Here is a 144,179-nt window from a genome sequence, read left to right as displayed (position 1 = left end):
TCCTGAAGAGGAAGATCACCATGGTTGGCAGAGTTAGAAAGAACAAGACTAAGCTTGCACTCCTCGCAACAAGGGGGAGAGAGGCCTTCTCATCAAAGTTTGCCTTCACCCCCACCATCACTCTAGTTTGTTACCTCCCAAAGAGGAACAAGAATGTGGTCCTCCTGAGCACACTGCACAAAATGGCTGAGATCAGTCATCGTGAGGACAGGAAACCAGCCATCATCCTGGACTACAACCACAACAAAGGAGGCATGGACAACCTGGATAAGGTGATTGGAACTTACAGCTGCAGGAGGATGACTGTCCGTTGTCCCCTGGTCATCTTCCATAATATCATTGATGTGTCCTCATACAATGCCTTCGTGATATGGAACAAGATCAACCCTACCTGGATTTCTGACAAAACGGAACAAGAGGAGGGTGTTCCTGGAGCAGCTGGGAAAGGCACTAGTTACCCCACACATTCAAAGAAGGGAGTACCTCCCCCGCACAGCAGCCTCTACAGCGCTTGTGAAAGCTGTTCAGGGGGCTGAATCTTGTCCTGATCCACCGGAGGCTTCAGCTGGGGCAGGCAAGAGGAGGAGATGCCAATTATGCCACCCAAAGAAGGACTGTAAAACAAATACTATGATCTGCACATGTAAGAAATACATTTCATGTACACACAGGTCCATACTGTCCTACATATACTAATTAAAGTTGATTGATTTATGTTCTTCACGTTTTTGTTTTGTATCTATTATCTTATTCTTATTTATTGTTGTTGTTTATACAACTTGTGGGTGGGGGCAATGGTTGAAAAAATGGGAAAAGACTAGTATTTTGTAGTTGAATTCCTCATTTTACAGTATATCAGAATGTCACTATGTTGCAAAAAAGTTTCAAGACTGTTATTGTTTCCCTTCAATAAAATGCATTCAAAACTACTTTCTGCACATTTCTGCTACTTTCTTAGGCTAACCTCCCTGGGCATGGTGGGACGTTACTATAAGAAAAATTGGAATACCTTTGCTGTTCTTCGTCAGAATGCACTCCCAGGACTTCTACTTCAACAACAAATGTTGTTTTGGTTCCAAATAATCCATAGTTATATTCAAATACCTCCGTTTTGTTCGTGAGTTCAGGTCAGTATCCGAAGGGTGACGCGCGAGCGCATTTCGTGACAAAAAAATTCAAAATATTCCATTACCGTACTTCGAAGCATGTCAAAGGCTGTTTAAAATCAATTTTAAGCTATTTTTCTCGTAAAATAGTGATAATATTCCAACCGGCGACATTGTATTCATTCAAAGGCTGAAAGAAAAAAATTGAGAATTCTCATGAACGCGCATCTCCAGTGTCACTGTCCCCAGGCTGACCACTCACAAATTCTCCTGCTGTTCTTCGCCCAGAGACAGCAGACACCCCATTCCACTTTCTGGCGCCTTCTGAGAGCCAATGTAAGCCTTAGAAAATGTCACTTTACAGCAGAGATGCTGTATTTTCGATAGAGATGCTACAGAAGGACAACAAATTGTCAGACAGGGAACTTCCTGTATGGAATCTTCTCAGGTTTTGGCCTGTCATATGAGTTCTGTTATACTCACAGACACCATTCAAACAGTTTTAGAAACTTTAGAGTGTTTTCTATCCAAATCTACAAATTATATGCATATTCTCGTTTCTGGGCAAGAGTAGTAACCAGTTTAAATCGGGTACGTTTTTTATCCAGCCGTGCAAATACTGCCCCCTAGCCCCAGCAGGCTAATACAACAACAGGGGCAAAGGTACAGGACAGCAGGCAGGCTCAGGGTCAGGTCAGGCAGAGGGGTCAAAGTCGGCAAAAACTAGAAACCAGGAACTAAGACAAGGCGGGAGCAGGGGGAAACTGCTGGTAGGTTCTACGAACAAAACAAACTAGCACTAGACAAACAGAGAACACAGGTATAAAGGTATATAGGTATATAGGTAAAGGTACATAGGTACACGTATATAGGACACCACAGAAGAAGCCACTACTGTCCAAAAAAAACATTGCTGCATGTCTGAAGTTCACAAAAGAGCATCTGGATGTTCCACATCGCTACTGGCAAAATATTCTGTGGACAGATGAAACTAAAGTTGAGTTGTTTGGAAGGAACACACAACACTATGTGTGGAGAAAAAAAGGCACAGCACACCAATATCAAAACCTCATCCCAAATGTTAAGGATGGTGAAGGGAGCATCATAGTTTGGAGTTGCTTTGCTGCCTCAGGGCCTGGACAGCTTGCTATCATTGATGGAAAAATGAATTCCCAAGTTTATCAAAACATTTTGCAGGAGAATGTAAGGCTATCTGTCCACCAATTGAAGCTCAATGGAAATTGGGTGATGCAACAGGACAACGACCCAAAACACAGAAGTAAATCAACAACAGAATGGCTTCAACAGAAGAAAATACGCCGTCTGGAGTGGCCAAGTCAGAGTCCTGACCTCAACCCAATTGAGATGCTGTGGCATCCTCAAGAGAGTGGTTCACATCAGACATCCCAAGAATATTGCTCAACTGAAACAGTTTTGTCAAGAGGAATTGTCCAAAATTCCTCCTGACCGTTGTGCAGGTCTGATCCACAACTACAGAAAACGTTTGGTTGAGGTTATTGCTGCCAAAGGAGGGTCAACCAGTTAATAAAATCAAGGGTTCACATAGTTTTTCCACCCTGCACTGTGAATGTTTACACGGTGTGTTCAATATACTTGAAAACATTGAATTGTGTGTGTGTTATTAGTTACATTTCAATTAACAGGTGTGCCTTGTTTAGAGTTAATTTGTGGAATTGCTTTCCTCCTTTGTGTGGTTGAGCCAATCAGTTGTGTTGTGACAAGGTAGGGGTGGTACACATAAGATAGCCCTATTTGATAAAAGACCAAGTCCATATTATGGCAAGAACAGCTCAAATAAGCAAAGAGAAATGACAGTCCATCATTACTTTAATACATGAATGTCAGTCAATACAGATAAGAACAAGCTCTATGATGAAATTGGATCTCATGAGGACCGCCACAGGAAAGGAAGATCCAGAGTTACCTCAGATGCAGAGGATAAGTTCATTAGAGTTGCCAGCCTCAGAAATCGGCAATTAACTGCACCTCAGAAGTAATAAGTGGCGTTTAGTAGATGTACTAACAGATAGATGGTGTAGACGCCTCTCTCTGTCGAGCCGTTGGTGTAGAGTTCTTCACAGTCCAAAAGATGGACCAGTCCTTTTGGCATATGCCAGAACTGCCTTATGGCCAGTCTGACTCTGAATGAGATGGAAGAGGAAGTCCAAATCCTTCACTGACGGTAAAAAATTCCTGAACAGAGTGAGTCAATGATTGCACCTCACCTGATCACCTGTACACTATATTTACAGGAATAACTACATCGTAATAAGTACAATAACTTGTGTGACCATAACTTTAGATTTTATATGCACTGGAACTTAGAACATATTGTTCAGTACCTGTAGGCCAAAAGGAGATAGATAAACATCCTCTCACTGTCAACTGCATTTATTTTCAAACTTAACATGTGTAAATATTTGTATGAATATAACAAGATTCAACAACTGAGACATATACTGAACAAGTTCCACAGACATGTGACTAACAGAAATGGAATAGTGTGTCCCTGAACAAAGGAGGGTTCAAAATCAAAGGTAAAAATCAGTATCTGGTGTTGCCACCAGCTGCATTAAAATCTGCAGTGCATCTCCTCCTCATGGACAGCACCAGATTTGCCAGTTTTTGTTGTGAGATGTTACCCCACTCTTCCACCAAGGCACCTGCAAGTTCCCGGACATTTCTGGCCCTAGCCCTCACCCTCCGATCCAACATGTCCCAGACGTGCTCAATGGGATTGAGATCCGGGCTCTTTGCTTGCCATGGCAGAACACTGACATTCCTGTCTTGCAGGATTCATGCACAGAACGAGCAGTATGGCTGGTGGCATTGTCATGCTGGAAGGTCATGTCAGGATGAGCCTGCAGGAAGGGTACCACACAAGGGAGGAGGATGTCTTCCCTGTAACGCACAGCGCTGAGATTGCCTGCAATGACAACAAGCTCAGTCTGATAATGCTGTGACACACCGCCCCAGACCATGACAGACCCTCCACCTCCAAATCGATCACGCTCCAGAGTACAGGCCTTTGGTGTAAAGCTCATTCCTTCGACGATAAATGCAAATCTGACCATCACCCCTGGTGAGACAAAACCACGACTCATCAGTGAAGAGCACTTTTTGCCAGTCCTGTCTGGTCCAGCGATGGTGGTTTGTGCCAGTAGGCGACGTTGTTGCCAATGATGTCTGGAGAGGACCTGCCTTACAACAGGCCTACAAGCCCTCAGTCCAGCCTCTCTCAGCCTATTGCGGACAGTCTGAGCACTGATGGAGGGATTGTGTGTTCTTGGTGTAACTCGGGCAGTTGTTGTTGCCATCCTGTACCTGTCCCGCAGGTGTGATGTTCGGATGTGCAGGTGTTATTAAACATGGTCTGCCGCTGCGAGGACGATCAGCTGTCCGTCCTGTCTCCCTGTAGCGCTGTCTTAGGCGTCTCACAGTACGAACATTGCAATTTATTGCCCTGGCCACATCTGCAGTCCTCATGCCTCCTTGCAGCATGCCTAAGGTATGTTCACGCAGATGAGCAGGGCATCTTTCTTTTGGTGTTTTTTCAGTCAGTAGAAAGGCCTCTTTAGTGTCCTAAGATTTCGTAACTGTGACCTTAATTGCCTACCATCTGTAAGTTGTTAGTGTCTTAACGACCGTTCCACAGGTGCATGTTCATTAATTGTTTACGGTTCATTGACCAAGCATGGGAAACAGGGTTTAAACCCTTTACAATGAAGATCTGTGAAGTTATTTGGATTTTTACGAATTATCTTTGAAAGACAGGGACCTGAAAAAGGGCCTTTTTTTATGAGTTTATGAACCTGATTTAACACAAATTAATGAATATTTCATATTTATTTGAAAAAAGATAAAGATGTGTATTTGTGACATGTTCCTTTCTTCCCTCCCCTTCTTCAGTTACATAGCTTCCATTACCTTGTCTGCTCTTTGGTATACTCAGTGTCTTGATATTCTATGAATTATTGGACAAACTGCAGCATTAGTGCGCTTGGAGCTTGTATACAATTCTGGTGTACTTAGGCTTTTTAAGTAGGTGCAGTGATCAAAATGTATGCATTTCACTTGGTAATGGGCTTAAAAGCGGCATGGCAGCTTGCTTTCCCCCTGTGGTGTTTCAGTTATTAGAGGAGATGCTGTGTGTACTAACTGAGACCCAGGAAGAGTATTTTATTAGATGCTAATAACATTGTGTCTCATAATGGTGTATATATGATTACATTTGTAGATTTTCTCTGAATGGCACTTCATTACTGTAACTTTGAATACAGATGTATTTTTTTATTCAAATGGGCCTGTAGATAACGACTTAATGCTGGGTGCGAATAATAAAGAATAAAACATTGTTTACTTGCAAAATAAAGTAAAGTGCAATTTTTCAGAATTCACAACTTATTGGGACACACGCTGCAACGGTGAAAGTGTATTATGTTTTTACATTATCATTGAAAAATTAACAATAATGCCTGTTACTCATATCACAGTTTGCAAGAAGATTGTGAACTACAATTAGCTATTTTAGCTATGCTTATATCTTATTTGGCTAAGTGAATAGAATGTTCATTATGCTGTCTGGTTCAAGGAACGGTTGACAGTTTGATAATCAGACTAATATAGCATAAAAACATTGAATAAAAATACACCAAAAATATGTGTTGTATGTCTAGTCTGTAAACTCTAGGAGTTAATGTTGAAATGAACATTTGAATGAACTAGATACTAAATTCAAATTAGATAATTCAGATGAAAACATACTAGACAAGACACAATAAATTAAATACATTATAATAAAATACGTTGTATATTTTGCTCAGGGAAAGCTTTTACTGTATCTACTCTGGCACTTCATTTTATCTTCTCATTTGTCAGCATTTTGTGCTCTGGGATATTTTACGAAGACAGTACTTGTTTGGAACGACTGGCCAGGGTGACATATGGGGTTGCAGCATTTAATCTGAAGTGTGCTGCACTGTCAGCAAAGTAAGCAAAACAACTGGAACTTTTTCAACAGGAGTCTGTGTCCTATTGTCACTGCAAGTTACTTGTTTTGGGGGTAATTTTTGTGTTTGTCATGTTCAAGACAAGTCTGATCCAAGTAAATGCTGCATTTTAGCAATATCGTTAAGTGCACCAAGCCAGGATTAGAACCCCACATGTGTCTTTCAGTAGGTGGGGAAAAAATGATCTTACTTCACCTATGAAGCCTCAGGGGAAGTAGTGGCTGCCTGGCCTTTTAAGAGATAAAAAGATCACATAACAGGCAAGCAGTAATACTGCATATTACATGGTACTTAAGTGTGTCTGTTTAATGTGGTGTTTTGATGCTGTGATAGGTGTTATCAGGGAAGAAAACTGTCAAGTTCACTACTCCAGGCAATTGGCCATGATGCAAATTTGGGTGAGGAATTTGCACATGCTGCACTGAGGTAGGGGAGATAAAAGTGCAGCAGCAATTCGGAAAAGTTTCTTATTTGTGGTGATGATGGGTGTCATTATTTTTTTCTGTGTCACTGCAGAGCTGGGCTTGATGTGGGACAGTGTAATATCTGTGACATCTAAAGGGATCCTGAGTTGACGTTGTATCTGGGTGGCTTAATTATCTGTCATGCCTCCCTCTGTGACTCCTGTTTGTCAGAAAGAGAGAAGAAAGAAGAAGAGAAAGATAAAGCCTGTATACACCCTTTTGACACATTATTTATCTGAACCACAGCGATGTGGTGCAAGCTCCCACCCCTTAGAAGGTTGAGTTGCTAACATATTACTTGCACATATTTAATCTTTTCAGATTTTCAAGGTGGAGTTGACAAGGGCCTAGACTCCTTTGGAGATGGTTATCTGTTTTCTAGCAACCTAATATCCTGTATGTGTTAGCAGAGTTATCCGCTTTATTAACAACCAGAGGTAACTGCCACATATAATTTAATTCTCATAAATTAGATCAAATTTAGGACATAATCTTTTTCAATAACTAATATAGTAATAATAGTACATAGTTTGCGATAGAAATAGAACTGCAATCTGTTCACATTTGAAGCACTGTGTGCAATATTTTTTAATATAGCTCAATGAAGATGATATTCAGATCTCCATATTCATAAAATTAAAGTTAATTATTTTCAGTTCACAGTAATTATGCATGGGGAGATGAAAGGAGGTCAGTCTCCCATACTTCTAGTTCCAACTAATTGACGAAACATAAGAGCCTCTTTGGATATGACAGACTTTCATGAAGAGTCCTTTGAAATTTGCTGATGTTCAATGTCTGTATTATTGACTTTACCCCAGAATCACTAGGCCTTAGTTGCATCACAGCTAATCATGGCCCAGATAGAATATGATGCAATTTTGATTGAATGATTGAACTTATATGGGACTATCCAGACAATGTACAGTTTTAACACATTTTAATAACTCAATTGCCTTCAGAGTGTCAACAGACAGGAGGAGTTTGTCACATTCTAATGCAAAAACAGCACATGTCAGAAAGAGACCAGTAGTAATGAAATATAGGCCTACTATGGTTAAGCTCCAGGAAGTGGAAAGGCAATGTACACTCTTAGAAAAAAGGGTTCCAAAAGGTTTCTTCAGCTGTACCAGTCAAACGTTTGGATACTCCTATTCATTCCAGGGTTTTTCTTTATTTTTACTATTTTCTACATTGTAGAATGATAGTGAAGACATCAAAACTATTAAATAACACACATGGAATCATGTAGTAACGAAAAATGTGCTAAACAAATCAAAATATTGTCACGCCCTGATCTTTCACCTGTTCCTGTTATTGTCTCCACTCCCTCCAGGTGTTGCTTATTTTCACCAGTGTATTTATCCCTGTGTCTCCTGTCTCTCTGTGCCAGTTCGTCTTGTATGTTAGTCAAGTCAACCAGCGTGTTTTTACCGTATTCTTTTTGCTATTCTCTTTTTCATAGTCTTCCCGGTTTTGATCCCTGCCTGACTCTGGACTACTTTCCCGCCTGCCTGATCATCCTGCCTGCCCTGACCTTGGTTCTGCCTGCCCTTCGGTACCTTTTGGACTGTGAATTAGTTTTGACCCTTTTGCCTGTTCACGACCATTCTCTTGCCGTACCCTCTTGGATTAATAAATATTGTAAGACTCCAACCATCTGCCTCCTGTGTCTGCATCTGGGTCTCGCCTTGTGTCATGATAAATATATTTGAGATACTTCAAAGTAGTCACTTCGTTGCTTTTATGACAGCTTTGCACACTCTTGGCATTCTCTCAACTAGCTTCATGAGGAATGCTTTTCCAACAGTCATGAAGGAGTCTGATGCAGCACAAATCATAGTCTCACTAAGGACATATTCCATCCGAAGAACTATTTTAAGTTCTACATAGCACCTTTTTCTCACAACAGTGAACCTCAGTGGCATTCGGGGGTGCCTAGGAGAATTTAGCATTTTAAGTTGGAGAATTTGGCTTTTTTTTAACACCTGAAACAGCTTTTTCCCTGTAATCTAGAGCCATAACCATTACGCTTAACTCTTCTGCGTATCAAAGCATACATCTTGAGCTGTCTCCATCCTCCTGACTGGTGGTTGTTTTTTAAAATAAACTAAATATGCTTTTCTGGGTTGATCTGTGGTTGTCTGAAGGTTGGAATTAACGAGTGTTGGAATACATTCATACCAACATGCACAGTATAAATTTTTGTGATTCTCCAATCAGGGGTGAGGAGGTGCATGTGTTCATCGCATGTTTTGCGTTTTGTTATATATGTTTTGTGTTTTGGTTTCACGCTGTGAGCGGTGTGTGTGCTGGTCGTGGTGGTTATGGGTGAGCTCGCTTCCATGCCCACCCGGGTGTTGGGCAGGGCTTGGTCCTTCCCGCCCTTGGAAAATCCCTTTGGGCCTGGGGCTGGGGCTTCGACTTTCCAGCAAATCGGGGCGGGTGGGGTTGAGCACACCCACTGACCAGAACATCCACGGTGGGAACAGCCATTCAAATTGTCTTGGTATTATATTGTATTGTTGTTTTAAAAATAATAAAAAATATATATCTGCAAAAATCTGAGTCAAAGATTGAAAGGGATGTGAGTCTTATTCAGTACATTTAGTTATTGATTGCTTTTCTAAAGTGTGCCAGTGTCGCCAGAAAATATGCAAGCTAATATAATTAGATAAGCTATCTACTCTAACCTGATTGATATCCTGAAATGGCTTCTTGGTAGCTAGTTATGAGATTGGGAGATTGGGAACCTATCAGGGCTAGCTAAAGCCAACTTCATAAAATTGTGAAGTTGCTAGTAGTATTACAGAGAAAAAACATTTGTTTTTGTTTTTACTGGACAAATCTGAGGATTCACATGCCCCTGTGCTCTCTATGGGCATGACATCTCTGCCCAGAATCAACTTCAGCGACTGGTGCCAGTATTTGCAAATGGACAGTACTTCAAGGTTTGGGGATAAGGGTCAACCGACAGACATTAGTGGCGAGTACTGTATATTTTGCCGAGACGTATTATAATGCATTTAGCTCTTAGTTCCACTCCTCTCCCATGCACCACGGGAAGAGAGGCTTGAGTTTCCGAGGATGAGCCTGCACAGTACTTTGTTGTTCTGCCAAGGTAACTGGGAGATGAGCGAAAAAGAGGGAGGCAATAAAGGATAGTGGGTCACATCTCTGGAGGGCTCTCCACAATGACTTGGTGGATAGGGACTTATACAAATGCAGGTCATTAGCGACTATACTGCTGTGTCTCAGATCAAAGAAAAGCTGATGAATAGGAACAATCTGACAGGGTTATCATCTAATTTTGGATGATGTGGGAGATTAATGTAAAATGATTCAAGAGCTTCCATACTTTTCAGTTAACACAGATTACCGACTCGTTTCATAATTATTAATAAATTATTGCAGTGTTAATGCTACGTATATCTGATTTCTTACCTTAAAACCCGTTGGGGCTAGGGGATAGCCTTAATCCCCCAGTTGGGATTGCTAGCAAGGTGGGAAATTCAAAACATCAAAAATCTAATAATTTCAATTTCTCAAACAATCAACTATTTTACACCATTTAAAAGATAAACATCTCCTTAATCTAACCACATTGTTCGATTTTCAAAGAGGCTTTACGGCGAAAGCATAAAGTTAGGTTATGTTAGGACAGTACATAGCCAAAAAAGTACAAACATCCATTTTCAATTCAAGGACAGGCGTCAGTAAAAGCAGAAAACCAGCTAAAATTATGCACTAACCTTTGATAATCTTCCTCAGATGACACTGCTAGGACATTATGTTATACAATACATGCATTTTTGTTCCATCAAGTTCATTTTTATATCCAAATACAGCATTTTACAGTGGCAGAATTTTTTTTCTCCCTCAAATGCTTCCGGTAAATCAGGTTACAATTTACAAAAGTACTATTCGAAAACATTCGTAAATTATAATATTGTCATTCAAAGAATTATAGATTAATATCTCGTAAATGCTACCGCATTGCCAGATTTCAAAATAACTTTACTGGGAAATCACACTTTGCAATAAACGGGGTCCTATGCTAAGAACATGCTAAGAACAATAGGCTAGGATATACAGGTTAGCACCATCTAATATCAAAAATACTATTGTTAATAATCCCTTACCTTTGATTATCTCCATCAGAAGGCACTTCCAGGGATCCCAGGTCCACAACAAATGTGGTTTCTTTTGACAAAGTTCATAATTTATGTCCAAATAACTCCAAATTGTTCCATGTTGTTAGGCATTCAGTAGGCTCCTCAAAAGTAGGGCGGGGGGGGGAAAGTCACGACGAAAAGTTAAAAAAATCTATTTACGTTCATTCAAACATGTCAAACGTTGTTTAGCATCAATCTTTAGGCTCATTTTTAACGTGAAACATCAGTAATGTTTCAACCCGACCTCTCCTGTGTCTTGAAAAACGGTTTTGAAAAATGTCTCGCCTCACATGAATGTGCAGGTGCGGGCAATAATGAAGTGACGACATCCCAGGGAGGTCAACTTCTCTTCCTTGTCATCCGGTCTCTGTTCATCATGGACGCTTCAAACAACTTTATAAAGATCCTTGACATCTAGTGGAAGCCGTAGGAAGTGCGAAATGAATCCTTTCTCACTGTGTGATCTATTAACAATGACTCGAAAAAAATAGTACAGCCACAAAATTATTTTGTTTTTCTCAGGTTTTTGCCTGCCATATGAGTTTTGTTATACTTACAGACACCATTCAAACAGTTTTAGAAAATTCAGAGTGTTTTCTATCCAAATCTGGTAATAATATGCATATCCTAGCTTCTGAGTTGGTGTAGGAGGCAGTTAAAAATGGGCACATATTTTTTTCAAAATTCTCAATACTGCCCCCTAGCCCCAACAGGTTTTAAAACAGCACTTATATTATTGTATATCAACTACCAAGGGAGTTACTATAGAAAGCAACCTATATTGATTAGTTTAATTCTGCAATTAACATTATCCATCAATTCACACTACCATTACATTACTGTAGTACTTTACATTACTCCATTGCAACTGTCTCAGGTAATAGTATAAGTTATTGTACAGTCAAGTAACATTAGTTCCTCGGCCTGCTGCCTGTTTATCACTATCTCTCAATCTCCCCATCAACAATGTCCTTAATTGCTGCTGAAAGTGACCTACCTAGCCAACACCAAATTGTTTATTGAGCAAATAATCCATTATTTTCTTCCTCGCCTAATGCCACAAAACGCAGGGACACTTGATCGATGTCACACCACAGGTTGGAGTCTTTAAGTACACATATGGTATGCAATAGACTCCCTCCATCCACCAAGCCAGCCTACAACGTGTAGAATACTGTAGAATTATTCAGGTCATCAATAACCAAAAGCACCGGAGGTAAAGTGATTCAATGACATTAGGACAACCTCATCTATATAGCTAGCACACTGTAAAGGGGTGTCTGAGAGGATTCTCCTTGAAGTTCTATTCTCAGTTGAGGCTGTCTTATCTGTAAATGAAATATTAACCCTCTGACTTTTGGCTAAGTGTTGCATAAATATTGCATAGTGTGGAGGCAAGAGTAATTGGCTCTGTCATCCATAATGGCTGTCACCCTAGCCCAAGGAAGAGAGGAGTGGTGAGTGGTATGGAACAAAATGGCCACCTTACGTCTCTTAAGTATTCCAAGCAATGGCATTGGCAGCACTTTGTAATATCGCATTTATAATGGATTAGTAAAAAGTGTATTAATAATTTATCAATCATTACTCTGACATTTGTAAATGTGGCAGCACTTTATAATAACTTTACGTAATGAAGCATTTATAATGGATTAGTAAATTGTTTTTTTATCATTTATTAATCATTACTCCATTCATAAGATATTTAATATAGGTCCTTATAAATAAACCATTTACTACTCATTAGTTAAATATTTTTGCAAGGCCTCATCTAAAGTGTGGGCAATGTGTACTTTATAGATACTGTTTTGAGTGACCAGTGTAATTTCTCACAAAAAGTTGAACATGCCATTGGTAGACATTCCAGAAGTACTTGATGCTCCTTGAGGTTTCAAAATAGCCTAGAATATATCAATGGTAAAAGAAGAAGCACACAACACAGGATGTTGAAGGAAATATATTGAAAATGTTATTCACAAAAGCTGTTCCGAAACAACTGTTGCATGTGTAAAGGACGTCATGCTGCATGTCCAGCGAGTACCACTTCCTCCAGATTCAGCTCACACTGAGGCTCGAACCCAGGACCTCTGCCTTCCTAGCACATGTGACCGCCCTTCTGAAGCATCTTACTAATCGGCGCTATGCCAAAAGCTAGATATTCGCTGACGCAAGTGTGGACACTTCAGGCTGAGGAGTAAGTTCCACACATCTCCATGTGCTAGATTCACCCCTCAAATTTACTCAACAGTGACTCCAGTGTTGAGCTGAGTGTAAGCCTCGGGTAAGGTGAAGGGGGGAGGGGTGTGTCTCTTGGTTAACCTGTTAGGGCTAGGGGGCAGTATTTACACCGCCGGATAAAAAAACGTACCCGATTTAATCTGGTTACCACTCCTACCCAGTAACTAGAATATGCATATACTTATTACATATGGATAGAAAACACCCTAAAGTTTCTAAAACTGTTTGAATGGTGTCTGTGAGTATAACAGAACTCATATGGCAGGCAAAAACCTGAGAGATTCCTTTACAGGAAGTGGCCTGTCTGACAAGGTGTCGTTCTTCTTGTCTCTGTTTATTGAAGAGTGAGGATCTTAGCTGTCCCGTGACACTTCCTACGGCTGCCATAGGTTCTCAGAAGGCGGCAAAAAGCGGAATCGTGGCTTTGCAGGCTCTGGCTGAAAAAAAGTAGCGCGTTTGGGTAGTGGCTGGTTACAGTACTGTGAGACTCAGGCTCGTGCCCGCGTCGACCGAAAGCTGTGTTTTCTTTCCTCTGTTTAGCTAAATGGACATTCCCAGTCGGAATATTATCGCTTTTTTTACGAGAAAAATGGCATAAAAATGGATTTTAAACAGCGGTTGACATGCTTCGAAGTATGGTAATGGAATATTTTGATTTTTTTTGGCCACAAATTGCGCCATGCGCACGACCCTGATTTACCATTTCAGATAGTGTCTGGGACGCACGAACAAAACGCCGCTATTCGGATATAACGATGGATTATTTTGGACCAAACCAACATTTGTTATTGAAGTAGCAGTCCTGGGAGTGCATTCTGACGAAGACAACAAAAGGTAATCAAACTTTTATAATAGTAAAGCTGATATTGGTGAGTGCTAAACTTGCCGGGTGTCTAAATAGCTAGCCGGAGATGCCTGGGCTATGTACTTAGAATATTGCAAAATGTGCTTTCACCAAAAAGCTATTTTAAAATCGGACATATCGAGTGCATAGAGGAGTTCAGTATCTATAATTCTTAAAATAATTGTTATGCTTTTTGTGAACGTTTATCGTGAGTAATTTATTAAATTGTTAGCGAATTCCCCGGAAGTTTGCGGGGGGTATGCTATTTCTGAACGTCACGTGCTAATGTAAAAAGCAGTTTTTTGATATAAATATGAACTTGATTGAACAAAACATGCATGTATTGTATAACATAATGTCCTAGGGTTGTCATCTGATGAAGATCATCAAAGGTTAGTGCTGCATTTAGCTGTCTTCTGGGTTTTTGTGACATTATATGCTAGCTTGAAAAATGGGTGTCTGATTATTTCTGGCTTGGTACTCTGCTGACATAATCTAATGTTTTGCTTTCGTTGTAAAGCCTTTTTGAAATCAGACAGTGTGGTTAGATTAACGAGAGTCTTGTCTTTAAATAGCTGTAAAATAGTCAAATGTTTGAGAAATTGAAGTAATAGCATTTCAAAGGTTTTAAAAATCGCGCCACAGGATTCAACTGGCTGTTACGTAGGTGGGAGAGGTTAAAAACAGCTGGTGTGTGATCTCTAATGTTAAGGAAGTCTCGAGTTGATAAAATGTAGGACATACTATTTACCAAGAGGGATTTCATCTTTATTTTTAGTTGCTGTGTATTTACCACCACAAACCAGTGCTGGCACATAAAACACACTTTACGAGCTGTATACGGCCATAAGCAAACAAGAAAATGCACATCCAGATGCGGCGCTTCTCATGGCCGGTGACTTTAACCTCTTGACGGTCGCCTAGGATAGGGGGCGCCACAGCGCATTTTGAAAAAAATTCGTGCCCATTTTAAACGGCCTACTACTTAAACTCAGAAGCTAGAATATGCATATAATTAATACTTGTGGATAGAAAACACCCTAAAGTTTCTAAAACTGTTTGAATGGTGTCTGTGAGAATAACAGAACTCATATGGCAGTCAAAACCCCGAGACAGATCGAAACAGGAAGTGGAATTCTGAATTGCGAACTGAACTTCATCACGTTGCCTATTAATCACACCGTGAGCTATGGTTCATTGAGCACTTCCTATTGCTTCCACTAGATGTCCCCAGTCTTTACAAAGTGGTTTGAATTTCCTACTGTTAAAACTGAATGAATGAGACGCTGTGGAACGTGGTCACACGGAGAGGGCCATCACCATTATGACGCCTGGTCACCCTCCCCTTTCGAAACGTTTTGAAACACAATGCAATCGTCCCCCTCGAATCTTATTGGGTCTCTTGTTGAAAAACGCCATGAAGATTTATGTTATACAACGTTTGACATGTTTGAATGAACCTAAATGGGAAAAAATGCATTTTCTCGAAATGGCTGTCCCGCGGCCGACGGAGCATTTGGATCAGCCTTCAGACACGCTAACAAGAACAAGCTCTTGGAACATAAAGGATGAACTTTTTCGAACGAAAATACATTTGTTGTGGACCTGGGATTCCTGGAAGTGCTTTCTGATGAAGACAACCAAAGGTAAGGGATTATTGACAATAGTATACAAGACTAGATGTGATATGCGATTGTTCCAAGATGGCGCTCACCTGTAACGTTAGCCTATTTTTCAGAGTATCGCATCCCCTTTCATCGCAAAGTATGATTACCCAGTAAAGTTAATTTTAAATCTGGCATTACAGGTGCTTTCAAGAGATATTCATCTATAAATCTTAGAATGACAATATTACATTTTAAAAATGTTTTCGAATAGTAATTTAGTAAATTGTAGCTCTGTTTCATCGGATGCATTTGAGGGAAAATAGTTAGTCAACGTTACGCACCGATGTAAAATGCTGTTTTTATATATAAATTTGAACTGTATCGAACAAACGAATGCATGTATTGTGTAACATGATGTCCTAGGTGTGTCATCTGATGAAGATTGTCAAAGGTTAGTGCTGCATTTAGCTGTTTTTTGGTTATTTGTGATGCATGTGGTTGGTCGGAAAATGGCTATGTGGCTACTTTTACGATATACTCCTCTAACATAATCTAATGTTTTGCTTTTGCTGTAAAGCCTTTTTGAACTCGGACAACGTGGTTCGATTCAGGAGAGGTGTATCTATAAAACGATATAATTAGAAAAAAATGGGTGAAAAAAATTATTACATTTTGTTATTCTAATAGGGATATGATTTTTCGCTGGATGTCCGTCCCGTAGGGAAACTGAAATCTGTTGTAACTCATTTTTACCAGCATTTGTATTTATTTGTATTTATTAGGGTTCCCCATTAGCCACTTTCAAGGTAGCAGCTACTCTTCCTGGGGTGCAAACACATTAAGGCCCTAACACACATTACACATAATACATAAGATAAAACAGTACATCATATAACATTATTACACCACTACATATCTACAATAAAAAATGTATAATACCACCATACAACAATATTACAGTGCATGTATGTGTCGAATGTGTGTTCTTGCATTTGTGTGCATATGTGTGTGTCTGTTCCTGTGTCTCTTTACAGTTTCGCTGTTCCATAAGGTTTATTTGTATCTGTATTTTTTTATCTGTTTCTACTGCTTGCATCAGTTACCTGATGTGGAATAGAGTTCCATGTAGTTATGGCTCTATGTAGTACTGTGCACCTCTCATTGTCTGTTCTGGACTTGGGGATTGTGAAAAGACCTCTGGTGGCATGTCTTGTAGGGTATGCATGGGTGTCCGTGCTGTGTGCTAGTAGTTTGAACAGACAGCTCAGTGCATTCAGCTTGTCAACACTTCTTACAAAAACAAGTAGTGATGAAGTCAATCTCTCCTCCACTTTGAGCCATGAGAGACTGACATGCATATCATTAATGTCAGCTCTCCGTGTACATTTAAGGGCCAGCCGTGCTGCCCTGTACTGAGCAAAGTGTAATTATCCTAAGTCCCTCATTGTAGCACCTGACCACACAACTGAACTGTATTCCAGTAATGACAAAACTAGGGCCTGTAGGACCTGCCTTGTTGATAGTGTTGTTAAAAAGGCAGAGCAGCGCTTCAATATGGACAGACCTCCCCATTTTAGCTATTTTTGTATTAAAAGGTTTTGACCATGACAGTTTACAATTCATGGTTAGTACATGCAGCTTTAGTCACCTCCACTTGCACAATTTCCAAATTATTCATAGCAAAATTCAGTTGATGTTTTGTGAATGATTTGTCCCTAATACAATGCTTTTCGTTTTTGAAATATTTAGGACCAACTTATTCCTTGCCACCCATTCTGAAACTAACTGCAGCTCTTTGTTATTAAGTGTTGTAGTCATATCAGTTGCTGTAGTAGCTGACATGTATAGTGTTGAGCTACAGGACGGTATGCAGCACAGACAGTCATTAATAAGTGCATCGACAACCACATCCCCACAGTGATAGTATGTACATATCCCAACCAGGAGCCATGGGTTACAGGCAAGCAACACTGAACCATGCATGAGAGCACCAGCTGTTCCAGATGACTGTTTGATCTTGTTCTCCGTAGCCATGTAATTAACACCTTTAAACAGGTAATGTTCACAAGGCCGCGGGCCAGACGGATTACCAGGACGTCTACCAAGAGCATGCATGGACCAGCTGGCTAGTGTCTTCAATTACATTTTCAACCTCTTCCTGATCGTCTCTAATATCTGCAATACCTACATGTTTCAAGCAGACCACTATAGTCCCTGTGTCACAGTTCCTGCTCCTCGCACTAGCCCTGAGGTGCGTGTCTCTAGTCTGGCGCCTCCAAAGCCAGCCCCACGCATCAGGCCTTCAGTGCGCAGTCCCCGTCCAGAGCTTCTGACGACAGTGCCCCGTCCAGAGTGTCCGCCGACAGTGCCCCGTCCAGAGTGTCCGGCAACAGTGCCCCGTCCAGAGTGTCCGGCAACAGTGCCCCGTCCAGAGCTTTCGGAGACAGTGCCCCGTCTAGAGATGGCCCACAGTTCGGAGCCTGCAGAGACGGCCTACAGTCCAGAACCAGCAGAGACGGCCCACAGTCCGGAGCCAGCAGAGACGGCCCACAGTCCAGAGCCAGCATAGACGGCCCACAGTCCGGAACCGGCAGAGACGGCCCACAGTCCGGAACCGACAGAGACGGCCCTCAGTCCGGAGCTCCCAGAGTCGCCCTCCAGTCCGGAGCTCCCAGAGTCGCCCTCCAGTCCGGAGCTCCCAGAGTCGCTCTCCAGTCCGGAGCTCCCAGAGTCATCCTCCAGTCCGAGGTCTCCAGCGACGCGCATCAGTCCGAGGTCTCCAGCGACGCGCATCAGCCCGAGGTCTCCAGCGACGCACATCAGCCCGAGGTCTTCAGTGATGCGCCATAGCCTAGAGACTTCGGGAAGGGTAAAATATAATAAGCATTTAGCGGGGGTGGACAGGCACAAGAACCGTCGGTGACGGTGGCCACTCTCCCTTCCCTCCCTTTAGTTAGGATTAGTTTTTGTTTTGGGGTTTATTTTTTGTGTTTATTTTTGTGTGAGGTGCTTCCGGGGTCTGCACCTTTGGGGGGGGGGGGGGGTACTGTCACGTCCTGACCAGTAAAAGAGGTTGTTTGTTATTGTAGTTTGGTCAGGGCGTGGCAGGGGGTGTTTGTTTAGAGTGTTTCGGGGTTTGTTGGGCTATGTTCTTATTTAAGAGGGGGTGTTTGTTTAGAGTGTTTCGGGGTTTGTTGGGCTATGTTCTTGTTAGTCTATTTCTATGTTAGTTCTAGTATGTCTATTTCTATGTGGTGTTTATTGGGTTGACCTTCAATTGGAAGCAGCTGCTCCTCGTTGCTTCTAATTGAAGGTCCTATTTAAGAGAGGTGTTTTTTCTATGGGATTTTGTGGGTAGTTTTGTGTTCGTGCACCTGACGGGACTGTTTAGTGTCGTTTGTTGTTTTTGTATACATGTTTCTTTTGTTTTTCCTTTTTTAATAAAATAAAAAGATGAGTTTACACGTTCCCGCTGCGTTTTGGTCTAATCCCTACGACACCCATGACACCCTGTGCCTAAGAACGCCAAGGTAACGTGTCTAAATGACTATCGCCCCGTAGCACTCACATCTGTAGCCATGAAATGCTTTGAAAGGCTTGTCATGGCTTACAGCAACACCATCATCCCTGAATCCAATCCAATTCACATACCGCTCCAATAGATCCACAGATGACGCAATCTCTATTGCACTCCACACTGCCCTCTCCCAGCTGGGCAAGACACCTATTTGAGAACACTTCATTGACTACTGCTCAGCATTCAACTCCATAGTGCCCTCCAAACTCATCACTAAGCTCAGGTCCCTGGAACTGAACACCAACCTCTGTAACTGTATCCAGGACATCCTGACGGGCCACCCTAGGTGGTGAGGGTAGGCAACAACACATGTGCCACACTATCCCTCAACACGAGGGCCCCTAAGGCCTGCGTGCTTAGTCACCTCCTGAACTCCCTGTTCACTCATGACTGCGTGGCCACACACGACTCCAAAACAATCATTAAAGTTTGCTGATGACCATGCAAAATTTGGCCATGCAGAAAGACTGCTATTGATTAGTAAATTGTTTGTAAACAAAAATCTATTATAAGCATGACATGGGTGGAATAAATCAGGTTAGTCTTGAAAAGATATAAATGAAACAAGGTTAGCATCACTATTGACGATTATTGCTTTGAAATGAACAAATTGGAACGACACATTTTACATTGAATATTTTATGGAAAATATAAATGAGCCCCATTGAACAGAAATTAAGGCTGGTATACACACCATATGAGGGACAGCGTTTTACTGTGTGTGTTGCAAAAGTATTTATTCCACTTGATGCATGTGTTCTGTGTCTTCCTGTCCTTCTTGGGTTCACACAAAAAGCAGCGCTTCTTCTTGTTGCTACCGGCTGCAATCTTGAATGATGAAAACACTTAGTTCAGGAATTTTCCTAACATCTCACTCACAAATATAGTTACAGCAGGCCAGGGTAGGAGAGTCACACACACACACAACAACAACATCACTCACACTTACTTACAGTATTGGAGTTGTTGGTTCTGTGGGTCGGGCGGCTGGGGCACCAGCATGCTCCTCCTGAATCATCCTCATGATGGCTGCAGAAGCTGGGGTCCTTGGGATATGTTGCCTCTTCTGGATTTGAGGTCTTACCAATGCCTTGCCCAGCTCCTCGAGAAAGAGCTGTCTCCTCTGGAGCTTCCCTCTGTTCCAATCTGGGTTCAATGCCATCCAGTTGACAAACGCGTTGTACGCCGAGATGCCCAAGATATTGAAGAATATCACAAGTGGCCAGCGTAGGGTTCTTCTTTTGCAGCTGTAGCCAGTCACCAGCTTGTCTAAATTGTCCACCCCTCCTTTTGTGGCATTGTAATCCATCATGATTTCTGTTTTTTGATGTTCCTGGCCACAGATTTTCCCATCCCTATGCAGTGTACTCATGAGTATGACATTTTTTACTTTCTTTGGCACGTAGGACACTAGGGACGTGTCGGCCGTGAACACAAATTTTGAGGAATTGATAGGCCTGTTCCGTATATTCAACAGCTGAGGTAGGAGTTCTGGCTAGTTCTTTCGTACTGTTCCTACCATCATCAGCTTCCTCTTGAGGAGTTCCTGTCCCAGCTTGTGCGAAAAAAGTTATCGCATGTGATGTCACTACTGTACGTCGCTCTGGATAAGAGCGTCTGCTAAATGACCAAAATGTAAAATGTAAATGTAGTGGCCACGGAGTCCCTGTGTCACGTCCAGGACAACCCGCATTCCTTGGTTCTTCTCAGGGGCTCCTCCATCTGGCTTCCCTGTATACACTTGGAAGTTCCACGCATATGATGAAGCAGCATCAAAAGCAGCCCAGCTCTTGATTCCATATTTTGTGGGATTAGGCGGTATGTACTGCCTGAAGAGGCAGCGGCCCCTAAATGGCATAAGCTGCTCATCAACAGTAACGTTGGGGCCAGGGTTGTAAAACAGGGGAAGGCGGTCCACCCACTTGTCCCACACTGACCTGATTGCAGCTAGCTTGTTTCTCTGCCGCTGAGCTGGTCTGGTGTCTCAGTTACCGAAGCGGATAATCCTGGAAATAATGTGGAAGTTTTCAAGAGACATTGTTGCACGGAAAAGTTCTCTGCCAGTTTCTGCATCCCACAGGGATTGTGTGGATTTCCCATTGGATCTGAAAACACAAGCAAGGATAAGAACCCCAAAGTATGCATGTAAATGAGTTTGGTCTCCTTCCATCTCTCTCCAAAAACATGCCTTCCTTCCAAATTAGTGCAATCCAGATTGATTTCCTGGATGGTGTCTGGGATGAACAGTTCAAAAGAAGACTTTATGTCATGCACATGAGTAACCGCCATCCACGTCTGCCCTGGTTGCATCCTTATCACATTAGCAGCCATGCGGGGGGGGGGGGTTCATTCCTTGGACAAGAAGACCATTACATTTCAAAAATGTTTCACATCAATATTTCTCCTCCTGCAGGCTGCTGATGAGCTGGTTGCTGATGGGCAGGTCCTGGGGCTGGCTGCTGACGGGCTGGTCAATCTCATTCTCTTCATCCAACTCACTTCATCCTTCCACACTAGCTTGTATCAGGTATCAAGGTAAGACCCAAGTGCAGACTGTATGAAGTAACAATGTTTATTGTAACAACAGGGGCAGGCAATTGACAGGTCAAGGCAGGCAGGGGTCAATAATCCAGAGTAGGAGCAAAAGTACAGTATGGCAGTCAGGCTCAGGGTCAGGGACAGGCAGAGTTCAGTAACCCAGATGTGAAGCAAAGGTACAGGATGGCAGGCAGGCTCAGGGTCTGGGACAGGCAGAGTGATCAGGCGGGTGGGGTACAGGGTCACCTGGAGGGGTTGGAGACAAGCACAAAGACAGGTGAAAAATGTCAGGGCATGACAGTACCCCCCCTCTCTAGGGACGCCACCTGGCATTCCACCTGGGCGGATACCTGGTTGACTATACATGCCAGCACCTCTCCTCCGGGCCATAACCATCCCAGTCAACCAGGTACTGGAAACCCCTGCCCCGTGGTCGAACCCTCAGGAAGTGTCTCACCGTATACACTGGCTGGCCATCGATGACACAGTGGGGAGGGATGGGCCTAGAAACAGAAGACATGGGCCAGTCAGGCATGGTTTTGACTCTAGAAGGTAGGACAAATACGGAGGGTACCGGGCAACAGAGGACGAACAGCAAACGGGCTAAGGATCTTGGAGTGGAGGGGAGGTCTCGGCTTCCGGGGTGTAGCCGCGGCACTATAGCGGTGTGCCAGTGCCTCAGGCTTTACCTTCTTGGATACCGGTCGGTGCTGTGGAAGTGAAGTGGACTAGGTCTTACTGAACCCCTCCCGGAGGTCCTGGTACTCTGCGGAGCTGGATCATCTCGCTATGGTTCCCTGACACTCGTAGGTTGACGGGGGTGGTCTGGTGGGTGACCCGGCCTATGGAGCACCCGTCCAGCGCTCTAACACATGAGAATGGAGATGGGTTGAGTGGGGATGCCCAGCTCAGACGCCATGAGACTCACATTGGCCCCCGAGTCGATGAGTACCTGGAGAGACTTGGACTGGTTCGCCCCACAGCAGGGTGGCATGGAGAGGGAGGCAAGTAAGGGGAGAATAACAATTATCTTTAAGACCCACCAGTGTACTCACTCCAATAAATGAGCTAGATCTCTTGAAGGGACAGGTAGACACAAAATTACGTGTAGTACCACAATACAGACAACTCTGGGTGTCAAGTCTGCTTACCCGTCCGACTGGAGACAGCCTAGCCCTGCCGAGCTGCATCGGCTCGCGAAGAGGTGTACCGGAGGCTCTTTGGAGTGACTCGGGTAAGCTCGGATCCTCTCGGGGATGTAGACGCCAGGGACTTCTGATGTTCATCAGATAAAAGGTGGGATCCCTGAGTGAGCGATTGGGATCGCAACCGGACCTCTTCTCCCTGCTACGCTTCCGTAGCCAACCATCAATCCAGATGGTTAAAGTGATGAGTGAGTCAAGATCCGTCGGTAGTTCTCGGGCTGCCAGCTCATCCATTACATCCTCCAATAATCCGTGCAGGAACGTGTCGAACAGCGCTTCCGGGTTCCAGGTAGCCTCTGCTGCTAGCGTGCAGAACTCCACAGCATAGTTTGCCACACTGAGGGTGTCCTGCCGAAGCTTAAGTCTGCTGGATCAGTCATGGTCTGTTCGTACTATCAGGTATCAATGTAAGACCCAAGTGCAGACTGTATGAAGTAACAATGTTTATTGTAACAACAGGGGTAGGCAAACAACAGGTCAAAGCAGGCAGGGGTCGATAATCCAGAGTAGGAGCAAAGGTATAGGACAGCAGGCAGGCTCAGGGTCAGGGACAGGCATAGTAGTCAGGCAGGCTTGTACAGGGTCAGGACAGGCAAGTGTTAAAAACCAGGAAGATGAGAAAATGAGAGGCTGGGAAAAGACAGGAGCTGACAGGAAAATGCTGGTAAGCTTGACAAACAAGACAAACTGGCACAGACAGACAGAAAACACAGGTATAAATACCCAGAGGATAAGTGGGGAAGATGGGCGACACCTGGAGGGGGTGGAGACAAGCACAAGGACAGGTAAAACAGATCAGGGTGTGACAGCTTCTCTCTCTGCAAAAATCATTTCTAAGGCCCTCTGAGCAGAGATTCTTTTTGCCATTCTGATTGACTGTGGTAAGGAACCACACATGCAAAGCAATTTCTTTGTTGTATTCCTCCCCCAATTTTCACCTAGCTGGGATAGAGTGTGAGAAAATACAGAATGTTTTTCAATGTATCGAAATAGTGTATTGTAATAACATTGTGCAGGTTCCCGCAAGTTTCACACACTACAAAGGGTAAAGAGTGTGAGAAAAGCGGGAGACAGGCAGACAGGCTGTAAGGGCTGTCGTCATGGAGAGAAGAAGACCAAGGTGCAGCGGAGTTAGAGTTCATGATTTAATTCAAAAAAGAACACTGGAACACTACAAAACAAGAAAACACCGACAGCTAAACAGTACTGACAGCATAACACACTGAACAGAAACAATTACCCACAACCACAAGGAAAAACACACACTACTATATAGGACTCCCAATCAAAGGCAACTCAACACACCTGCCTTCAATTGGGAGTCCAACAACCAACTCACACGTAACATAAAAATCTCTGCCACGTCCTGACCAAAACTTCTACAATTGCTCCCTCTGCTGGTCAGGACGTGACACAGGCAGGGATACAGACAGGTTCTTGGTGCTATGTTGAAACAGCAGGCCCAGGGAGGAGGAAGACAGAGTGAAGGCACAAAGCAAACCTTTTTGCTTCATTTTTACTATGTATTCACCTATACACACACTTTCCACACTTGTATTACCCTTGGGTCCAGTGGACCCGAACACCGCATATGTAATATACATGTGTAGGGTGTTGCACTCAATGAAAATGTGTTATTTTACATGTTCTCACAGAAAATGTATCGCATTTATCACCTTCATTTCTCAGAAGAAAAATAGACTGACGCGTTTCAGAAGAAAGTTATTTGTTTCTGGCCATTTTGAGCCTGTAATCAAACACACAAATGCTGAAGCTCCAGATACTCAACTAGTCTAAAGAAGGACAGTTTTATTGCTTCTTTAATCAGTAGAACAGTTTACAGTTGTGCTAACATAATTGCAAAATGATTTTCTAATGATCAATTAGCCTTTTAAAATTATAAACTTGGATTAGCTAACACAACGTGCCATTGGAACACAAGAGTGATGGTTGCTGATAATGAGCCTCTGTACGCCTATGTAGATATTCCATTTTTTTTTTAAATCTGGTGTTTCCAGCTACAATAGTCATTTACAACATTAACAATGTCTACACTGTATTTCTGATCAATTTGATGTTATTTTAATGGACAAAAAAAATGATTTTCTTTTCAAGGACATTTCTAAATGACCCCAAACTTTGAGCGGTAGTGTATATAACATAAACATACTGTTGACACGTAGGCTATGGTATAATGGAATGTTTTGCCATGTTTGGTAGGTTTTGACACTCTTATGTCGGTGTCACAACCAGCCATAAAATAAGTACTGTGGTAGATTTTGTGGGGTTTTACTCTTATGTAGGTGTCATAACCAGCCATAAAATAACACATATGTCACAACAGGTCTAAATATATGTGTTATGACAGTGTTATGACCATATTATAAAAGGTTATGACAAATTATGTCAACTGGTATGACAAATTATGTCAACTGTTATTACATATTATGGCATGGTTATGACCGTGTCATAACGTGTTATGACGCTGGGTGTCAAGTAAAGCGATACCAAGATATGTATACTAATTTCCCCATACTTGATTATGTTACTGAGAAATCCTCCCTGGTTCATTCAGATAGGACCTTAATAATTTGTGGAATGTGGGTTGTGAGTTGGGGTCAGTGGTTGGATCGCTGTGAGGCTGATTGACAAGTTCATATTTTGTATAGGGTAGAAGAGGTCTTTGGTTGCTAAAATACTGTACTTGTGTCACATTTCTTCTGCACAACGCAACATCCAAAAGGATCAAGTTTAAATAGAACGCTCCTTGTAACGGCCAAAGACATTCAGTCACATTGTGCTCGCATGCACTACTGTACCTGCATTGTATATAACACATGCAGACACATTGTAATTTCCCGATTTACAGAAATAATATATAACATAATCTGTTGGAGTTTTGGCTGCTTCTGCAATACCTGGAAGCAAGTGTTACATTTCCCATTACAGTCAAACAGTCACCGCTTCTACCACTTCAGACATTACATAGTAAGTCTCAATATTATCAGTTGTTCTATGAAGGCACTGATAGGTCCACACAGATCTCAATAGAGTATCAATAGAGTTTATACACCATGTACTTTAGCATGAACTGGATTAGAGCGGGCATCTAATTTCTGTTGAAAGTGAGACTAGAGGAAATTCTCATCTGAGCCTTTAGCTTGACTGTCAAGAGGCGACACGAGCGCTCATCCTCCTGTGGAGAATTTGGATGGGCATCCGGTTTTTCTTTTATCTCCTCGCTTGCAGATGCCTCTCAATGTGAGGACGGCTTTCGGGACCCTATGTCTAACTCACGGTGGTTACAAGCTGCATGTCTGTGATGTCATAAATACCAGCACACAGCGGAGGCATAGAGACATCGTGGGAGGTCAACAACCATGGAAAATAGGAATTGAATGCTTTTGGCCAATGCAGAGTGTGGTCTTTTGATTGGTGGGTCAGAAAGTATGAAAATAAATGCATAATTTAAAAATAGCTACTGTATCGTTATTGCCTTTCCTCATTGTTGAATCCCCAGCTTTAACAATATATAGGTCAGTTATCAGAAAGCTCCAAACCAAGGGAAGTAGAAAGGCTTTACCACTTCAATGATAAATGTGTGTCAAGAAGCTGAAAAAATGATGTGAGAAAAGTAGTCTCTGCATAAGAGGTATAGATACTGTGCATTAAGTTTAAAATGCTTTCTTGAGGACATGGTAAAGTATATAGGAGAGACCAATTACATGATACAGTAGCTTTAATATGGTGCACATAAGGTGAGGTCATGACACTGTACTCTGAATACCTAATGCAGTCATGTGACAGATATGCAAGCCTAACAGAGAATGGATGACTTCTTCTCCAACACGTGGATTATGTTTCATAAATATTGAGCACATGTGATTATATATATACTGGAAACCTCTGTAATGAATCTAGTGTATACCTTAAAATTTACAATTATACTCGGGATCATTTCGCTATTTCATTTTGAATTGTAGGACCCTTTTAGGTGTTTGTACAAAAAATACTGTAAATCATAAGGAAGAAGGTTTTGAAGTGTCTTTCCTATGTCTAGGAGATTAAAGAAAGCTCAGGAAATATATATATATTTTTTTCAACATATTTCACCCCTTTCTTTTCACAGCTTTCCAGTGTTCTTATTAGCTTGTGGGCCAAACCATTACAGACATTTTCATGAGAAGGCCGATGTTTGGGATGTCTCATGGTCTGACAAACAACGCTGTAACTCGCCCACCTATGGTGGATTGAGACACAGCCCATGCAAAAAACCAGATTCAGTATCTCTATCTTAAACTGATGGACCTTGATGGGGATTTATTTTATTTAGCCCAACATTGACAATTGTTAGCCCAATATTTATTTAGCCCAACAATTGACATCCTGAGCATCATTCTGGAGATCCAGGGTATCCAAAAACATGAACAAAGGCTCCAAAAACACCCAAATACATATTTGTTTTAACTGCAAAGCTCTCAGTATCTTGATGCAGTTCCTTAGATGTTGTACACATATTGGTGTGCATGCGTATACTTCCTTGTTCCTCTCGCTACTACGTGCGTGTAAGTATTGAGCGTGCTACTGGCACTAGTACAAGGTAGCTAGTTACGTTGTCTGTCACTCAGATCAGCCAGGCGTCAAGGGAACTGAAGTAGTATTTGTTGTAAGTTTATTTGCTGAATAATGTTGAAAATGGTTCGCAGATGTGCAATCCAAAGATGCGAAAACGCAATGACTTTTCAGAAACTTCCTTTGGATGACACAGATTTACTGGGGCTTTGTATGGCTAGTTGTTCTGCAAAGACACAAACACTGGGATCCACATACCTTGCATGTGGCAGGTTTGTTGTGGTGCCATATTCTTTCCATTTTTTAATAATGGATTTAATGGTGCTCCCTGGGATGTTCAAAGTTTCTGATATTTTTTTATAACCCAACCCTGATCTGTACTTCTCCACAACTTTGTCTCTGACCTGTTTGGAGAGGTCCTTGGTCTTCATGGTGCTACTTGCTTGGTGGTGTGCCTTGCTTAGTGGTGTTGCAGACTCTGGGGCCTTTCAGCACAGGTGTATATATACTGAGATCATGTGACAGATCATGTGACACTTAGATTGCACACAGGATGACTTTATTTAACTAATTATGTGACTTCTGAAGGTAATTGGTTGCACCATATCTTATTTAGGGCATTCATAGCAAAGGGGTGAATACATGTGCACGCATCACTTTTTTGAAACAAGTTATTTTTTCATTTCATTTCACCAATTTTGACAATTTTGTGTATGTCCATTACATGAAATCCAATTAAAAATCTATTTAAATCACAGGTTGTAATGCAACAAAATAGGAAAAATGCCAAGGGGGATGAATGCTTTTGCAAGGCACTGTAATAGTGTGGGACCCAGGCTAGGGTGTATCCAGTTGTGTTTTACACTTTTCTATTTATCTATCTTATGCAGGCTGATGTCGGTGGCAGCACAGAAATTAGTGATTGGCCATGGCTGCTGAGATGTCCAGTGTACCACAATCATCTCCTCTCCTAACTCCAAGCAAAAGCCAACCAGGAACCCATGGAACAACTGCATCTCTGGAGTCTGTAGATATCACACAACTGAGATTGCTGCTATCCAGTCCACAGCTGACTGTTGATGGCAAAAACAGCTGGCGGGCAACCACTGCTGCAGGTAAAATGTGATGGTTTTGGAATGGACAGGTCATGAATTCTATAAAGGGCCATGGTGACTGGAGACATATGGTCTTGGGTTAGGGATAAGCTAATCACATTGTCATTGTTTTCAAATATTTTTATGCTTGGTGAAAGTTACACAATTTCACTCTTTTACAAGTAATGCTTGTCATTGTGCATACTTTGTGATCTTATTTCCAGGAAAGGTAGACACCAGGCAGACTGTGCGTGTAAATCTTATGCAGAAGTGAGAAAATTGTTGTTTCATTTCTCATCAGACACACCCAGGTACAGTATGGTTTTCCCAAAACAAAACCTGGGTTGCTAAGAAAATTTACGAGCCAACAAAACAGACCTTCCAGTTGGACATGGTAGAGCGTGTGCTAAAATGACAGGAGGACAAGACAGTGGTGTACAAGGACCTCTCGCATGTATAACTTCCATGATGACCAGCCAAGAACATAGCCAGTGTTCCAAGACCAGACAAGGCAGAGATTGTAGCTGCATACCGGTTCCAATTCATCCTGCCCCTTGACACTGTAGCTCGAAAAGGACAACATTTATGTTACCACTCTGGTGCCAACACTCCACTGAGAGTACCTGCTCCCCCACAGAAATGGTAATGAAAACCGGTTTAGGCCAACTTAGAATAGTAGAATAGTAGCAAACTACTCAAGTCAATGTGGCACACATCAAGTTTCAGGTTTTTAATATCACATGAACAAGTACAGTGAAATGCCTTTCTTGCAAGCTCTTAACCCAACAATGCAGTGATCAATATCAATGTCGTACTATAAAATAAAGTAAGGTAGAACAAAAACAGACAAGAATCCAGTCACTTTATCTTACCAAACACCATCTAGCTAGCCCACGCTACTGTACTGCATTGATACTGTAGAGAATCCCCTCTGAACCCTCTTTCTTTGACCCTGGGAGTAAGGGAGAGTTTGTGACTCTGGAACACTCCCAGAAGGCTCCCTAGTATTCTCCCTAACAGGTGTGAATTGCCCTCTACTGCATAACAATAGTCAGGCTCTGGTCGGGAGATGGTAAACTACTTGATGCAGCCCTAACTCCCAGGGTCAGATAGGGTGCAGAGGGGATTTTCAACAGATATTGTCAATATATTATCATGTATTTCATTTGTTAAAAAATTTACTCTGATACATGTTCTTCATTCCTCAGTTGGAAATGTAAAAGTTTCCAATGTATTATTTTCCCTCAGAAAACATTTTGAAAAGATTATACTGTGTTTGGTCTTGTTATACATCCATAGCACAGGTGTCAATGGGGATCTTTCAAGGCTATGTGTTGCATGCATAGTAAGGACTATTTGATCTTGTACACATTGGCAGCTCAAAGTAGAATTGCATATACAAACCAAAAATGTATGACTGAGAAAAGTACATTTACTGTAGAAACCAAGGGAAGGGAAAAGTGATGAGCCGTTTTCTGGAAGGTAGTGTAAAGAATTCTAAAGGCCTCATCTGCTTCTTGACTTCAGCGTAGACACCGGTGGGCGAGGGGTACTTGTTGCGGATGGTGCTGACAATGTAACTGGGTAACACTCGTCCCTGACAACAGCCATGTCGATCGCCTTTCAATCCTCATTCTAAGACCACTCACTGTCACTGTTTAGACAGAATAGGGTGTCCTTGCAGGTCAATGTTGTCTCGTTGCAGGAGAATTCTAGATTTTCCAAGGGTGGCATAAGCAAGTCCTACTTCGCACAGCAAATACACTTGTCTTTAGTGGCCATCGCCTGGCATTGCCCACAGGTACACCACCAGTTCCCAGATGTACTGAGTTGGGTCTCAGCTGCTGTTTGAACATCTGCCTGAGCCTCTGCCTGCTCCATTTCTCTCCCTGTCATCCTCCATCTGTTGAAGTTCCTCATCTGTGTATTCCAGTTCAAATAAATAAGGCTTGCCTGCAAATTCATTCTCGTATTCGTAGTGACAGATGTTGGGAGCTTAGTAGTTTGAAAGAAAAATTATTGCTAGCTTGGAAGATTAACGACTAGCTAGCTAGCTAGCAGCTATGTGTTCAAATCAAATTCTATTTGTCACATGCGCCAAATACAACAGGTGTAGACCTTACAGTGAAATGTTTACTTACAAGCCCTTAACCAACAATGCAGTTTTAAGAAAATACCCCCCAAAAAGTAAGAGATAAGAATAACAAATAATTAAAGAGTATCAGTAAATAACAATAGGGGGCTATATACCAGGGATACCGGTACAGAGTCAATGTGCGGGGGCACCGGTGTTGAGGTAATTGAGGTAATATGTACATGCAGGTAGAGTTATTAAAGTGACTGTGCATAGATAATAACAGAGTGGGGGGGGGGGGGGCAATGCAAATAGTCTGGGTAGCCGTTTGATTAGCTGTTCAGGAGTCATATGGCTTGTGGGTAGAAGCTGTTTAGAAGCCTCTTGGACCTAGACTTGGCGTCCCGGTACCGCTTGCCGTGCGGTAGCAGAGAGAACAGTCTATGACTAGGGTGGCTGGAGTCTATGACCATTTTTATGGCCTTCCTCTGACACCACTTGGTATAGAGATCCTGGATGGCAGGAAGCTTGGCACCGGTGATGTACTGTAGTGCCTTGCAGTCGGAGGCCGAGAAGTTGCCATACCAGGCGGTGATGCAACCCATCAGGATGCTCTGGATGGTGCAGCTGTAAAACCTTTTGAGGATCTGAGGACCCATGCCAAATCTTTTCAGTCTCCTGAGGGGGAATAGTTGTCGCTCAAGTTCAACAAAATGCATTATAATGTTCCAGATAAATAAATGACACAATTTAATGTGCACAAGATCTAAAGACCTGCATCACGATACTGGGAGCTTTGCCATTTGTAAAAGGACGTATTTGGGTATTTTTGGAGCCTTTGTTTATGTTTTTGGACGCCCTGGACCTCCAGAATGCGGCTCAGGATGTCAATTGCTGTTGGGGTAAGTTTCTGAAAAACAAGTGAAAAAACAAAACAATGTCAACTTTCTATTTCAAGCAAATTACATCAAAAATACAGATTAGGGTCCTAAATAATGAAATGTGCCTTTCAGCTGCAGTGACCATGTCCTTTAGACAGCAAAACCGTAGAACTCAGCAACAGCGGGATTTCTCATCAAATTCAAACTAACATTTTTGCATTTTTTTCTAAGATCCCAGAGTTTAGACGAGGGAGGCTTTCAGTGTGAGATATACAGGTACCTGCAAAAATAATGGAAACACCTGTTATTATACACAGCTGTTCTGGTTTGTGGCGATGGTGTTCTCTGTGTCACAGGACTTGTCTGAAGGTAACCTGGTACAAGTTAAAAAAAAATTATGGAATTATGGAGGTAGTTTTTTGCCAACAAAAAACAGGGTGTGTCCAAAAATATGTGTCCAAAAAACGAAAATATTTCCTAAGCTTTCTTATTTATATCTCCTAGATATAGGACCGACACTTCAAAACCTTATTCCTTATTATTCATTTTTTTACTGTCTGTTTTGCCATTTATTTATGTGTTATTCAATGCATTTCTATGGGCTATAGTAGGAAAGACTAAATTAAATATTTTATCTAATAATTTTTTTATACTTTTTGGGATACCTACAGGGGTAGCCTTTTAGAGGTCAAGACACTTTCTGTTGGTGTTTCCTTTATTTTGGCAGTTACCTGTAGATGCATAGGTGTATCAATCAATCCATCAGTAAATCCTTAGCAAAATTCTATCTCTGTGGATGACCTCAAGGGCAGACATCTAATAAACAACTCGGTGGCCTTTCGTTCGCAGCAAACAAGTCATTCAATCCGAGGCTTCCTTTTTTACTTTTATCTCCTTCCTTTGAAATTCGGAGTACAATGTCGCTTCAACCTGACCTTTGGTGCACTGTAATAAAACTATCATGTGATTGCTTTCCCCTAGTTATACTCCATGTCCAAGACTGTATGTGACACTAAAATGTAACACACATGGAGCAAAATTACAGCTACAATGTTTTACTTCTCTACTTCATAAAGTAGTCTGGTTCTGCATTAAGATATTAGTCCTTGCCTTAAGGATCAAGTTAAAGGACTTGTCTTTAAAATATGGCATATAATATTTGTGTGAGGGGGATTTGCTGCAAAGCAGAAAGAAGAGGTTCCAAAACTGAGTAGAGGTACATGTAGGTTCCAACATCTGTGAGAGGAAGTATCTAGCTACTGGCCAGAGAGCCTAGCTTTCTCACATGGCATAAAATGTCTTGACAGATATTTATCATTCAAGTGACGGAGTCTTGCTGCTTCACTTGGTTTGAAAATTTCTAAGACCTGTCACATTTCCTCAAAATCTAGTTGATTGCAAATTCATGTAATGATAATGAGATCAGTATGTTTTCCTGAATCACCATTTTCCACTGAATATCGACAAATGTTGGATGCTCAAAATAGCATTTCCACACCTGCAGAAAATAACATCTTCACACATTCAATTAAATTGATGTATAATGTACATACACTACCGGTCAAAAGTTTAAGAACTACTCATTCAAGGGTTTTTCTTTATTTTATTATTTTATACAATGTAGAATAATAGTGAAGGCATCAAAACTATGAAATGACACATATGGAATCATGCAGGAACCAAAAAAGTGTTAAACAAATCAAAATATATTTTATAATTGAGATTCTTCAAATAGCCACCCTTTGCCTTGATAACAGCTTTGCACACTCTTGGCATTCTCAACCAGCTTCACCTGGAATGCTTTTCCAACAGTCTTGAAGGAGTTCCTACATATGCTGAGCACTTGTTGGCTGATTTCCTTCACTCTGTGATCCGACTCATCTCAAACCATCTCAATTTGGTTGGGTGATTGCTGAGGCCAGGTCATCTGATGCAGCTCTCCATCACTCTCCTTCGTGGTCAAATAGCCCTTACACAGCCTGGAGGTGTGTTGGGTCATTGTCCTGTTGAAAACCAAATGATAGTCCCACTAAGCGCAAAACAGATGGGATGGTGTATCGCTGCAGAATGCTGTGGTACTGTAGCCATGCTGGTTAAGTGTGTCACATGGAATGACGCTCGAAAGACGAAGCAGGTACAGGGAGTAAAACATTTAATATATAACGATCATGGAATGAGACAGGAACAGTGTCAACAAACAGGTAACACAAACAAAAGACAATCAATGCAGCAGCGAGGAACAGAGCAAAGGAACTGAAAAATATAGGGGAGGTAATAAACAGATGATGAGTGAGTCCAGGTGAGTCCAATATCGCTGATGCGCGTGAAGAGGGAAGGCAGGTGTGCGTAACAGATGAAAGGAGTGAGTGATGCAGGGTGGCGTCCCACCTGGGCGAACCGGCCGAGACATGGGCGCTGGGCAAGCCGGTTGGGGCGTGGGAGCCCAACGAACCGGCAGGAGCGTGAGAGCCTGGCGAGCCTGCTGAGGCATGGAAGCCCAACAATCCGGCTGAGGCAAGACACCTGTAGATCACGCTGCAGCGAGGGAGACGTGATGCAGGGCAACCTGGCGTCCTCGAGCACCAGGGGTGGGAAGAGCGGGAGCAGACGTGACAGCCTGGCGCCCTCAAGTGCCAGAGGGAGGAAGAGCGGGAGCAGACGTGACAAAGTGTGCCTTGAATTCTAAATAAGTCACTGACAGTGTTACCAGCAAAGCAACCCACACCATCAAACCTCCTCCTCCATTCTTCATGGTGAGAACCGCACATGCGGATATAATCTGTTCACCTGCTCTGCGTCTCAAAAAGACCCGGCGGTTGGATCCAAAAATCTCAAACTTGGACTCATCAGACCAAAGGATCGATTTCCACCAGTCTAATGTCCATTGCTCGTGTTTCTTGGCCCAAGTCTCTTCATATTGGTGTACTTTAGTAGTGGTTTCTTTGCAGAAATTCGAGAATGAAGGCCTGATTCACGCAGTCTCTTCTGAACAGTTGATGTTGAGATGTATCTGTTACTTGAACTCTGTGAAGCATTTATTTGGGACGCAATATGAGGTGCAGTTAACTCTAACTTATCATCTGCAGCAGAGGTAGCTCTGTGTCTTCCTTTCCTGTGGCGGTCCTCATGAGAGCCAGTTTCATCAGAGCGCTTGATGGTTTTTGTGACTGCACTTGAAGAAACTTTCAAAGTTCTTGAAATGTTCCGTATTGACTGATCTTCATGTCTTAAAGTAATGATGGACTGTCGTTTTTCTTTTCTTATTTGACCTGTTCTTGCCATAATATGGTCTTGGTCTTTTACCAAATAGGGCTACCTTATGTATACCATCCTTACCTTGTCACAACACAGCTGATTGACTCAAATGCATTAAGAAGGAAAGCGATTCCACAACACCTGTTAACCTCTCTAGGCTAGGCGGGACGAATTCGTCCCACCTACGTAACAGCCACGGCTATCCTGTGGCGCGATTTTCAAAACCTTAAAAATCCTATTACTTCAATTTCTCAAACATATGACTATTTTACAGCCATTGAAAGATAAGACTCTCGTTAATCTAACCACACTGTCCGATTTCAAAAAGGCTTTACAACGAAAGCAAAACATTAGATTATGTCAGCAGAGTACCAAACCAGAAATAATCAGACACCCATTTTTCAAGCCAGCATATAATGTCACCAAAACCCAGAAGACAGCTAAATGCAGCACTCACCTTTGATGATCTTCATCAGATGACAACCCTAGGACATTATGTTATACAATACATGCATGTTTTGTTCAATGAAGTTCATATTTATATCAAAAACCAGCTTTTTACATTAGCATGTGACGTTCAGAACTAGCATACAGAACTAGCAAACTTCCGGGGAATTCGCTAACATTTTACTAAATTACTCACGATAAACGTTCACAAAAAGCATAACAATTATTTTAAGAATTATAGATACAGACCTCCTCTATGCACTCGATATGTTTTTTGGTGAAAGCACATTTTGCAATATTCTAAGTACATAGCCCAGGCATCACGGGCTCGCTATTTAGACACCCGGCAAGTTTAGCACTCACCATAATCATATTTACTATTATAAAAATTTCATTACCTTTTGTTGTCTTCGTCAGAATACACACCCAGGACAGCTACTTCAATAACAAATGTTGGTTTGGTCCAAAATAATCCATCGTTATATCCGAATAGCGGCGTTTTGTTCGTGCGTTCCAGACACTATCCGAAATAGTAAAGAAGTGTCACGCGCTTGGCGCAATTCGTGACAATAAAATTCTAAGTATTCCATTACCGTACTTCGAAGCATGTCAATCGCTGTTTAAAATCAATTTTTACGACATTTTTCTCGTAGAAAAGCGATAATATTCCGACAGGGAATCTCCTTTTCGGCAAACAGAGGAAAAAATCCCAAAGGCGGGGGCGGTCGGGGTCACGCGCATAAGCTAGTGTCTCTTGATGGGCCACTTGAGAAAGGCGATAATGTGTTTCAGCCTGGGGCTGGAATGACGACATTCTGTTTTTTCCCGGGCTCTGAGCGCCTATGGACGACGTGGGAAGTGTCACGTTAGAGCAGAGATCCTTAGTAAATGATAGAGATGGAAAAGAAGTTCAACAAATGGTCAGACAGGCCACTTCCTGTAAAGGAATCTCTCAGGTTTTGACCTGCCATTTGAGTTCTGTTATACTCACAGACACCATTCAAACAGTTTTAGAAAATTTAGGGTGTTTTCTATCCATATGTAATAAGTATATGCATATTCTAGTTACTGAGTAGGAGTGGTAACCAGATTAAATCGGGTATGTTTTTTATCCAGCCGTGTCAATGCTGCCCCCTAGCCCTAACAGGTTAACTGAAATGCATTCCAGGTGACTACCTCATGAAGCTGGTTGAGAGAATGCCAAGAGTGTGCAAAGCTATCATCATATTTCATAGCTGTCTTCAGTATTAGTCTACAATGTTGAAAATTGTAAAAATAAAGAAAAACCCTTGAATGAGGTCTTCTAAAACCTTTGACCGGTAGTGTATTGAGAACATCAAATAAGTTGATGTGTGAATGGCACATTCATCAATTCATCTGCAAGTGTAAACATAAACTCAGACATGCAGTTAATACATATTCTAATCTACAACATTTTGATCCTACATCGTACAAAAGTTGTAATGTAAAAATTACCTGAAACATTTTGATATTCAGGATTCTAGCTCTGCTCTTGCACCATTATGGACAGTCTGAAGCGAATAGTCAGGTTATTGGTTATTTTTTAAGTTGGACATAGAACTCTGTGGGTGACTGACTCTATTTGGCAGTTAGCAGGAAGGATTTAAGGTTGCACAAGGTTAAATATGCTCTTTTGGCTTTTGCTTTGACTGTTTGTTATTACCTCAAATATTGATTTCACCCTATGTGCTCTGTGACTGAGTAGATTTCCCCCAGACCAATATTTCCTGTGACTGCAGTGTCATTTCCTTAAAATAAAGGCAACATTTATTGGAAGTGGATGTTTGTCAGTTTGACATTTCACAGTGTATTGCCTACCTACTGTATGTCATCCACTCCATAACTGTCACGTCCTGACCAATATTTAGGTATTAGTTGTATTATATTTGGTCAGGACGTGGCAGAGGTAATTTTGTTTTGTATTATGGGGTTTTGTGTGTGGTGTAGTGGGGTGTGTTAGTGGGTGGTATAGGTTCTAGGGTTGTTTTTCTATGTATAGTTCATTGAGGTTGGACTCCCAATTGAAGGCAGGTGTGTTGAGTTGCCTTTGATTGGGAGTCCTATATAGTAGGGTGTGTTTGTCTTTGTGTTTCGTGGGTAGTTGTTTTTTGCACTGCTAGGTATAGCCTGCGAAACTGTCATTCGTTGTTCTTGTTTTCTTGTTTTCACGTGTTCTCATTCGTTTAATAAATTATGATGTTGAACACGCAACCCGCTGCGTATTGGTCCACTTTCTCCGACGATGATTTCGCTATATCGTCTGACGACGAAGAAATCCGTGACAATAACAGTATGATATCACCCCCATTTAAGAATCAGTAAGACATGGCACTTGAACATCAGGTGTTGAAGACCTTTTACGGAGTGCTGGATATGTAAGGTACTTTGTGTCATACTGTTAACAAACTAATTCTTGTCAATTGCCATACCAATCCATACCTTTGGGTTGTCTTTTGCTGTCAAATTCAAGAGTGCAATAAGAGGTTTATACAGAGTTTGCAACAAGTTGGCAGCTGACACATCCAGTTGGTCTGGACACCTGTCCGATCTGTTTTAGCGCCTGATCTGTATTCATTTGGAGGCCTTCTGTTGCAAGGGAATCATTTCCACAACCTTGATTTCTTTCCCTGCCCATTCCTACGCCATGCCTCTCATTACGAGGCACGCTGCACATTTATCATTGTTATAAAACATCCTCCTCTCATTTCCCCATCTCTGCAGCTTTAGCTTCAGAATGCCAAAGAGTGAGGAGGAGAGATGAAAGCCTTGCACACTGTTCTCTCTGTGCTAATGGGAGTGAACCAAATACCAAATTCCTTCAGACAGCTGCAAAAGCCGAAGATCCCGTTACCCCAAACATTCACTTGAATGTTTAGATTTTTGTTCAAATTTCAAATTAGGGTGTGCACAGCACAATCAAAAGGGACTTTGTTGATTGATGTGGTGTCTTGTGTTGATATGATGATTTGTGCTACTGCACGTACACCTTGTCTTTAAATTAACATTTATTTGAAAAACAACCTCTTCATGCCATGGTCTCACAACAGTAAATGACAATCAATATGTTATGTGTGGAGGCTTATTATATATAAACCTTTATTCCAACTGTTTCTTTCAATTAATGCTTTTCTATTGACACTTGGTAACTGTAGTTACTTTGGTAACTGTAGTTACCTGTAGTTGGCTAGTAGTGCACACAAAAACATATCTCTTCGTGCAACCCTCTCTCCCATGCGATATTAATGCCTTGAAATTGTGTAATGCCAGCCCACAGCAAGCCATTCATCATAGAATCCAACTGTGAATAGCATTATGAAAATAATGTATCTTTATTACTTATACATTTGCTGTTAAATGCCAGGGGTAATCACAAGATTGACTACCTCTCTAAACACTGTTGCTGTGTTCTACTTGCACCCGGGGTAAATATGGAAATCAACAAATTGTGTTGAGTAATAATTAAAACTAATGTTTTACAATTTGTGAAGTATTGCTTAATGCCAGCACTCCCAAACAATCACAACAACACAACAATACACATTGGAATTATAGTGACTAATATGCAAGTATGTTAGGGTCGCCACCACACCTTATATTACACACCATAAACCGATGTATATAAAAGGAACTTAGTCACCTATAATGAGAAGAAACAGTGTTCTATTAGATTGATTCATGTCTAAAAAGCTATGCACTCTGATTACACTTGGATGGAGAGAACACTGATAGCTAGGGTTGCAAAATACCGTGAATTTTCAATAAATTCGATGGTTTTCCAGAAATCCTGGTTATAGGATTCTGGATTCCCTGCTCTAATCCGGGAAAATCAGGGAATGTATTATACTGTACAGTAGACCTATGAGTGTTTCAGCCGGTTTAATTTATTGAATTTATTGAAATTATTGAATTTATTGAATTCTGAAAGCCATTACGATCCCTAGTGTGTCCAAGAGACAAAGGCTGCCAAACAAGGGATCTTATTATTTGTTAAGTGTTATTCCTCCATCGGAACAATGCTGGTGCAAGAATGATGCAGGCCCGAGCCCTTGTACTAAATCATGGTCCCCAGGGGCAATTCCCCAGGGGCCACAGCCCACTAACCTTTGTTATGATTCATAGATCATTGGGCACATCATGGGAAATATGCATGCTTCATTATAATATTCTATTAAATAATAAAGCTTCTCGCCCTCTTTTTTCTTTATGTCACCATCTTGGCAGGAAATGACACAAAAAATGATGATTTCACGGAGCTATCCCTTTTCAAGCCTGTATTCAACAATTAATAGAAGTTTTATAGTTGCATGCCACTGTTGGTCTATCCCGAAGGTAATTACAGTGCTAAAGAAGACTCCAACAGAGGCGTTATCAGATGTGTAGCCCTACATTTAGGGAAATGTGAGGGCAAACATGAGTAAGCTTATCAGAGTAACCTTGACCAACACATTAGCCTCTTCAAAATGAATGTTCTTTGCCAAGAAAATAGATGCAGTGATTATATGGATAAAGGTATAAGAAGTAAAGATATTACCTTTAAGTTCAAGCTTGACTGATCGTGGAATCAATTACAACTGAACTTTATTAAACAACTCTCAGTTTTGATAAAGTCTGCTGAGGCAGATATGAAGTATTTTATGCAAAAAATATGCTTGAGGCAGAGGTTTCCACTTCAGCATGTCTATAGTGCAAGGTGATATACCACAGTCCTAAACATATTAGAGGAGAAAAAAATTGCTTACGGTTCACTCTTATGGGATCTTACGTATCTTAAGAAAACTGTTTGTAGTACAATTGTGTAGTTACCCAATGCATCATTGAAAGACCATTGGATTGGCAGCATTTTTTTGTTATTTTGTTTTTACACCCTTTGCTCGGGAGAGGCAAAGGTCAAGTCATGCGTCCTCCGAAACAGGTTGCTAGATCAAATCCTTAAGCTGACAAGGTATAAATATGTCGCTCTGCCCCTGACAAAGGCAGTTAACCCACTGTTCCTAGGCCGCATAGTTAAACAAAGATAAAAAATGTAAATAAAATAAAAAACTCTGAAGAAAGAGGTTGAGCTGCAGTCCCAGCATGTACTGTGAGTAATACTTTTATTGTTGTGTTATAAGTATACTGTTTAGCAGACGTAAACACCTTGGCATTGTTTCAGCAAACATTAGCAAGCAACAACTTTGTTGTGAGTGTGTTCTCTCAATCTACAATATGAAATGATTCCTGTGTGATGATGTTATATTCTTTCACCATCCACATTTGAGAATGTATATCACTCATAGGGGATCCCATGAAATAATATTTAATCACAGAGTGGATTGAAGATCAAGGATTAGACACTTCAGTTGTTAATATCAGAATTGGTGCCTATTACATTTTAAAGAGGCTGTTCTCAAAACAAACTGAACAAAAATATAAACGCAACATGCAACATTTAACGATTTTACTGAGTTACAGTTTAAATGAGGAAATCAGTCAATTGAAATAAATAAATTAGGCCCTAATCTATGGATTTCACATGACTGGGCAGGGTTGTAGCCATGGGTGGGCTTGGGAGGGCATACCATAGTTCCACCCACTTGGGAGACTGGCCCACCCACTGGGGAGAAAGGCTCAACCAATCAGAATATGTTTTCCCAACAAGGGTTTTATTACATACAGAAATACTTCTCAGTTTTATGAGCTCTCCAGTTGGCTGGTATCAGGTACAGATGCCAGATGTGGAGGTCCTGGGCTGGCGTGGTTACAAGTGGTCTGTGGTTGTGAGGCCGGTTGGACGTGTTGCCAAATTCTTTAAAATGATGTTGGAGGAGGATTATGGTAGAGAAATGAACATTCAATTCTCTGGCAACAGCTCTGGTGGACATCCCTGCAGTCAGTCAGCATGCCAATTGCAAGCTTCCTCAAAACATGAGACATCTTTGACATTGTGTTGTGTGACAAAACTGTACATTTTAGAGTGGTCTTTTATTTTCTGCAGCACAATGTGCACCTGTGTAATAATCATGTTGCGTTTATATTTTTGTTAAGTTTTTACTTTACAATTTAATTTTAGTCATTTAGCAGACACTCAATTTAAAACATTCTAATCAGATTCAGAGATTCAGGTTCAGAGTGTTTACTAGTCATATGTACAGGGTTGCAGGTGTGATTGCAGGGTACAGTGAAAAACATGCAGGGTTAAGTTAAATAAAATTATAAAAATGGTAATACAAAACAAGAACAATAGAAATAGCACTATATACATCGTAACTGTAGCAGTGATTGAAAAAAATGTCCATTGGGGTGGAGGCAGAGTAAAGACTGTTTAGTGGTTGTGGGGGAATGACCATAGGGGGAGCAGCATGACTATTGAGGGGTGTGTGGACCAAATTAAATAAAAGGTGGATTAGCAGGGGAAGCGGGGAGCAGATAGCTGACTAATGGTGGCTTCTCAGACACCCGATGGTCTGAGGGTCGAAACTATTGGCCAGTCTTCCAGATTTTGAAGCGGGGAGAACAGGGCAAGGTTTGGGTAGTTGTTTCACCCTGGAAAGCATATAAGTGGTCTCCCTGAGCACTTTGACTGTAGTTGAATTTTACATTTTCTTAGATGCTGCTGTTCTGCATCTGTTCATTAATTAATAAGAATACATGATTACTTGATGTCTTTTGGTCTTCAGAGATGGCCTTAGTTTATTAATTAATGCATAGAAAATGTGTTGAGGTAAGATGGTACATACTTTGATTTCAATGCTATTGCTACCCCACAGTTTATCCATCAACAACATAAAGTCAAAGACTTCTCATCAGGTAAATGCCCAAATAATGGAAATGAGTAAATGAGGGATATTGAAAGCAGTCGCTTCCACACAGGTGTGGTTCCTCAGTTAATTAAGCAAATAACATCCCAACATGCTTAGGGTCATGTATAAAATGATGGGTAGGCCATTATTTTGACCATTATTTTGGTTACCATGGCTATGCCCCCATAGGATGACAATGCTCTCATTCACACGGCACGAGTGATCACTGAATGGTTTGATGAGAATGAACACGATGTAAACCATATGCCATAACCGTCTCAGTCACCAGATCTAAAAAAAATGTAACACTTATGGGAAATTCTGGAGTTGCGCCTAAGACAATGTTTTCCACCACAATCAACAAAACACCAATCAACAAAACACCAAATGATGGAATTTAACGTGGAAGAACGGTGTCACATCCCTCCAATAGGGTTCCAGACACTTGTAGAATCTTTGCAAGGTGCATTGAAGCTCTTCTGGCTCATGGCGGCCCAACACATTAATAAAGCTGTGGTATGTAACTTTTTGAGTGACCCGACCAAATTCACATAAAATGTGAGTTATAGATCTGTCATTCCCATTGAAAGCAAGTCTAAGAAGTGGCAGATATGTTCTATGTGCTCTATTTCTATGCTTCCTGTTCTTAAGTTCTGTTTTACTTTTGGTTTTGTACACCAGCTTCAAACAGATGAAAATACTTTGTTTGGTTATTCACAATACATTTCACAATATATATTGCTTGTTTTGTCACAAACTGAAATTAGACAAACTATTTTAATTTTTGCAACCAGCAAATGGCGGAGAGAACTTTAATAAGACACTTTGTTGGTATTTCCTTTATTTCGGCAGTTACCTATAGGTATTTGTATTAGTTGTAAAACCCTTGTCACATGCAGACAATAGCTATGCTGCTTGTTCATTGGGCCACTACTGAAGGGCGATGTGATTTTCATTCATTTCAATTCATGTCGAGGTTTACCTGCCGAGGATTGAAGGGGCTCAAGGTAGTCCAAGGTATTTCTCATCTGAGAAATATGAAATCAATATCCATCGAGGAGTCCACACACATGACCAAACTGATAAGTTCAAGTATGATTCCATACTGAGAAACTCCATTTGCTTCACTGTTGGCTAATCAGGGCTATTAAAACCAAATCGCAAGATTGTTCTTAGAATACTCCTTAAGTATTTTGTCATATAAAATATAATATCATTATCCTTAAGCACATATAATATAGCTCTTTACACAACTTAATGCCAGTATCTTTATCCCAGAAAAAAGTCAATTTTGGGGTTAGCACTGTGACTCCAATTGGCATTGTATGCTGGAGATAGGATCTAGATATTTTCAATTCTGCTCTAATTGATCTTCTTACCGGGGAAGTGCAGTTATGTCACGGGTGTCAAACTATTTATCTTCTCTGAATGTGGCACATTGTGGTGAACCTTCAGAGCCCCCATGGCACCATTGATAAGGCATTAAGTGTGTTATGCGAAAAAAGGAAACACTGAGTAGATTTGAAGTGGCTTCCCCACTTCAGAGAATTTAAAATGTTATTGTTCCAGGGATAAATTAACAATGTCAAGGAGGATGGATGGATAGCTGTGAGTGTTTCCTCTAAAGAGAGGGACTTCCATTGTGCTGAGGCTGACATTCAAGGAACTAGTCAGTTTGAATGGGGGAACTCAATGAATGCAGAGCCATAGGGAATACTGTACAGGTGACACTTACGTATGAATATGGTATGGCTATGGATGAGTGATGTTGGTTGATTAGACAGGTAAAACCATGTTCCTTAGTGCATGGTCAGGGACGTTTCTGCTGCTTTTCAAGAACACCAAGGATATGTTGTAGTGTAATGTAATCAGAAGTTTGGACACAAATAATGCTGTATGCAGGTCATTATGACTGCCTCTTACCCTCTGAGAGGCACTCAGTAGAGCAGTTTACATCAAACTATAAATTGCTGCCATGAACTTCAGTCCTATAAGCCAACAGAGACAAGCTCTGTCCTTGCAGTACATGTTTTCCTAATGGAGAGGTAAAATGCTCAGACAGGTATGGGCAGTCACAGGGAATTCTGTATGCACTGGATAGTGGCAAAAGGCCTTGTGTGGATGGTGACCTGGTATCTCACGCTTGCATGTGCATGAAGAATATTCCTTAACCTTGAATTAAAATGGATGAGTTGTGAAATATTGCAATGTATTCATAAAATAATGAATAATACGGTTAGAACATAAATGAAGGCTTCTGTGAAATGTGAAATATTGTGAGTTTTATAAATATATTATAATACATCCATTGTCCACAACTAGGTTTATCTGGGTAGAATGGACAATGAGCATTGGGTCAGTAGAGCACAATATCAAAATGTTTTGCATTGTCCAAAACTGCATTTTTTTGGGGACATGTTTAGGTTGTTCCTCACCGTTTCAAAATGCTCTCTCCCTTACTCAACACAATCCCCCCATTTTTTTAAATCAGAAAACGACAAATGCAGTTTAAGAAGTGAATTGGGTATTTGACATACAGAAAATAGTGGTAAGCTGTATAAACAGCAATAGGTTATCTGTCCCCAGAGGCTTTGTCCACAGAGATGTTGTGTAAAAATGACTTGGCTAAATGGTGAAAGATTCTGTTGTCCCCTTATTGAAATTCCACAAATAGAACCCAACATTCCGTGGGCTGTGGATGTGAATTGGATATCTAAAGATTCTGTTGTTTATCTAGGGCGCGATTTAATGGAAACTGTATTTGAACTCAATATCTTTGAATTGGTATTTAGATATTGAGTTGTAATTCAACGTAATGCAGAAATTGAGTTATTGAATTAATAAATTGAGCTAGAATTTCGTGATTTGAACCTGAATTGAATGAATTTTGCTTTCAGTTTTAAAATTACATTTTATATTCAGTAGCACTTTATTTGAAGGTACACATTAGTTACTAATTTGTCATTTAAGTGTGTATATAAGTATCTAATAATGTCTTTATTCCATGTTATTAGTCATGTATTAGGCCTTAAAACCTGTTGGGGCTCGGGGGCAGTATTGAGACATTTTGAAAAAAATATGTGCCCATTTTTAACTGCCTCCTACACCAACTCAGAAGCTAGGATATGCATATTATTAACACATTCGGATAGAAAACACTCTGAATTTTCTAAAACAGTTTGAATGGTGTCTGTAAGTATAACAAAACTCATATTGCAGGCAAAAACCTGTGAAAAATAGATTTAAAAAAAATGTGAATTTTGTGACTGTACTATTTAGTGTCATTGTTTTATAGATACCATAGTGAGAAAGGATTCATTTCGCAACACCTACGGCTTCCACTAGATGTCAACGATCTTTATAAAGTTGTTTGAAGCGTCTATGATAAACAGAGAGCAAATTAGAATCCAAGGAAGTTGACATGTCATCACTTCATTTTTTTGCGCCTGCGCATAAATCTGAGAAACGTGAGTTTTGTCTTCATTGTTTATCTCGACATAGGATAGGTTGTGTGAAAATATTACTGATGTTTAACGTTAAAAATGGACCAAAAGATTAATGCTAAACAACATTTGACATGTTTGAACGAACATAAATAGATTATTTACTAGGTTTTTTTAGCTTTTCGGCGTGATTTTACAGTCCCCCCACCACGTTTTGTGGGAGCATAATGAACGCTAAGTACTTGGTGTTATTTGGACATAAATTATGAACTTTGTCAAAAGAAACCACATTTGTTCCGGACCTGGGATGCCTTCCGGACCTGGGATGCCTGTCTTCTGATGGAGATAATCAAAGGTAAGGGGATATTTACAATGTTATTATCGATTTTAGATGATGCTAACTGTATAGCATAGCCTGTTGTTCTTAGCATAGCACCCCGTTTATTGCAAAATGTGATTTCCCAGTAAAGTTATTTTGAGATCTGGCCATTCGGTAGCAATTACGAGATGATAAAATATTATTCTTTGAATGACAATATTATAATTTACCAATGTTTTCGAATAGTAATTTTGTTATGTTCACCGGAAGCATTTCAGAGAAGAAAAAAATCTGAATTTCACGCTACTGTAAAATGCTGTTTTTGGATATAAATATGAACTTGATGGAACAAAAAATGCATGTATTGTATAACATAATGTCCTAGGAGTGTCATCTGATGGAGATTGACAAAAGTTAGTGCATAATTCAAGCTGGTTTCTGCTTTTGGTGACGCCTGACCTTGAATTGAAAATGGATGTTTGTACTTTTGTGGCTATGTACTGTCCTAACATAATCTAACTTTATGCTTTTGCCGTAAAGCCTCTTTGAAAATCGAACAATGTGGTTAGATTAAGGAGATGTTTATCATTTAAATTGTGTAAAATAGTTGATTGTTTGAGAAATTGAAATTATTAGATTTTTGATGTTTTGAATTTCCAGCCTTGTTAGCAATCCCGGCTCGGGGTTCATTGCTAACCTGTAGCCCCAACAGGTTTTAATTAAGTATTTTCTTATTCAAACATTATAAGTCATATTACTGGTCAATCATCTTCATTGTTAGCCATAATAAAGACATATTAGTTGTTAATTAAGAGCAAGTCACACAAGAAACTGGCTCTTAACCTGTTGGGTCTAGGGGGCAGCATTTGCACGTCTGGATAAAAAAAATGTACCCGATTTAATCTGGTTACTAATCCTACCCAGTAACTACAATATGCATATACTTATTATATATGGATAGAAAACACTCTAAAGTTTCCAAAACTGTTTGAATGGTGTCTGTGAGTATAACAGAACTCATTTGGCAGGCAAAACCCTGAGACATTTTCTGACAGGAAGTGGATACCTGATGTGTTGTATTGACTTTAAACCTATCCCATTGAAAAACACAGGGGTTTAGGAATATTTTGGCACTTCCTATTGCTTCCACTAGATGTCACCAGCCTTTACAAAGTGTTTTGAGTCTTCTGGAGGGAGATCTGACCGAACAAGAGCCATGGAACGATGATGGCCCATTAGACACCTTGCGCGCGAGTTGATGTTGGGTACCCTCGTTCCAATACGTTATAAAAGAGTATGCATTCGTCCACCTTGAATATTATTCATGTTCTGGTTAAAAAAGGCCCTAATGATTTATGCTATACAACGTTTGACATGTTTGAACGAACGGAAATATATTTTTTCCCCTCGTTCATGACGAGAAGTCCGGCTGGCTTACATCATGTGCTAACGAGACGGAGATTTTTGGACATAAATGATGAGCTTTTTTGAACAAAACTACATTCGTTATGGACCTGTGATACCTGGAAGTGACATCTGATGAAGAGAATCAAAGGTAATGGATTATTTACATAGTATTTTCGATTTTAGATCTCCCCAACATGACGTCTAGTCTGTATCGCAACGCGTATTTTTCTGGGCGCAGTGCTCAGATTATTGCAAAGTGTGATTTCCCAGTAAGGTTATTTTTAAATCTGGCAAGTTGATTGCGTTCAAAAGATGTAAATCTATAATTCTTTAAATGACAATATAATATTTTACCAATGTTTTCTAATTTTAATTATTTAATTTGTGACGCTGACTTGACTGCCGGTTATTGGAGGGAAACGATTTCCTCAACATCAATGCCATAGTAAAACGCTGTTTTTGGATATAAATATCAACTTGATAGAACTAAAAATGCATGCATTGTCTAACATAATGTCCTAGGAGTGTCATCTGATGGAGATTGTAAAAGGTTAGTGTATCATTTTAGCTGGTTTTATGGTTTTGGTGACCCTGTCTTTGACTTGACAAAACATTACACACAACTCTTGTAAATGTACTGTCCTAACATACTCTAAATTTATGCTTTCGCCGTAAAACCTTTTTGAAATCGTAAAACGTGGTTAGATTAAGGAGATGTTTATCTTTCAAATGGTGTAACATAGTTGTATTTTTGAAAAATTTGAATTTTGACATTTATTTGGATTCAAATTTGCCGCTCTTGAAATGCACCTGCTGTTGATGGAGTGCACCACGGGTGGCACGCTAGCGTCCCACCTAGCCCCAAGAGGTTAATAATCAGTCTCAATATGGGACTAATAAGGGCATAGCACCTTAAAATGCGTTCGCTATTCTGAAGTGTGGCCACATTTTTACTTGCCAAAATTGGGCATCTTGTTAGGACATGCATTATCTGAATTACAGTTGTAATGAATACTCAGGGAGAAAAAGGTGTAGATTCACGCGCAGTGCACGGCAGGTGTTTATTTTGCCTTCGCAGAAGGCAGGAATCGTGGTCACAGGCAGGCAATGGTCATGCACAGGTAGGCAAACAGGCAGGTTAATCAAAACTAGGACTGAAGGCCATAACTGGTTCTCACAAACGAGCTAGGAAAAGGCTTAGTAGAGTAAAAATTAACAATACCTCACAAAGGCACAAACAGAATGAACTGAACTAAATAAGGAGCTGATGAGACCAGGTGAGTAACTAACACAGGAGAAATCAATGAACAAAATGAAAGACAGGGCTACATTCAAGAACACAAAGAAACAGGGCTATGTTTAAGAACACAACGAAACAGAAAACAAGGTTGACTAAGAAAATAAATGCAGAACCTTACAACAGTACCATTCAAGAGTTTGGACACACCTACTCATTCCAGGGTTTTTACATTATTTTTACTATTTTCTACAGTAGAATAATAGTCAAGACATCAAAACTAAGACACATATGGAATCATGTAGTAACCAAAAAAGTGTTCAACAAATCAAGATATATTTATATTAGAGATTCTTCAAAGTAGCCACCCTTTGCACACTCTTGGCATTCTCTCAAGCAGCTTCATGAGGTAGTCATCTGGAATGCATTTCTATTAACAGGTGTTCCTTGTTAACCTGTTAGGGCTAGGGGGCAGTATTTGCACGGCTGGATAAAAAACATTTACCCGATTTAATCTGGTTACTAATCCTACCCAGTAACTAGAATATGCATATACTTATTATATATGGATAGAAAACACTCTGAAGTTTCTAAAACTGTTTGAATGGTGTCTGTGAGTATAACAGAACTCATATGGCAGGCAAAAACCTGAGAAAATTTGAATCAGGAAGTGGGAGAAATTAGAAATGTAGTTTTTCTTTTGAATCCCTTGAAAAACTACAGTGACATAGGATTTACGTTGCACCTCCTAAGGCTTCCATTGGCTGTCAACAATCTTTAGGAACTGGTTTCATCCGTCACCTGTTACCGGGCAGAAAATTGTGGCTCAGTCAATCACTGGCCAGTCTGAGGACAGGTGTCTCATGATGCGCGTGCACATGCCTTCGCCGTTTGTTATTATTCTTCTGGGATGAATACCTATTGCCCGGTTGTAAAATTATCGCAATTTAACGTTAAAAAAATACCCTAAAGGATTGATTGTAAACATCGTTTGACATGTTTCTACAAACGGTAATGGAACTTTTGAACATTTCGTCTATGGATTTGCGTCCACGCAACATGGCATTGTAAAGTGTTCTGGATGGGTCAACAAAACGGACGTATTTGGACATAAATGATGGACTTTGCAGAACAAATGAACATTTCCTGTGGAAGTGGGAGCCCTTCCGAGTGCATTCCGCTGAAGATCAGCATAGGTAAGAAAATATTTCGAACATATTTTTAGAGATTTGTCGACGCCGTGGTTGTAGGCTAACTGTATAGCTTAGCATTGAAGGCTAAGTTCTGTACTCAGAATATTGAACAATGTGCTTTTTCCGTAAAGTTATTTTGAAATCTGACAAAGTGTTTGCATAAAGGAGTAGATTATCTCTAATTCTTTAAATAATTGTTATAAATTTTGTCAATGTTTATGAGTTCTTCTGTAAATTAATGTGCCTATTCACCGGAAGTTATGGGGAGAAAACATTTTCTGAACGTCACGCGCCAATGTAAAAATTGGGTTTTTGGATATAAATATGAACTTGATCGAACAAAAAAATGCATGTTTTGTCTAACATGATGTCCTAGGAGTGTCATCTGATGAAGATTGTCAAAGGTTAGTGCTTAATTTTAGCTGTGGTTTTGTGACGGCTATCCGTGCTTGGAAAATTGCTTTTTTTATTGCTAAGGTGCTATCCTAAAAATAATCGAATGTTTTGCTTTCACCGTAAAGCCTTTTTGAAATCGGACAATGTGATTGGATTAACGAGTAGAGTATCTTTAAAATGCCGTATAATACCTGAATATTGAGATTATTTTTGTAAAAATTTTGCGCCGTGCTATCTCACTGGTTGTTGTTCAACCAATCCCGTTAATGGGATTTTATCTCGAAGGGGTCCTCAATAGGTGTGTTTGAGCCAATCAGTTGTATTGTGACAAGGTAGGGGAGATACAGAAGATAGTCACATTTGGTAAAATACCAAGTCCATATTATGGCAAGAACAGCTCAAATAAGCATAGAGAAATGACAGTCCATCATTACTTTAAGTTGCTTGCTCCTGGGTAGGAAGATGAATTACAAGTATGTTCTATGTAACTACATTGTTCTTACATTACACTTGATTCAATATACCCTTAGAGCCAGGTTATAACACAGAAATAAACTCATAGAAAATAACCAGTTGTTAATGACAGGGTGTGCCTTGTTACAATTGTTGTTACCAGGTCCTAGTTTATTTATCAATCCTGGTATTACATGTGGATTTGATGGTCACAAGGTCACATTTTGGTTTAATTATGGTAATTCACAGGTGACTTTGAAATGTGTAATTGCAAAACATTAGTTACGTAGCGTAACAAGAAAAATTTGTAATAACATCAGTTTGATTGATTGATTTGGCTATCTCATCCAGATCATTGTGGTATTAGCCTTCCCTGTAGCTCAGTTGGTAGAGCATGGTGTTTGCAACACCAGGGTTGTGGGTTCAATTCCCACGGGGGGCCAGCACAGAAAAAAAAATGTATGAAATGTATGCATTCACTACTGTAAGTTGCTCTGGATAAGAGTGTCTGCTAAATGACTAAAATGTATTTTTAGTTCTTTATGATAACCACATTAGCAGCTAATTAGCATTTGATTTATTGGGGGTAAATACAGGCGAATATATTTATTAAAGTCACCTTGTCTGAGAGAGATTTACCCGGTTATGAAAACGTCACGCCAGGGTAAGCCTACACAAAACAGCCGTTATTTCCCCTAAGGGAAAAATGAATGATGGAAATATTATTGGAACCATTTCCCTGTTTGACCGCTAGGTTTTATGGGTATTATGGCTCATAGTGTGATACTCTATTACTGGCCAATTCATTCAATTTCAACTAATTACCAGAATGTGCCAATATCTAGTAATTTCCTAATACCAAGTAAATGTCAGTAGTAATAGTGCTGTAACGTAAAGTGTTGACTGCATATCCAAATGACAATGTCATGTTGCATGTTGAGAATTTACAAACTAGTGAATAAACATAAATGTACTTATATTATGGCTCTGTAGCAGATGCTCTTATCTTTGAGGATTTACAGTCGGTGTATACGTCAAATAGCTAGCAGTCATTTGTGACGGCAGCACATGCTTTTGTTTAATTGATGTAGGCCAAATGAAGCCTACTTAGTAGGATATATTCACCACAAGCAATCAATCTCCTGAACCATTGCGATTGTAACCAGATCACTGGTACCACAGAGTACTACTTTGATGTCAACGTCCACTGCTGCTTCTAACTCTGGATATTTTAGTCATTCTCTCTTTCCTGCAGTAGACTTGATCTGCCTCTGAAATGTCTTCCCTGCCTTCAAGACATTCACAGTCCATTGCCACACATTTCACAGAGCCAGCCTCTGACCCGTGAGGAACTCCTGGTTGCTAAAGGGGGGGGGGGGATGCTTGGCTGGCTAATGGCAGTGTCTCTCGCACATGATGGCAGCACAGTCCCTCTGTGCTCCCCCTGACTGATGTGCTGTGAATTAGATTTTGTCACTTAAAGCCTCAGCAGGGCGGCAACCGGCAGCCTTTTTAAAAGGCCAGGAATTGTCTTCACTCCCATGGTATTTTGGGAATGAGAACGGGGTTCGTTTTCATATTGCTCCTACAGATGTCGGATTTTAATTTGTTCACTCTTTTGTCGCAGAAAAATGTCTTGCGTCTCAGGAAATTCAAATGAGCCTGAAAACCTGCAGTTCTCGTTCTTTCCATGCCCTAGAATCATGCAGACCAGTCCCAGCTATCACTTGCTCAAACATTAAAGCACCAGATAGAATATGAATAACTTTCCTGCTGCTACTGCAGGCCTTTAGGTTCTATTAATGCAACATTCAAATGTACCTGAAATGCATCCATACTCCTCAACAACCGTAGTTTAATATAGCTTAATACTGTAACTAAAACAAGATCGATATTGGTCTCCACTATGCCACACTTTCATCCAAAGCATCTTACAGTTGTAATGAATACTCAGGAGCTGATGAGACCAGGTGAGTAACTAACACAGGTGAACTCAATTAACAAAAATGAAAGACAGGGCTACGTTCAAGAACACAAAGAAACAGGGCTACGTTCAAGAACACAAAGAAACAGGGCTACGTTCAAGAACACAAAGAAACAGGGCTACGTTCAAGAACACAAAGAAACAGGGCTACGTTCAAGAACAAGAAGGGCGAAGACAGAACGACAGAGGTTGACTAAGAAAATAAATACAGAACCTTAAAACAGTCATGCATGCAGTTTCTTTATGGGTGGTTATGGGAATTGAACCCACTACCCTGACATTAATAGCACCATGCTCTACCAACTGAGCCACAAAGACTAATTGCACACTATAATATCAGATGTAAAGACAAGATGGAATTGAGAATAGTGAGGTAGCATACGAAATGGAGTACAATGGCGCATGAAAGAGAGCGACTCTGATTTTATAACACACAAAGTAGCCTGTTATTTTTTTTATCTACAGTACAGTAAATACATGTATTATCGAAAAATAGGATGTCTTAAGGTTTATAGCTTACCTAAGGTTAGGAATCAACTGTCAAAATTGACTTTAACCATGCCCTGGGAATGGTCTAGTGGTTAGGGCTGCTGCCTTCAGCAAGCACATGAAAGCCTACTGTGTCAGTGTGGGTTTGATTGCAGCCCATGCCCTTTTGGCATAAATAACTAAATTGCCCTGGTTGACTAATTCAGCATTACTATGTGATTGAAATTTAAAGGCATTGCTTCCACATTAGCGGAGACTGCATTCATGGTGAATGCTGCACATCCCTGTGCAAACACTTCAACAATACATTTAATAGAGCCTTTGATTTAGTTACTCATACATTTTTTTTTTTTACCCCTGATCTTGATAGGAAATGACCACACCAGACAATTTTACTTTAAAAACAGTTGTATTTAATGGATAACATAAATAGGAAAGAAATAAAGTAATAACAGTAGGCTATACCAACATTAGTTTCCATTCATACCAAGTGTCGGGTAAATTGCCACAGTAGATTTGCTATGTTAAATGAGGAAATAGTGTATTTCTAAATAGATAACTCATCCTTGGTCTGTTCAAAAGGACTGAGTTGTTCCAATGATAATACCAACCAAATGGCTAACATATCTTGAAAGAGTATGGTTGCTAAGGTAACACCAACATCATCTTTTAGGGAGCAGTAATGAGGTGACCAAAAATGGTTGCAATTGAGATCAGCAGTGCAGGTGAATTTAGCATTGATGCTTTAACGAGCATTAATGGTTTAACGAGACATCAGCTGGCGATAATCTAGTGCCATCAATGGTTGCAATAGGCCCCTTAATATTTGATTATATTCCACTACATTCTGTTGGATACCCGTTAGCCTATCCAATGTCACATGATCAAAGGTGTGAACAACTTGTGTTTTTGTTTCCCTGGCTGAGTTGATGAGCTCATTTTGGCCATCATTTGATTGACAGATTTAGGCCTACTGTAGATCGATAAACTTTCCTCCAGTGTGGATGCTCACCAATGTTTTATTGTTGGGCTATAATTTGTCAATATGGTTGTGGTCTTAGGTGTGGATGGCCCTTACATAGGTGAGATGACCATTGCTAAGCACCAGCAACAGTAGCATAGGCCCAGTTTGATGCCACCATTTAAAGTCAACCTTGTTGTGGATTGAAAGCATGTAATGTGTAAATTTAATATTTAATGTCATAATGCATTCAAGATGTTCATGCATTTGAATCTATCCAAATAAGATTTCATTGAGCTGAGAGTGAAACCCATGCCTATTGTGGCATATGTATGCCGGCTGTAACCGCTGGACCACACAGGCACTGAAGCCACCGTTAATTTATTCTGCCTATTGCTTGCCTTGAAGATATATACATCTACCCCCTACAAATATGTAAATGTATTATAATCCACATAACAATTCACACGAGAGGCGCTGTAGCCTGCACATAGGCTACATGGGTTACTTGAACCAGCGTCCAATGGACTTGCAGTCTAAGACAGGTTTTCCCAAATGATGGTGCATTGTGGTAAAATTGTTGTATTTGAAATGGTACTGCAATTCCACCCCACAGAATTCAGTACAGTCCCATATCTTTGGAGCGCCAAAAATCTTTTGACCACTAGTGGGTGCATGGTATTGTTGTTTTATGGCTCATTAACATATTTTAAAAAGTGCCCTGTAATACCATATATTTGTTGAGAATGCTGTACCAAGAATGCTGAACCAATTTAGCTTCTATGTGGTTATAGTGCCCCAGAATATATATATATATATAAAAGGGACATATTGAAGTGGCAGCAAGTCTTAAACCTTAAATGGTTGAGCATTTTGCCACGTCTTTGGAAGCCTTTGGACTCTGGAAGTGCAAGTTATATAAAACATGAAATATTCATTAATATGCTGTAATGTTTAAACACTTTACCTAGCAGCCAACCTGCTTGCAGCAATCCCTTTTAATTACAGTAAAATACTGTGAAACACAAATCCCCTCCCCTTAATGAATTTAATGAATTAATTAATTAATTCATATGTTTTGCCTCTAAAACTGGCTTTGGAAGTATCTGCAATCGCTGCTCTTTGCTTATGATCAGGTGATCTCCAAATGTTTTCTAACACACCAGTGAGGGAGGCTCAAAATTACCACCAGGCCTTGGAGACTTGAAGCAGTCTCAGACTGGGTTAGCTGAGAGGTTGACCAGTCAGTTGACAGATCCATGTGACATGTCTCCCGCTTTCACTTTATTGGACAATTCGCTGTGGGAGTTACCAATCATTTGGTCTATTTCACCCACAGCATTCCAATAACTGTATTCAGACCTTACTCGCCTTACTATTGTAAATAAACACATTTAAAAGCAATCTCCAGATTCTGGCAGCAGTTGACTTGGATACATTTAATTAATTATTGGATTGATTGCCTGTTTTCTTCTCAGAAATTAACTTGGACTGAATAAGACCAGTGGAATGTTGTTTTCAGACTTAGATTTCTATTTCTTCATCCAATTTACCGAAGGATTTATGATTGGAAACTGTTTTGATAGATGGAATTATTAATTTCTTAGTAGTGAAGGATTGAATAAATTATCATAAATTATTGTGCAATTTGGTTTGTTTGCATAGGCACTGATACTGTATGTGGAAAGTAATGCATGGATCAGAAAAGCAGTCTGTATCTGGTGTGACCACCTTTTCCCTCATGCAGCGCGACACATCTCATTCACATAGAGATGATCAGGCTGTTTATTGTGACCTCTGGAATGTTGTCCCACTCATCTTCAATGGCTGTGCGAAGTTGCTGGATATTGCTGGGAACTGAAACACGCTGTCGTACACGTCAATCCAGAGCATCCCAAGCCTGTTCAATGGATGACATGTCTGGTGACGATGCAGGCCATGAAAAATAATGTAACATTTTCAGCTTCCAGGAGTTGTGTACAGATCCTTGCGACACTTCTCCAGTGTGCCAGTGGCCATCGAAGGTGAGCATTTGCCCACTGAAATTGGTTATGATGCCGAACTGCAGTCAGATCAAGGCCCTGTAGAGGACAACGAGCATGCAGATGATCTTTCCTGAGACAGCTTCTGACAGTTGGTGCAGATATTTTTCAGTTGTGCAAACCAACAGATTCATTAACTGTCCGTGTGGCTGTCTCAGACGATCCCACAGATGAAGAAGCCGGATGTGGAGGTCATGGGCTGGCGTGGTTACACTTGGTCTATGGTTGTGAGGTCAGTTGGATGCAGCTTATGGTAGAGAAATGAATATTGTGCTCAACATTTGAGAGAAATAAGCTTTTTGTGTCTTTGGAAAATTTCCGGGATTTCTTATTTCGCCTAATGAAATATGGGACCAACCCTTTGCATGTTGCATTTATATTTTTGTTCAGTGTAAATTGAATACACACTACATGAGAATGATAATACAGCTTAAAATTAACAATACTTGGTGAATCCTACCTTTACATAATAGGTCTGATTTCAACATAGGTAACAGCTTCTTATGCTCCTTTTCTCTACCCCATTTCGATTGAGTGGACAACATGTCATGTGATATTACTTGTCAAATTAGGCCTCAACCTTTTACTGCAGTGTGCAAAATCAGGATCACACAGAGTGTTTCTTGGTAGTCTTAAACAAATCTACTTTGAAACCAGTATAGTATACACCTCATATACATGATTATGAACACCTGTACCATGTCAGATATAGAGTTGAAATGTATTACATTTTTTGTTTGCACCCCAATATTACAGTTTATATACATCACAGAAGACTGAACTATAACAAAACTGTTTGATGTAGAAACACCAGATTTTTATTTATTTTTATAATGGTTAATAATTATGAAATCAGGAAAAATATTAATAACATTCCACCCATGAGGCCTCTAGTCATTTGACTGCAGGAAAGGGCTATATAGTGTGTCAGCTGAGGTATATAGTAGGTGATGTTGATGTATGAGTGGTAACTATTCATTTTACAGCCTGGCAAGTACTGAGTATTTACTAGGTAAATACTTGTAATCAAATGTTCTTAAATAGTAGCCATTTCTAGTCCAAATGGTAAGTGCCAAGAAACAAACAGACTGTCCATATCCAAATAATAGTTTTAATGTTCAAATCAAAAGGCTATTGCACAGAAAAACGTGAACAGTTGGGTGCATCGCAAATTCAGAATCGCTGGAGAGCAACAAAATAAAGCACTGATCATTGGGAACTTGATCAGAATGACTGCTAGGGCTTGATCCATAAATTAAATAATTAAATACGTAGCCTAGCCTACAAATAAATACAAAAATCCATATGTTCAAATCCAGGGGTGCAACTTCCACTGGGGACAGGGGTGACATGAACCCCCCACATTCTGAAATAACATTTTTGTCCCCCCCAGTTTTATCATTGCACAGTGATACAAAACGCAGCACCAGTGTGCTTTAGAACCATGTGGATGCCTCAGAGCAGTCGGGTAGTGTGTTTTCCAGTTTCAGCCGGGTGGATAAAGGACCACACGGGCACCACAGAGCAGAGCATGCGGACAGACTGTGTGAAGGCAAAGCTTCTTGAAAGGCTGCCGTATAGGACCAGCAAAGGAGAAATGAACAGAGACAGCTGCTGTCTGTGTTACCCTTTTTCTCAGCGTTTTAAAAGCAAGCAGAGTAGAAACAGGCTACTCTTTAGTTGACTGATCTACCTGGAAAGGTAACTTCTGCTTGACAGAAAAAACAAGTATTTATTCCCAGTGCTGAGATAGTAGTGTAACTGACATATTACTTTAGCTAATGTTTCATCCCCTCTCAACTGAAGTTAATGAACTACTAGCAGCTAGTAAGGTAGCTAGTACCTACCACAGCCAGTTCAGCTTTTGGGAGCTTCTGGCTATCTGTCAGGTAGCAGTATCTAACAGATGTTGTGTGTTTGGAAATGTTTTCTAGCCTTTGTTTTGTTCCATTTCAACAGAAGTACATTTGATGATGTACCATTGTGCCATTAACTAGAGCTAACCAAAAGTTGGCTAACATTAGCGAGCTAGCTTGAATCAAACGATGAAACCAGCAGCCAAATGATTGAAGTGCAATGTACATTTTTATTTGTCAGTATAGCAATGTAACATTATTTATCTGTCAGTTTCCTTAGCTAATTCCCTACTTTTCATACTGACATGGTATAAACAGCTCTACAGGCAAGTGGGTGCCGACAGACATGGCAGCTCTGCTTCTAGCTCCTAAGCAACTTTGCAGTATTTTGTTTTTTGTGTGTTATTTCTTACATTATTAGCCCAGAAAGTTTTTTGTGTTATTACAAACAGCTGGAAAGAACCTTTGGATATCAGAGTGGTGGTAACTTGCCAGCATTACGACCAGGAATACGACTTTCCCGAATTGGATCCTTTGTTCGCACCCCTCAGGGATATTGAAATTATCCCAAAGGCTGCTCCAAGACGCCACCGGTGGAGAAGAAATATTCGGAGTGGAATTCTAGTCTGACTCAGGAGGCATGCACACCATGCACAGCTTCCGATCAGTCTCTGGACAATAAAGTAGATGAGCTCAGGGCGAGGATCTCCTTCCATAGAGACATAAGGGACTGTAACATACTCTGTTACACAGAATCATGGCTCTCTCCGGATATACTGTCCCCCGTCCATACAGCCATCTGGGTTCTCAGTACATCACACAGATAGGAACAAAGAAGTCTTCGGGAAGAAGAAAGGGGGGGTATATGTTTCAGGATTAGCTTCTCATGGTGAGATTGTGATACCATACAGAAACTCAAGTCCTTTTGTTCACCCAAACTATAATACCTCACAATAAAATGCTGACCGAATTACCTCAAAGAGAATTCTCTTCGTTTATAGTCACATCCGTGTATATTCCCCTTCAAGCCAATACCACAACAGCCCTTAAGGAACTACACTGGACTTTGTGCAAACTGGAATCCACATATCCTGAGGCTTCATTTATTATAGTCCACAAAACATCCGTCTTAACGTCAACAGTGAAGAGGCGACTCCGGGATGCTGGTCTTCTAGGCAGAGTTGCAAAGAAAAAGCCATATCTCAGACTGGCCAAAAAAAAGAAAAGATTAAGATTGGCAAAAGAATACAGACACTAGACAGAGGAACTCTACCTAGAAGGCCAGCATCCCGGAGTCACCTCTTCACTGTTGACATTGAGACTGGTGTTTTGTGGGTACTATTTAACTTGTTATGGATAGGGGGCAGTATTTTCACGGCCGGATAAAAAACGTACCCGATTTAATCTGATTATTACTCCTGCACAGAAACTAGAATATGCATATAATTATTAGCTTTGGATAGAAAACACTCCAAAGTTTCTAAAAATGTTTGAATGGTGTCTGTGAGTATAACAGAACTCATTTGGCAGGCCAAAACGAGAGAAGACTCCAAACAGGAAGCGCCCTCTCTGACCATTTCTTGGCCTTCTTGATCATCTCTATCCAAAACAGGGTATCTCTGCTGTAATGTGACATTTTCTAACGCTCCCATAGGCTCTCAGAAGGCGCCAGAACGTTGAATGATGACTTTGCAAGCCATGGCTGAAAAACAGTAGGGCATTTGGTAAGTGGTCGATCTGAGAACAATGAGACTGGCGCGCGCATGCACGAGACGACTCCATGTTTTCATTTTCAGTCTTTGAACAAAAACAACGACTCCCGGTCGGAATATTATCGCTTTTTTTACGAGAAAAATCTCATAAAAATTGATTTTAACCTCTATGGGCTAGGTGGGACGCTAGCGTGCCACCCGTGGTGCACTCCATCAACAGCAGGTGCATTTCAAGAGCGGCAAATTTGAATCCAAATAAATGTCAAAATTCAAATTTTTCAAACATACAACTATTTTACACCCTTTGAAAGATAAACATCTCCTTAATCTAACCACGTTTTACGATTTCAAAAAGGTTTTACGGCGAAAGCATAAATTTAGAGTATGTTAGGACAGTACATTTACAAGAGTTGTGTGTAATGTTTTGTCAAGTCAAAGACAGGGTCACCAAAACCATAAAACCAGCTAAAATGATGCACTAACCTTTTACAATCTCCATCAGATGACACTCCTAGGACATTATGTTAGACAATGCATGCATTTTTAGTTCTATCAAGTTCATATTTATATCCAAAAACAGCGTTTTACTATGGCATTGATGTTGAGGAAATCGTTTCCCTCCAATAACCGGCAGTCAAGTCAGCGTCACAAATTAAATAATTAAAATTAGAAAACATTGGTAAAATATTATATTGTCATTTAAAGAATTATAGATTTACATCTCTTGAACGCAATCAACTTGCCAGATTTAAAAATAACCTTACTGGGAAATCACACTTTGCAATAATCTGAGCACTGCGCCCAGAAAAATACGCGTTGCGATACAGACTAGACGTCATGTTGGGGAGATCTAAAATCGAAAATACTATGTAAATAATCCATTACCTTTGATTCTCTTCATCAGATGTCACTTCCAGGTATCACAGGTCCATAACGAATGTAGTTTTGTTCAAAAAAGCTCATCATTTATGTCCAAAAATCTCCGTCTTGTTAGCACATGATCTAAGCCAGCCGGACTTCTCGTCATGAACGAGGGGAAAAAATATATTTACGTTCGTTCAAACATGTCAAACGTTGTATAGCATAAATCATTAGGGCCTTTTTTAACCAGAACATGAATAATATTCAAGGTGGACGAATGCATACTCTTTTATAACGTATTGGAACGAGGGTACCCAACATGAACTCGCGCGCCAGGTGTCTAATGGGACATCATCGTTCCATGGCTCTTGTTCGGTCAGATCTCCCTCCAGAAGACTCAAAACACTTTGTAAAGGCTGGTGACATCTAGTGGAAGCAATAGGAAGTGCCAAAATATTCCTCAGCCCCTGTGTTTTTCAATGGGATAGGTTTAAAGTCAATACAACACATCAGGTATCCTCTTCCTGTCAGAAAATGTCTCAGGGTTTTGCCTGCCAAATGAGTTCTGTTATACTCACAGACACCATTCAAACAGTTTTAGAAACTTTAGAGTGTTTTCTATCCATATATAATAAGTATATGCATATTCTAGTTACTGGGTAGGATTAGTAACCAGATTAAATCGGGTACATTTTTTTTATCCAGACGTGCAAATGCTGCCCCCTAGCCCTAACAGGTTAAACAGCGTTTGACATGCTTCAAAGTACGGTAATGGAATATTTAGACATTTTTATTTCACGAAACGCGCCGGGCGCGTCACCCTTCGTTACCCTTCGGATAGTGTCTTGAACTCACAACAAACGCCGCTATTTGGATATAATTATGGATTATTTGGAACCAAACCAACATTTGTTATTGAAGTAGAAGTCCTGGGAGTGCATTCTGACGAAAAAACAGCAAAGGTAATCCAATTGTTCTTATAGTGAATTCCAAACTTGGTGGGTGTCAAAATAGCTAGCCCGTGATGGTGAGCTATCTACTCAGAATATTGCAAAATGTGCTTTCACCGAAAAGCTATTTTAAAATCGGACACCGCGATTGCATAAAGGAGTTCTGTATCTATAATTCTTAAAATAATTCTTATGTTTTTTGTGAACGTTTATCGTGAGTAATTTAGTAAATTCAACGGAAGTGTTCGGTGGGAATGCTAGTTCTGAACATCACATGCTAATGTAAAAAGCTGGTTTTTGATATAAATATGAACTTGATTGAACAAAACATGCATGTATTGTATAACATAATGTCCTAGGAGTGTCATCTGATGAAGATCATCAAAGGTTAGTGCTGCATTTAGCTGTGGTTTGGGTTTATGTGACATATATGCTTGCTTGGAAAATGGCTGTGTGATTATTTGTGTCTATGTACTCTCCTAACATAATCTAATGTTTTGCTTTCGCTGTAAAGCCTTTTTGAAATCGGACAATGTGGTTAGATTAACAAGAGTCTTATCTTTAAAATGGTGTAAAATAGTTGATTGTTTGAGAAAATTGAGTTGTGGTATTTTAGTTGGTTTTGTATTTCGCGCCGTGCGATGCCATTGGCTGTTGGCTAGGGGTTCCGATGGTGAAACGGGGTTCCGCTAGCGGAACGTCTAGATGCAAGAGGTTAATCAGCACAACAGTTTTCAGCTGTGCTAACATAATTGCAAAAGGGTTTTCTAATGATCAATTAGCCTTTTAAAATTATAAACCTGGATTAGCTAACACAACGTGCCATTGGAACACAGGAGTGATGGTTGCTGATAATGGGCCTCTGTACGTCTATGTATATATTCCATTAAAAATCAGCCGTTTCCAGCTACAATACTCATTTACAACATTAACCTCTATGGGCTAGGTGGGACGCTTGCGAAATCGTCCCACCTACTCAACAGCCAGTGTAATCCCATGGCGCGTTATTCAAATACCTCAAAAATGCAAAAACTTACATTTTTCAAACATATGACTATTTTACACCATTTTAAAGACAAGTCTCTCGTTAATCTAACCACACTGTCCGATTTCAAAAAGGCTTTACAACGAAAGCAAAACATTAGATTATGTCAGCAGAGTACCCAGCCAGAAATAATCAGACACCCATTTTTCAAGCTAGCATATAATGTCACATAAACCCAAACCACAGCTAAATGCAGCACTAACCTTTGATGATCTTCATCAGATGACAACCCTAGGACATTATGTTATACAATACATGCATGTTTTGTTCAATCAAGTTCATATTTATATCAAAAACCAGCTTTTTACATTAGCATGTGACTAGCATGTGACTAGCATTCCCACCGAACACTGCCGGTGAATTTACTAAATTACTCACGATAAACGTTCACAAAAAACATAACAATTATTTTAAGAATTATAGATACAGAACTCCTCTATGCACTCGATATGTCCGATTTTAAAATAGCTTTTCGGTGAAAGCACATTTTGCAATATTCTCAGTAGATAGCCCGGCATCACAGGGCTAGCTATGAAGGTCTCCGGAAATGGTCTGGAGAAGAGAGGAGGGGATAGGGTCAAGTGGGCAGGTTGTTGGGCGGCCGGCCGTCACAAGACGCGAGATTTCATCTGGAGAGAGAGGGGAGAAAGAGGTCAAAGCACAGGGTAGGGCAGTGTGAGCAGGACCAGCAGTGTCGTTAGACTTAGCAAACGAGGATCGGATGTCGTCAACCTTCTTTTCAAAATGGTTGACGAAGTCATCCGCAGAGAGGGAGGAGGGGGGGGGGGGGGGGGAGGAGGATTCAGGAGGGAGGAGAAGGTAGCAAAGAGCTTCCTAGGGTTAGAGGCAGATGCTTGGAGTTTAGAGTGGTAGAAAGTGGCTTTAGCAGCAGAGACAGAAGAGGAAAATGTAGAGAGGAGGGAGTGAAAGGATGCCAGGTCCGCAGGGAGGCGAGTTTTCCTCCATTTCCGCTCGGCTGCCCGGAGCCCTGTTCTGTGAGCTCGCAGTGAGTCGTCGAGCCACGGAGCAGGAGGGGAGGACCGAGCCGGCCTGGAGGATAGGGGACAGAGGAGATCAAAGGATGCAGAGAGGGAGGAGAGGAGGGTTGAGGAGGCAGAATCAGGAGATAGGTTGGAGAAGGTTTGAGCAGAGGGAAGAGATGATAGGATGGAAGAGGAGAGAGTAGCGGGAGAGAGAGAGCGAAGGTTGGGACGGCGCAATACCATCCGAGTAGGGGGAGAGTGAGAAGTGTTGGATGAGAGCGAGAGGGAAAAGGATACAAGGTAGTGGTCGGAGACTTGGAGGGGAGTTGCAATGAGATTAGTGGAAGAACAGCATCTAGTAAAGATGAGGTCAAGCGTATTGCCTGCCTTGTGAGTAGGGGGGGAAGGTGAGAGGGTGAGGTCAAAAGAGGAGAGGAGTGGAAAGAAGGAGGCAGAGAGGAATGAGTCAAAGGTAGACGTGGGGAGGTTAAAGTCACCCAGAACTGTGAGAGGTGAGCCATCCTCAGGAAAGGAACTTATCAAGGCGTCAAGCTCATTGATGAACTCTCCAAGGGAACCTGGAGGGCGATAAATGATAAGGATGTTAAGCTTGAAAGGGCTGGTAACTGTGACAGCATGGAATTCAAATGAGGAGATAGACAGATGGGTCAGGGGAGAAAGAGAGAATGTCCACTTGGGAGAGATGAGGATTCCAGTGCCACCACCCCGCTGGCTCGATGCTCTAGGGGTATGCGAGAACACGTAGTCAGACGAGGAGAGAGCAGTAGGAGTAGCAGTGTTATCTGTGGTGATCCATGTTTCCGTCAGCGCCAGGAAGTCTAGGGACTGGAGGGTAGCATAGGCTGAGATGAACTCAGCCTTGTTGGCCGCAGACCGGCAGTTCCAGAGGCTGCCGGAGACCTGGAACTCCACGTGGGTCGTGCGCGCTGGGACCACCAGGTTAGAGTGGCAGCGGCCACGCGGTGTGGAGCGTTTGTATGGCCTGTGCAGAGGAGAGAGAACAGGGATAGGCAGACACATAGTAGACAAGCTACAGAAGAGGCTACGCTAATGCAAATGAGATTGGAGTGACAAGTGGACTACACGTCTCGAATGTTCAGGAAGTTAAGCTTACGTTGCAAAAATGTTATTGACTAAGATGATACAGTACTGCTGGCTGGTGGAGTAGGCTAGCTAGCAGTGGCTGCGTTGTTGACTTTGAACGTGTAGCTGGCTAGGTAACCTCGGTAGTTTCAGTACTACACCTTGTCATGATACAAAGCAACTTTGTAGCTAGCTAGCTAACACTAATCAAGACGTTCCTTGTAGTGTATTTAGTTTCAACAATGCTGCTCGTCGGTAATAGTTGGCTAGGTTAGGAAAAATGGCGTCGCGGGGGACGGAAATAACTGGCTAGCTAACCTCGATGGCTGGCTAGCTAACAATTATCAATTAACAATTATCAAGTTATGACAAAGACAACTAGGTAGCTAGCTAGGTAACACTGCACTAGTCTAATCGTTCCGTTGTTTAGTATTAGTAACTACAGCGCTGCTAGTCGGTAACGGATGGCTAGCTGGCAGTGGGTTAATGATGACTAGGTGTGTTGAGTAAGTCTGGCGCCGCGTCGCGGCTGGCTAGCACACCTCGATAATACTCAAACTCAAACTACACAATTATCTTAGATACAGAGACAGCACGGACAACTATGTAGCTGGCTAACTAACACTAACACCACACTAATCAAGTCGTTGCGTTGTAATGTAATAGTTTCTGCTAGTCGGTAGAAGTTGGCTAGCTAACGGTGATGACTAGCTAGCTAGCAGCTAGCAGTGTTGACTACGTTAGGAGGACGAAGATAGCTAGCCTCGATAATTACTCAGTTACTCTAAACTACACAATTATCTTTGATACAAAGACGGCTATGTAGCTAGCTAAGAAGAATTGCTCAGATCAAACAAATCAAGCCGTTGTAATGTAGCGAAGTGGAATATTACCTGTGGAGCGAAGCGTGGTGCGACTGCTCGCTCTGCTCGCTCCAAGACAAAGCTATTTAGACACCCAGCAAGTTTAGCCTTCACCAAACTCCGATTTACTATTAGAAAAGTTTGATTACCTTTGTTGTCTTCGTCAGAATGCACTCCCAGGACTGCTACTTCAATAACAAATGTTGGTTTGGTCCCAAGTAATCCATTGTTATATCCAAACAGTGGCATTTTGTTCGTGCGTTCAAGACACTATCCGAAAGGGTAAATAAGGGTGGCGAGCATGGTGCATTTCGTGACCAAAAAATTCTAAATATTCCATTACCGTACTTCGAAGCATGTCAACCGCTGTTTAAAATCCATTTTTATGCCATTTTTCTCGTAAAAAAGCGATACTATTCCGACCGGAAAAGCCTGTATACGTACAAAGAGAGAGAAAATAAATACATGCCCTCGTGCACGAGCGTGAGTCTCAGAGTACTCTGACCAGCCACTATCCAAACGCGATAATGCTTTTTCCCGGGTTCTGAGAGCCTATGGGAGCCGTAGGAAATGTCACGTTACGGCAAAGATCCTCAGATTCAATAAAAAGAGCCAAGATGAACAACAACTTGTCAGAGAGGGCGCTTCCTGTTTGGAATCTTCTCAGGTTTTTGCCTGCCATTTGAGTTCTGTTATACTCACAGACACCATTCAAACAGTTTTAGAAACTTTAGGGTGTTTTCTATCCAAAGCCAATAATTATATTCATATTCTAGTTACTGGGCAGGAGTAGTAACCAGATTAAATCGGGTACGTTTTTTATCCGGCCGTGTCAATACTGCCCACTAGCCCTAACAGGTTAACAATGTCCACACTGTATTTTTGATCGATTTGATGTTATTTAACGGACAAAAAATTACTTTTCTTTTAAAAACAAGGACATTTCTAAGTGACCCCAAACTTTTGAACGGTAGTGTATGTGTATTTGACCAATAACATTTGATTATATTTGATTTCACTGTGGTGCACAATCAGTACACAACACTATGCTCATCATGTCTTAACAGGATCAGATAGTGACAGGTGTCCCTGATGGGTCAGACAGCCAGGGAAGACCAGTCTTTGGTGCTCAGTTGAAGTATTTTTGCAGTATTTTATAACAATCAGTAAATTAATTTAAAGTTCAATCTTGACTTAGGTAGGCTACAGTCTGGGATCTGGGAATAATGTTTATTTTAATTATTGAGCCATTGATTCTATTCATGGATAATATAATGTATAAATGTACACCAAGGTAATTATTTGCCTCATCATCTGAACAGGATCAGATGGTGACAGGGGTCTCATTGGGGTCAGGCAGCCAGGGAAGACCAGTCTGTGACAGCGCACAGGTTCACTTTTGCAGATACAACACTTTTTTTCTCTCTGTGCAGCAAACACTGGACAAGCAAGAAGATTCAAAGATTGAAACTGCACTGAACAAAAATATAAACGCAAAATGCAACAATTTCAAAGATTTTACTGAGTTAAGGTTCATGTAAGGAAATCAGTCAATTGAAATACATTTTTTAGGCCTTAATCTATGGATTTCACATGAATGTGAATACAGATATACAGTCATGGCCAAAAGTTTTGAGAATGACGCAAATATTATTTTTCACAGTCTGCTGACTCAGTTTGTATGATGGCAATTTGCATATACTCCAGAATGTTATGAAGAGTGATCAGATGAATTGCAATTAATTGCAAAGTCCCTCTTTGCCATACAAATTAACTGAATCCCCAAAAAACATTTCCACTGCATTTCAGCCCTGCCACAAAAGGACCTGCTGACATCATGTTAGTGATTCTCTCGTTAACACAGGTTTGAGTTGTCGTGTCTTTGGCTATGCCGGATTAAGTGATATGACATGCTAACCTATAAAATAATTTCTCTAATTACTGTTACCTGATTAAGCTAATCATGTAAATGTAATTAACTAGAAAGTCGGGGCACCACGGAAGAACGTTTATAGAGCCGTTATCTTCCGAATAAACTCTTAAAATACTTAGTAATACTTTACATCGATAGCAGTCAATATTAACCCTTATCTTATTTTCAGTCTCATAATGAAAGTTGTAAATTCTTGGCTATCTTCACGAACCCTGGCTAACAAGTTGAATCAGCAATACCAAATTGGGTTTAATTATTTATTTACTAAATACCTAACTAATCACACAGAATTACATATACACAGAATAAAATGATGTCATACAGAAAACGTCCTGGTGGACGGAACCTGTATCATGGCTGGTTACACAAAGGAAAGGGGGTTGGGCTTGAATGAAAGAGCGGGAAGACTTAGGAACGAAGAAACAGCAGCTATTCTATCGTAAATACATTATCTTATGCATTCTAAATTACCGCCCATTTGGAAAAGGAAAATGCAATAAATATTTACTCTGAGCTGCGCTTCGGTAGATTGGTCGTAGATGCTGGCCGGGTTGGCCAACAGATCTTCCTGTCCTCGGAAGAATGTCTCTGGTGGTAAATTGGATACGTGGTGGTATCTTCGTCCGTTTGTTAGACTGGATCCGTCGTCCGTCCTTTCCTAGCCCACGTCTACAGCGGCCGCTGCTAACTCAACGGCTCGGAAGTATCACTTCTGTAGGGAATAAGCTCAAAGTTCATACCATTCGCCACCAAAGCTCACGCCGAGGTTGGCTTAGTTTTGTACTTGACGTGTGTCCTTCTAACGTAGAGGCTGCAGACCTCACGTACTGGAACAACGTGGTTATCTTTTCGTCAAAGGTTTATATAGTGGAGAGGGGGGAAGGTTGTGTTTCATCGTTTATAACCCCTCCTCTTCACAGGGGTGGGCCACTGATCAAGCAGGGCACTTTCCTTATGAAAACCCAAATCTCTCATTTGGAAGCTAAAATTACATTTAATCTCCTAACAAACAATTTCAATATCAAACATTTCAATTGCATAACAATTCCATGTTACTCTGATAACTAGGGGGTGTATACTTTCTCAGGTACAGTTTATGTCGTCCTGTCATCAGTCATAATGTCTCAGATGACAACCGAACTGACATACATGCTTATTACGTTCCCAAGCATATTTCCAACTGGTTTTATTACCAAAATATGGTTCCTTTTCCCCATTTGTTTGATGTTCCCAGACTCTCTATATTTATCACAGGCTATTCAAGTCCTTCAGTAGGGTCAGAGAGGGGAAGGGAGAAAGGTATTTATGGGGGGGGGTCATAAACCTTACCCACAGGCCAACGTCATGACAGAGTGTTGATGAGGACAAGGTTGAAGATCACTCTGTCATGCTGATTGAGTTCGAATAACAGACTGGAAGCTTCAAAAGGAGGGTGGTGCTTGGTATCATTGTTCTTCCTCTGTCAACCATGGTTACCTACAAGGAAACACATGCCGTCATCATTGCTTTGCACAAAAAGGGGCTTCACAGGCAAGGATATTGCTGCCAGTAAGATTGCACCTAAATCAACCATTTATCGGATCATCAAGAACTTCAAGGAGAGCGGTTCAATTGCTGTGAAGAAGGCTTCAGGGCACCCAAGAAAGTCCAGCAAGATCCAGGACCGTCTCCTTAAGTTGATTCAGCTGCGGGTTCGGGGCACCACCAGTACAGAGCTTGCTCAGGAATGGCAGCAGGCAGGTGTGAGTCCATCTGTAGGCGAAGACTTTGGAGGATGGCCTGGTGTCAAGAAGGGCAGCAAAGAAGTCACTTCTCTCCAGGAAAAACATCAGGGACAGACTGATATTCTGCAAAAGGTACAGGGATAGGACTGCTGAGGACTAGGGTAAAGTCATTTTCTCTGATGAATCCCCTCTCCGATTGTTTGGGGCATCCGGAAAAAAGCTTGTCCGGAGAAGACAAGGTGAGCGCTGCCATCAGTCCTGTGTCATGCCAACAGTAAAGCATCCTGAGACCATTCATGTGTGGGGTTGCTTTTCAGCCAAGGGAGTGGGCTCACTCACAATTTTGCCTGAGAACACAGCCATGAATAAAGAATGGAACCAACACATCCTCCAAGAGAGCAACTTCTCCCAACCATCCAGGAACAGTTTGGTGAAGAACAATGCCTTTTCCAGCATGATGGAGCACCTTTCCATAAGGCAAAAGTGATAACTAAGTGGCTCGGGGAACAAAACATCGATATTTTGGATCCATGGCCAGGAAACTCCCCAGACCTTAATCCCATTGAGAACTTGTGGTCAATCCTCAAGAGGAGGGTGGACAAACAAAACCCCACAAATTCTGACAAACTCCAAGCATTGATGATGCAAGAATGGGCTGCCATCTGTCAGGATGTGGCCCAGAAATTAATTGACAGCATGCCAAGGTGGATTGCAGAGGTCTTGAAAAAGAAGGGTCAACACTGCAAATATTGACTCTTTGCATCAACTTTATGTAATTGCCAATAAAAGCCTTTGACACTTAACCTCTTACAAATAGACGTTCCGCTAGCGGAACACCTGCTCCAATATCCAATGATAGGCGTGGCGCGAATTACAAATTCCTCAAAAATACAAAAACTTCAATTTTTCAAACATATGACTATTTCACAGCATTTTAAAGACAAGACTCTCCTTTATCTAACCACACTGTCCGATTTCAAAAAGGCTTTACAGCGAAAGCAAAACATTAGATTATGTCAGCAGAGTACCAAGCCAGAAATAATCAGACACCCATTTTTCAAGCTAGCATATAATGTCACAAAAAACAAAACCACAGCTAAATGCAGCACTAACCTTTGATGATCTTCATCAGATGACAACCCTAGGACATTATGTTATACAATGCATGCATGTTTTGTTCAATCAAGTTCATATTTATATCAAAAACCAGCTTTTTACATTAGCATGTGACGTTCAGAACTAGCATACCCCCCGCAAACATCCGGTGAATTTATTTAATTACTCACGATAAACGTTCACAAAAAACATAACAATTATTTTAAGAATTATAGATACAGAACTCCTCTATGCACTCGATATGTCTGATTTTAAAATAGCTTTTCGGTGAAAGCACATTTTGCAATATTCTCAGTAGATAGCCCAGCCATCACGGCTAGCCATTTAGACACCGACCAAGTTTAGCCCTGATCAAACTCCGATTTACTATTACAAAAGTTTCATTACCTTTGTTGTCTTCGTCAGAATGCACTCCCAGGACTGCTACTTCAATAACAAATGTTGGTTTGGTCCAAAATAATCCATCGTTATATCCGAATAGAGGCGTTTTGTTCGTGCGTTCCAGACACTATCCGAAATGGTAAAGAAGGGTTGTGCGCATGGCGCAATTCGTGACAAAAAAATTCTAAATATTCCATTACCGTACTTCGAAGCATGTCAACCGCTGTTTAAAATCATTTTTTATGCAATTTTTCTCGTAGAAAAGCGATAATATTCCGACCGGGAATCTCCTTTTCGGCAAACAGAGGAAAAAATCACAAAGACGGGGGCGGCCAGGTCACGCGCCTAAGCCCACAGTCCCTTGATCGGCCACTTGAGAAAGGCGATAATGTGTTTCAGCCTGGGGCTGGGATGACGACATTCAGGTTTTTCCCGGGCTCTGAGCGCCTATGGACGACGTAGGAAGTGTCACGTTAGAGCAGAGATCCTTAGTAAAAGATAGAGATGGCAAAGAAGTTCCAGAAATGGTCAGACAGGCCACTTCCTGTAAAGGAATCTCTCAGGTTTTGACCTGCCATTTGAGTTCTGTTATACTCACAGACACCATTCAAACAGTTTTAGAAACTTTAGGGTGTTTTCTATCCATATATAATAAGTATATGCATATTCTAGTTACTGGGTAGGATTAGTAACCAGATTAAATCGGGTACGTTTTTTATCCAGCCGTGAAAATACTGCCCCCTAGCCATAAGAGGTTAAGAAATTCTTGTAATTATACTTCAGTATTCCACAGTAACATCTGACAAAAATATCTAAAGACACTGAAGCAGCAAACTTTGTGGAAATTAATATGTGTTATTCTCAAAACTTTTGGCCATGGCTGAACATCTGTTGATCACAGATACCTTAAAAAAAGGTAGGGGCTTAGATCAGAAAACCAGTCAGTATCTGGTGTGACCATCATTTCCCTCATGCAGTGCAACACATCTCCTTCGCAGTTGCTGGATATTGGCAGGACTTGAAACACGCTGTTGTACAAGTTGATCCAGAGTATTCCAAACATGCTAAATGGGTGACATGTCTGGTGAGTATGCAGCTTCCAGGATTCGTGTACAGATCCTTGCAACCTGGGCCCACGCATAATCATGCTGAAACATGAGGTGATAGCGGTGGATGAACGGCACGATAATTTGCCTCAGGATCTTGTTACGGTATCGCTGCACAACGTGCCGTCAATAAAATGCAATTGTGTTAGTTGTCCATAGCTTATGCCTGCCCATACCATAATCCCACCTCCACCATGGGGCATTCTGTTCACAACTTTGTCATCAGCAAACCGCTCACCCACACAATGCCATACATGCTGTCTGCCATCTGCCCGGTAGTGTTGAAACCAGGATTCATCTGTGTAGAGCACACTTCTCCAAAATGCAAGCGGCTAACGAAGGTGAGCATTTGCCCACTGAAGTTGGTCGCGACGCCGAACTGTAGTCAGGTCAAGATCATGGTGAGGACGATAAGCAAGCAGATGAGTTTCCCTGAAACAGTTTCTGACAGTGGGTGCAGAAATTCTTCGGTTGTTCAAACCCACAGTTTCTTCAGCTGTCTGGGAGGCTGGTCTCAGACTTTTCCCCAGGTGAAAAAGCCCGATGTGGAGTTCCTGGGTTGTCGTGTTTACACATGGTCTACGGTTGTGAGGCCGGTTGGACGTACTGCCAAATTCTCAAAAATGATGTTGGAGACTGCTTATGATAGAGAAATTAACATTCAACACTCTACAACAACTTTGGTGGACATTCCTGCAGTCAGCATGCCAATTACACGCTCCCTCAAAACATGAGACGTGTAACAAAACTGCACATCTTAGAGTGGCATTTCATTGTCCCCAGCACAATGTGCACCTACGTATGTAATGATCAATCTGTTTAATTAGCTTATTGATATGCCACACCTGTCAGGTGGATGGATTATTTTGGCAAAGGACAAATGGTCACTAACAAGGATGTAAACACAATTTGAGAGAAATAAGCTTTGTGTGCATATGGAACATTTCTGAGATATTTTATTTCAGCTCATGAAACATGGGACCAACACTTTATATGTTGCGTTTATATTTTGGTTCCGTATTTTTTTAAGGCAGTCTGAGAACCTCTAAAGATGATTTCCAAACTTTATCAAGGTTTGATATAGGCGTTTCCCAATGACACAAGACATTATTGATGATGAAGAATGGATATAGATATGTCAGATTGCCCAGTCATGTTCATATAATCTCAGACATAAATTACTGCAGTTTAAGAACATCCATAGAATGTACTTTCAGTGAAACTGAATATTATGCACTCAGAAATGTAATTCTTCTGCTGGCTTTGCAAAACACAAAAGGGGACATATTTGCATATGTTATGGTCTTGTGAAGGCTGGCTGAATTCTGCCAAAGAGTATGTTCTTTTATCTCAGCATGTCTACAGATTCTCCCTTATCCCTATTTTTGTTTCCTTGGAAATGTTGATACTGGAGACTGTTATCAGAAGACACTGTGTAACTTGGCATTTATAATGGCTAAGAAATGCATTGCCATTAATTGGAATGTTGGTTATCCTCCCAAAATGGATGGAATCAATGTCAAGTTATGCATTACTAGATTTTTTTTATTAGAGGATTAAGGGTATACTGTGCAACTTTCATAAATTATGAATGCCTTGTATGAAATACTGTATGACAAAAGGAGTCTGTATTGAAAACATGCCCACATCAGGGGAGATACCTGCAATATGTAGGCAATCCCTAGCTGCTGAGCTGCTCTGTCCTGGCCTTGGGGGTCTGCTGTCCTGTCGGTTGTCACTCTGGCCTTGGCCTAACACACTTGAAACCAATAATGAATGTTTCACTACGATCTTAAATCTGAGTGGGGTGTGTTGGGTTGGAGCACTGCAGGGCCGTAGACCCCTTGGGGCAGGATGGGGTGACCCAGCTATATTGTGTGCAAGTAAAAAGAGCTCTACAGTACTATTAGGCCTATTATATGAATTATATGAAGGGTGTATTGGTTCCGTGTGTTAATGTGTAGGTGTATCTGTGTTTTTATTAAGCTTTTGTTTTCCAAACCTTTCCCTTGAGACAAAAAAAGATGGGAAGGAAGTGTTGGGGAGAGAGTTGAGGTATTGGCTAGACTGGTGGGGGTCAGATGTGCAGGCAGTTCAGGCTGGCTGGGTGGTCTGTGTGAAATTTGATAGAGGATGTCTTAATAAAAACAATCAAAGTATTTCTACTTTATTTATTTTTAAGACTTGTTCATTTGTTAGGCTATTGGTTAAAGGTGCAACACAATATTGATTATTGCATTATCAGTGATCTCGTTCAGTCTTATCAATCACTTAAACATATTTAATAATGATTTCTTACCTAGCTTGATGACTGTGGCCATTTTTGCTTGCTTTTTGTTGTTCTAAATAGAGACGGCTAGAAGAGCAATGGGTCATATTGGATTGTGTAGAAATGAAGGAAATGATCTTCAGATGCCCCCAAAAATGTGTTCTTGGGCACAGGGACTACGGTGGTCTGCTTGAAACATGTTGGTATTACAGACTCTATCAGGGACATGTTGAAAATGTCAGTGAAGACACCTGCCAGTTGGTCAGCACATGCCCGGAGCACACGTCCTGGTAATCCATCTGGCCCCGCAGCCTGTTGACCAGCCTGTTGACCTGTTTAAAGGTCTTACTCATGTCGGCTACGGAGAGCGTGATCACACAGTCGTCCGGAACAGCTGATGCTCTCATACATGCCTCAGTGTTGCTTGCCTTGAAGCGAGCATAGAAGTGATTTAGCTCATCTGGTAGGCTCGTGTCACTGGGCAGTGCGCGGCTGTGCTTCCCTTTGTAGTCTGTAATAGTTTGCAAGCCCTGCCACATAAGACGAGCGTCGGAGCCGGTTTAGTATGATTCAATCTTAGCCCTGTATTGACGCTTTGCCTGTTTGATGGTTCGTCGCAGGGCATAGCAGGATTTCTTGTAAGCTTCCGGGTTAGAGTCCAGCACCTTGAAAGTGGCAGCTCTACCCTTTAGCTCAGTGCGAATGTTGCCTGTAATCAATGGCTTCTGGTTGGGGTATGTACGTACAGTCACTGTGGGGATGACGTCCTCGGTGCACTTATTGATAAAGCCAGTGACTGATGTGGTGTACTCCTCAATGCCATCGGAAGAATCCCAGAACATGTTCCAGTCTGTGATAGCAAAACAGTCCTGTAGTTTAGCATCTGCTTCATCTGATCACTTTTTATAGACCGAGTCACTGGTGCTTTCTGCTTTAGTTTTTGCTTGTAAGCAGCAATCAGGAGGATAGAGTTGTGGTTGGATTTACCAAATGGAGGGCGAGGGAGAGCTTTGTACGCATCTCTGTGTGTGGAGTATAGGTGATCTAGAATTTTTTTCCCTCTGGTTGCACCTTTAACATGTTGATGGAAATTTGGTAGAACTGATTTAAGTTTCCCTACATTAAAGTCTCCGGCCACTAGGAGCACCGCCTCTGGGTGAGTGGTTTCCTGTTTGCTTATTTCCTTATACAGCTGACTGAGTGCGGGCTTAGTGCCAGCATCTGTCTGTGGTGGTAAATAAACAGCCACGAAAAGTATAGCTGAAAACTCTCTAGGCAAGTAGTGTGGCCTGCAATTTATCACAATATACTCTACTTCAGGCGAGCAAAATCAAGAGACTTCCTTAGATTTAGAAAAGTACTTAGCCTACATTTGAACACCACCGCAGAAGCTTCCTATTCGGCATCTTCCCAATTAAGTAGGCTAGTTTTGTTGTTTGGCTACTTGAAGAGAACTAGGGTATATCACCCGCAGCCCACCTCTTCCAATGCATTGTGGAAAAGTGTGCATCAAATTCAGTGAAGGCTGCTGAGAGGAGGATGGCTCATAATAATGGCTGGAATGGAGTAAATGGAATGGTATCAAACAGATGAAAAACATGTGTTTGCTACCATTCCATTTACTCCATTCCGTACATTATTATGAGCCGTCCTCCCCTTAGCAGCCTCCACTGATCGAATTCTAGTAGATGAAGAGCCGAAATGAGTATAACATCCTGGCATTGAAACCATCACTTATTTTAGAAAATTCACACGCATACTGAGAATGCAATGTGCGCGATTGTGTTTTTCCCACTTATTCATTGATTTCGGTAGTACATCCCCATATCTAATTGATCAGCTGTTGTCAAAGCCAAAATTTGTTTGACATCCGGGCATTTTAAGCATACAACATTTTCTAAATGTTGCATACTATTAAACTTTATTTTTTCGTATACGCAAATGGCCTGCTAAGTATGAGCATTTGGACACGGCCAGTAAGTACTACATTTCTAAGCTGGATTTCTGCTGATTATATTTTTTTATCCAAAGCCATCCCACCTATGTTTGTAAGTCACATCACATAAACAAATTTAAGAGCTCCATTCCAAAACTCTCATTTGGTAAATTTGCTTTTATTATTAAAAACAATGGTGTGTGTTTTCACTATGTAATCATGGCATGGCAGACATTCAATGACAGACATGTACAGTATTTGTTTAAACTCTATCACTTGATGGTTTCATTTCAGAGTGACAAATAATAATGTATTTTTTTGCAAATGTGCCTTATTGAATGTTTTCATGCCCCTTGACTTATTCCACATTTAGTTGTGTTAAAGCGTAAATTCAAAATTGATTGAATATATTTTTTTCACAACCATCTACACACATAATGAAAAAGTGAAAACATGTTTTTTGAAATATTTGCAAATTCATTGAAAATGAAATACAGAAATATCAAATTTACATAAGTATTCACACCCCTTTGCTTTGACATTCCGAATTGAGCTCAGGTGTCTCCTCTTTCCTTTGATCATCCTTGAGATGTCGCTACAACTTGATTGGAGTCCACCTGTGGCCAATTCAATTGTTTGGCCACAGGTCCTGCATATGACAGTGCATGTCAGAGCAGAAAATATACCATGAAGTCCAAGGAACTGTCTGTGGGCCTCAGAGATAGAATTGTGATGAGGCATATATCTGGGGAGGGTATAAAACTATTTGTAGATTGTTGAACGTTTCCAAGAGCACAGTGGTCTGCATCATTGGGAAATTGAAAAAATATGGAACTATGCAGACTCTGCCTAGAGCTGGCCTTCCAACCAAACTGCACAACCTGGCAAGAAGGACCTTGGTCAGGGAGAACCAAGAACCCAATGACCACTGTAACAAAACTACAGGAAGCCACGCCTGAGAAAAAGCACTTGACAGCATGCCTGCAGTTTGCAAAAAGGCATATGAAAGATTTTAAAATCATAAGGCAAAACATTCTGTGGTCTGATGAGACAAAACTCTTTGGCCTAAACGCTAAGTGCTATGTCTGAAGAAAACCAGGCACAGCTCATCACCTGTCTAACACCATCCCTACCATGAAGCATGGTGGTGTCAGCATCATGCTATGGGGATGCTTTTCAGTGGCAGGGACTGGGAGACTGGTAAGGATAGAGGGAACAATGATTGGAGCAAAATGTAGGCAAATCCTTGATGAGAACCTGCTTCAGAGTGCAGACAATCTTAGACGGGCTAACATTTACATTCCAACAAGTCAATGACTCCAAACATACAGCCAAAGCAACACTGGAATGGTTTCAGAACAAAAATGTGAAAGTCCTAGAATAGCCCAGCCAAAACCCAGACTTAAAACGCATTGAAAATCTGTGGAAAGACTTGAAGATTTCTGTTCACAGCAGCCCCCCATCTACAGTAATTTAACAGAGCTTGAGAAAATCTGCAAGGAATAATTGTAGAAAATCCCCAAATCCAGATGTGCAAAACTGATACAGACCTACCTAAGAATGCTCAAATCTGTTATTGCTGCCAAAGGTGCTTCTACAAAGTTTTGACTCTGGGGTTTGAATAATTAGGTAAATTAAATATTTACATATTTCTTTTTCAATAAAACAGCAAAAATGTCTAAAATCACATTTGTTCTTTGTCATTATAGGGTAATGTGTTTCTGGGGTATTGTGTGTACACATATTCAGGCTGTATATGTGCGGAATAAGTCAAGCAGTATGAATACTTTCTGAAGGCACTGTATAGCATTCTGAAAAAAAATAAACACATTTTCATACACACCTAAAATGTATGAGTAAATAATCTGAGAACAGTATTATTTTACCTACATATGAAGGTGCCCATAAGCAATAATTTCTGATGAAAAACAACAAATGTGAAAATTTGGTGGATATAGCGTTTTGGAAAAAAACTTGGTAATGCTAATTGTTCAGACCCTGATTTGCAAAGGTCAGAATGATCCACAATAGTTCACACAAAGGTCAGAAGGTATATTTGAACCTTTTAACACAACTATCAAATACAACCATCAAATACATACACTGAGCTTCACATGATTAATCAACAATCTTATAAAACAATCTAAAGAATGATTAAACTAGAGAAAATCATACACTGCCATTGTAAGTTTCTGTATTTATTTTCTTAGTCAACCTTGTGTTCTGTTTCGTTGTGTTCATAGCCCTGTTTCTTTGTGTTCTTGAACATAGCCATGTCTTTCATTTTTTTTATTGATTTCACCTGTGTTAGTTACTCACCTGGTCTCATCAGCTCCTTACTAATTCAGTTCATTCTACTTGTTTTGATTCACCTGCCTGTGAAATAAACACCTGCCACGCTCTGTGCGTGAATCTACACTTTTTTCTCCCTGTGTATTCATTACAGCCATGAGTGGTAAAATGTAATGATATATTCCAAGGCATAACAAATAATATTCAAACATAAGTCAATAAACATCATACATTTAACAAAATCTAAATGTAATGTCAAATATAGAGATACAGTGCCTTCGGAAAGTATTCAGACAGCTTGACTTTTTCCACATTTTGTTACATTACAGCTTTATTTTAGAATGGATTAAATTAAAGAAATTCCTCAGAACCTACAGACAATACCCCATAATGGCAAAGCGAAAACAGGTTTTTAGACATTTTTGCAAATTTGTAAAAAATAAAACAAAAATACCTTATTCACATAAATATTCAGACTGTTTGCTATGAGACTCGAAATTGAGCTTAGGTGCATCCTGTTTCCATTGATCACCCTTGAGATGTTTCTACAACTTGATTGGAGTCCAACAGAGGTAAATTCAATTGATTGGAAAGGCACACACCTGTCTATATAAGGTCCCACAGTTGACAGTGCATGTCAGAGCAAAAACCAAGCCATGATGTCGAAGGAATTGTCTGTGTCATACCCAAGAAAACTCTAGGCTGTAATTGCTGCCAAAGGTGCTTAAACAAAGTACTGAGTAAAGGGTCTAAATACCTTTGTAAATGTGATATTTCAGTTTATTTTTTATAAATTAGCAAAAATGTATAAAAAACTGTTTATGTTTTGTCATTATAGGGTATTGTGTAAAGATTGAGAGGAAAAAACGATTTTATCGATTTTAGAATAAGGCTGTAAACTAACAAAATGTGAAAAAAGTCAAGGGGTCTGAATACTTTCCGAAGGCACTGTGCATGTCTTTGAAAGGGTATACTAGGAAGAGTAGCTGCTGAATGTCCAAGAGCTAATGGGAATCCTAATAAACTAAACTAAACCACCCATTAGTAGTTAGGGACCTCTGATACAGGGATGTTTCCCAGCCCTGTGGAGGTAGAGGGGCTGCACAAACCCAGAGACAACCATTTGTATTTATTAAGGATTCCCATTAGCTGCTGTGGTCCATCAACATTAAGGCAGTTATATACAATTTAAAATGTTACATGACATTACATTTCATAATACTTTACCTAATACGTTTAGTTTGTTCCCTCAGGCCACTACTCCACTATCACAAATGTACAATACAACATCCATGTGTACGTGTGGGTATAGTGCATGTCTTATCATGTGTGTCTGTGCCTGAGTGTGTCTCTTCACAGTCCCCGCTGTTCCATAAGGTGTATTGTTATCTGTTTTTTAATCTGATTCTATTGCTTGCATCAGTTACCTGATGTGGAATAGAATTTCATGTAGCCATGGCTCTATGTAGTACTGTGCGCCTCCCATAGTCTGTTCTTGACTTGGGGATTGTGAACAGACCTTAGGTGCCATGTCTTGTGGGGTATGCATGGGTGTCCGAGCTGTGTGTTATTAGTTTAAACAGACACCTCGGTGATTTCAGCATGCCAATTCTTCTTATAAAAACAAGTAGTGATGAAGTCAATCTCTCTTCCACTTCGAGCCATGAGAGATTTACATGCACATTAATAATGTTAGCTCTCCATGTACATTTAGGGCCAACCGTTCTTCCCTGTTCTGAGCAATTGTAATTTTCTGAGATCTCTCTTTGTGGCACTTGATCATATGACTGAACTGTCCAGGTGCAACAAAACTAGACTTGTCGGACCTGCCTTGTTGACAGTGTTGTTAAAATGGCATAGCAGCGCTTTATTATGGACCGACTTCTCCCTAACTTAGTTACTGTTGTATCAACATGTTTTGACCATGACAGTTTACAATCCAGGGTTACTCAAAGCAGTTTAGTAACCTCAACTTGCTCAATTTCCATATCATTGATTAGAAGATTTATTTGAGGTTTAGGGTTTAGTGAATAATTTGTCCCAAATGTTATGCTTTTAGTTTTAGAAATATTTAGGACTAACGTATTCCTTGCCACCCATTCTGAAACTAACTACAGCTCTTTGTTAAGTGTTGCAGTGATTTCACTCGCTGTAGTAGCTGACGTGTATAGTGTTGAGTCATCCGCGTACATAGACACACTGGCTTTACTCGATGCCAGTGGCATGTCATTAGTAAAGATTGAAAAAAGTAAGAGGCCTAGACAGCTGCACTGGGGAATTCCTGATTCTAACTGGATTATGTTGGAGAGGCTTCCATTAAAGAACACCCTCTGTGTTCTGTCATCCACAAAATACCAGGGGGTGTAAAGCCATAACACATACATTTTTTAGCAGCAGACTATGATCGATAATATCAAAAGCTGCACTGAAGTCTAACAAAACAGCCCCCACTGTAAAAATAAAATTAACTCAAACATTCTTTTTAGATCATTTTCTCCCAGCCAATCATCAGTCATTTGTGTAAGTGACTTGCTTGTTAAATTCCCTTCCCTATAAGTGTTCTGAAAGTCTGTTGTCAATTTGTTTACATTAAAATAGCATTGTATCTGGTCAAACACTATTTTTTCCAAAAGTTTACTAAGGGTTGGTAACAGGCTGATTGGTTGGCTATTTGAGCCAGAAAAAGGGGGGTTTACTGCTCTTGGGTAGCGGAATGACTTTTGCTTCCCCCCAGGACTGAGGGCACACACTTTCTAGTAGGCTTAGACTGAAGATATGGTAAATAGGAGTGGCAATATTGTCCGCTACTATCCTCAGTAGTTTTTGCATCCAAGTTGTCAGACCCCATTGGCTTGTCATTTGTAATAGACAACATACATTTACTTCTTCCACACACACGGAATTCAAAATTACAATGCTTGTCTTTCATAATTTGGTCAGTTTTATTTGTATGTGTAGTGTCAGCGTTTGTTGCTGGCATGTCATCCCTAAGTTTGCTAGTCTTGCAAATGAAAAATTCATCAAAGTAATTGGCAATATCAGTGGGTTATGTGATGAATGAGCCATCTGATTCAATTAATGATTGAGCGGAGTGTGCCTTTTTGCCCAAAATGTCATTTAAGGTAATCTAAGGTGCTCCAAAGCCTTTGTCATTCTTTATGACGTTTTATCTTTGTTTCATAGTATAGTTTCTTCTTCTTTTATTCAAGTTAGTCACATGGTTTCTCAATTTGCAGTTTGTTTTCCAATCGGTTGTGCAGCTAGACTTATTTGCTTTTCCTTTTGTCTCATCCCTCTCAACCATACAATTGTTAAATTCCTCATCCATCCATGGGGATTTAACATTTAGAATTTCGTAATGGATGCATGCTTATTAGTAACTGGAATAAGCAATTCCATAAATTTGTCAAGTACAGAGTCTGGTTGCTCCTCATTACACACCACAGACCAATACACACTTCTTTACAAAAACAACATAGGAATCACTACTAAACTTATTGTATGACCTCTTATACACTATATTAGATCCAACATTTGGAACTTTGGTTATCCTAAATATGGCTACTATATGGTGATCACTACATCCGATGGATTTGGATACTGCTTTAAAGCAAATTTCTGCAGCATTTTTAAAGATTAGTACATGTTGATGATTTAATTTCCATGCTGTTTGTAACTACCCTGGTATGTTGACTGAACCAGGTTGCAGGCACTAGCTTTTTCTTGAGTGGGCAGCTTGATGAAAGCTAGTCAGTGCAATCAGAAAGTATTCAGACCTCTTGACCTTTTCCAAATTTTGTTACGTTACAGCCTTATTCTAAAATGGATCAAATAAAATGATTTCCTCATCATCCTACAGACAATACCCAATAATGGCAAAACAAAAACAGGGTTGAAGAAGTTGTTGCACATTTATATACAGCACCAGTCAAAAGTGTGGACACACCTACTCATTCCAGGGTTTTTCTTTATTTTTACTATTTTATACAATGTTGAATAATAGTCAAGACATCAAAACTATGAAATAACTCATATGGAATCATGTAAACGTCTTACGGCTAGGCCCCTTTTTCTCCATTTCCGCCTGAATGACATGCACAAAGTAAAATGCCTGTTGCTACGGCCCTGAAGCCAGGATATGCATATAATTGGTACCATTGGAAGGAATACACTTTGAAGTTTGTAGAAATGTTAAAATAATATAGGAGAATATAACACAATAGATATGGTAGGAGAAAATCCAAAGAAAAACCAACCAGAAGTTTTTAGAAAGGCAAGTAAAAGGTCATATTGATAATCATCTCCCTGGATGCAATTCCCATGGCTTCCACACGGTGTCAGCAGTCTATGTTCAAGGTTTCAGGCTTGTAACTTCAAAAATGAATAAGAAATATCAGTTTTAGTACAGGGACACAGTCTTGGAAATTCGTGTTTGTGCACGCCAGGACGCAATTGCTAAAATCGGTTTCCTATTGAACATACTACTTTCCGTAAGAAATATTATAGTTCGATTGAGGAGTAAATAAAAACCTATTTTGACTTGTTGAAACAACATTTAGGGGTAGATATTAGGATTCCTTTCTCTGCAAATTGAATGAATGGATTACTCAAATCGATGGCTTTTTGGGATATAAAGAAGGATTTTATCTAACAAAATGACAGAACATGTTGTAGCTGGGACCCTTTGGATGACAAATTAGAGGAAGATTTTCAAAAAGTAAGTGAATATTTAATCGATATTTGTGAATGTATGAAACCTGTGCCGGTGGAAAAATATTTTGATGTGGGGCACCGTCCTCAAACGTGGCATGTTTTCGCTGTAATAGCTACTGTAAATCGGACAGTGCAGTAAGATTAACAAGAATTTAATCCTTCAGCCAATATAAGACACTTATATGTACCTAAATGTTTAATATCCATAATTCTTATGATTATTTATTGGAATTGCGCGCCCTCCAGTTTCACCGGAAGTAGTTTAAACAAATCAAAATATTTTTTGTATTTGAGATTATTCAAAGTAGCCCCCCTTTGCACACTCTTGGCATTCTCTCAACCAGCTTCATGAAGTAGTCACCTGGAATGCATTTCAATTAACAGGTGTGCCTTGTTAAAAGTTCATTTGTGGAATGTCTTTCCTTCTTAATGTTTGTGACCCAATCAGTTGTGTTGTGACAAGATACAGTGGTTCCTCTTTTAACAGTTGCGAGCTTACACCGCGGGACATAGAGGTTCCCAGCGTCACGACTTCATTGCTCCAGACCACTGCAAGGGGGAGTTAGAGCACTCCTTATGCATTTTGGTCCCAAGGATTTTATATGACCAATCATATCGAGTGGTTCCAATGATGAATTTGACGCGAGCCACCCGTCCCTGGTGACTTTCTTCAGCAAATATGGCTGACAAAACATGATGGTTGAAGCTAATTTAAGTAATTATAACGTTATAACGACTCAAGGAAAACATTTGCAATTGAGAGGAATATGTTTATTAATGTTAGTTAAGACAAACATTTGTGCATATTTTTTTGTCTTGAAGTTAATTTACGAAAATCCCTATTTAGCAAGTGTTTTTCAGTCATATCCAATACCAGGTGTATCAAACTCCATTATTTGAATGATGCTGTGTCTGCATGTATGTATTACAATTATACACTTCAACAGTGTTTACCACTCCTGCTCCTGAGACATCAGTGATTACACATTGTAACTATGCAATAGACCAGAAACATGATTTAAGTAAAGACTGATTTGTAATTCATATATACAGAATAAAAAACAATACATCCTGCCAGCACGCCCACAAGCGTGCTGAATGACGCGTGGAAGAGAGCGAGGAACGAGATGGGAGTAACAATTGAGGCTATTTGCTCTGAGACCGCATAATAATGTAATCAAACAAGCAGGGATCAGGTTTCGAACCCTCAAAACATTCTAGCCCGAAGTCCATCACGCTATCGACTGTGCCCAAATGTATTAATTGGGGTCGGGGCCGATTGTGGCTAAAAACACTTTATCAATTGGAATCTTTAACGTAGAAAGGGGAAAAAGTATTATTATTAGTTTTTCACAACGTAGCAGGATGGGATATTAGCTGAACAATAGACTATTCAACCTTTACTAAGAATTGTCTAATAGCTAAGCTAGGTGTGCTGTTCTGCTATTCCAAGGATGTGTTACCGAAGAGAGATACCACAAGTGGGCACAGAATATATAGCCTCCCCGCTGTGGATATCTATTTCAGCACCGTTTCGCGCTGCTCTGAGACAAGCATGGAGAAACAAATGTTCAAATATTCCATGATATTCTTAAGATATGTGTTGACTGACTGAATATAAGCAAGTGATGTTTGCTAAATAATCAAGTTTGGTTTCTCCAGAAATAAATATTTCTAAATAACAAACTGGCTTTATTTACAAAATAGTGAGAATGTCTCACGCCATGTTTAAGAATTGCCTTTTTCTCGCTCACTCTAGGTTGAATAAAAACAAAATCTCCAAAATATCGTTACATTTTAAACAAAGCGATTATTATTATTAATTAATTTAGAATTATATAATAGCCCCTTAGATATACTCAGATATTCTCACAGATCCTAACGGAAAATGCCCCTTAGATATTAATCTAGAGTCCTCCAATCCTCTAAATGTAATTATTGGCAGAGAGTCACATCATTGAAAAAAAGATTTGTGTATATATACTGTTAAAATGGTGTAGGTCTTATTTATTTAAAGAGCATATTGAAGTTAGAAGCTTACAACTATGTTAGCACTGTTTCGCGCCGCTCTGAGGCAAGCATGGGGACTCTGAGACAAGCCTACTCCTTCCTCCCATCGGGGATTTGAACCCCGGTCTCTCGTCCACACGACACAGGGATTCTTTAGCTAAATAGCCCAGTACTGTACTACCAACCGTCACATTGTACAGGGAAATATTTTCTCTTCTGTCCTAACAGAAACCCAGAAGTTTTTTCATTTTTTTATCGAATAGAAACACCATAATATTAATCAAATGAATTAAGCAAGTTCCAGTCAAAAGTTTGGACACACCTACTCATTCCAGGATATGTCTTTATTTTTACTACATTGTAGAATAATAGTGAAGACACCACAACTGTAGCAGGTGTATCCCATCATGCAAATGTTTACTATTAGCAGGACAATATACTTTTTATAACCCGGCTACTGTTGTGAAAATCCCTCAACTTGCAATGTATTCGATGCTTAAGTACTCTAAAGTGCTACATTTCTAACTCAAAACAGCAGTACAGTATTTCTTCATCAACATCTTTATGCTTTCATTAATAAAATAAAATAATGAGAGAAAAGACTGAAATGCGGATGTTTACATTAACTCCATTTTAGTCGCACTTCCACCCAGCTCCGTGACCACAGGTAAAACCTTGCTGAGATGATCAATGTATTTGTTGCATTGTTGAATCGTCAATTTCTCTAGCCAAAACATCTTGATGGCCTTGACCAGTTCATCTTTGACTTTCGACTTGGCAGAGTTACGGACGAATGTTTTCAGTTGATGCCAAACAAGTCCGATCAGGTTTAAATCAGGAGACCTACAGTAGAGTAGAGATGAAATATTTTTAGATATACTGTAGGCCTACTGAAGGTTTTGTAGGTCTTTTACTATATTTTTATTTTTATTTAACCTTTATTTTACTACATAAAGGTCTACTTACTCTGCTGGTGTCTTGACCCTGCTAAGAACCTCGGCGTGACCCTGGACAACACCCTGTCGTTCACCGCTAACATCAAGGCGGTGACCCGATCCTGTAGGTTCATGCTATACAACATTTGCAGAGTATGACCCTGCCTTACACAGGAAGCGGCGCAGGTCCTAATCCAGGCACTTGTCATCTCCCGTCTGGATTACTGCAACTCCCTGTTGGCGGGGCTCCCTGCCTGTGCCATTAAACCCCTACAACTCATCCAGAATGCCGCAGCCCGTCTGGTGTTCAACCTTCCGAAGTTCGCTCACGTCACCCCACTCCTCCGCACACTCCACTGGCTTCCAGTTGAAGCTCGCATCTGCTACAAGACCATGGTGCTTGCCTACAGAGCTGTGAGGGGAACGGCACCTCTGTACCTTCAGGCTCTGATCAGGCCCTACACCCAAACAAGGGCACTGCGTTCATCCACCTCTGGCCTGCTGGCCCCCCTACCTCTGCGGATGCACAGTTCCCACTCAGCCCAGTCAAAACTGTTCGCTGCTCTGGCACCCCAATGGTGGAACAAGCTCCCTCACGACGCTAGGACAGTGGAGTCAATCACCACCTTCCGTAGACACCTGAAACCCCACCTCTTTAAGGAATACCTGGGTTAGGATATAGTAATCCTTCTAACCCCCCCCCCCCCCCCAAAAAAAGATATAGATGTACTATTGTAAAGTGGTTGTTCCACTGGATATCTTAAGGTGAATGCACCAATTTGTAAGTCGCTCTGGATAAGAGCGTCTGCTAAATGACGTAAATGTAAAAAAAATGTAAATGTTTATGCCCTCATTTGCAATGCAAACCCGGGCGGCAGTGTGTTTTGGGTCATTGTCTGCATTTGGAGAAGAAAAAAAGACATTTAGCCTAACTGCCAAAATTAGGTACAATAATAGAAATACACATGGAAATAGGCCTAAACGTAACAAAATATTGCTGTAATCCTACCTTGAAAGAAAAGATGTGTACCCAGAAACACCTATCTGACATGGGGTCCAGCATATCTCTTGATGATTTCTTCCTCAAAGAAATCTCGAGCCATGATACCTGAAAAAGGAGGCAGGAGTGAATTATTGTGGAACACATAACAGTCCGTGAGGTGTAGGCTACACTTTTTTATGTATCTTTAGCTTTGTAAATAGCCAAACTTACCATCAAAAATCAAATATGGGCCTGCTCCCTGGCGAGAAATTGCCCCCACACATGGAGTTTGAGCGGATGCTTGGGACTCGGCTTGCTTGATCTTCTTTCTTTTTTTCTATAGCAGTTTTGTGCTGTGATGCCAGGAGATGGAATATAAGCAAGTGATGTCTGCTAAATAATCTAGTTAGGTTTCTCCAGAAATAAGTCATTCTAATTAACAAACTGGCTTCATTTACAAATTAGTGAGAATCTCACCCCATGTTCAAGAGTTGCTTTTTCTCATTCACTCTAGGTTAAACCAAGATGGCGTAGCAGTTGGACGTGTGTTTTGTCTTGTCCCATGTAAATATTGTTTTTCTTTCGTATATATTTTAATATCACTTTCCATCTATGGACTGAATATACTCTCCTGCAACCCGCCTCACCCAATGTGGTACGGATCTGCTCTTTTTTATAATTAAGAACCGGAACCCCCATCAAAGCTAGCCAGCTAACTGGCTACTAGCTAATAGTCAGTTAGCCTTTGCTAGGCCCATCTGCTAGGCCCATCTCCCGGCTAGCCGAAGAGGCACATCAGCCACTCTTTGGGCTACAATACCTGGACCCCCGCCAACCCATCACGACTGGACTACCGACGTAATTCTGCCCGAGGGTTTTTTTCAATTGACTCCTCCATCGAGACGTCCCCTGTATGCCCACCCGCTAGCATGCTAGCCGCGGCCTGCTAGCTGTCTAGAGCACATTGGACTGTTAGCTTAAGAGGCCCATCGGACAAATTATTTGGCCTCTATACCTATTTTGCCAATTGGCCTGGTTTACTACATGGAGCCCTGCTAATCCATCTGCCAACGTCACAGCACGAGGGGGCCACAACAACTAACATTGCTACGTCCCTCAAAGGCTCTTCTGCTAGCTTGTTAGCCCCGGCCCGCTAGCTGCCTGAAGCCACTCACTGGACTCCTATGATCACTTGGCTACACATGCCTCTCACTAACGTCAATACGCCTTGTCCATTGCAATTTTGGTGAGTAATTATTGCCTTATTTCACTGTAGAGCCTCTAGCCCTGCTCAATACGCCTTAGTTAACACTTTAGTTCCACCACCCACACATGCGGTGACATCACCTGGTTTAAATTATATTTTTAGAGACAATATCTCTTTCATCGTCACTCTATGCACAGGTTTACCCCCACTGTATTCACATCCTACCATACCTTTTTCTGTACATTATGCCTTAAATTTATTCTACCATGCCCAGAAATCTGCTCCTTTTACTCTCTGTTCTGAACGTACTAGACGGACAGTTCTTTTAGCCTTTAGCCGTACCCTTATCGTACTCCTCCTCTGTTCCTCTGGTGATGTGGAGGTTAATCCAGGCCCTGCAGTGCCTAGCTCCACTCCCATTCTGCAGGCGCTCTGATTTGTTGACTTCTGTAACTGTAAAAGCCTTGGTTTCATGCATGTTAACATTAGAAGTCTCCTCCCTAAGTTTGTTTTATTCACTGCCCTAGCACACTCTGCCAACCCGGATGTCCTAGCCGTGTCTGAAGACCACCAAAAACCCTGACATTTCCATCCCTGACTATAACATTTTCCGAGGAATAGCCTGCAGAGTTCTGTCTTACTATCCAGGTCTGTGCCCAAACAATTTGAGCTTCTACTTTTAAAAATCCACCTCTCTAGAAACACATCTCTTACCGTTGCCGCTTGCTATAGACCACCTTCTGCCCCCAGCTGTGCCCTGGACACCATATGCGAATTGATTGCCCCCATCTATCTTCAGAGCTCGTGCTGTTAGGTGACCTAAACTGGGACATGCTTAACACCTGGAAATCCTACAATCTAAGCTTGATGCTCTCAATCTCACACAAATTATCAATGATCCCACCAGGTACAACCTCAAATCCGTAAACATGGGCACCCTCATAGATATCATCCTAACCAACCTGCCCTCCAAATACACCTCTGATGTCTTCAACCAGGATCTCAGCAATCACTGCCTCATTGCCTGCGTCCGTAATGGGTCTGCGGTCAAGCGACCACCCCTCATCACTGTCAAAAAGTGCTTTCCTCACCATCTTAAATATGCCCCATTCAAAAACTTTTGAACCAGGAACAGAGACGCAGACTTGATCTCAACCTTTAAGTCTTTATTGAAGACTCATCTCTACAGTAGGTCTTATGATTGAGTGTAGTCTGCCCCAGGAGTGTGAAGGTGAACGGAAAGGCACTGGAGCAACGAACCGCCCTTGCTGTCTCTGCCTGGTCGGTTCCCCTCTCTCCACTGGGATTCTCTGCCTCTAACCCTATTACAGGGGCTGAGTGACTGGCTTACTCGTGCTCTTCCATGCCGTCCAAAGGAGGGGTGTGTCACTTGAGAGGGTTGAGTCACTGACGTGGTCTTCCTGTCTGGTTTTGCGCCCTCCCTTGGGTTGTGCCGTGGCGGAGATCTTTGTGGGCTGTATTTGAATATGAAAGAAAATAGTTACCTTTATGTTTTAAATCTACATAAACTATATTTGACTGCTTTGAGTATCTGAAAAGCTGGTATTTTCTATTTTCTGCCCAGCTCTGATACACAGTCACACATTACAAATAAACTATATTGTTTAGTTTAACCCTAATAGTTTCCAGATTGCGGTTAGTAATGTACTACTTATGTTTCTAGATATCAGAAAAGGCTATAAGTAATACCTGTTATTAGTAGCTATATAACGTTGTTTGTCCCCTGTAATTATAATTTAGTATTTCTGCTGTAATGTAAAATATATGGTACTTAATCGGAACACTGTATGAAAAATCATACTGATATAGCACACGAAACGTATTCAATCAACTTTAATATTAAAGTAAAAACTAGGTAAATAGCAGACTGTAAAATGAAAAAACGTGAACAATATGTAACACAATTACATCCTTAACATAACTTGATTTACCTTGACAATATCAGGCTTAATTACATTTTCTAGACTATAAAACAATCCAAACTTTTAAAAAGAGATAATAATGATGAGTGAGAAACCTACACAATGTCAAATATCATACCCCAAAGACAGGCTAACCTCTCACCATTATCAACAACAGGGAAGGTTAGCATCTATTGGGGGTATGATCTTTGACCCTCTGTAACTTTCTCACTCATCATTATTCACAGTTCATTCAGGATTACCCGTAATCATGATACAATCCAGAGTAATGTAGACGTGTTTAGAAACATATTCCATTCTTATTTAAAGTGACTCCAAAATGAAACAATACATTATTTAACATTCATTTCTATTGGGTACAAAATTATCTGAAATGCAACCAAAACAAACTGCAAATGCATTCAATAAGTTTGTAGAGTCACATGCTTGATGTAGTCATTGCGTGCAGGAATATGGGACCAAAAACTAAACTCTTTACTACTTTATTTATGAAATCTTTAGGTGTGTCAATTTTGACCCCTACCTTTTTGAGAAAAAAACGAAATGTCTTTCTATGAGCAAATTGTATTAGTATTAATGAATATCATTTCACAATTGTTTGGAGCATACAATACAGTAGCTCAGTATTTGAATTATTTATTTTATACAGTCATTATGTGAGGACAGATGCTTGGAGATGAGAAGCAAGTACAGGGAGTGAACATTTTAATAAATAACTGAAATGAAACAAAACATGGACAGCATCTGGACAAGGGAAACAAAACAACATTAATGCTCAGCTGGGATTAAACTGAGGAACAGACAGATGAAGAGGGGGCAATCAACAAAGTAAAGGAGTCCAGGTGAGTCCAAGGAAGTGCTGATGCGCGTAATGACAGGTGTGCGTAATGATGTGGCAGCCTGGTGCCCTCAAGGCGTGACACATTATTGCTCAGCTCTATGAAGGTTGTCAATCATTTCAGACCTCGCTGTATATCCCTTGAAAGGTTTTGCATAATAGTACATGGCAAATGTGTCACTTCTAATTTCAGGAAATGGCAGTGTAACTGAATATCTGCTAACCTTTTAGGGTGTTATTATTACCCACAAAGGAATAGCTACATGCATAAACGTTATCTTACATATTTTAAATCAGTACTGTATGAGAGATAGAAATACTAATAGGGGCTTTTCATGTATCAACAAATGTCAGCTTTTCAGTCACAAAGAGGACTAGACAAAGAGCTAAAGCTACAATGTAGAATGATGAATTACACCAAAAATCCTATTTCCCTGCTCTCAGCCACAGAGCATAGTCATGTAGTACATTGCTTTTAACTAGATTCCAATATCTTAATGAAGAAAGTGGATGGTACAATACTGCCACAATGTATCTTGTTAGGCTTTTGAGGTTGGCACAAACACAAACTTTGGTACAAGCTTTTGAGGTTACTTTTGGGGTTACATTAGAGCTAGCAAGCTTTATCTGAGCAAAGAGGAAACATATAGCCCTCTGCAACAAACGGAATATCAAAGTCATAGCTCCCATGAGGGTAATGTATTCACATCTCCAATCCCAGGATTAAAAAACTGTAAAAATGTTTTCCCATTGACCTCTCATAGATATCCCTGGGGAATGGTTAAAATTCTCTGGTATTTGGTCACAGATGGGTAGAAACTCTTATTGGGCAGCCTCATATAGGCCAGTCATGAATGCACAGTAAATATTTTTCAGCTTCTACCATAAAACGCTGTTGTAATACCAAGGTGCAGGGTTTTCTCAAATTATCTAGCATTGAAAAAGTCTAGACCTAAACAAAATATACACCAGGATTTACGATGCATTCAGAAAGTATTCAGACCCCTTGACTTTTTTCACATTTTTGTTACGTTACAGCCTAATTCTCAAATGGATTAAACCGTTTTTTCCCACTCACCAATCTACACACAAAACCAGAAAAATAAAATGAAAAAAATAGTTTGTAGAAATGTTTGCAAACCCCCCCTCTTTACTCAGTACTTTATTGAAATACCTTTGACAGTGAATACAGCTTTGAGTATTCTTGGGTATGACGCTACAAGTTTGGCACACCTGTATTTGGGGAGTTTCTCCCATTCTTCTCTGCAAATCCTCTCAAGCTCTGTCAGGTTGGATGGGGAGTGTTGCTGTGTAGCTATTTTCAGGTCACCCCAGAGATGTTTGATCAGGTTCAAGTCCTGGCTCTGGCTGGGCCACTCAAGGGCATTCAGAGACTTATGCTGAAGCTACTCCTTCATGGCCTTGGCTGTGTGCATTCAAGCCAAAGAGTTCAATCTTGGTTTCATCAGACCAGAGATTCTTGTTTCTCATGGTGTGAGAGTTCTTCCATCTCCACAGAAGAAGTCTGGAGCTCTGTCAGAGTGACCATTGTGTTCTTGGTCACCTCCCTGACCAAGGCCCTTCTCCTTCGTTTGGCCGGGCGGCCAGCTCTAGGAAGTCTTAGTGGTTCCCAACTTCTTCCATTTAACCTGTTATGGATAGGGGGCAGTATTTTCACGGCCGGATAAAAAAAACGTACCCGATTTAATCTGTTTATTACTCCTGCCCAGAAACTAGAATATGCATATAATTGTTTGATTTGGATAGAAAACACCCTAAAGTTTCTAAAACTGTTTGAATGGTGTCTGTGAGTATAACAGAACTCATATGGCAGGCCAAAACCTGAGAAGATTCCAAACAGGAAGTGCCCTCTCTGACCATTTCTTGGCCTTCTTTAGCATCTTTCTAAGGCTCCCATAGGCTCTCAGAAGGCGCCAGAACGTTGAATGATGACTTTGCAGTCCATGGCTGAAAAACAGTAGCGCATTTGGATAGTGGTCGATCTGAGAACAATGAGACGGTCGTGCGCGCGTGCACCTGAAGAGTCCATTTGACATTTTCAGTCTTTGAACGAAAACAACGACTCCCGGTTGGAATATTATCGCTATTTTATGAGAAAAATAGCATAACATTTTATTTTAAACAGCGTTTGACATGCTTCGAAGTACGGTAATGGAATATTTAGAATGTTTTTGTCACGATATGCGCCGGCGCGTCACCCTTCATTACCCTTCGGATAGTGTCTTGAACGCACAAACAAAACGCCGCTATTTGGATATAACTATGGATTATTTGGAACCAAACCAACATTTGTTGTTGAAGTAGAAGTCCTGGGAGTGCATTCTGACGAAGAACAGCAAAGGTAATAACATTTTTCTTATAGTAAATCTGACTTTGGTGAGTGCTAAACTTGGTCGGTGTCTAAATAGCTAGCCCTGTGATGCCGGGCTATCTACTCAGAATATTGCAAAATGTGCTTTCACCGAAAAGCTATTTTAAAATCGGACGACGCGATTGCAGTAAAGGAGTTCTTTATCTATAATTCTTCAAATAATTGTTATGTTTTTTGTGAACGTTTATCGTGAGGAATTTAGTAAATTCAACGGAAGTGTTCGGTGGGTATGCTAGTTTTGAACATCACATGCTAATGTAAAAAGCTGTTTGTTGATATAAATATGAACTTGATTGAACAAAACATGCATATATTGTATAACATAATGTCCTAGGAGTGTCATCTGATGAAGATCATCAAAGGTTAGTGCTGCATTTAACTGTGGTTTGGGTTTATGTGACATATATGCTTGCTTGGAAAATGGCTGAGTGATTATTTGTGTCTATTTACTCTCCTAACATAATCTAATGTTTTGCTTTTGCTGTAAAGCCTTTTTGAAATTGGACAATGTGGTTAGATTAACGAGAGTCTTATCTTTAAAATGATGTAAAATAGTTGATTCTTTGAGAAAATTGAATTGTGGTATTTTAGTTGGTTTTGTATTTCGTGCCGTGCGATGCCATTGGCTGTTGGCTAGGGGTTCCGCAGGCGGAAAGGGGTTCTGCTAGCGGAACGTCTGTCGTCAACAGGTTAAGAGGGCACGACAACACCTTTTCTCCCTCAGGAGACTGAAAACATTTGGCATGGGTCCCCAGATCCTCAAAAATGTATACAGCTGCACCATCGAGAGCATCCTGACTGGTTGCATCCTTGCCTGGTATGGCAACTGCTTGGCATCTGACCGTAAGGCATTACAGAGGGTAGTGCATACTGCCCAGTACATAACTGGGCCCAAGCTTCCTGCCATCCAGGACGTATAGACTAGGCGGTGTCAGATGAAAGCCCCAAAAATGTCAGAGAATCCAGTTTACCCAAGTCATAGACTGTTTTTTCTGCTACCGCACGGCAAGTGGTACCGGATTGCCAAGTCTAGGACCAAAGGGCTCCTTAACAGCTTCTACGCCCAAGCCGTAAGACTGCTGAGCAATTAATCAAATGGCCACGGGTGTTATAGCTTCGTTCTGAAGGTAGGTAAGGAGTCAAGCGCAGGAGAGCCGTGATGTTAATGTAACGTTTCTTTTAATAGGCAAGTCCAAAAAAACAGTACAGGCACAATCACCCAAAAAAAAAAACGCCCAAGACAATGAGAACTAACAGTTAATCACGGAAGGAGAATAAACCAACGCTCCTTACTATAATAAAAACACATGAATAAACTGAGGAAAGCCTCCACAAGCAACATGAAGATAATCCCGCACAAACCTAAGCGGGGAAACAGGGGTAAATATACACACAGGAATTAAAGCAAATGAAAACCAGGTGTGCATGAACCAAACACAAAACAAACGGAAAAAGAAAAATGGAAAATGGATCGGTGGCTAGTAGGCCGGCGACGCCGAGCACCGCCCGAACAAGGAGAGGAACCACCTTCGGTGGAAGTCGTGACAACCGGACTATTTACATTGACACCCCCTCCATTTGTTTTGTACACTGATGCTACTCGTTTATTATCTATGCATAGTCACCCCTACCTACATGTACAAATTACCTCTACTAACCTGTACCCTCGCACATTGACTCAGTACCGGTACCCCCTCTATATAGTCTCGTTATTGTTATTTTATTGTGTTACTTTTGATCATTTTTTACTATAGTGTATTCGGTAAATATTTTCTTCACTCTTTCATGAACTCCAACTGCTCCTAAATACAAGTAATACTAAATGCATGCTCTTCAACCGATCGCTGCCTACACCTGCCCGCCAAGCCCAGCATCACTACTCTGGACGGTTCTGACTTAGAATATGTGGACAACTACAAATACCTAGGTGTCTGTTTAGACTGTAAACTCTCCTTCCAGACTCACATCAAACATCTCCAATCCAAAGTTAAATCTAGAATTGGCTTCCTATTTTGCAACAAAGCATCCTTCACTCATGCTGCCAAACTTGCCCTCGTAAAACTGACCATCCTACCGATCCTCGACTTCGGTGATGTCATTTACAAAATAGCCTCCAACACCCTACTCAACAAATTGGATGCAGTCTATCACAGTGCCATTCGTTTTGTCACCAAAGCCCATATACTACCCACCACTGCGACCTGTACGCTCTCGTAGGCTGGCCCTCGCTTCATACTCATCGCCAAACCCACTGGTTCCAGGTCATCTACAAGACCCTGCTAGGTAAAGTCCCGCCTTATCTCAGCTCGCTGGTCACCATAGCAGCACCCACCCGTAGCACGTGCTCCAGCAGGTGTATTTCACTGGTCACCCCCAGGGCCAATTCCTCCTTTGGCCGCCTCTCCTTCCAGTTCTCTGCTGCCAATGACTGGAACGAACTACAAAAATCTCTGAAACTGGAAACACTTATCTCCCTCACCAGCTTTAAGCACCAGCTGTCAGAGCAGCTCACAGATCACTGCACCTGTACATAGCCCATCTATAAATAGCCCAAACAATTACCTCATCCCCCACTGTATTTATTTATTTTGCTCCCTTGCACCCCAGTATTTATACTTTGCACATTCACCTAGTGCAAATCTACAATTCCAGTGTTTAATTGCTATATTGTATTTACTTCGCCACGGTGGCCTTTTTATTGCCTTTACCTCCCTTATCTCACCTCATGTGCTCACATTGTATATAGACTTGTTTTTGTACTGTATTATTGACTGTATGTTTGTTTTACTCCATGTGTAACTCTGTGTTGTTGTATGTGTCGAACTGCTTTGCTTTATCTTGGCCAGGTCGCAGTTGTAAATGAGAACTTGTTCTCAACTTGCCTACCTGGTTAAACAAAGGCAAAATAAATAAATAAATAAATAAAACTGCACTGTTGGTTAAAACTTCTTCAGGATCGGTGGTTCCCCCACGAGATGGTTGAGCTAATGTAGGCTAATGCGATTAGCATGAGGTTGTAAGTAACAAGAAGATTTCCCAGGACATTTACAGATCTGATATTGGCAGAAAGCTTTAAAGGCTTTTTAGTAAGCATTTCACAGAAAGGTCTATACATGTGGTATTCGGCGCATGTGACAAATAAAGTTTGATTTGATTTCCTACACCATCTGACCTTGAGACCATCCTCTCTACCTCCTGTCTAGCATATACACAAGTCTGGGGTATTGAGTGCTGGTTCCACAAGGCATAGCGTTGCGGGGGGGGGGGGCCCGGCTAACCGGATGTTCATCCCAGATTCGGCCCGGTTCCCGGTTCTGGAATGGGCCCATTCCTCTAAACTCACATGTCATCCGGCTCCCGTCAGACCCTGGCTTTCATCCGCCAACATTTTTGGTGGCCCACCATGGTTCCAGACATCTCCGCATTCGTCACCGCCTGCACTGTGTGCACACAGAACAAGACTCTGCAGCAAGCTCCGGCTGGCCTCCTTTACCACTCTCTTTTCCTCATCGCCCCTGGTCCCATATATCCCTGGACTTTTTTGCAGGTCTCCCTCCATCAGAGGGCAACACTACTATCCTTTCTGTGGTGGATAAGTTTTCCAAAGCTGCAAATTTCATTCCCCTTCCCAAGTTACCCTCAGCCAAGGAGACGGCCCAGCTTATGGTGCAGCACGTCCTCCGGATCCATGGACATCCGGTCGACATGGTCTTCGATCGGGGTCCTCAGTTCTAGTCCAGGTTCTGGAAGACATTCTACACCCTCAATGCGTCATTGGCCAGCCTGTCCTCCGGGTTTCATCCCCAGTCCAACGGCAAATCGGAGCGAGCCAATCAGGACCTGGAGACTACTCTTCTCTGCCTCGTCTCTGCCAACCGCACCACCGGAACTCGGCCACTGGACTCTCACCCTTCGAGTTCTTCTTGGGTTACCAGCCCACGCTCTTCTCTGAGCAAGAGGTCAGCATACCCTTGGCCCAGATGTTGGCGTACCTGGAAGAGAGCCTGGCCCGAGCGGTCCACCGGGGATCTGCTCCTCTGGGTGGAGTCTAAAACTTGCCCTCGACCTGCCCTTTTGCCTGACCCTTTGTGATAATAAATATTCTGAGAACCGAATCATCTTCCTCCTGTGTGTACATCTGGGTCATATCCTGAGTCGTGATAGTCACTGGGAAATTAATATCCAACTAGTCAATGAGAACTGTGTGGTATTGAACATTGGAACAAAATCAGAGCACAACACAAACAGGTTTAATAAGATAATGAAGACAAAGACATTGACTAATAGAAAATGCCATGAATGTCTCTTCTCCATGGACTTCAGAAATAAGGCTGGCTAAACTGCCAGCAGTAACAATGCGAAGAATGGCTTGCACTGAGTGAAATGGTCCAAATTGTGAATGTCTTTAGCCCAAACATCTGAAGGTAGAACACAGACATCAGAACAGACATCAGAACACAGCAGACTGCTACCAAGGAATATTGCTTGATAAACCCTTCTCTATGCAAATCGTCTGATGTAAGATCAAAGGGGAACAGAGCCCCTTGCAATTTTTGGGGGGATTTGAAACAACACAATTAAATGGACAAGAAACCTCTGCTGCCGTACTGATATATAAGGGTTCAACTTTGGCTTAACTGTGAATGTGTGGATCACATGAGCATGCCTGTGGGAACAAAGAGGCTTTAAGACTGTATAAATGTGAATGTGTTGTGTAAAAGGCTAATTGCTTCTGACCTTAGTGAAAACGAGGCCGCTATTGTGTGAATCATCAGAATCATATATGTATGCAAAGTACACTGAGAGCGAGAAGGTACTGGGTTAAAAGTCATGATACTGAACATTTTATAATTTTGCCTTTAGTTCTGTGTTTTATTTCGTATCCATATGGATTTAATTTCTTTAATTAAATATGTTAATGAGTACAGACTTCTGTGTGAATATCCCCTCTCTTTGAAACAGCCTAAAACTTTGATATGCTTTTACATATTGGATTTAACTTTGGAGGTTAACATTGAGAATGTGACACTTACATTGGCTTGTATGGCATACCACAGAAACACACATTGTACAAGTTAAAAGGAGGAGAAAAAGTTAATGTAAGGCCATGGTCCTAACGTGTCAGATCCTTGGTTGCCCCAAACACATCACGGAAACATGATGGTGGAAATATCATCTCTGTTTTCATCTGAAAACATCTGCTCCCGGCCATGGAGTAGCGACGGTTGCACATTGAGAAGGCTCTACTGTTCGGGCCCTCACATCTCTCCTTCTCTGACAGCCTTCGATCTAGCTAATGAAAACTCTGAGGCTAAGGGGAGAAGCACCCTGAGCATAAACACATTGCATAATAGGTACTTTCTTCAAATGCTAACAGCCTCTGAAAAGGTCTTACCATTTCAGAGATTTGATGTGCATAAGCAAATTTTGCAGAAGGAAAACAACTTTTCATCTTCACATTGAGACATACCAAGATGGCAGTGTTTTTCACTCTGGCTCTCAACTCCAAATGAGGAGTTTGTGTCTGACCACTTCCCTGTTGGATGGTCATAGGGCTATTTTCTCGCCTTTGGTCATCATCTTTGATCCTCAAAACACTGTGTTGAGGTCATACAGTGTTCTCTTTCAGAAGACAGTGACTGGGGGAGAAAAGAACAAGCGAAAAAAGAAAGCAGATATGCCTAATTGAATGGCAATCCGCAGTTGCTACATCTATTTTTGGATATACTCTCAATGATTGTTGAGAATATAACTTATAAATGCCTAATGAGCTTAGTTCAACTGCCATACCCCATCAGATCCCCAAATATAAGCTTGTTTGTTTGTAAACAAACACTGTATAGCCTCAAAATATGCTTAAAACTATCATTTTGATATGTTGGATGGTCAGTCCTTGCATCGATAGCTATGAGTTTAAGAGTGGTTACCTTTCTTCAGGCCCATTCCTCAGGTGTTTTGTTCTTCCAAAACAGAGGTGTCTTATATGTTATATAACATGTTTCTTTTCTCATAACTCTGAATTGTTTGCTCTGTGACAGGTGGAGAAAACAACAAGCAGAAAGTGAAGTTACTGTAGATGTGCCTCATTGAAAATATGGAAATTGACATTTGACAATTGAAATCTGAATGGTGCCTACTGTCAAGGTTGTCGTTGGAAATGGAAATGGAGGACCAAAACGCAGCAGGTATGTGTATGCTCATCTTGCTTTTTAATAAATACAAAATGAACACCAAAATAACAAAGAACGAACGATCGACAAAATCCAGTCTGGTAAGGCACAAGGCTAAACACAGAATAATCACCCACAAAAGCAAACACAAACACACCCTACTATATGGGACTCTCAATCAAAGGCAGATAGACAACACCTGCCTTCAACTGAGAGTCCCAACCCCAATTAATCATACATAGACATACACTCACTAGACTCCACATAGAAATACCTAAACATAAACCAAAACCCGGAATTACTAAATCAAACACCCTTTTTACAAAACACACCACCCTGAACCACATAAAACAAATACCCTCTGCCACGTCCTGACCAAACTACAACACTAATTAACCTTTATACTGGCCAGGACGTGACAGCCTACTAGGATAGTTATGTGAAGTTGGAGTTCATTCTGGAGTAAAATGTACATGTCTTGTTGAATACATGTTCAGACTTTTCTCATAACTCTGCCTTCATTGCTCAGTTGATAGAGAACCATTCTAGTTGGCAGAGGTTCCTTCTCACCTGACAGGCCAGGTGTTGTATCATTAAAACATGCTGATAATACAGCTTTACTTGCTGATAATGATCTCTAAAATGGCTAGTTATTTGTAGGTACTGTTTCAGACCTTTAAACTTGTATGTTTCAATATCCCTACTTAAAATTATTTGTAACTTTTAGAAAAAAGAAAGGAATATTTTATTAAGGAGAAATCATAAAAAGTTCAATAATTGCAGGTGACAAAGAATACCAAGCAACCTGAGAACTTTCCCTGGACAACGTCCTCCAAAAATATTCAAAGAATGTATTTGATCAACAAATATTTTTTCTAAGAAAATGTTTAAATGAAATATCCTTGGATTTTTTTCCCACTAAAATGTTGTTCACAACATCTGTAAAACTACCACATAACATACCCCTAAGGTTCTCATGAGGTTGCTAGTGAATGTAATATCACAATGTTCCATTAATGTTCTTACAACATAGTGCCGCAAACAAAATGTGGGCGCAATAGAAATGATTCTGAAGAAACATTGCAGGAACGTTCTACTAATGTTGATGGATATGTTATTCAAACACCCATAACAACAAGCAGAGAATATTCCTAAAATGGTCTTAAAGTTTTAGTGTAACGTTATTACATTCCCTAATTTAATGACATTTGTTCTGAGAAAACATTACAGGAACATTCTGCTGATGTTCATGGAGACATCATCCAAAACAAAATGCAGGGAACATTCCCACAAGACTATCATTACACTGAGTGTACAAAACATTAATAACACTTTCCTAATATTGCACCCCCCACCCCCTCCCCCTTTACCCTCAGAACAGCTTCAATTAATCAAGGTATGGACTCTACAAGGTGTTAAAAGTGTTCCACAGGGATGCTGGCCCATGTTGACTCCAATGCTTCCAACAGTTGTGTCAAGTTGGCTGGATGTCCTTTCGGTGGTGGACCATTCTTGATACACACGGGAAACTATTGTGCATGAAAAACCCAGCAGCATTGCAGTTCTTGACACAAACCGGTGTGGCTGGCACCTACTATCGTACCCTGTTCAAAGGCACTTAAATACATTGTCTTGCCCATTCACCCTCTGAATGGCACACACACAATACATGTCTCAATTGTCTCAAAGCTTAAAAATCCTTCTTAAACCTGTCTCCTCCCCTTCATCTACACTGATTGAATTGGATTTAACAAGTGACATCAATAATGGATGATAGCTGTCATCTGGATTCACCTGGTCAGTATTTTGTACACTCAGTGTATAGTTGTAGTGTGATTTTACGACATGAATGTTCCAATAACATTTCCTGAACATACTTCAGCAATAAAATGTTGGAGCAGTAGAAGTCGTTCCGAAAAACATTCCTGGAATATTCAGCTAATGTTGATGGAGATATTACTACTTACACCTACAACAACAAACAAGAAACATTCCTGTGAGACTTATAAAGTTAAAGATGTGACGGATCTTAATTTTATCACCCTGTTGCTGGAGAACTATCCAGCACGGCAGGAAATGGAAAACTTCAATTTTATTTAAGGTTTAAAAAGGCTTCTGAAGTTGTAATTTCCACTTTGAAATTTCAGACTTCATTTTCCCTTACGAAAAATGTATCAACCCCTACAAAAATGTCCCTTAATTATAGTCCACATAATAATGAATATATTCCTGTTGCTGCAAGAATTTATTTCACGCTGTCACAAACTGTCCGTGGCTTGTAATATAAAGGCAGTTAACGTTGGATTGAACGAGTGACCTAAGCATCTTTGAGCGTTGTATAATCATCGGTGCCAGTCACGCCACTTCCAGTATCTCAGAAAAAGCCACCATCCTGGGCTTTTCACGCAAGACAGTGTCTAGGGTTTACCAAGAATGGTGCAACAAACAAAAAACACCCAGTCAGCAGCAGTCCTGTGGGCAAAAACAGTTTGTTGGTGAGTGAGGTCAAAGGAGAATGACAAGAATCGTGCAAGCTAACAGGTGGGCCACAAACAAGCATATAACGGAGCAGTCCAACAGTGGTGTGCAGAATGGCATCTCGGAACGCAAAACACGGTAGTCCTTGTCACGGATGAGCAATTGCAGCAGACGACCACACCGGGTTCCACTCGTATCAGCTAAAAACAAGAAGAAGCAGCTCCAGTGGGCACGCAATCACCTATCCTGGACAATTGAGGAGCGAAAAAACGTCTTCTAGTCCAACGAATCCTGGTTCCTGAGTGTATATTTCCACAATATGAGGGTGGCATAATACTGTGAAATGGTGAAATTTATGATAATGCCATTTTAGTGTAAAAGCTGTTTGAATAGACAACCTGAAATTTCAGCCTGTTATGCTGGGATGGAGTTTTGGCCTGCCTGGTGACATCGCCAGGTGGTAAATTAGTTAATAGACCAATAAGAAAGCGTAACGCCCTGGCCATAGAGAGGGGTTTTTGTTCTTTATTTTGGTTAGGCCAGGGTGTTACATTGGGTGGGCGTTCTATGTTCCTTTTTCTATGTTTTTGTACACTGCTCAAAAAAATAAAGGGAACACTTAAACAACACAATGTAACTCCAAGTCAATCACACTTCTGTGAAATCAAACTGTCCACTTAGGAAGCAACACTGATTGACAATAAATTTCACATGCTGTTGTGCAAATAGAATAGACAACAGGTGGAAATTATAGGCAATTAGCAAGACACCCCCAATAAAGGAGTGGTTCGGCAGGTGGGGACCACATACCACTTCTCAGTTCCTATGCTTCCTGGCTGATGTTTTGGTCACTTTTGAATGCTGGCGGTGCTTTCACTCTAGTGGTAGCATGAGACGGAGTCTACAACCCACACAAGTGGCTCAGGTAGTGCAGCTCATCCAGGATGGCACATCAATGCGAGCTGTGGCAAGAAGGTTTGCTGTGTCTGTCAGCGTAGTGTCCAGAGCATGGAGGCGCTACCAGGAGACAGGCCAGTACATCAGGAGACGTGGAGGAGGCCGTAGGAGGGCAACAACCCAGCAGCAGGACCGCTACCTCCGCCTTTGTGCAAGGAGGAGCAGGAGAAGCACTGCCAGAGCCCTGCAAAATGACCTCCAGCAGGCCACAAATGTGCATGTGTCTGCTTAAACAGTCAGAAACAGACTCCATGAGGGTGGTATGAGGGCCCGACGTCCACAGGTGGGGGTTGTGCTTGCAGCCCAACACCGTGCAGGACGTTTGGCATTTGCCAGAGAACACCAAGATTGGCAAATTCGCCACTGGCGCCCTGTGCTCTTCACAGATGAAAGCAGGTTCACACTGAGCACATGTGACAGACGTGACAGAGTCTGGAGACGCCGTGGAGAACGTTCTGCTGCCTGCAACATCCTCCAGCATGACCGGTTTGGCGGTGGGTCAGTCATGGTGTGGGGTGGCATTTCTTTGGGGGGCCGCACAGCCCTCCATGTGCTCGCCAGAGGTAGCCTGACTGCCATTAGGTACCGAGATGAGATCCTCAGACCCCTTGTGAGACCATATGCTGGTGCCGTTGGCCCTGGGTTCCTCCTAATGCAAGACAATGCTAGACCTCATGTGGCTGGAGTGTGTCAGCAGTTCCTGCAAGAGGAAGGCATTGATGCTATGGACTGGCCCGCCCCTTCCCCAGATCTGAATCCAATTGAGCACATCTGGGACATCATGTCTCGCTCCATCCACCAACGCCACGTTGCACCACAGACTGTCCAGGAGTTGGCGGATGCTTTAGTCCAGGTCTGGGAGGAGATCCCTCAGGAGACCATCCGCCACCTCATCAGGTGCATGCCCAGGCATTGTAGGGAGGTCATACAGGCACGTGGAGGCCACACACACACACTACTGAGCCTCATTTTGACTTGTTTTAAGGACATTACATCAAAGTTGGATCAGCCTATAGTGTGGTTTTCCACTTTAATTTTGAGTGTGACTCCAAATCCAGACCTTCATGGGTTGATAAATTGGATTTCCATTGATTATTTTTGTGTGATTTTGTTGTCAGCACATTCAACTATGTAAAGAAAAAAGTATTTAATAAGATTATTTCATTCATTCAGATCTAGGATGTGTTGTTTAAGTGTTCCCTTTATTTTTTTGAGCAGTATATTTCTTTGTTTTGGGCCGTGTGTTGCTCCCAATCAGGCACAGCTGAAGCTCGTTGTTGCTGATTGGGAGTCACACATAAGGAGCATGTTTTTCCTTTGGGTTTTGTGGGTAATTGTTTCTGTTAGAGTTTGCACCTGACACGACTGTTGGCTGTCAGTTTTCTTGTTTTTGTATAGTGTTCACGTTGTTCTATTAAAACACTAATGATGAACACATCCTCCGCTGCGTATTGGTCCACCTTTTCTGACGATGACTTCTCTGTTTCATCTGACGACGAAGACAGCCGTTACAGAAAGATAGTTGATATTGAGATAAAACTGGCTGCATCGGACCGTTAACAGGATTTCTGAAATTAAGTTCGTAGGGAATATATCAGTAAAATCAACACAACTCTACTGTATATAAAGACGATTGGTAGATTAAGAAATAGTAGAGGCTACTTATTTTTCTTGATTTAGTCATCCTCACTTTGCAACAACAAAGACCACAGCCAGAAAGTCAAAGTAAAGATGTGAACAGCTTTATATTTGTCTTAGTCCTATCCCAGTGGTGCAGTGGATTCATTCCTGGAATAACACACAGTGTAGGAACATGGAAATAACAGTCTAAGAACATTGAGAAATAACATTCTAAGAACATTGAGGAATGTTTTGTGCATTGTAAGAATGTCATCACAACTGGACATACCTTATTTTGTGTTTTAGGAACTTACAGTAGATCTTATAATGTTCCCGCGCTGTTCCCACAATCCCAATGACATGTTTTGGAAACTTATAAAGAACAGAAAAAAATGTGTTTTGTGAACATTTTTGCAACATTAGGGGAATGTTTTGTGCACCCTAATACAAACATTTTAGTAATGTCAGCACAACTACACTTATTTTGTGTTTTTGGAACCTATCTCTTGTAATTTCCCCACATTGCTCTAACAACATAGTGAAAAGAGTTGGGAACTTTAAAAGGACATAAAACGTATGTTCTTTTAACATTCTGGATAGATCATATGAATGTTTTTCCCATCCTAATAGGGCTATACCATGACAACAGGAGTGGAAAATATTTTTGTGTATCTCAGATTGTTCCGGCAATTCTCACATATAAACTTTATTTAGAGTAAGGATGTTTGAAATGCTTTATACATTTGTATTGCAAATTTTGTTTTGAAAATCATGATGAAACTGGACATTTTAGGCCCTTTTTAGACCTTAGGATCTGTAAACAGTACATGATACAGACAACATATTGGTGTCACTATATTCCATACAGCGTGCTCTAAAATCTAGAGTATGTCTTGAATCTGAAATATATAGTATCAGTCAAAAGATTTCACACATATACTCATTTAAGGGTTTTATTTATTTTTACTATTTTCTACATTGTAGAATAATAGTGAAGACATCAAAACTATAATATAACACATATGGAATTATGTATTAACCAAACAAATGTTAAATAAATCAAAACATATTTTAGATTTTAGATTATTCAAAGTTGCCACCCTTTGCCTTGACAGCTTTGCACACTCTTGGCATTCTCTCAACCAGCTTCACCTGGAATGCTTTTCCAACAATCTTGAAGGAGTTCCCACATATGCTGAGCACTTATTGGCTGCTTGTTGGCTGATATTCTGCCTTGATGACAGCTTTGCACACTCGTGGCATCAGAATCCTTAGTTTGTAGCCCAAATGGTTCGGACACTATCAACAGAAGTTGGCACATCGACGGTACTGACCTCACACGAGTCCCCTGACACTTGTGGGGGTCGTAGTGCAAAACTGAGACCACCATCGTGTTCGTAACAGTCGCCCCCTTAGATATCTCTTAAACAATGTTACTTAGATTGATGCACCGGTGCGTGTATTGGTTTTAATAATCTATAATGTCAGTTTCTAGGTAGCCTAGTGGTTAGAGTGTTGGACTAGTAACCGAAAGGTTGCAAGATCCAATCCCCGAGCTGACAAGGTACAAATCTGTCGTTCTGCCCCTGAACAAGGCAGTTAACCCACTGTTCCTAGGCCGTCATTGAAATTAAGAATTTGTTCTTAACTGAATTGCCTAGTTAAATAAAGGTCAAATAAAAAGTACCAGAGTGCCCACCCTGAAAATGTGATGTGTTTGAAGAGTATATTACTACAAACAATATGTCTAATAATTAGCCAAATCTAAAATGGTAGTATTTAGTTATTCATATTTTTTATGTTGAATTAGTTCATTTGAAAATGTGTATTTCAGAATCTCCAAATAATCTCCAATATAATATATGACACCAAGATGTTGTCTGTATCATATACGGTTCACAGATCATAGGGTCTATTAGGAGGCATGTACAGGTCTAAAAAGGGCCTAAAATGGCCACTTTCATCATGATTTTCCCCCAAAATTGTTTGTGATACAAATGTGAAATGTATTTCAAACATGCTTCCTCCCAATTTAGTTTCTATGTAAGAATTGCCAAAACCTTTCCCACAGCTTAATTAAATCTTCTGGGGACATTCACAGAACAATTATTTTTTTATTTTAAAGTTTATTTAATTAGGCAAGTCAGTTAAGAACAAATTCTTATTTACAATGACGGCCTACCCCAGCCAAACCTGGACGATGTCAGACCAATTGTGCACCGCACTATGGGACTCCCAATCTCAGGCAGTTGTGATACAGCCTGGAATCGAATCAGGGTCTGTAGTGACGCCTATAGCACTGAGATGCCACTGTGCCACTCGGGAGCTGGGTTTGCTGGGTAGTTTGTGGAATGTGCACCTCTTCTTGCCAGCTGGAGATGTCAGGAAGGTTTGGCTGTGGTGGGTGATTACACAAAACATAAGATGCATGAAGTTGACCCACTTCGTCATTTAAATGTTTTTTTCTGTTCTGCCTCTGAAAAGGTCTGTGATAATTTCAAAGCCTTCCAAGTCAAGTACCACAGGTCTCAAAGCAGCTGCAAGAGTTAAGAGTGAAAAGTATGGAAAGTGTGTAAACTAAAGCCTTAATTGCCGAATCAGTCTAGCTGTCACTCTGTGGAGCAAACCATCGGAGGAAAGCCACCCAACTTTTAATTACATTCTCAAGTTGCTAATATCCCTTTTAGCCCATGGTTGCTCTGTGCTTAATCTATGAAAAACAGTGAGAAGGAGGGAGACAATGACAGAGATGTTACCTTAGCTGAGTTTGTTCCACCCCTTGATATGTTATGATTGATCAAACTCAATCTTCCATTTTTCAGAGCTCATATCATGTCATCTGTCATGAAAATGTCTTAGGTTAATGGTGGTTAAGGTTGCTGTATTATGTTGCATTAGGTTAGCCTCCCTGGGCAAGGTGGGACGTTTGCGTCCCAAGTTCATATTTATATAAAAAAACTGCTTTTTACATTAGCATGTGATGTTCAGAACTAGCATACCTACCGCAAACTTCCGGTGAATTTACTAAATTACTCATGAATAACGTTCACAAAATACATAACAATTATTTTAAGAATTATAGATACAGAATTCCTTTATGCAATCGCGGTGTCAGATTTTAAAATAGCTTTCGGTGAAAGCACATCTTGCAATATTCTGAGTACATAGCCCGGCCATCACGGCTAGCTAATTTGACACCCACCAAGTTTGGCCCTCAGCAAACTCAGATTTAATATTTGAAAAATTGGACTACCTTTGCTGTTCTTCGTCAGAATGCACTCCCAGGACTTCTACTTCAACAAAAAAATGTTGTTTTGGTTCCAAATAATCCATAGTTATATTCAAATACCTCCGTTTTGTTCGTGCGTTCAGGTCAGTATGCGAAGGGTGACGCGGAAGCGTATTTCGTGACAAAAAATGTCAAAATATTCCATTACCGTACTTCGAAGCATGTCAAACGCTGTTTAAAATCAATTTTTATGCTATTTTTCTCGTAAAATAGCGATAATATTCCAACCAGGCGACGTTGTATTTATTCAAAGGCTGAAAGAAAAAAATTGAGAATTCTGCTTCTCCAGTGTCACTGTTCCCAGCCTGACCACTCACAAACAGAGCTGCTGTACTTCGCCCAGAGACTGCAGACACCCCATTACACTTTCTGGTGCCTTCTGAGAGCCAATGAAAGCCTTAGAAAATGTCACGTTACAGCAGAGATGCTGTATTTTCAATAGAGATGCCACAGAAGGAGAACAAATTGTCAGACAGGGCACTTCCTGTATGGAATCTTCTCAGGTTTTGGCCTGCCATATGAGTTCTGTTATACTCACAGACACCATTCAAACAGTTTTAGAAACTTTAGCGTGTTTTCTATCCAAATCTACTAATTATATGCATATTCTAGTTTCTGGGCAGGAGTAGTAACCAGATTAAATCGGGTACGTTTTTTATCCGGCCGTGAAAATACTGCCCCCTATCCCAAAGAAGTTAACGACTTTCTTGGTGTGTTTGGACCATGATAGTTCGTTGATGTGGACACCAAGGAACTTGAAACTCTCGACCCGCTCCACAACAGCCCCGTCAATGATAATGGGGGCCTGTTCGGCCTGCCTTTTTCTGTAGTCCACAATCTGCTCCTTTATCTTGCTCACATTGAGGGAGAGGTTGTTGTTCTGGCACCACACTGCCAGCTCTCTGAGATCCTCCATATAGGCGGGCTCATCTTCGTCGGCGATCAGGCCTACCACTGTTGTGTCGTCAGCAAACTTAGTGATGGTGTTGGAGTCATGCCTGGCCATACAGTCATGGGTGAACAGGGAGTACAGGAGGGGACTAAGTGCACACCCCTGAATGGCCCCAGTGTTGAGGATCAGCGTGGCAGACCTGTTGTTGCCTACCCTTACCACCTGGGATCGGCCCGTCAGGAAGTACAGGATCCAGTTGCAGAGAAAGGTGTTTAGTCCCAGGGTCCTTAGCTTAGTGATGAGCTTCATGGGCACTATGTTGTTGAATTCTGATCTGTAGTCAATGAACAGCATTGTCACATAGGTCCAGGTGGGAAAGGGCAGTGTGGAGTGCATATTCTCGTTTCTGGGCAAGAGTAGTAACCAGTTTAAATCTGGTACGTTTTTTTTTTATCCGGCCATGCAAATACTGCCCCCTAGCCCCAACAGGTTAATGTTGGCGTCTGGGTTCAAGAGTTTGAAACATACAGTGGGGGAAAAAAGTATTTGATCCCCTGCTGATTTTGTACGGTTCCCCACTTACAAAGAAATGATCCGTCTATAATTTTAATAGTAGGTTTATTTGAACAGTGAGAGACAGAATAACAACAAAAAAATCCAGAAAAACGCATGTCAAAAATGTTATAAATTGATTTGCATTTTAATGAGGGAAATAAGTATTTGATCCCTCTGCAAAACATAACTTAGTACTTGGTGGCAAAACCCTTGTTGGCAATCACAGAGGTCAGGCGTTTCTTGTAGTTGGCCACCAGGTTTGCACACATCTCAGGAGGGATTTTGTCCCACTCCTCTTTGCAGATCTTCTCCAAGTCATTAAGGTTTCGAGGCTGACGTTTGGCAACTCGAACCTTCAGCTCCCTCCACGGATTTTCTATGGGATTAAGGTCTGGAGACTGGCTAGGCCACTCCAGGACCTTAATGTGCTTCTTCTTGAGCCACTCCTTTGTTGCCTTGGCCATGTGTTTTGGGTCATTGTCATGCTGGAATACCCATCCACGACCCATTTTCAATGCCCTGGCTGAGGGAAGGAGGTTCTCACCCAAGATTGGACGGTACATGGCCCCGTCCATCGTCCCTTTGATGCGGTGAAGTTGTCCTGTCCCCTTAGCAGAAAAACACCCCCAAAGCATAATGTTTCCACCTCCATGTTTGACGGTGGAGATGGTGTTCTTGGGGTCATAGGCAGCATTCCTCCTCCTCCAAACACGGCGAGTTGAGTTGATGTCAAAGAGCTCCATTTTGGTCTCATCTGACCACAACACTTTGACCAGTTGTCCTCTGAGTCATTCAGATGTTCATTGGCAAACTTCAGACGGGCATGTATATGTATTCTTGAGCAGCGGGACCTTGTGGGCACTGCAGGATTTCCGTCCTTCACGGTGCAGTGTGTTACCAATTGTTTTCTTGGTGACTATGGTCCCAGCTGCCTTGAGATCATTGACAAGATCCTCCCATGTAATTCTGGGCTGATTCCTCACCATTCTCATGATCATTGCAACTCCATGAGGTGAGATCTTGCATGGAGCCCCAGGCTGAGGGATATTGACAGTTCATTTGTGTTTCTACCGTTTGCGAATAATCGCACCAAATGTTGTCACCTTCTCACCAAGCTGCTTGGCGATGGTCTTGTAGCCCATTCCAGCCTTGTGTAGGTCTACAATCTTGTCCTTGACATCCTTGGAGAGCTCTTTGGTCTTGGCCATGGTGGAGAGTTTGGAATCTGATTGATTGATTGCTTCTGTGGACAGGTGTCTTTTTTACAGGTAACAAACTGAGATTAGGAGCACTCCCTTTAAGAGTGTGCTCCTAATCTCAGCTCGTTACCTGTATAAAAGACACCTGGGAGCCAGAAATCTTTCTGATTGAGAGGGGGTCAAATACTTATTTCCCTCATTAAAATGCAAATCAATTTATAACATTTTTGACATGCGTTTTTCTGGATATTTTTGTTGATTCTGTCTCTCACTGTTCAAATATACCTACCATTAAATGTATAGACTGATCCTTTCTTTGTCAGTGGGCAAACGTACAAAATCAGCAGGGGATCAAATACTTTTTCCCCCCACTGTACATACCGCACAAACACTGAAATGAGAATAGAGAGCAACCTATGTTGGACTAACAAACAATGCATTCTGGTAAGTGTGTGGAGGAGTGATATAGCATGAAATTACTTAAAAATGTAAGTGTGCCATCTTTGTGCATGTCTGCTATTGTGTCGCACATTTCTCATGATCTATAAACTACGTGTGACAATAATTACGTAATAATTCCATATCCTCATAGAAATAGTTGAAATCATTCATTTTGTATGGGGATTACCCATTTCCCAGGTTGCAGGCATTGGGTCACTTAGTTGGGTTGTTTTCTTTAAAAAGAGCAAGGTTGGGATGTTGTTACTGGTTATTGATGTTGGGTTTTTGAGATATCCAGAAGATCAAAGGGATCTGGCAAGCTCGTGAATGAGGACTGTTGCAGCTGTAGCAAGCATTGGTAACAAGTTTACCAGTGAAGCCAGCACTGGCGCTGAGTGGAATTACCTTTCGACTGACAAATGGGCAAGGTATTGTGGCTGACCGAAAACTTTGAGTAAAAAGCCAACGTTAGTAATTATCCAATCAGGTTAAATAGACCTAGCTATCATAATTACTGTACATATTATTTCAGTCATTGACAATTTTAGTTAACGTTAGCTAGCAAGCTAGCTAGCAAACAACCCCATACATGCTAGCTCGAGCATTAGCTAGCTAGCTACTTAGCTAACATTAGCTATTTATCTGAGAGAGAATTTGATTATAAAATCATATTCTCAAATCTAATCCCCACTTCGTTCTGACTCTTGGGGACAATCGCCTCTACTCCCTTGCATTCACCATCATGAATGGGCAGGCTCTGGAGCAGACAACATTATGTTTAGTTGTTGTTGTTTTACATAAATTCATGTTGAAAATTGATACCTGGTTGGGAGAGTAGAGGGTAAAGAGGTTACTTTTCTTCAGTCCCATTCCTCAGCTTTAATTATTTGTCACTGTTTTTCGTACTTTTAATCCTACCCTGTGATGAAACAGAGAAGCATTTTTAGGATTTTTCTTCTTATCTTATTAACCACAGATCATAAAACCACACATTTTCCATACGTAGACACTGGTATGGTGCTGGAGATAATGAATATGAGGTTGAAAAGTGGTGGAATTGTCCATTAAAATTACATATGGCCAATCGTGACAAATTGTATATGAAATACAAAAAGTTTAATTTCAGCAACTGATTTCAGCTACAAGTTAAGTCATGCAATAGATAAACAAATAAACAACACACAAATGAATAATAAACATTTTGATTATATAAATTACCCCCAGCTGGCTAAATCAAGAACAATATTACCCAGAATTAAAGTAAGTTTTTGACCCACTGCTGGGTCAAAAATACATGAATAACAATAACCCAGCAAAAGAGTAAAAAGCAATCCACTGCTGGATCAAAATAAGCACCTTTTTGGGTAAATCAAGTAACCCAAATCGTTGGTTCATTCGAGTAACACAACAGAAATGACCCAAATTGTGTCATTATTGACTCAGCATTTTTTTGTATGTCACTGACCAGAGGAAGTGACGGATCACAGTCTTCCACTCCTCCACATGCAGACTTGTTTACGTGCTGCTGGGCGTTTTGTTGCAAACCTTACTTTGCTACCTGACAACTTTACGGTTTTTACTTTTTAATTACCATTTATATTTTTAGTTTTTACCCTCACTCAACTTTTTTCATTCAACTTTTTCACTCCGGACGCTTTATCTGGACATGGTTTGTCAGGATTTCCAACAGCCGAAGCTAAGTAGTAACATTAACATGATGCCTTCTAATTGCAGTCGTTGTACTCAATATACAGGAGAACGATCGCCTTACTGTGAAGATAGCTGTGCTGCAAGCTCAGCTTCAGACGCAATCGTTAGGCAAGGGTAATTTCAGTGTAGGAAAGAATGAAACAGCATCTGTGCCACCAGTAAGTACAGATAGTAACGTTAGTATAAATCCCCTCGCACGGTCCCCGCAGCCGGACAACTTTCTCATGGCTTCTGGAGGGAAATGCTGTAGGACTGCTCAACCGTTGTCGCTCATTCAGCCGACAGAAACTTTCAACCGGTTCTCCCCATTAACTTCTCTAGGCTAGGGGGCAGTATTTTCACGGCTGGATGAAAAACGTACCCAAATTAAACGGCCTACTACTCGGGCCCAGGAACTAGAATATGCATATTATAGATTTAGATTTAGTAGATTTGGATAGAAAACACTCTGAAGTTTCTAAAACTGTTTGAATGATGTCTGTGAGTATAACAGAACTCATATGGCAGGCTAAAACCTTAGAAGAATCTAACCAGGAAGTGGGAAATATGGTGCTTGTAGTCCTTTCAAGTCATTGCCTATCCAACACACAGTGACTTAGGGTTCATTTTGCACTTCCTAAGGCTTCCACTAGATGTCAACAGTCTTTAGAACCTAGTTTCAGTTTTTTGCAGTGAACAGAGAGCGAACAAGAAGGCCGGGAAGTTGGTGACTCAGGAAAGGACATGAGTTCATTGGCGCGCTTTCACGTGATGAGGTAGCTGTGTTCCAAAACGTTTTTCAAGACATTGGAATCGTCCGGTTGGAATATTATTGAAGTTTTATGTTAAAAAGACCCTAAAGATTGATGCTATACAACGTTTGACATGTTTCAATCAACGTAAATATAACTTTTATTAAACTTTTCGTCGTGAACTTTTGGGCGCGCTTCCTACATTTGGAGTAGCTTACTGAACGAGCAAACAACAAGGAGGTATTTGGACATAAATTATGGACTTTATCAAACAAAACGGTTTTTACTTTTTAATTTAATTAAACAACATTTATTGTGGACTTGGGATTCCTGGAAGTGCCTTCTGATGAAGATCATCAAAGGTAAGTGAATACTTAGAATGCTATTTATGATTTTAGATGACTCCAAAATAGTGGGTATTTGTATTGCCTAGTGTATGTTTCTGAGCGCCGTACTCAGATTATTGCAAAGTGTGCTTTCCCCGTGAAGCTTTTTTGAAATCTGTCACAGAGGTTGCATAAAGGAGATGGTTATCTAAAATTCTTTGAATAACAGTTTAATATTTTATCAACGTTTATGATGAGTATTTTTGTAAATTGTTGTGCTGATTCACCGGTAGTATTGGAGGCAAAATATTTTCTGAACATCACGCGCCAATGTAAAATGCTGTTTTTGGATATAAATATGAACTTTATCATGTGGGTTGAGTCACTGACATGGTCTTCCTGTCTGGTTTTGCGCCCCCCCTTGGGTTGTGCCGTGGCGGAGATCTTTGTGGGCTATACTCGGCCTTGTCTCAGGATGGTAAATTGGTGGGTGAAGATATCCCTCTAGTGGTGTGGGGGCTGTGCTTTGCTAAAGTGGGGGGGTTATATCCTGTCTGTTTGGCCCTGTCTGGAGGTTTCATCGGATGGGGCCACAGTGTCTCCTGACCCCTCCTGTCTCAGCCTCCTGTATTTATGCTGCAGTAGTTTATGTGTCGTGGGGCTAGGGTCAATTTGTTCTATCTGGAGTATTTCTCCTGTCTTATCCGGTGTCCTGTGTGAATTTAAGTATGCTCTCTCTAATTATTTTTCTCTCTTTCTTTCTTTCTCTCTCTCGGAGGACCTGAGCCCTAGGACCTTGCCTCAGGACTACCTGGCATGATGACTCCTTGCTGTCCCCAGTCCACCTGGCCGTGCTGCTGCTCCAGTTTCAACTGTTCTGCCTCCAGCTATGGAATCATGACCTGTTCACCGGACGTGCTACCTGTCCCAGACCTGCAGTTTTCAACTCTCTAGAGACAGCTGGAGCGGTAGAGATACTCTCAATGATCGGCTATGAAAAGCCAACTGACATTTACTCTTGTTGCACCCTCGACAACTACTGTGATTATTATTATTTGACCATGCTGGTCATTTATGAACATTTGAACATCTTGGCCATGTTCTGTTATAATCTCCACCCGGCACAGCCAGAAGAGGACTGGCCACCCCTCATAGCCTGGTTCCTCTCTAGGTTTCTTCCTAGGTTTTGGCCTTTCTAGGGAGTTTTTCCTAGCCGCCGTGCTTCTACACCTGCATTGCTTGCTGTTTGGGGTTTTAGGCTGGGTTTCTGTACAGCACTTTGAGATATCAGCTGATGTAAGAAGGGCTATATAAATACATTTGATTTGATGTATATTTGGCGATGAGAATTACAACATTGAGTTCAGGTGGGCCATCGCGCTTCAGCAAACAAGAGAAAGGAGGGGTGCTGAACAACAATGACAAGAAATCATGAGAAGGGTTTTACCAAGAAAAACTTCCAAAAGGTCTAATTCGAGGTAAAAAGGAGTTGGAGCAATCAAAAAAGCAGAGATTGGTTTCTTTTAGCTCATTTTAATCCATTGTACAGGATGCGGACAGGCGACTGGTGTTTCAACGTCAAGCTGACGTCTTCCTCAGAGGATTACTACGTTACTATGTGAACGTTGAATGGACGGAAGAACAGACTGATTGAATGATTCATTTCCTGGATTCTGGTAGCACAAACTATTGTCAGTGTGAGGGGGAGATATTAGGAAAAGATAGCTTTGGCAACAATAGGCTTGCTACCAACATTTGATGCAAAAAAATCAGGAATGGGAGGAGTACTGTGAAATGATGGAACATTTATTTGCTGCTAACAATATACCTGATGCCGCTATACAGAAATCCACTCATAAGCGTTGTCGGTGCAAAGACATACAGCTAAATGAGAAACCTGTGAAGCATAAATAAGCTAGGTCATTCAAAAATCTAGTTGATCAATTAAAAGATCACTTCAACCCGAAACTCAGTGAAATAGTAAGTTTGATTCGAGCAAAAGAAAACCTACTGAATCAGTGGAGGAATATCTGGCTGAGTAGAGAAAACTAGCGCAGGACTGTAACTATGGGAATAAATTATCGCAAATTAATGATGACAGGATACAAATACGCTTGCTATCAGAGCCTAATCTCAAGTTTGAGAAGCATGAATAATAGAAATGCACTGGACTTGCAGGCTAGGGGTGCAACTGCATGCCATAGAGTAAAAGATAGCAGCTCTGAGCACTCCAGGTTTCAAAGAAGAGAAAGCCGCAGGGCAGCAACTATTTGTTTCACAAGCACTGAATTCGCAAAGTTCATGAAGCAAAATGGAATTCAGCATGCAATGTCAGCCCATTTCCACCCATCTTCAAATGGATTAGCGGAGCGTGCTACTCAGAGCTTGAAGGAGGGGATGAGGAAGATGCAAGGGGACAGCATTGAAACAAATTTGTCAAGGTTCTTGTTCAGCTACAAGATCACTCCTCAAGCTGGAACTGGATTCTCACCTGCAGAAACATTCATGTCAAAAGGTTAAGGTCAACCATGGTTCTCCTCAGTCCAGACCTGAAAGTGAAAATACAATAAAAGCAATGGAGACAAAAGTGGAATGATGACAACTAATACAAACTCAGAAGTTTCTCACCAGGAGACGATGTCCACAAAACAAACTATGGATACCAACTACAATCAAGGATTTCTCAGGACCAGTATCACATACTGTGATCATTGGACGTGAACAAAGACTAAGGAGACACATGGATCAGATTCCAGCTCGACTTCCAGATCCACCCACGGACTTGGACTTGGATCAAAGCTGGAATAAACTGGACAGACAACTGGAACGTCCCCGGATTTGCAGTTGGACAAACAACCTGAGACCATCAAGGCTCAACTCCCTGAGACTACCAGTCTGGGACAACCACCTCCTGTGAGGTCTCCACAGCAAGTGGTGTTGTGCCTGTTGCAGTACCAGTCAAAAGTTTGGACACACCTACTCATTCAAGGGTTTTTCTTTATTTGTACTATTTTCTACATTGTAGAATATAGTGAAGACATCAAAGCTATGAAAAACACACATGGAATCATGTATCAACCAAAAAAGTAGTGTATATTTATATAGAGAGACCAATGACTCTTGTTTACTTATTGTCCCCTGCCCACTGTCCCCACCAACCCCTCCCAACTAGAAAAAGTAATGACTGAGTGGGGTGTCTCGCTTTCTCTACCGTCTCTGATATTACCTTGCTCACGTAGCCTACTCAAGGTGTTTGAGTAATGATTGTAATGATTAGTCTAAGTTATTAATGAATACAAAACGTGTCCGGAGTCCTCGATCTAAGAAGCTTCCTAAGATACTACACGTAGCTCCCGAGTGGTGCAGTGCTTGAGGCGTCACTACAGAACCGGGTTTGCTCCCAGGCTGTGTCACAGCCAGCCGCGACCGGGAGACCTATGAGGCAGTGCACATTTGGCCTAGCATCATCCGGGTTAGGGGAGGATTTGGCCGGCCGGGAAGTCTTTGTCCCGTCACGCTTTTGTACGGTGTTTCCTCCGACACATCGGTACGGCTGGCTTCTGGGTTAACTTCTTGGGGCTATGTGGGACGCTAGCGTGCCACCCGTGGTGCACCCTATCAACAGCAGGTGCATTTCAAGAGCGGCAAATTTGAAACCAAATAAATGTCAAAATAATATTCAAGGTGGACGAATGCATTCTCTTTTATAACGTATTGGAACGAGGGTACCCAACATGAACTCGCGCGCCAGAGTCTAATCGGCCATCACCGTTCCATGGCTCTTGTTCGGTCAGATCTCACAGTGAAAGACTCAAAACACTTTGTAAAGGCTGGTGACATCTAGTGGAAGCAATAGGAAGTGCCAAAACATTAATCAACCCCTGTGTGTTTCAATGGCATAGGCTTAAAGGTCATTCAACACATCAGGTATCCACTTCCTGTCAGAAAATGTCTCAGGGTTTTGCCTGCCAAATGAGTTCTGTTATACTCACAGACACCATTCAAACAGTTTTAGAAACTTTAGGGTGTTTTCTATCCATATATAATAAGTATATGCATATTCTAGTTACTGGGTAGGATTAGTAACCAGATTAAATCGGGTACGTTTTTTTATCCAGCCGTGAAAATACTGCCCCCTAGCCCCAACAGGTTAAGTGAGCAGTGTGTCAAGAAGCAACGCGGTTTCAGAGGACGCATGACTCCCGACCTTCGCCTCTCCCGAGTCCATACGGGTGCATCGTTGGGACAACACGGTAACTACCAATTGGATATCACAAAAAAGCTGTCAAAAAGATACCACACATACACTGTACATACAAAAGTATGTGGACACCCCTTTTAACTTCTCTAGGGTCGGTGGGACGAAATCGTCCCACCTACGTAACAGCCAGTGGAATCCTGTGGTGCGTTATTCAAATACCTTAGAAATGCTATTACTTCAATTTCTCAAACATATGACTATTTTACACCATTTTAAAGACAAGACTCTCGTTAATCGAACCACACTGCGATTTCAAAAAGGCTTTACAATGAAAGCAAAACATTAGATTATGTCAGCAGAGTACCCAGCCAGAAATAATCAGACACCCATTTTTCAAGCTAGCATATAATGTCACATAACCTCTATGGGCTAGGCGGGACGAATTCGTCCCACCTACGTAACAGCCACTTGAAGCCTGTGGCGCAATTTTCAAAACCTTAAAAATCCTATTACTTCAATTTCTCAAACATATGACTATTTTACAGCTATTTAAAGACAAGACTCTCGTTAATCTAACCACACTGTCCGATTTCAAAAAGGCTTTACAACGAAAGCAAAACATTAGATTATGTCAGCAGAGTACCAAGCCAGAAATATTCAGACACCCATTTTTCAAGCTAGCATATAATGTCACCAAAACCCAGAAGACAGCTAAATGCAGCACTCACCTTTGATGATCTTCATCAGATGACAACCCTAGGACATTATGTTATACAATACATGCATGTTTTGTTCAATCAAGTTCATATTTATATCAAAAACCAGCTTTTTACATTAGCATGTGACGTTCAGAACTAGCATACCCCCCGCAAACTTCCGGGGAATTCGCTAACATTTTACTAAATTACTCACGATAAACGTTCACAAAAAGCATAACAATTATTTTAAGAATTATAGATACAGACCTCCTCTATGCACTCGATATGTCCGATTTTAAAATAGCTTTTTGGTGAAAGCACATTTTGCAATATTCTAAGTACATAGCCCAGGCATCAATGGGCTAGCTATTTAGACACCCGGCAAGTTTAGCACTCACCATAATCATATTTACTATTATAAAAGTTTGATTACCTTTTGTTGTCTTCGTCAGAATGCACTCCCAGGACTGCTACTTCAATAACAAATGTTGGTTTGGTCCAAAATAATCCATCGTTATATCCGAATAGCGGCGTTTTGTTCGTGCGTTCCAGACACTATCCGAAATGGTAAAGAAGGGTCGCGCGCATGGCGCAATTCGTGACAAAAAAATTCTAAATATTCCATTACCGTACTTCGAAGCATGTCAACCGCTGTTTAAAATCAATTTTTACGCCATTTTTCTCGTAGAAAAGCGATAATATTCCGACAGGGAATCTCCTTTTCGGCAAACAGAGGAAAAAATCACAAAGGCGGGGGCGGTCGGGTCACGCGCCTAAGCCCAGAGTCCCTTGATCGGCCACTTGAGAAAGGCGATAATGTGTTTCAGCCTGGGGCTGGGATGACGACATTCTGTTTTTTCCCGGGCTCTGAGCGCCTATGGACGATGTAGGAAGTGTCACGTTAGAGCAGAGATCCTTAGTAAAAGATAGAGATGGAAAAGAAGTTCAAGAAATGGTCAGACAGGCCACTTCCTGTAAAGGAATCTCTCAGGTTTTGACCTGCCATTTGAGTTCTGTTATACTCACAGACACCATTCAAACAGTTTTAGAAACTTTAGGGTGTTTTCTATCCATATGTAATAAGTATATGCATATTCTAGTTACTGGGTAGGAGTGGTAACCAGATTAAATCGGGTATGTTTTTTATCCAGCAGTGTCAATACTGCCCCCTAGCCCTAACAGGATAAACCCAAACCACAGCTAAATGCAGCACTAACCTTTGATGATCTTCATCAGATGACACACCTAGGACATTATGTTATACAATACATTCATGTTTTGTTCAATCAAGTTCATATTTATATCAAAAACCAGCTTTTTACATTAGCATGTGACGTTCAGAACTAGCATACCCCCCGCAAACTTCCGGTAAATTTACTAAATTACTCACGATAAACGTTCACAAAAAACACAACAATTATTTTAAGAATTATAGATACAGAACTCCTCTATGCACTCGCTATGTCCGATTTTAAAATAGCTTTTTGGTGAAAACACATTTTGCAATATTCTAAGTAGATAGCCCGGCATCACAGGGCTAGCTATTTAGACACCCACCAAGTTTAGCCCTCACCAAAGTCAGATTTACTATAAGAAAAATGTTATTACCTTTGCTGTTCTTCGTCAGAATGCACTCCCAGGACTTCTACTTCAATAACAAATGTTGGTTTGGTTCATAATAATCCATAGTTATGTTCAAATATCCTCTGTTTTGTTCGTGCGTTCAAGACACTATCCGAAGTGTAAAGAAGGGTGACGCGCACGATGCGTTTTGTGACAAAAAATGTCTAAATATTCCATTACCGTACTTCGAAGCATGTCAACCGCTGTTTAAAATCAATTTTTATGCCATTTTTCTCGTAAAAAAGCGATAATATTCCGACCGGGAATCTGTGTTTTAGTACAAAGAGAGAGAAAATAAAAACATGGGGTCGCCTCGTGCACGCGCGTGAGTCTCATAGTACTCTGACCGACCACTATCCAAACGCGCTAATGTTTTTCAGCCCGGGGCTGCCTTGACATCATTCAGCTTTTTCCCGGGTTCTGAGAGCCTATGGGAGCCGTAGGAAGTGTCACGTTACAGCAAAGATCCTAAGTTTTCAATAAAAAGAGTCAAGAAGCTCAAGGAATGGTCAGAGAGGGCACTTCCTGTACAGAATCTTCTCAAGTTTTTGCCTGCCATATGAGTTCTGTTATACTCACAGACACCATTAAAACAGTTTTAGAAACTTTAGGGTGTTTTCTATCCAAAGCCAATAATTATATGCATATTCTAGTTTCTGGGCAGTAGTAATAACCAGATTAAATCGGGTACGTTTTTTATCCGGCCGTGTAAATACTGCCCCCTAGCCCTAACAGGCTAATTAGTCAATTCGGCTATTTCAGCCACATCCGTTGCTGACAGGTATATAAAATCGAATGCACAGCCATGCAATCTTCATAGACAAACATTGGTAGTAGAATGGCTTTACTGAAGAGCTCAGTGACTTTCAACATGGCATTGTCATAGGATGCCACCTTTCCAACAAGTCAGTTTGTCAAATTTCTGCCCTGCTAGAGCTACCCCGGTCAACTGTAAGTGCTGTTATTGTGAAGATGAAACATCTCGGAGCAACAACGGCTCAGCTGCGAAGTGGTGGGTCACACAAGCTCAAAGAACGTGACCGATGAGTGCAGAAGGGCATAGTTCGTAAAAATTGTCTGTTCTCGGTTGCAACATTCATTACCGAGTTCCAAACTGCCTCTGGAAGCAACTTCAGCACAATACATTTTTGTTAGGAGCTTCATGAAATGGGTTTCCATGGCTGAGCAGCCACAAACAAGCCTAAGATCACCATGCGCAATGCCAAGCATCGGCTAGAGTGGTGTAAAGCTCGCTGCCATTGTACTCTGGAGCAATGGAAACACATTCTCTGTAGTGATGAATCACATTTCACTGTCTTGCAGTCTGGGTTTGGCGGATGCCAGGAGAACGCTACCTGCCCCAATGCATAGTGCCAACTGTAAAGTTTGGTGGAGGAGGAATAATGGTCTGGGACTCTTTTTTATGGTTCAGCCTAGGCCCGTTAGTTCCAGTGAAGGGAAATCTTAATGCTATAGCATAAAATGTCATTCCAGACGATTCTGTGCTTCCAATTTTGTGGCAACAGTTTGGGGAAGGCCCTTTCCTGTTTCAGCATGACCATGCCCCAGTGCACAAAGCGAGGTCCATATGGAAATGTTTGTCGAGATCGTTGTGCAAGAACTTGACGGGCCTACACAGAGCCCTGACCTCAACCCCATCGAACACCTTTGGGATGAATTGGAAAGACTGCGAGCCAGGCTTAACCCTTTCACACGTACCATCACACGGGGTGTGATCGTTCTACAGTGGTCCCTGAAGCGTACGATCACACCCCGTGTGATTAGAACACTCATTTAGAACGCTCGTTTAGAACGGCCATTTTCGAATGACGCAACAATCAGCATTTGAGCTGGCCACACTTTTTTCAGAAACTATTTACACAAACACAGTCCTTACATAGTTATGTCCAGAATGTGAGCAGTTTATTTTTGGATGCATGTTCAGATATTCACAGAAGTGTGTATATATAGCATAACACAATCATCCTAACCGGAAAAATGTAGGCTACATTTGTCCTAGCGCTAACTGAAGAAAGATTGATCCAACACAAGCAGTCATATTTTCTAACTCTCGGCTGACATAAACTACAATGTGAATTAGCTAATAGCAATCACTATGTATAATTAATCACATCACGGGTGAGCTCACCATTGATCGAAATAATTAGGTAAAACGCTTTCTAGAAATCGGCAGTAATCCGACGATTAGTTTCAGAGCGCAGCCATGCATTTTTTTCCTCACAGAAACCGAAGATAATAACAGACAAGATGAGTTAGGTCTGTTTATAGTATGCATGTTGAAGGGGTGTGTCTACTGTCGTTCACATCCCACCATTCATTTCCAGAAGTCCTCAAAAAATGAGTGAACTCTTACTCACCTTGTTTTGTTATAACATCTTTGGTCAGACGATTACGTGAAACCCAGAATGCATTGTATGTCAACAAACATCGCTACACAGCTGGAATTAGCTTAGCTCATCATAATCAGTATAACCTTCAAATAAGTATTTTACACACATAATATGTGCCCATTACAATCTATGCAAGAATCGGAATGCATGATTTGTCACCTAGAATTGAAAACATGTGAATAAAACAGTAAATACACAAATAATTACCACACAAAACATTTTCTGATAGTGATTTATTGATACAAGTGACGCATGCCGGCAGTCAATCACGTACCCTCTCACTCTGAGCCATTCAGTGTTGTTGTTTATGTATGTAGCTAGTGAGCTAAGCTGTAGCATTAGCAATGTCTTTCAAAAGGAGACAACTCACAAATGTGGAAATTCTGGAGATTTTTTTAAATTCTGACAATGAGTCTGAGTATGAAAGTCAGGAATCAGATTCTGACAGTGACAGTGAGGAGCTGCCCCCCAACCTTGTAGCCATTGAGAACCCTGAATCTGAGGATCCCTTGTCCACTGACGAAGTACCAGGTCCCTTTGAAGATGCTGGTGGTGATGGAGGCAGACCGACACTGGATGAAGTACAAGAGGTCTGTGGTAGCTGGAAGGCCGCCAGTCATTTCACCCCTCCTGGCCCTGCTGTTTGCTTTGACGAGTCCCAGTCTGGAGTGCAACGCCCCTTGCCATTTCCAACTGAGGCAGAGTGCTTCAAGTTGTTTCTGACAGAGGAGCTCGTGGGAAACATAGTACAGGAGACCAATCGCTATGCCTTGGAGCTACAGGAGAAGAGAGAGCCAGGAGTGAGGGGGAAACTCGCTAAATGGGTGACAACCACAATTAGTGAAATGTATACCTTCCTGGTGACAGTCCTCCTCATGGGGATAGTAAAGAAGAACTCCCTAAGAGACTACTGGAGCACAGATCCTATGTTTGCAACTCCCTTCTTTGCCACCCTCTTTTCCCAAAACCGCTTCCTAATTCTGCTGCGATGCCTGCATTTCGTCAACAATGCTACTGCCATCCTAAGTGACCCGTTATACAAAATAAGAATTGTTCTTATCAGCCTGACATCAGCATTTGGTCGGGTCTTTGTGCCATACAAGGACCTATGCATTGATGAGTCCCTGATGTTATGGAAAGGTAGGCTGGCGTTCCGTCAATATATTCCCTCCAAAAGGCACAGGTTTGGGGTCAAGTTCTTTGTCATGTGCGACGTGAAGACAGGATATGTCCTGGATATTATAGTGTACACAGGGTCTACCACTGACATCAAACATTATGAGGGGCTTGGGGTGTCTGGGTCCGTGGTGATGACCATGCTGGCTCCTCATCTCGGCAAGGGACACACTTTGTACGTGGACAATTGGTACAGCAGTCCCACACTCTTCCAGCATCTGCTCTCCAACAGCACAGGGTTAGGGTTAGGTCGAACAGGAAGGGGATGCCGGCATTCGGATGCAGGAAGATGCAGAGAGGGGAGGTGGAGTTCCAGGAGAACGGTCAACAGCTGGCAGTAAAGTGGCATGACAAACGAGACGTCCATGTCCTCTCCACTGTCCATACAGCAACCATGTCGGCCACAGGGAAGGTGGACCACCTGACGGGAGAGAGAAAGATAAAACCAGATTGTGTGCTAGACTATAACCTCAAAATGGGGGCCGTGGATAAGGCGGACATGATAAACAGCTTTGTGGAATGCACTCGGAAAACGACCAAGTGGTATAAGAAGATATTTTTCCAGCTGATCGACACTGCTGTCCTCAACGGCAGCATAGTTCACCGCCAACTAACAGGTGAGATGATTACTGAACAAGGTATTTTTGTAATTGGATGTACAGTTCACATACAAATCCATTATGCAATTACAGTGACAATATCTCACCAACCTACCCACTGCCTCATCATCCTCTAACTTTCCTCATCCTCCCCACTCCCTCATAGGTAAAGTAATTACCTACCAAAAATACAGAGAGAACCTCATGAGAGAGCTGTTGGAGGAGCACCACACCCCTCGGCGCCCCTCCACTGGGGGTCGCCCTGCTGTAGACAATCCCCTACGCCTCACTGCACGGCATTTTCCCCGCAAAGTCCCTCAAACTGCTGCTCAAGGTAGTCGCACACGGAGGCACTGCAAAGTCTGCCTGTCTGCCGCCAGGAGAAGTAAGCAGAGGAAGATGACAAAATACATGTGTTTAGCTTGGGATACACCTTCCCTGTGGCTCAGTTGGTAGAGCATGGTGTGTGCAACGCCAGGGTTGTGGGTTCGATTCCCTCGGGGGGCCAGTACAACAAAAAAAAAAATGGATGAAATGTATGTATTCACTACTGTAAGTCGCTCTGGATAAGAGCGTCTGCTAAATGACTTAAATGTAAATGTAATACACCTCTATGTATTTCACCATGCTTTGAGGAGTATCACATGCTCAAGCATTATTGAGCACATCTGCAGCAATAAGTGACTGACTGACCTGACAGGTGACCTGCCATAATACTATGCCTTTAGAGGTGGGGGTGGAAATGCAGTTGTTGTTCAGTCACTGCATGAATATTAAATATGGGTTATGCATATTCAATTTTTTGTCCTCTAGTAAAACAAGTTGTTGTTGAACCAACTACCAATACTTCAATAAAATAGACGACTATTACATATTGGCCTATGTGTTTTCTTGCTGTGTTTCCATCCATTAAAACTGTTTAGGAGATTACGTTAGCATACAAAAGCTGTCCTCAATCTTCAGCTCGAAAGATGTCCAGTTCCAGTTATGATATTGGCAAATACTGTTTGTGGTTTCTGAAAGTACAGAATAAAGAGGAATTATTAATTAGAATACAATATAAGGATATAGCAATAAAACAATATTACAAATAACATAATAAACACAGATATAAAAATAGTTTATTGCATTGACAAAATCACAGATTTGAGTTATAACAGTAAGAAACTAACTTTTGAGCTCCACAAGGGGGCAAGGCAGGGCAGAACAGAGCTATGCTGAATAGACCAAATAAACAAACCATGGTCATATGTTTTATTTTATTTAACTAGGCGAGTCATTTAACAACAAATTATTATTTACCTATGATGGCCTACACCGGCCAAACTCGGACAACGCTCGGCCAATTGTGCGCTGCCCTATGGGACTCCCAATCACAGCCAGTTGTGATACAGCCTGGATTTGAACCAGGGTGTCTGTAGTGATGCCTCTAGCACTGAGATGCAGTGCCTTTGACCGCTGCGCCACTAGGGAGTCGTAAGGCCATGTAGCTTCAAAATACAACACAAGCTAATACTTCTCCGACGCAACTAGCATTGTTTTACAGAGCTAATAGAAGAATGTAGCTAGCTACCTAAGCACGATTGAATATAACACCATGAAGGTGGGCCTCCCTGTGGCTCAATTGGTAGAGCATGGTGTTTGCAATGGTGTTTGCAACGCCAGGGTTGTGGGTTCGATTCCCACAGGGGGCCAGTACGGAAGAAAAAAAAAAACGTATGAAATGTTTTCATTCACTACTGTAAGTCGCTCTGGATAAGAGCGTCTGCTAAATGACTAAAATGTAAAGTTATAAAATGAGTAACGTCCCCTCGCTTATAAGAAGTATACATTATGCTCGCTACGGCATACGGAAACTATTATAACGTAATAAGGCACTTACTTAGAAACGCAGCATGGATTTGAACCAGGGAGTCTGTAGTGACGTCTCTAGCACCATGCTGTGCCTTTGACCCCGTGCTGTGCCTTTGACCGCTGCGCCACTAGGGAGTCATAAGGCCATGTAGCTTCAAAATAAAACACAAGATAATACTTCTCTGACGCAATTAGCATTGTTTTACAGAGCTGATAGAAAAATGTAGCTAGCTACCTAAGCACGATTGAATATAACATAAAGGTTATAAAATGAGTAACGTTACCTCACGTGTCCGCGGTTATAAAGAATATACACAAATCTATTATGCTCCATACATACAGTACGCTACAATAGAAACGACATACATAAACTATTACAACGTAATAATGCCCTTACTTTGATAGAAATGCACACATTTCCAAAGTTATTATTAGTAACGAAAACAATGAGGGCAACAGATGGAAAATGTGAACACGTGTGCAGATCCTGTTCTGACAGGAGATTAGCAAATGTCTGCAGACTTGAACTGCACAAACAATTGGAAAGTGCTTGGGGAATTTTGTCCGGGTCAGAAATGTCCCAAAAATGTAATTGTGCGCAAAAGTAAAAATGAATATTTTTATGTGAATGAAAGAGGAGGCGGAACACACCTAAATTCAAACTGTTCTTAGAAAATAAAAACTTGTTAGAAAATCATTTGAAATTGAAGTTGAAACAGCCTATAAATAAAAACAGTCTGCGTGCTTTGGTTTGAGGGCAGCGCGGATTAAATGCGCTGTTACGTATCAATCACATTCTGGAATGGAGAGAACATTCTAACGTCACGTGCATAAAAAAACTCACGCTGTGGCAACCGTTAGAGATATTTGGAACTCACGCGTGAAAGGGTTAATCGCCCAACATCAGTGCCCGACCTCACTAATGCTCTTGCGGCTGAATGCAAGTAAGTCACCGCAGCAATGTTCCAAAATCTATTGGAAAGCCTTCCCAGAAGAGTGGAGGCTGTTATAGTAGCAAAGGGGTGACCAACTCCATATTAATGCCCATGATTTTGAAATGAGATGTTCGACAAGCAGGTGTCCACATACTTTTGGTCATGTAGTGTATATTTACTAACCACTGAAAAGTTCCTCTAAACAGCCTTTTACGTCAATGTGTTAGTGAGTTTTTATCAGAGTTACTACAAAAATAAAGACAACGACTGTAGCCTAAGACAACAAACGTGCATCAACTTCTTTGATGACAAGGCCACACAACTGGTTCACGTCTTAATGGCCGAAATTCACGCTGCCCTTTCCCTTTAGATTGGCGGCAAGTGCTTCTGCTGCCAGACTGCATTTCTTGTTAATTAGCGGGGCTCGTTTGCATCCCTGGCTTATGTTTCCTCTCCCAACAGAAGGAGAAACAAATGTTTGGGAGAAAGGCACAGGCGAGACACACTGCTATCTCCAAACAGCAGTCATGGATGACTTGCCCTGGCTCCCCTTCAAAAGCATTAGAGAGCCTATTCGTTTAAGTAATGAAAGCACTAATTGAATATTTAATCACCTAATTAAATTGCCTTTTTCATCAGGGTAGGCGACAACTCGGTGGCACTCGTGCTCTTTTCGAGTACCACTTGTTTATAGAAGAAAACAACACAAGATATTGGCGCGTCCAAATATTAGGGAGCCTTGAATGATCAAGAGAGGGAGTGACGGAGGGAGTTTGACAAGTGTCACAGTTTCAGTTGTCTGGGCAGTGATGTTTCTCTGGTGTTTCAACTCGTGGCAAACCAGAGGCTTCATCGGTTTTGGCTGAATTTGTCGCCTAGTTTTCTGGGTAGGCTTCCAATTTATCTGATCATCACAGAAGACTGAGCTTAGAATGCAGATACAATGTCTTGGCTCACAGTTAATGTCTGCTTGAGCGGATTTTTTTTATGGAGTGACGGATACAACGATGATATAGCCTACTATTTATGCTCATACAAGGTCACTGTTTTACCATAATAAAAATGACAGATTTTACATTAGATAATTGTTTGTTTTATTTTTTTTATTTAACCTTTATTTAACTATGCAAGTCAGTTAATATCAAATTCTTATTTACAATGACGGCCTAGGAACAGTGGGTAAATAGCCTTGTTCAGGGGCAGAATACAGATTTTTACCTTGTCAGCTTGGGGATTCGATCTAGCAACCTTTTGGTTACTGGCCCAATGCTCTAACCTTTAAAGAAAAACATTTTATATATCAATATCTTGACATAATGTACCAGGAAACTCATTTAAACAAAGATCAGTGACATACAATAGTAATTATATAACACTTTGCAAGCCAGCATTATATGACTTGCTGCAAACCAGGAGTTTCAGACCACTGTGTTAGGTTAAAACTAGGCTGTCGAAGTGTGGGATTGTAAAAAAAAAAAAATGTTTTGTCATAAATATTTAAATACGATAAATATTAACTTAGGCACTCAGTTGGTGAAAGCTACAGGACTGAAAGCCATCAAATGCAACAATCATGTCTAGCACTAGCAAACATTAGTCATGGGTGCTACTGGTACCTCTAAAATCCACTCGCAAGGCACCCTGGGAAATAAATATGCAAATAAGGCTTTACACCATACAATTTCAAAACAACAACCCAAAAATAACATCCATGGTGTTAGGGAACCAGCACTCTTGGGGTGTTAGTTCATAAACACTTTGAAAGTGTTAGTTTAACACTATTTTGGTGGGTCCCATATAATTACTAAGAAAGAGTTCAATTTAACACTGTGGGCTTTAAAATTCAGATCGCAAATCTGCTGTTTATAAGCCGCAGTGCTTAAACAGAAAATGTGCAGACTGAAGTTCTGCGTAGTGTTTGTTGTGTGTTTGTTTGTGTTTTTGCTTAGTCTTAACATGAATTCAATATAGTTCAGCCAGCCCCTGGGATGGCTATATTTAATTCAGATAGGGTGATACAGTATGGTGCACATACATTTTTTTGCATGGTGCATCCTATATCTTTACACCTCTCTGAGGGTGGCATAGGCAGTATACTGCTATAGACACTATATCCTGGTTCTCATGCGACGCTAGTAATTATAACAAACCATGAATTAGTTCTTGGTGACTAAACCAAAGTTTGCTGCACAATTCAAGCAACTGATTTTCCCATTAAGAGGTCTAATTGAACATATCATTCATTGCCAGCACACAGGGATACATGTTTTATGTAAGAAATGCCTGAATGAAACATTCCATTGCACAAGCCAGAGGAAAGATAACATTTCAATTAAATATCCAATCTGGCCTAATATCTATGAAATGTGAAATATATACAATCTGAAAGGTGCTGTTTAGCCTGATATCGTATTGCAATATTTCTATCTCTCCTGAGCGGTTGGGGAGAAAAAAAGTTGTCAGTGGCTGAAAGTGGTGGGATATGTCACAGTCAGGGGAAATGAATCAATTATTATTCCTGCCGGTTCTATTTGACAGGCTATTAATCTGCTGAACATGCACACGTGCTCATTAGATAAGCATGAGGTTGGAGTCTCTTTCAATCAGCACCCTAACATGCCTGTTTGATAGTAAAACCTTGATTGTTAAAACTGGCGATGGGCTCACACCATGGACCTCGGCCCCAACACTGGTCTCTGGACCGCAGGGACCAGTGGTCTCTGGACCTCCTTTGTATTGTAGAATAGGAGCTCCCTTCTGTTTAGTATCTTCCTATCACATCCTCAGCTTCCACAGAGCAGAGCTTAATCTTCTCTTCCTGGGCCTTTTATATGAAAAGGTCAGTCAGAGAATAATTACTGCTTAATTTCTGTCATTTAAACATTAGTCTGGAAGGGAAAACAGTTCTGTATAGGAAAATTGCTACTCTGTACTTGAACAGTATAATGAAGCTGCCATAGTCACTGATGCATGTTCGCTACTATCTGGGACACTTCTGCAGCATGAAATGCAACGCTGAACACGAGGATAGAGTAATTCTTTCTGTTTCAACTGAGGAGGACTTTTCTGTTCCTCTGGCGTAACACCTATGGCAGTGGCAAAGGCTATATTTTTAGCATGCATTAGTGATGGTGGCAGAGCACAGACATGGAAAGTGGCAGGTTGTGAGTGCAGAGTGCCTGCAGATCACTCGTGTGTCTAATTGAACACAGTCCAGATGGGGCGGTGGGAGAAGGGGAGAGGCTAGGGATGTCACCCACATGCCTGTTCAGGTGGCACTTGCCTGCGTAGATGGGTCACTGCGGATGCTGCACTACCATGTTAAGAGCCTGAGACAACACACACTTAACCAACAAATATGCTCTTGATGGAGTATTACGATTGACCAAAAACAAATAAAACGATGCCAATGGTGCCAATAAACATCCCAGAAAATGTTTGTTTTGCACATTGTCAATACATGGCAACTGGCCTCCGATATTTTTGTTTTTGTTATTATCAAAGTAAATCTTTTTTTAATCAAAAGTTATACACACCCTTTCCTGATATTGGTTCAATAAATTACCTAAATGCACCAAACTTACATTGAATGTGCTACTTCTGATCAATATTTTGCGTTCTAATAATCAGAAGGTAGTCTACATTTGTTTTTATTTGTTTTCTTTAACTAATTAGTGGGATTCATTGGTTTGTCAGTGTGCATATTTTCATAGACTATCTGTTTACGTTCATCCATGATAAGTTATAAATCATCGCCATTTGACCATCTCCGATCTTCATAGATGAATATTTCATATCAATTCCCTCCATCAGGCTGCTTTTTAATTTTCCTAATTGGCTATAGTTTTATTTCATGCCTTACAGCTATAGATACAATCTACAGTCCCTAGTGAAATTCTACAGACCCCTTGCACTGTTTTCACATTTTGCTGCCTTTAAATTTAAAAAGGGATTCAAAAGGAAAGTGAAAAAGAATGTATAGACATTTTCTAAATTAATTAAAAAGAAAAAACGAAGATCTCTTGATTGTGTATGTCGTCACACTCCAGAGAATACTTGGTGGAAGAACCTTTGGCAGCAATTACAGCTGAATGAGATTTTAAGAACTTTGCACAACTTAGGGCAACATACAGTCAGGTCAAAAAGTATTGTCACCCTTGATAAAGATGAGTAAAAATGACTGTATAAAATAAATCATTCAAATACTGAGCTATATTGTATGCCAAAAAGAGAGAGAAATCCTATTATTTTATACTCATACAATTGCTCAGAGAAAGAGATTTTGTTTAACAAGTCAAAATATTTGGCACCCCTGTTTTCAATACCTCACGTTAAGAGGATAACGGCACTGAGCCTTTTTCTAACATTGGAGAGGGATCTTAGGCCATTCCTCCATTCAGAATAGTTCCAGATCCTTGATATTCTTTGTCTGCGCTTATGGACTGTCCTCTTCAATTCAAACCACAGGTTTTGAATGGGATTCAAGTCCAGAGACAGCTGGCAATTGCAAAATGTTGATTTTGTGGTCAATTAACCATTTCTATGTGAATTATTGTCTTGATGGAAGATCCACTTGCGGCCAAGTTTCAGTTTCCTGGCAGAAACAACCAGGTTTTTGGCTAACATGACCTGGTACTGTGTAAAGTTCATGATACCGTTGACCTTAACAAGGACCCCAGGACCAACCCCAGCACCCCATAACATCAAAGATCCACAACCATATTTTATAGTAGGTATGGGATTATTTTCTGCAAATTAATCTTCCTTTAAATTTACTGGTGTGCATGGCCAAAGAGACATATTTTCATGTTATCTGACCATAGCATCGGTTCGAAAATAGGATAGGAGCATCTGCTACATGATTATAATGTAAATGTAATCCAAGAGTTTATATTTGTTGGATAACATGACAATACACCTCTTTGGCCATGCACACCAGTGGTGGGTTTTTAGTTGAAAGATATCAAGGATCTAAATCTGTCTCTGATTTTCAAGCACATTTAAGTGAGGACTGAGACTGGAACACTCAACACCTCTTGGAAAGCCATTCTGGTATGTCTATGGCAATAACATTTGTGTAATAATTTTTACCTGTGCTTAACGCTAACGCTAGCCTACTGGGCAAATAAATGAAAATAACAATTAGGCTTACAGCTATCACAACCTATATTTTAATAGTAATAAAACTCTTTTTGGTTCCGAATGGTCACCAAAAAGGAGGGCTCCCCACCTCCCAATTAAATTAACCACTGGCTATCAGATTACAACACGGCCAAGTTCAAATGCCGACATCAAATTCAAAGCAATCGGCACACTGCCTAAAGAGATGACCAGCAAGGAAATGGCTCTGTCTCTGCCCTCTACTTTCTAAAAGTGACAGAAAAGGTGCACAGGCTGACAGTTGCTCACCGAGCAATGATCCGCATGGTCCCAAAGCCTGCCAGATCGCTGAAGATGTCTTTATTGGTCCGCTAGTAAAAAAAAAACAGAAAAACATGTTTTTAAGTGTTTACCAGCATTTGTAATTTGAGTCTGATAATTATCTGTACAAAACAGTTAATCTGATAATACTTGTGGAATATAAAAATACTTGCTTGATACATGTTTTCCAGTTTCTTGAAATACTTTGCAAATGCAACTTATTTCTATGTGAAAACTGAAATGGTCTATTCTTTACTTATCCATTTCAGTAGACACTCTCATCCAGAGCAGCTTACAGTAGTGAGTGCATACATTTTCATACCAGTGCCCCGTGGGAATAGAACCCACAATCCTATCATTGGAAGAGCCATGCTCTACAAACTGAGCCACATAATCATAAACCACTTGACGTCTCAATGTACTCTTTTTTTCATGGTGATTGAAAGTCCTCAGGTACAAACCTAGATGACCGCCCTATGTACAATACAATAATGTTCATTTACATTAAGTGGTTTGTACAGACGGGCAATTTATACTGCGCAAAAGTGGTCATTTTCCATGTTATTTGATAAGAAAAAGATTTCATTTGATGTGGATGTTTTGTGTCTTTGCCCATAACTTTGCACCTTTTGATGTAAATGTTTGAGGACAGGTTTTTGTTCTTTCTGGATTCCATTAGAATGACAATCGCAGAGAAAGGGACAGAGCCACAATTCTTAATTATACTACTAACTGTTTTGGAGATGCTGAAAAAAAAATCCCACTCTATAGACATTTATATCCATCCGCTAATGAGGTTGAGGTTTATTGTCATAAATCTTTCCCTGGAGGCCAAACTGAGCAATTTCCACTAGATGGTCCAGCTGCAAAATCAAAATTGGCTATAAATCGTAAGAATTCAAGAAAACAAAAATGTGCTTTTTGGTCTTAATTTAAGGTTAGGGTTAGTAGTGTGATTAAGGTTAGGGTTAAGGTTAGGCTTAAAATCAGATTTTGTGACTTTGTGGCTGTGCCAGCTAGTGATCACTTTGCAAATCTGTTTCCAATACATGAGTCATGACAATAAATGCAAACTTGTGAAAATTTAAGGAAAGAGGGAGGCGCTTTATTTAATTGCTTTATCATAAACAACGTTTCACTGAATTTTTTTTTTTACCAATTCCTTTGCTCTCGCATTAAAACATTATTTCATTGCAATATTTTGTTTTTCTAATAATTTTTTGTCAATACGTTTATTAAAGGTTTATGTTCGGCTTTCAAGTTTTCCTTGAAATTAATGGCACAAAAGTAACTCACTCACTACAAGATTGCACCATATAATAAGACTATTACTGCGGCAATCCTTAACCAAAACATTAACCACGCACACTCCCCACCACAGTTTCGGTAAAAAGCTGAGGGAAGGGCTGGAGAAATGCAACCACTCTCAAAACCAATTTGTTTACATTTCCTTTGTTTAAAAACTTGTGGAATTTTCTTACATGTGAAACTGCAAATTTGATTTGCAGATGTGGAATTGCAAGTTCACATGTAAATAATAATCACATTTAATCTAGTTAGCAGGTTCATATGTAAGAAAACTCCAAATGTGAAAACCTCTCTTTCACATGTAGAATTGCACATGTGGAATCACATTAAAGGTTTTCACATATGAAGCTGCAAATTACATTTTTATATGATTGTTTTTCACATGTGAACTTGCAATTTCACATGTGAAAGTGAGATATTTACATGTTGAGTTTTCTTACATGTGAACCTGCAAATTACATTTTCATATGTGATGAATTTTAACATGTGAACTTGAAATTCCACATGTGAAAATGTAATTTCACATGTGAAAATGGGATTTTTACATATGAAACTGTAAATATGTGTTTTTTTGTAAGGGCATATCGACTAACCTTTTAATAAGTTAGGTCAACATGTAACTACTAGCAGGTCACAGACAATAACAGATGTTTCGATGTCTTTCAAAAAATGTCAAACACAGGGATTCTAGTTTCAACCACTGAGATCGACATTATCAACAACCTCAGCAGCCTCTGTCACTGGAGATCCAAGAAGACAAGGAGTGGGGTGATTTACTCCAAGATGCTTTGTTTCTAGTGAATAGCCATGTAAAGTATGAGGATGCGTCGACACAGAAACAGACACTGACATGCCTTTTTCCTCCGTATAGGAATTGCAACCTTTGGCCAAATCAAGACATGTTATTGAAGTCAGCGAATGTGACACGGGATGTCATATAAACGGAGGCAAAGGGTAGCAGACAAAGTGTAACAGATGGATGTCTGTCTGGTGTCTGTCATGTCTGAAGTAATGATCTAAGACCACAGGAAAGATGAAGTGAATATGTTGAACACAACTGTTATGAAACCTTCAAGAGTCTGTCAGAAACCTTGCTAATTGTAATTAATTGGCTTTGCAGTCATACAGTGCCTTCAGAAAGTATTCACACCCCTTGACTTTTTCAATATTTGGTTGTGTTACAAAGAGGGAATAAAATGTATTTAATTGCTTATTTTTGTCAACGATCTACACAAAGTACTTTGTAATGTCAAAGTAGAAGAACATTTTTAACAATTGTAAAGAATTCATGAAGAATAAAACACTAATATACAGTATCAGTCAAGGGTTTTTCTTTATTTGTACTATTTTCTACATTGTAGAATTATAGTGCAGACATCAAAACTATGAAATAACATATATGGAAACATGTAGTAACCAAACAAGTGTTAAACAATTGAAAATATATTTTATATTTAAGATTCTTCAAAGTAGCCACCCGTTGCCTTGATGACAGCTTTGCACACTCTTGGTATTCTCTCAACCAGCTTTATAAAGTAGTCACATGGAATCCATTTCAATTAACAGGTGTGCCTTGTTGAAAGTTCATTTGTGGTTTTTCTTTCCTTCTTAATGTGTTTGAGCCAAACAGTTGTGTTGTGACAAGGTAGGGGTGGTATACAGAAGACATACCTATTTGGTAAAATACCAAGTACATATTATGGGAAGAACAGCTCAAATAAGCAAAGAGAAACAACAGTCCATCATTACTTTAAGAATACCAAGAACTTTGAAAGTTTCTTCAAGTGCATTCTCAAAAACCATCAAGCGCTGTCATGAGGACCGCCAAAGAAAAGGAAGACCCAGAGTTACCTCTGCTGCAATGGATAAGTTAATTAGAGTAAACCAGCCTCATAAATTGCAGCCCAAATAAATGAGTTCAAGTAACAGACACATCTCAACATCAACTGTTCAGAGGAGACTGTGTGAATCAGGCCTTCATTGTCGAATTGCTGCAAATAAACCACTAGGTTAGTATTATGGAGTAAGTATAATGTTGTTGATCTATCCCCAGTTTTTTCCTATCACAACCATTTCATCTCTGTAACGGGTTTTAAAGTCACCATTGTCATCATGGTAAAATCCCTGAGCGGTTTCCTTCCTCTTCGGCAACTGAGTTAGGAAGGACGCCTGCATCTTTCTACTGACTAGGTGCATTGATACAGTATCCAAAGTGCAATTAATAACTTCACCATGCTCAAAGAGATTTTAAAAGTCTGCTTTTTTGTTGTTGTACTCATCTACCAATAGGTGCCCTTATTTGCGAGGCATTGGAAAACCTCCATGGTCTTTGTGCTTGAATCTGTGTTTGAAATTCCTTGCTCGACTGAGGGACAGATGCTTGTATGTGTGGGGTACAGAGATTATGTAATCATTCAAAAAGCATGTTAAACACAATTATTGTACACAGAGTGAGTCCATGCAACGTATTATTGAGGAAAGCCCAAAAAATTGTCAAAGACTCCAGTCACCCAAGCCGTAGACTGTTTTCTCTGCTACTGCAAGGCAAGCGGTACCGGAGCACCAAGTCTAGGACCAAAAGGTTCCTTAACAGCTTCTATGCCCAAGCCATAAGACTGCTGAACAATTCATCAAATGGCCACCAAACTATTTACATTGACACCCACTGTCCATTTGTTTTTTACGCTGCTGCTACTCGCTGTTCATTATCTATGCATAGTCACTTCACCCCTACCTACATGTACAAATTACCTTGACTAACCTGTAGCCCCGCACATTGACTCGGTACCGGTACCCCCTGTATATAGCCTCATTATTGTTATTTTATTGTGTTGTAAGTAAGAAATGCACGGTAAGATCTACACATGTTGTATTCTGCGCAAATGACAAATAAAGTTTGATTTGATTTGATTATGTGACTTGTTTAAGCACATTTCTACTCCTGAACGTATTTAGGCTTGCCATAAGAAAGGGACTTAATACTTAATTACTCAAGACATTTCAACTTTAAAATTTGTATTAATTTGTAAACATTTTGTAAAACATAATTCCACTTTGACATTATGGGATATTGTGTGTAGTCCAGGAGCAAAAATCTCAATTTAATCTATTTGAAATTCAGGCTGTAACACAACAAAATGTGGAAAAAGTCAGGTGAAGTGAATACTTTCTGAAGGCACTGTAACTGTGTTTTCCAACATGCTGAAATAAGGTGACGAAACCTCACTCATCCGGTTCAATCCAAGTCTATAAAGCAGCACAACTTCAGAAACGTTCAAATTGAGAACACTGGTGTTTGTTTAACTGTGAGTGTGCATTGAGTCTGCATTTCAGTAGTTAGCAATGTAAATGTTACAAACACCCTCTAGCCTCCCTTGGGAACCCTGATGTTGAATGCACTGCCTGTGTGTTTACAGTTCTCTCTGGCACATGACCATTGTGTGGGAGAGAATGGTATCCCTCGAGCAGCTCAAGCTATATTGTATGTACTGTATGGGGTGTTATTTGTAAACACAACTTACATTTCCTTATATCACGTCGACCTCAAGTTTTTGATATGTGAAGTATACTCAGTATACTTCAGCTTCAACTATACATGCGATCCTCACCATTGACTACTACAGGCAGAATGTATCACACAACACTTGGATGACAATGCCTTCATTGCAAGAAATGTGAGAGAGGGTGATGCATGAGGGGCACTCACTTCCCACTAGGCACAAACGTAATGTCAACATCTAGTTTTGATAGAAATTTTATTGAGTTGTCAACTAACGTGAATTCAATGTAAAACCAACAGACATGGGCTTCCTGAGTTGCGCAGCAGTCTAAGGCAGTGCATCGCAATGCTTGAGACGTCACTACAGATCCTGGGCTGTGTCACAGCCGTCCGTGACTGGGAGACCCATGAGGCGGCACACAATTGGCAAAGCGTTGTTCGGGTTAGGGGAGGGTTTGGCCGGCCAGGTTGTTATATATACTGTATATATATATAAGACAACCTGGCCGGTTGTCTGGCCGGTTGCCTTAGACTGCATTGCGATGCAATAAAATTCAATATGATGACGTTGGATCATCATGGAAAACTGATTTCCAAAAAGTAATTGACATAAACAGATTTCTGGATTTAGTTTTTTTCACCCAACTTGACCAATTAGATGGTCAAAATGTCTGTTTTATTATATAATAAAACAGACATTTTGACCATCTAATTGGTCAAGTTGGGTGAAAATGTCTGTTTTATTATATATATATATATATATATATATAATAAAACAGACATTTTGACCATCTAATTGGTCAAGTTGGGTGAAAAAAACTAAATCCAGAAATCCGTTTATGTCGATTACTTTTTGGAAATCAGTTTTCCATGATGATCCAATGTCATCATATTGAATTTTGACCATCTAATTGGATTTAGGGTAACAGTTGGGTGAAAAAAACAGAATCCAGAAATCTGTTTAAGTCGATTACTTTTTGGAAATCAGGTTTCCATGATGATCCAACTTCATCATATTGAATTTTATTGTTGAAATGATCTGGAAACAACAGTGATTTAACCAGTTTGTGCTCAGTGGGTTACTTGCTGCAGGGGACACAGACTTGGGGACTGGACTGGGAGACTACTTCAGAAGTCACTATGCCTGGCTTTTCTGCCCAGCCATCCCTCTAGCTCGATGAGGGGGTTATCAAAGGGTTCTCATACCCATCAAAACCAGTCCTCTCCAAAAACACTCTGCAAAGGAGTCAATCCTTTCCATTCCCAGTGTCCACAAAGCTTAACACGTCTGTCAAGCCTGGCAGTGATGGCTGGAGTGAGGATTGTTGCTATGGCACCGGCCCTGGCACTTGCTGTGTCCTATGGGATGGAGAGCAGCCTTCCTGTTTTACCATGCATTAGGATTTTCTCACCTCTCTCTCCCACAAAGAATACCTTGGCAAAGTAACATGGGTGTGGGTCTGCGGGTCATTTCACTGAATTTCCTTGGTGTGAGCCACCATACTTGAAATGCTTGTGAAAAGCGATTTGCTACATTTATAGAAGCTCAATGACAATGAAAGTGGGTTCGCACACAAAGTACCCTTACAAAAATGTACTATGTTACTACCATGGTACTTTGATTTATTATTTTACTTTAACCTGTTATGGCTAGGGGGCAGTATTTTCACAGCTGGATAAAAAACGTACCCGATTTAATCTGATTATTACTCCTGCCCAGAAACTAGAATATGCATATAATTATTAGCTTTGGATAGAAAACACTCCAAAGTTTCTAAAACTGTTTGAATGGTGTCTGTGAGTATAACAGAACTCATTTGGCAGGCCAAAACCTGAGAAGATTCTGTACAGGAAGTACCCTGTCTGACCATTTCTTGGCCTTCTTTATCATCTCTATCCATTACAAAGGATCTCTGCTCTTACGTGACATATCCCACGGCTCCAATGGGCTCTCAGAGCCCGGGAAAAAGCTGAATGACGTAATTCAAAGCCCTGGCTGAAACACATTATCGTGTTTGTCAAGTGGCCGATCAGGGGACAGTGGGCTTAGGCTCGTGCACTGGCCGCCCCCGTCTTTCTGTTTTTCCCTCTATTTACCGAAACTCAGATTCCCGGTCGGAATATTATCGCTTTTTTACGAGACAAATGGCATAAACATTTATTTTAAACAGCGGTTGACATGCTTTGAAGTATGGTAATGAAATATTTAGAAATCTTTTGTCACGAAATGTGCCATGCGCGCGACCCTTATTTACCATTCGGATAGTGTCTGGAACGCACGAACAAAACGCTGCTATTTGGATATAACGATGGATTATTTTGGACCAAACCAACATTTGTTATTGAAGTAGCAGTCCTGGGAGTGCATTCTGACAAAGACAACAAAGGTAATGAAACTTTTGTAATAGTAAATCTGACTTTGGTCAGGGCTAAACTTGGTCGGTGTCTAAATAGCTAGCCGTGATGGCTGGGCTATCTACTGAGAATATTGCAAAATGTGCTATCACCGAAAAGCTATTTTAAAATCGGACATATCGAGTGCATAGAGGAGTTCTGTGTCTATAATTCTTAAAATAATTGTTATGTTTTTTGTGAACGTTTATCGTGAGTAATTTAGTAAATTCACCGGAGGTTTGCGGGGGGTATGCTAGTTCTGAACGTCACATGCTAATGTAAAAAAGCTGTTTTTTGATATAAATATGAACTTGATTGAACAAAACATGCATGCATTGTATAACATAATGTCCTAGGGTTGTCATCTGATGAAGATCATCAAAGGTTAGTGCTGCATTTAGCTGTGGTTTTGTTTTTTGTGACATTATATGCTAGCTTGAAAAATGGGTAGTCTGATTATTTCTGACTGGGTACTCTGCTGACATAATCTAATGTTTTGCTTTCGCTGTAAAGCCTTTTTGAAATCGGACAGTGTGGTTAGATTAACGAGAGTCTGGTGGTTTCCTTGATAATTTTTGTGAGATTGAGGGCATCTAGTTTAGATTGTAGGACTGCTGGGGTGTTAAGCATATCCCAGTTTACGTCACCTAACAGAACAAACTCTGAAGATAGATGGGGGCAATCAATTCACATATGGTGTCCAGGGCACATCTGGGAGCTGAGGGGGGTCTATAACAGGCGGCAACAGTGAGAGACGTATTTCTGGAGAGATTATTTTTTTTAATTAGAAGCTTGAACTATTTGGGCATAGAGCTGGAAAGTATGACAGAACTTTGCAAGCTATCTCTGCAGTAGATTGCAACTCCTCCCCCTTTGGCAGTTCTATCTTGACGGAAAATGTTGTAGTTGGGGATGGAAATCTCAGACACGGCAGGACATCAGGGTTGGCGGAGTGTGCTAAAGCAGTGAGTAAAACAAAGTTAGGGAGGAGGCTTCTGATGTTAACATGCATGAAACCAAGGCTTTTTCGATTACAGAAGTCAACAAATGAGAGTGCCTGGGGACACACAGGGCCTGGGTTAACCTGTTAGGGCTAGGGGGCAGTATTGACACGGCTGGATAAAAAACATACCCGATTTAATCTGGTTACCACTCCTACCCAGTAACTAGAATATGCATATAGTTATTACATATGGATAGAAAACACCCTAAAGTTTCTAAAACTGTTTGAATGGTGTCTGTGAGTATAACAGAACTCAAATGGCAGGTCAAAACCTGAGAGATTCCTTTACAGGAAGTGGCCTGTCTGACCATTTCTTGAACTTCTTTTCCATCTCTATCTTTTACTAAGGATCTCTGCTCTAACGTGACACTTCCTACGTCGTCCATAGGCGCTCAGAGCCCGGGAAAAACCTGAATGTCGTCATCCCAGCCCCAGGCTGAAACACATTATCGCCTTTCTCAAGTGGCCGATCAAGGGACTCTGGGCTTAGGCGCGTGACCTGACCGCCCCCGTCTTTGTGATTTTTTCCTCTGTTTGCCGAAAAGGAGATTCCCGGTCGGAATATTATCGCTTTTCTACGAGAAAAATGGCATAAAAATTGATTTTAAACAGCGGTTGACATGCTTCGAAGTACGGTAATGGAATATTTAGAATTTTTTTGTCACGAATTGCGCCATGCGCACGACCCTTCTTTACCATTTCGGATAGTGTCTGGAACGCACGAACAAAACGCCGCTATTCGGATATAATGATGGATTATTTTGGACCAAACCAACATTTGTTATTGAAGTAGCAGTCCTGGGAGTGCATTCTGACGAAGACAACAAAAGGTAATCAAACTTTTATAGTTCTAGTTCTGAACGTCACATGCTAATGTAAAAAGCTGGTTTTTGATATAAATATGAACTTGATTGAACAAAACATGCATGTATTGTATAACATAATGTCCTAGGGTTGTCATCTGATGAAGATCATCAAAGGTGAGTGCTGCATTTAGCTGTCTTCTGGGTTTTTGTGACATTATATGCTAGCTTGAAAAATGGGTGTCTGATTATTTCTGGCTTGGTACTCTGCTGACATAATCTAATGTTTTGCTTTCGTTGTAAACCTTTTTGAAATCGGACAGTGTGGTTAGATTAACGAGAGTCTTGTCTTTAAATAGCTGTAAAATAGTCATATGTTTGAGAAATTGAAGTAATAGGGATTTTTAAGGTTTTGAAAATCACGCCACAGGCTTCAAGTGGCTGTTACGTAGGTGGGACGAATTCGTCCCGTCTAGCCCAGAGAGGTTAAGCTCCACATCACCCTAGGAACAGAGGTGGAGTAGGATAAGGGTACGGCTAAAGGATAGCAAAACTGGTCGTCTAGTGCGTTGGGGACAAAGAATAAAAGGAGCAGATTTCTGGGCGTGGTAGAATACATTCAGGGCATAATGTGCAGACAGAGGTATGGTGGGGTGCGGGTAGAGTGGAGGTAAGCCCAGGCACTGAGTGATGATAAGAGAGGTTGCATCTCTGGACATGCTGGTTATACTGGGTGAGATCACCGCATGTGTGGGAGGTGGGACAAAGGAGGTATCTGAGACATGTAGAGTGTGACTAGGGGCTCCGCAGTAAACAATGATAACTATCCTAAACAACAGTATACAAGGCATATTGACATTTGAGACAGGCATAAAGCGAGGCATAAAGCAATCACAGGTGTTGAATGGGAGAGCTAGCTAAGACAACAATGTGTAAGACAACAACAGCTAATCAGCTAAGACCACAACAGGTAAAATGCCGATGACTGGGCAGAGAGGGTCCGTTAACTACACACAGGGCCTGAGTTCGGGGCGAGGGCCGACAGATAAACAAAAGTAAACAAAGTGGAGTAACGTGATGATAATAATAAGAGTAAAATAAAGAACAGCAGCAGACGTGTGCGTGCGTACGTGCGTGCGTGCGTGTGTGTGTGTGGAGGTCCTCACAAGAATAGTAAGCTAACAAAAATGTGACCAACTGGGGATATTTTGTTTATCCCCTTAGGGTCAAATGCTATTTCTAGGGGGTTTAGGGTTACGGTAAGGGTTAGGGTTAGGGAATATAGAATTTTGAATAGGACTGAATTTTGTGTCCCCACAAGGTTAGATATCCTCTTGGGGCTAGGTGGGACGCTAGCGTGCCACCCGTGGTGCACTCCATCAACAGCAGGTGCATTTCAAGAGCGGCAAATTTGAATCCAAATAAATGTCAAAATTCAAATTTTTCAAAAATACAACTATGTTACACCATTTGAAAGATAAACATCTCCTTAATCTAACCACGTTTTACGATTTCAAAAAGGTTTTACGGCGAAAGCATAAATTTAGAGTATGTTAGGACAGTACATTTACAAGAGTTGTGTGTAATGTTTTGTCAAGTCAAAGACAGGGTCACCAAAACCATAAAACCAGCTAAAATGATGCACTAACCTTTTACAATCTCCATCAGATGACACTCCTAGGACATTATGTTAGACAATGCATGCATTTTTAGTTCTATCAAGTTCATATTTATATCCAAAAACAGCGTTTTACAATGGCATTGATGTTGAGGAAATCGTTTCCCTCCAATAACCGGCAGTCAAGTCAGCGTCAGAAATTAAATAATTAAAATTAGAAAACATTGGTAAAATATTATATTGTCATTTAAAGAATTATAGATTTACATCTCTTGAACACAATCAACTTGCCAGATTTAAAAATAACCTTACTGGGAAATCACACTTTGCAATAATCTGAGCACTGCGCCCAGAAAAATACGCGTTGCGATACAGACTAGACGTCATGTTGGGGAGATCTAAAATCGAAAATACTATGTAAATAATCCATTACCTTTGATTCTCTTCATCAGATGTCACTTCCAGGTATCACAGGTCCATAACGAATGTAGTTTTGTTCAAAAAAGCTCATCATTTATGTCCAAAAATCTCCGTCTCGTTAGCACATGATGTAAGCCAGCCGGACTTCTCGTCATGAAGGAGGGGAAAAAATATATTTCCGTTCGTTCAAACATGTCAAACGTTGTATAGCATAAATCATTAGGGCCTTTTTTAACCAGAACATGAATAATATTCAAGGTGGACGAATGCATACTCTTTTATAACGTATTGGAACGAGGGTACCCAACATGAACTAGCGCGCCAGGTGTCTAATGGGACATCACCGTTCCATGGCTCTTGTTCGGTCAGATCTCCCTCCAGAAGACTCAAAACACTTTGTAAAGGCTGGTGACATCTAGTGGAAGCAATAGGAAGTGCCAAAATATTCCTAAACCCCTGTGTTTTTCAATGGGATAGGTTTAAAGTCAATACAACACATCAGGTATCCACTTCCTGTCAGAAAATGTCTCAGGGTTTTGCCTGCCAAATGAGTTCTGTTATACTCACAGACACCATTCAAACAGTTTTGGAAACTTTAGAGTGTTTTCTATCCATATATAATAAGTATATGCATATTCTAGTTACTGGGTAGGATTAGTAACCAGATTAAATCGGGTACATTTTTTTATCCAGACGTGCAAATGCTGCCCCCTAGACCCAACAGGATATACAAGACTGTGTGTGTGCATGTGCATGTGTACATGCTCATGAAGGAGGTTTTCAGCCCATGGACCCTAGGTTGGTGATGAGCTTGGAGTAGACTATGCTGTTCAACGCTGAGCTGTAGTCTATGAACAGCATTTTCA

Source organism: Salmo salar, chromosome 10 (genome assembly GCF_965601325.2).
Source record: "Salmo salar chromosome 10, fSalSal1, whole genome shotgun sequence".
Classification (NCBI taxonomy): Eukaryota; Metazoa; Chordata; class Actinopteri; order Salmoniformes; family Salmonidae; genus Salmo; species Salmo salar.
Note: the sequence above shows the minus strand (reverse complement) of the source record.